The sequence below is a fragment of the Diabrotica virgifera genome, chromosome 1 (assembly GCF_917563875.1).
Source record: "Diabrotica virgifera virgifera chromosome 1, PGI_DIABVI_V3a".
Classification (NCBI taxonomy): domain Eukaryota; kingdom Metazoa; phylum Arthropoda; class Insecta; order Coleoptera; family Chrysomelidae; genus Diabrotica; species Diabrotica virgifera.
This window is the reverse complement of record NC_065443.1, coordinates 156862802-157002955: the sequence shown is the minus strand read 5'-3', so window position 1 is coordinate 157002955 and position 140154 is coordinate 156862802. Positions and strand designations below refer to the sequence as shown.

At 33.4% G+C, this 140154-nt stretch overlaps 2 protein-coding genes and 2 long non-coding RNA genes across 4 annotated transcripts; 1 reads left to right on the top strand and 3 right to left on the bottom strand.

The window, feature by feature from the left end:
- Window positions 1-16680: 16680 nt before the first annotated feature.
- On the bottom strand, window positions 16681-38994 carry LOC126878787 (uncharacterized). The gene is made up of 2 exons (XM_050641682.1): window positions 38695-38994; window positions 16681-17385 (listed from the first exon to the last, which is right to left on the bottom strand). Exons 1-2 carry the CDS (start codon window positions 38954-38956, stop codon window positions 16733-16735), a joined length of 915 nt encoding a protein of 304 aa, XP_050497639.1. The 5' UTR covers window positions 38957-38994; the 3' UTR covers window positions 16681-16732.
- Window positions 38995-70429: 31435 nt separating this feature from the next.
- Window positions 70430-73868, bottom strand: LOC126878784 (uncharacterized). The gene is made up of 2 exons (XR_007695780.1): window positions 72922-73868; window positions 70430-70747 (listed from the first exon to the last, which is right to left on the bottom strand). It is a non-coding gene; the product is annotated as an uncharacterized LOC126878784 (long non-coding RNA).
- Window positions 73869-76143: 2275 nt separating this feature from the next.
- On the bottom strand, window positions 76144-79900 carry LOC126878783 (uncharacterized). The gene is made up of 2 exons (XR_007695779.1): window positions 79605-79900; window positions 76144-76465 (listed from the first exon to the last, which is right to left on the bottom strand). It is a non-coding gene; the product is annotated as an uncharacterized LOC126878783 (long non-coding RNA).
- A 14764-nt stretch (window positions 79901-94664) lies between these two features.
- On the top strand, window positions 94665-120348 carry LOC114343659 (microfibrillar-associated protein 1). The gene is made up of 4 exons (XM_028294493.2): window positions 94665-95145; window positions 95260-95568; window positions 117613-117828; window positions 119474-120348. Exons 1-4 carry the CDS (start codon window positions 95076-95078, stop codon window positions 120205-120207), a joined length of 1329 nt encoding a protein of 442 aa, XP_028150294.2. The 5' UTR covers window positions 94665-95075; the 3' UTR covers window positions 120208-120348.
- The last annotated feature ends 19806 nt before the right edge of the window (window positions 120349-140154 follow it).

Sequence of the window (140154 nt, the reverse complement as noted above, 5' to 3'; positions counted from 1 at the left end):
CAAACTCCGGAAGTACGTCAAAGTGACGTCACAATTGCAGTTTTTTGGAAATTCTAAAAATCTGTGCTCTCACTATCAGTCTGGTTTGATCAAATTTTTTGTATTCAGTTGTCTAACTTGTTTGTACTTTATTTAAAATTAAAATTTTTCATTATTATCCACAATGAACACTCAGGATGTGACGTCACTAACTGTCACTTTCAGTTTGCTCAAACCAGTTTGATCAAATTATTTGATGGTGGGACGCGGCCTTAACAATTGCATTTTTTTAAGGTAACACACACTTTAACTTTATTATGAAATCGAGCGTTAGTCAAAATTCTAAATGCTCAGTAAATAATAACAACAATTAGGTACTTGTATTGAAAACAACATATTTTGTAATTAAAAAAAATATTTGCAACATAGATAACAAAACAACATGCTTTGTTACGTATTTAAAAAAACTCTCCATCATGCATGCTCCATGAGAAAAGAAAATATAAAACTAATTTCATCCTTATCGTGTCTCAGATGGCGTAGCTACTTTTGCTATAACTACTCAACGCTTTGCTACTCTACCTACCTACATACAATTTGTATTATTTTATCAAAGAACAGCATTTACGAACTCTGCAAATTGTATTATTTTGCTTTGCATTTTCATATGGAAAAACCGCGGTATTTATCTTGAACTTTTTTTGAACAAGGTGCAATACTTAGGTAATATTATTATTAATAAAACAAAGTATTTTAAAATACAATATTAAAAACTTTAATAATATTTAAAAACTTTAATAATATTTAAAAACTTTAATATATTATATTATAGTATACATTTTATGAATCAGTAGAAACGATTAGGTATATTTAAATTTGGTAAATTATAACTCCACTCGACCAGAGCACGACCACACAACTCAAAACATATTAAAATACAATGTTAAAAACTTTAACAATATTTAAAAACTTTAATATAATATATTATACTATACCTACATATTATGAATCAGTAGAAACGATTATATTTAAATTTGGTAAATTAAACTCCGCACGACCACGCAACTCGAAACACAAGTACGCAAATACGGTTGCGTGAAGCGTGGCTCGAAGTCGTGCAATTTACGAGACTCGCTCGAACTGTAGATCCTTGTTTAAATGAGTGTTACCCGTCCTCACGGTTCTTAAGGCTGTATGACACTATGCATTTTCTTGTATCATTTCTAATATCGTTTCTGATATGTCAAAAAAATGCATATTGCCATACACAGATATAAGAAACGATATCAGAAACGATACAAGAATTTGAGTCAGACACAGATTCTTGTACAAGAACTGCGCCAATTTCTGCGCAAAGAGCAAAAACGTAAAACCTGCTGGTAAAACATCTAAAATGTCATAATTACTTACTCATAATGGCGGCTGAAATGAAAATGAGATAATGTATTGATGAATTTATTTGTGTTTTTGTAGGTATTATTTATAAATATTTTATTGATACCTACTTAATATAAGTACCGTTTGGTATGGACCATGATACTATAAATAAAGTTATTTATAGTATCAAGTAAGTGTTATTTATAGTATCATGGTATGGACTAGTGTTCTACTAATAACCATATATTTATAGCTCCTAGTAAAGTTCAAACTATAAATTTAGGTTTTCATGGTGCATAATTTTTTAATAGACGAAAATACAATAGGTCCTAATTTGGATCAAACTGAAGATAATTCTAATGCAAATATTTTAGCACAAATATCAAAACAAAATAAAAACAAATAATCAACCTCAAACAGTCAACGTAAAATTCTGGTTAACATTAAAATATTTATAAATTTTATAAAATCTTTAAAATCAGCTGTAGATGTAGTACTAAATACCATAACGTGACACAGGGTGACAAACAAAATTTCGACCAATCACGTGCCGAATTTCATACAATTTTCGATACAAGAACTTGCATAGTGTCATACAGGGCACAAATGTACATACAAGAAATGATACAAGAAAATGTATACAAGAAACGATATCAGAAACGATATTAGAAATGATACAAGAAAATGCATAGTGTCATACAGCCTTTAGACATTTACTACGGTGGACTAAATCGTTTTAGTTTTCAGCCCAAACTTAGGCCACACACAATGCAATAATGTTCACATTTTTGAACTGTCAATATTTTTATTTTATCATCTATTGTTTAAAAACAATACAGTTGATAAGATACCCTCAGTTGCGGAGAAAGGATTAATAATAAAGATTTTTTTATTCAGTCAATGGTGTGAGCACTGTCAGTTAAATAGTAACGTGTGGCCTTACTTTTACACGCATACCTATTGTGGCAAATGTATCATATTTTTCAAAATTTTGGAATGCATTTAAATCGTAGAACAATTTTAACTTTTGATTTTAATTCTCTACAAGTATTCTCTCATGACTTTTGATGTAGAATAATTAGGGAAGCAGGAATTTAACAATTCAGAACTTTACATTGAGTTTCCTATGGCCCTTTTTACGATTCGCCACCCGGTATAAAATAAAATGTGTACTATTTGTCTTATTATTTCATAATAACACAAATAATACACATATATACACAATAACACACATTCAATGATCGAAAATAATTTAAAAATATGGAATGTAAACTCTTGTGACGTAAAGTCAAAAATTTAAGTCTCCCCACCACCGTCGGACAAGACAACCGTAATAAAGTCTAATAACCGTGGTTTATAAAACAGAACGTGGTCTTGAGCTCGACTTTGCCGTAAGATCGTCTTGGCTGAGACCGCTGAGACCGATCTCGAGATCAGTCTTGAGTACTGACTATAAATACGGGGCTTAGTTTATTTATTTTCGTTCAATTTGCAACTCGGGCAAATAACCTATACCGTACCGAGCTGTACTTTCTGATTGTCTTATCGATTTGTTTATTTTCAATAAAAACCCTTATTCTTCGCAACAATAACAAGTTTTTTCAAAAGAAATAAATATTGCTTTGAAATATATTATGGTGATTCAATAATAAGTTTGGGTGTGTGTATTCCAACAGCGACTACTGTCATTGTGACGTCGACAGAACGGGATCAGCTGATTGGCGAGGAACCGCAAAGTGGGCGACGCCTGGTGGCTAATTTGAAAAGCATCAACTCAAGGAAAACATTGACTTTGCCATTAACTTGTGTACATATTTGCGGTCAGTTTATGTTGTAATTAACAATAATTTCGACTTAAAAAAACTATTGCAGTGTTCCTCAGTATTCATTCTTATTATACTCTACGTATTGACCTAAATTAACCAATGCCAAATCACACATTTTGTTAATTTAACGTTTGTATTAAACGTATAGTCCAGGGCGGATCTGTTTTGAGATGGACGTTGAAAGGTGACTCAAATTTTTTTGCAGAAATTGCTTGAAAATAAATCAAATAATAATATTTGAGTTATCCTCCCTCTCAAAAAGGTCCGGAACATTGTTTAAATAATCCAAATGTCAAAAATTGAAGGAAAAATTCGATTTTTTTCTTCGTTTTTTGATTATAACTTTAAAAGTATTCATTTCCGAGAAAAGTTGTACTGACATAAAAGTTGTGTATTTAAATTTCCTACAATATAAAATTGGTTATAAATTTAAAAAATAGTCGCCCTAGTTGCAAAATAGCAATAATTGCGAAAAAAACCATACAAAAACAAGTATTCGCATTTTACGTTTTTCAGCCATTTATGCTACACTTAGGACCTTTATATTTCACCCAGAAAAACTTTATGATACAGTAAAACAATACTGTAAATTTATTTAAGATCGGTTTAATAGATTTTGCAAAATAAATTTTGCAATCCAGCTTTCGCAAAAAAAATTCATTTTTTCAAAATATTACAGGACTGAAAATAAATCAGATAGCAAGTTAAAAATTTTTTTGCTTATAGGAGTGTACTGTACCTTTCATTTGCAATTTTCAAAATTAAAATCGATTAATTACCACGGCGTCAGAAAATTTTTGAAATAAACAATAATTTTTGGTGCTACGCGCAGGACAGCGGTGTTAGATTCACACAAGTTGATTTCCGCCAAAATTTCTTCCAATCTTTATCTAATATATTACTTTCTTACTCTATATTTTGTTGTATTTTAATATTTTAATTCCACAAAAATCAAACTAATTTTATTATTGTTTGTGAAATATTGTTTAAACAATTGCATATGTTTAAAAATAATAAACTTTTATTATTTAAGTTAAAATATATGAACAAAGAAAGTTTTTGCTAATAAAAGTGTTATTTCAAAGGATAGAGTATGTGTTTTTATTTTGCAATAAACAAATTTATTTATTTATATCGAAATGTAATAAAAATTAAAATGTATCAATCATTTTCAAAGGTCATTGGAATGCCCAATCAGAGCAAACTATCCGCTGTCCTGCGCGTAGCACCAATAATTAATGTTTATTTTAAAAAAATTCCTGACGCCGTGGTGTTAATCGATTTTAATTTTGCAAAATTGCGAATGAAGGTACAGTGCACTTCTATATGCAAAAAAATTTTCAACTTGCTATCTGCTTTATTTTCAGTCCTGTAACATTTTGAAAAAATGAATATTTTTTACGAAAGCTGGATTGCAAAATTTATTTTGCAAAATCTATTGAACCGATCTTAATTAATGATTTACAGTATTGTTTTACTATATCATAAAGTTTTTCAGAATGAAATATGAAGGTCCTAAGTGTAGTAGAAATGGTTGAAAAACGTAAAATACGAATACTTGTTTTTGTACGTTTTTTTCACGATTATTGCTATTTTGCAACAAGGGTGACTATTTTTTAAATTTTTAACCAATTCTATATTGTACGAAATTTAATTACGCAACTTTTATGTCAGTACAACATTTCTCGAAAATGAATACTTTTAAAGTTATAATCAAAAAACCAAGAAAAAAATCGAATTTTTCCTTAATTTTTTGACATTTTGATTATTTAAACAATGTTCCGGACCTTTTTGAGAGGGAAGATAACTCAAATATTATTATTTGATTTATTTTCAAGAAATTTCTGCAAAAAAATTTGAGTCACCTCTCAACGTCCAAATGTACTAATATTTTTACAGATGCGCCCTGGTCTAGTAGTATTTTTGTAATGTTTAAGCGACTGCAAAATTAAACACATGAATAAAATGTAGTATATATTCTGTACATAGAATGTACATTGTTATGAAAAATATCCCGACCACTTCGTAATTTCCAGAACACAATTATTATAAAATAAATTCACCTACTTAGTTTCCAGTTTTTATTTAATTAAAAATTGTTATCTGTCGGTGTAAAATAAACTGTAGTACACCTATTAATGAAATTAAAAACAAAATTAGAAATCCTAAGATAGATTAATAATTTTTAGAACGCTGTGTGATTATCGGGGGCCAGATTTTTTTATGAAAAAAAGGTAAAAACAAATCAGTAGTTAGCATAAAATTTTAATGAATGCATACAGATTAAACATAATTTTGAGTCGTCTTTAAGTTATAAGATGTCTTAGTATCAAAACTTAGTGGTTACTTTGGCAAAACACTCCTGTAAATGATATTAATTTAACGTTTTAGAACTGTGAATTCAAATGACAAAATGAATTGTTTTCCTAGCGTTGTCGTCCATCTTTGAAATTTTGAGCGCCCTCTGTTGGAATTTAATTTTGCGAATAGTTGCATGCGCAATATCGTACCATGGGTTAGTCAGGTGTAATCAGTAATCAGTAATTCTGTGACTTAGTTATAAATGTATCACATGTCACGTGCAATTTGAGAATCTATTTTGTTGATATAAATTTCACTCCAATGTTCATTTTTTAAAAGCTGTTTTAGTTTTCCGATATTAAAGTTTTTAATTAGGACTGAAGATTTAGATGTATAGTCCATTCTTTCACGGTTTTTGCTCTAAATTTTAAAGAACCGCTTGGATTGACATGAAATTTGGCATACATATAGCTTACATGTCAAAGAAAAAAAGTGATATTGTGCCGATGTGTGCTTTTGCCCTGGGGGTGACTTTCACCTCCTCTTGGGGGTGAAAAAATATATGTCCGAAATAAGTCCGGAAATGGGTAAACTGACTAATTTTAAGTAACTTTTGTTCTATAGAGCTTTTTCGCCAAGTCAACGCTTTTCGAGTTATTTGCGAGTGAATATGTTCATTTTTCAACAAAATAACCACAATTTTAGACGGTTTTTTGCAAATAACTCAAAAAGTATTTTGTCGAAAAAAACGCTCTTAGTAAAAATATAGCCTATAAAAAAGTAAAAAAAATGGTGTACGCGTTTGGTCTCTGGATCTCGTAGAACCAGAGTTATAGCCAATGAAATATAGATTCATATTCACCAAATTTCAAACAGAATATTTCGACGTGAAATATCCAAAAAATTTAGCACTTTCTGGGGAAACCCCATTATAACTTTTTTAAAGTGTTTAAAAAAGCTTTATTTCTGTTTTTACAAAAAGTTTCTAACATTAAATTTAAGCAAGTTGCGCTCAAAATAAAGTTGGTCCCTTTTGTTTTTGCAAAAAAAAATCGGGAAGATCACCCCCTAATTAGCAACTTAAATGAAATTAATCGTTACCGCTCCACAAATTATTTTACTTATGTTGTATTTATATAATCTGTAAGTTTCATCGATTCAAAGTGCTTATTTTTGAAAAAATTTGGTTTCAAAATAAAATTTTTAAAAATTTAAATTTTGAAAAATATGCTTTTTTTTCAAAATAACTTAAAAATTGTTAGAGATACCAAAAATCTCGAAAAACAAAAAAAGTCACATTTGATTTTCTGAATATCATTTATTTTTTTGTTTTTCTGTTAGACAAAAATTGATTAAGATTTGATGTTTCTAAATTTGCATACATTCGTGATCAGTGACTCGTTCAACCCCTTTTAACTACAGCCCTTTCAATAATAAGGACTTTGAACCGATGAAACTTACAGATCATATAAACAATATATACACGAGTCAAGAAACTTGTGAAGTCATAACGATTAAGTTCATTTAAGATACTAATTAGGGGGTGATTTTCTCGATTTTTTTACCAAAACCAAAAGGGACTAACTTTATTTTGAGCGTAACTTGTTTAATTTTGATGCTAGAAATTTTTTTTATAAAACAAAAATGAAGCTTTTTTTAACACTTTAAATAAGTCGTAATGAGTTTTCCCCGAAATGTGCTTCATTTTTGGTTATTTCACGTTAAAATATTCCATTTGGAATTTGACGAATATGAACCTACTTTTCATTAGCTATAACTCTGCTTCTACTAGGTGTAGGGACGTGATGTATACACCATTTTTTTAAATTTTTTACAGGCTATATTTTTGCTGAGAATGTTTTTTCGACAAAATTCTTACTATTTGAGTTATTTGCGAAAAACCGTCTAGAATATATTCACTGCCAACCCTAATAACACAAAACATTCCAGGAATGTTCCTAGAAGGTACTCACAGGACATTGAAAACATTCCTGGAATGTCCCCAAATGCACACGAATGTCCCTGGAAAGTCCCAGGAAAGTGCTGTGTCAGCATTTTAAATATTCTTAGAATGTTCTGTTGGAACATTCCATGAATGTCTACGAATGTTCTTTGGACATTCACAGTATATGTTTTAGACTGAATGTCTTGTTGGAACATTCCATGAATGTATACGAATGTTCTTTGGACATTCACAGTATATTTTTTAGACTGAATGTCTTGTTGGGACATTCCATGAATGTTGGAACATTCCATGAATGTTCTTTGGACATTCACAGTATATTTTTTAGACTAAATGTCTTGTTGGAACATTCCATGAATGTCTACGAACGTTCCTTGAACATTCACAGTATATTTTTTTAGACATTCTCTGAAATATATCGTCAGTGATGTGACAATACCTCCTATATCTTCTTTTATGAGGTTTGCAGGAGACGAAAAACATTTTTAAGGTCACCTCCTGTTTTCATACGTAAGTTCTGACTTGTTTTGTAGTAAATAGATAGTTAAATTTACTGCAAAACAAGTCAAAAAATATATGAAAACAGGAGGTGACCCAAACAAGTTTTTAATCTATCTTACAAATCTCATGAAAAAACAGATAGGAGGTATTGTCACATCACTGACGATATGTGGCCATACCAAATAATACATCCTTGATAAATATAAACATTTTTATTGTCAAAAATCTTTTCATACATTTTTTTAATGTAATTTACTGATATTCCTATAAAAAAATGTGTCACATTTGCTTTGTAAACCTTTCTTTTGCCTTTCATAGCCACATATTCCATTTCCTTCCTGGTTTTTTGTAGACCACTTCTCTCAGCTGATTCTAAAAGAAAATAAAATAAATGGTAATTTTTCTATCCTTTACAATTAACAATCAGAAGAAATATTTACAGGTAATAATATGCAGAAATAATAATAATAAATTAAATAATATTTAATAAAGAAAATAATAAAACATTTTGTATTTTGACAACGACGTCCGATGTGGAAGTAGAAACCATAATAAAGATATTTTTTCAAGTAAATTGTGGCTTATTTCCCCATTAAAATAGTTACAATAATTACAAAAATGCCACAAAGAAATAGCTTTTTCACAAACAAATAAGTATTTTGTTTTATTATATTTATTGTTTTTATTATTTACTTTAACTTAAGATTATAACTTAATTCTTGTTTTCTATTTCTGATGTTTTTATTTATTTACATGCAATATTAATCTGTTTTCTTGTATAATCTACTTCGCAATAATTATGTGATATATTGGACTTAAAATGAATTCAAAAATTTTTTGTAATTGGGCAACAATGTCAACTTAGATCTCTGATGTAGATAATGAAGAGCAACGGTATCTACAGTTGGAAAAATGAAAGAATAAGGCTTTTCATCGATTGTCATTTGTTTCGAGCTTCTGTCATGTGTCACATAATATTAATATATCTACGTCATATGTCTTTGGTTTGTATTATTGTATATACCAATAACGTATGTCGTAGATATATTAATATTATGTGACACATGACAAAAGCTCGAAACAAATGACTGTGAATGAAAAGCCCTATACCCATGAACGATCACATCAATCACTTATTTTGTATTTGCTATCTTTTTCTATTTTAGAACAAATAGAAAATGATATAAAAACCTTAAAAATAAAAAACTGGAGAAAAAAAGCACGAAACAGATCATAGTGGAGAAGAATCCTGGAACAGGCCAAGACCCAGAAAGGGCTGTCGAGCCAATGATGATGATGATGATGATCTTTTTCTATCAAACGTTTGTGATTTATAGAAAAAGACAGCAAATACAAAATAAGTGATTGATGTGATCGTTCATGGTTATAGGGCTTTTCATTCAGTCATTTGTTTCGAGCTTCTGTCATGTGTCACATAATATTAATATATCTACGTCATACGTTATTGACATAACCAATGATACAAACCAAAGACGTATGACGTAGATATATTAATATATTTGACACATGACAGAAGCTCGAAACAAATGACAATGAACAAAGCCCTATAGGGCTTTTCATCGATTGTCATTTGTTTCGAGCTTCTGTCATATGTTATATAATCTGTGTATAATATTAATACAACATGGATTATACGACATATGACGGAAGCTCGAAACAAATGACTGTAAATGAAAAGCCCTATTCTTTAATTTTTCCAACTGTATATTGTAATTGTATTATTAATTGGGTTAAGCATATTACCTGTGTGATATAAGCTATTGGAACAGCACGGTCTCTCAAACGAACAGTTGAAAGTGAAGTTCTGTCAATATCTTTTTCTAAAAATGTTTTGAACATACTGCTCTATTAACAAATCTGATCAATACTTCATGCCTTCTTCGCAGGATCTTCTGGAAAGCTAAAAATACAAAATACTGAGCATTATTAACAAATTTTAGTTTTAAATAAAAAATATGATTAATGAACTCACAAAATATTATAAAAAGCAGCTTAGAAATTGTTTATTAGTATAGTCGTTTCCCTAGACACAACTGGCTAGTGATTTAAGTAGGTAATTTTTTTGTTTTTGGCCAATTTTGCCAAAATTACTAACTATTTAGTTATTATTTTTTTGCCAATTTTACCAAATTGTCAAAATTATTTACTAAAATCACTAGCCAGTTGTGTCTGAGACTAAGTTTAGCAAACCGACTATACTATTCATACTGTGTATTCATTAGTTGGTACTATTATAGTGTGTGGTCTACCATCCTGTTTATAAAGGCATACATTAGCAAAAACGCAAAAAAAAATTTAATTTTACAAATAATCGTTTGTTATTATCTCTATTTACTATTTTAGTTAGGAATAAGCAAGTTTGTGGCTTATTCGCAATTATTAAAATAATAAATGGATATTTTCTGAAATAGGGGCATGCCTTTGTTTACATATTTGCATACTAACCTTTGAAACGCTATTCCTGCAGATTTTTTATCTACATTGCTTCTGCTACTCCAACTGATTTTATGAACTATGTTAATAATACTATTAAAGTTATTATAAAAGTATCCGAATTAAAAAAATATTCTTAAAAAGCACAAATAAAAACAAACAACGATCACGCACGGCAAGATGGCCGAAGCCGAAGCGCCGAGGCCGAAGTCCGAAGTGAGGTCATTGGTCGTTTTTAGTCACGTGATGCCCTCTCTAAGCACCATGCACAAATACATGCGCCGTGAATTTGAAAATGAACATATAGGAACATTGGTAGTATGTTCACAGAATGTCTTATGGTAACATTCCAGGAATAATTTAATCAGATGTTCACCGAATGTTTCCTAAATGTCCAGGACATTCAAATATTGATAGAACTTTGGTAGTACATTCCTGGAATGTTGTGTGTTGTTAGGGAAATAACTCGAAAAGTACTGACTTAGTGAAAAAACTCTATAGAACAAAAGTTACTTAGAATTAGCCAGTTTTTCCATTTCCTGACTTTCTTTGGACGAATATTTTTTCACCCCCAAAAGGGGTTAAAACCACCCCCAGGGCAAAAGCACATATCGGCACAATATCACTTATTTTCTTTGACTTGTTAGCTATGTGTATGCCAAATTTCATGTCAATCCAAGCGGTTCTTTAAAATTTAGAGGTTTTGCAATATTTTAGCGTTAAAGAACGGACTAGTATACCATTTGTGAGTTTCATTATTTAAAAAATGGCTGGCGTAAAGTAATCAGCCATGTCGGTATGAAGAACGATAGGATTAATATTTTTACTGTTTTAAGTTTTTATAAATATACAGGGTGAGTCATGAGGAACTGTACATACTCCTACCTCGTATAGAGGCCCCTATGGGGAATAACAAATGACCATTAAAAAGTGTCTGCTCCCATTGTTTAATAATATACAGGGCGAGTTTCGCATTTTGACAGAAATTTGTATTGGTCATAATTTTTGAACGGTCAGATCGATGTGTCTCTTATTTTGGCCAATCGTTACACTATTACCACCTAATCAATGGAAAAAAATCAGGTCCGGCTTTAAAAAAATTAGTTCGTTTGGGTCTTAGAAAAAATTTCACCCTGTATACGCTTTTTGAAAACTCTAATATGAATTTTACAAATTAGACAAATAGGCAATTAAAATGGCATATTTATTTTTTTTCCGCACACGATTACTCAATTTTTTATAACAAAATCAAATTTGACTATGAATTAAAAGTTTGGTAAAGTGAACCATAGATTTAACAAAATTAACTTTTATTACCAAAATTAATTTTTTTGAACAAATATTTAATTTATGTTACCACCCAATCAACTGATTTATTCAAACTAGAAAAAAATCAGGCCCGGATTTAAAAAATAAGTTCGTTTTGGTCTTAGAAAAAATTTCACCCTGTATACGCTTTTTGAAAACTTTAATATAAATTTTACAAATTAGACAAATAGGCAATTAAAATGGCATATTTATTTTTCCCCACACGATTACTTAATTTTTTATTAAAAAAATCAAATTTGACTATGCATAAAAAGTTTGACAAAGTTTTTGCATAGATTTAAAAAAATTAACTTTTTTTACAAAAATTAATTTACAAAAACAATGTTTTTCTTACAATTAAAAGTTTTACCATTTTTTTTTCTATAACACGTCTAGATCTAAAACTCCCCATAACACTTCTTTTGGACTCTATAGTTTAGCATAGACGTGATCAAATAGATAAATTTTAAATTTTTTCACTTAATTTTTGCGATTTAACTTTGCAATTCACGAATCTGCACCTTTTATTTTTAAAAATTCATAACTTTTACGAGAAGAAGACTGAAAGTCTACAACAATTTTCATAGTCTTCACAATGGTAAGAGATATGTGCTGTAAAAATTTCAGAAATAAAAATATTACAATGGAACAGAGTTGTAGCGAGTTAAACCGTGATTTAATTTTTTTTTTCATTTTTAGGTTAAAATTCCGATTTTGACAAATTTGATTTTTTAATAAAAAATTAAGTAATCTTGTGGGGAAAAATAAATATTCCATTTTAATTGCCTATTTGTCCAATTTGTAAAATTCATATTAGAGTTTTCAAAAAGCGTATACAGGGTGAAATTTTGTTTAAGACCAAAACGAAATACTTTTTTAAATCCGGGCCTGATTTTTCTCTAGTTTGAATAAATCAGTTGATTGGATGGTAACATAAATTAAATATTTGTTAAAAAAAATTAATTTTTGTAATAAAAGTTAATTTTTTTAAATCTATGGTTCACTTTACCAAACTTTTAATTTCATAGTCAAATTTGATTTTTTTATAAAAAATTAAGTAATCATGTGCGGAAAAAAATAAATATGCCATTTTAATTGTATATTTGTCTAATTTGTAAAATTCATATTAGAGTTTTCAAAAAGCGTATACAGGGTGAAATTTTTTCTAAGACCCAAACGAACTAATTTTTTAAAGTCGGACCTGATTTTTTTCTAGTTTGAATAAATCAGTTGATTAGGTGGTAATAGTGTAACGATTGGCCAAAATAAGAGACACATCGTTTTGACCGTTCAAAAATTATGACGAATACAAATTTCTGTCAAAATGCGAAACTCGCCCTGTATATTATTAAACAATGGGAGCAGACACTTTTTAATGGTCATTTGTTATTCCCCATAGGAGCCTCTATACGAGGTAGGATTATGTACAGTTCCTCATGACTCACCCTGTATGATATATAAATTATTTATATTTAATGTTTATTAAAAAGTTTTAATACACAATGTGTGTTTTTATTGGGCGGGCGGGCCCGCATCCCAACTGGAACCAGAGCCCGCTGATCTATCGGTATGCCACTGGAAGATATAAGCTATTAACTCCGATTTCGTTGAATCTCCATCGACTTTCATGAAAAGTGGTGAGCGGTTGCTCACCACTTGGATACTTGGAACTTGCACTTTTACCCTGGGATACCACCCCTTCTCAGGGGTGAAAATTTTTGTATTAAAAATCACCCCATAAATTGATGAGAGACAAATTCTTAGCAAAATTGATGTCAAGTTATCGAAATAAATGAATACTTTTTGAGTTATTAAAGATCAAAGATTTTAATTTTTCCTGAAAAGAATGCATTTTTAAAGCGGTATTTTATAAATACCTAACTAAAAAATTATACCTAAGTGTCTGCAAAAAAGATATTACTACAAAATTGAAGCTAATAAGAAATCGAATAAATTCATTGCCTGAAAAACCTTTTAATTCAAAGTGAGTTATTATAGGTAATTGAAGGTGAGTATTTTTTTTTTCGGCGAGTACTCAAATCTAAGTATTCAAGCTTGAATAACAGGAAAACGATACATTTTATAAGATATTCTTACACTTGTCAAAGTACTCAGAAATATCTATCAAATGAGCTCTCGAAGAAGTTGATAGCAGTAAAAATGCTTCAAATTTTTTTCAAAATTTATGCTCCAAAAATGTTGTTGCTTTTCAACGAAAATTTTATTTTCGTTTATAAATTCGAAAATTCGCTTTTCGTGCGTCGTCGTTCCTGCAATACTTAGAGCCGATCTAGCGATGGATTCCTATGCAGTTTTGTCTCCTGAATCCAAATCTGAGAACGGCATCGGTATCTAACCATCTTCGAGATATCCGACCTCAAAGTCAACAGTGTGAGCTTGCAATCCTTCTTCAAATATACAGTCGAACCCGCTTATTAGAATACCGGTTAAAGGAATATCCCGGTTTAAGGAATAGAAATTTGAGGTCCCAAAACGTTTTTACTAGGCTTATATGATCGGTTATTAGAATATCCCTATTATAGTTATACGAATATTTTTCTTGGCACGGCGGCTATTCCAACAAGCGGGTTCGACTGTACTTGTTTTCGTTTGACGCAACTAGACGTCAACACAAAATTAAAATGTCAAATAAATAAATTTTATTATTACAGTAGAACGTCAATAATCCGGACGTCAAAAATCCGGACCGTCAATAATCCGGATTTGTAACTAGCAAAAATATCTGATTATTTTAAAATAAATAAAGAACTTCGCTGCGAAAAACGAACCTCTACTGCAATTCAAAAATATTTTACACATTTTTTTAAAAGCCCAAATAGTGTCTGGATATTTTTACTGTACACATGGTGCTATTATAAATTAATTACAATACAGTGTTTAAACATAAAAGAATGGTTTGATTAATTTCACCTCTAGACACTTTACTGTACAAGAGAAAACATAAAATTTTAAAAGGTTTGTTGTACTTTAATGTGTATACTGGCCTTTTTTTGAGGTAATTTCGATAATCCGGATAATTTGATAATCCGGATGGGGTCCGGTCCCAATTAATCCGGATTATTGACGTTCTACTGTAGTTGCGTTCGCAGATACCTGTCGGCGACAATTTGTCCACGACAACGCATCCGACACGCTCTTCTTAGATAGTCCATTTCTACTACTTCCAGTTTTTCTTCTCATTCATTGTCATTTGCCAACATTCAGATTCGTACGTCAAAATTGGTTCTATGTACAACACAACCGAACTGTAGATTGTCATTTTGGTTTGTAAACTAATTTTAGGAGACCAAAGTAATAAGTTTAGTGTTTGTACCACATTTCGGCCCTGTTGTATTTTCTGCTACTTCTTCTTCTTCTTCTACGGCACTACAGCCCAAATTGAGCTTTGGCCTCCTTTATTTTTTGCCTCCACCCTTGCATGTCTGTGGCTGCTCTTCTCCCTACACGGACTCCTAAAGGGCTTATGCGTCGCTGTTTACTGTGTCTTCCCAGCGCTTTCGTCGCTTCCCAACCAGGTATTTTCTGCTAGATGTATCATTTTGATGTTCCTTCCTTCGCTATGACTGTCCCTAGGTATTTAAATTCTTCGGGTCTTTTTATATCTCTAATCTAATCGAGAGTTGTGAGTCTCTTTTTTCGTTATTTATTCTAAGATATTTTGTTTTGTTCATATTGATTGTGAATCCCCAATATTCGTTTTCTTTGGTTATCTTTCGAATCATATAATCCATGTCTTCCTTATCGTTTGCCATAATCACTTGATCGTCTGCGAAGAAAAGATTTGTTATATACTCGTTTCCAAGTTCTATTCCCATTCCTGTGCATTTTTTCCTCCAGTCGTTTAATGCTTCCTGAATATAGATTTTGAATAGAGTTGGGGACAAAGAGCATCCTTGTCTTAAGCCTTTTGTTACAGGAAACGCGTCTGAAATTTGATTTTCCATTTTAATGGCACTTTTTTGCATTTATGTACATGTGGGCTATAACGTTGATGTATGCATTACTTAGGCCTGCCTTCGTCAATATTTCAAATATTTTTTTTTTAAACTAAGCAATTTTTTTTTTCAACTAAACATTACCTAACCATTGTAAAAATTATCTGAATTATATTGTCAACGATCCTCAGGTCCAACACGACAAATGCTGATATGCATACCAAGTCCAAGAATCCATTCATCTTACCGGGGACTGCCGGAGGCGTTTATCGGATCTGATTATAAAGAACGCCATGACTCAGTAGGAAAGATTCTTCACCAAGAACTAGCTAGTAAAATTGGACTTCTCCAGACCGACCAGCTCCCTTATTATCCATATGTCCGTGATATATTGGTTGAAGACGACAACTGCAAGCTATACTGGGATCGTACTGTGCTCACAGACCAACGAGTGGCACATAATAATAGACTGGATCTTATAGGTACTAGTTAATAAACTTACTAATCAAACAATAATAATAGATGTGGCGAGACCTAACAACAATAATCTGAGTGTTAAGCACAACGAAAAGATCGCCAAGTATAGAGATCTCGAAATACAAAATAAGAAGAGAATGGAAAGTACCCAGACGATACCTATTGTTCTTTCTACTACTGGAGTAATTCCGAAGAATCTCATAGAAAACATCAAAAGCTTGGTCCAAATGAACGTCTTTACAAGACTATGCAGCAAGCGGTGCTACTCTCGATATCTAGATTCGTGCAAAAAATTTTTGGGAGATACTCCTGCGGTGCTCCTGCGTATCAAGTCACCTAGTACTCGATAACACATAAAGAATTCCACCAGAGCTCAATCCTTTTGATAGCCTGGGTATGTGGGATGAGAGAATTTTCCCCTTAGAGGAAGTGTGAGCTTTATGGCTAAGTCTGGATGGTAATCGGTAATTACCATAACAATGTGAACTTTACTAATTATTAAAAAAAAGGTAAAAGGAATGCTCATTTATATGAAATATTTTATTATTGTTGTTCATGGAATGTACGTACATTTACTTTAGAAATATACATTATAATATCGGTATATTAATTTGTTGTTTAAATTCTTTGATAATGTTTTCAGCATCTTCAAGTTGTTCCATTAAACTTTTTATTTCTTTTCTTTTGTTTTCGTAAGCTTCAGAAATATGCTGGAGCGCAATTTCAGTGTCGACCGATACTCTCTTCGCCCGATTAGCTTCATTCATTTCTTCTATCATGGCCTTCTTTATTCGTATTCGTTCGTTTTCCAAATTGGAGATTGTTTTCTTTAATAGTTCTTTTTCATCATCTAAAGCACAACACTGTTTCGCACTGGCTTTAGTTTCTTCGAGTGCTTCATCTAACTGTTTTTTGTAATGTTCGATGTCTTGTAGAAGTTGCTCATTTTCGTACTTTAGTTTTGTATTTTCTACTTCTAGATCTGTAAAAAGTTGTTTCATATCTAGTATTTTCTCTCTCAGCATATATTTCTCATCATCTTCCCGTAGTTTTCGTAATGCTTCGTTGGATTCTTCATATTTTCGCTGTTCTTCTTCAAGTTTTTCTGTTAAAGACTTAATTACTTCCTCAGTATTGTTCTTCTGTGTTTTTATTTCAAATTTATCGTTTCGTCTGACTTTTTCTATTATTTTGTCGAGCTGGTAAACTGTATCACGAAGTTCATTTTTTGCTTCATGGTCACCTAATAAAATATATAATAAAGACGATTGATATATTACCAAAATACAGGCAAATATTCGAACATATTTAAAGGTGAATGAACTGGGATAAAATACACACATCGGAAAAGTCTAGGGATATTTTTAAAAAGAGACGTAATTTTTGTTTTTTGTTGTTTTAAATAAATTATAATCGATATGTAGTGTTTAGTAGTATTTAATATAGTCAACTATTTTAAATGGGAAATAAGCCACAATTTTGTCAAAAAAATGATTTTATTAACGTTTCGACGCCCAAGTCGAGTGTCGTTGTCAAAATACAAAATAATACTAAATTAAACAAAAATATTGTTGCTTAGTAAAAAATTCTTCTAATAATTTATTTAATCCGACTCATTTATATCGGCAATTCAGACATGTATTATACATTTTAAAGTAGAAGGCTTTAAAATTATATTGCCAATATTGATAAGTTGCGTTCCTGGGACGACTTACTAAAAGACAGTTCATTTGATTACTAGTATCATGATTTGATTACATGAAATCAACCTACATGACCTACATTAAATAAACACACCCAAACTTATATGGGATCACCATGTATTTTAAAGTAATATTTATTTCTTTTGAAAAAACTTGTTACTGTTGCGAAGAATAAAGGTTTTTATTGAAAATAGACAAATATAATATAAGACAATCGGATAGTACAGCTCGGTACGGTATAGGTTATTTGCTTGAGTTGCAAATTGAACGAAAATAAATAAACTAACTTTTGCGTCCAAAAACCAAAATATGTCCCATGTGGGGTTATAAAACTTACAACGAGGAAAGATTGTTGGTCTTGTGGAGAAAGTAATGTTCTCAGAGGGACATAGCTGTAGAGCAAGGCGTAATACCGGGCGTTCTGTCCAAAACCTATGCTAGAAAACAGGAACTAGGAAAGCTCAAAAATAAAGCAAGGAAAGTCGCCAAAAGTAATAACGGCTCTCCACAATCGTTTAATTGTCCAATCAGCTGGAAGTCACCCAACCATTTCTCACCTGCAGCTCCAAAGGCAGCTTTTGGAAGCTACAAGTGTAATTGTTTCAGTTGAAACGAGAAGAAGAAGAGTTCGTACCAAGAAGTATGCAGCAGGAGACAGTTATGGGTTCCCGAGTTATCCAGGCAGCACAAGATTGATCGCCTAAATTGGTGTCTTCACCACCAAAACTGGAACATTGGGAATTGACAAAATGTGCTATTTTCAAAAAAAGTCAGGATTTGTGTAAAATCTGATGACTCACGAAATCGTGTACTTAGAGGTCGAGGAAGACAAGCAAGAACGAAAACTGTGAGATCTGTTCACAAATATAAAAGGGGAAGTGCCATGTTCTGGAGAGGAATTGTGATCCGTAAAAAAACTCCTTTCATTTTCATCCAATCAACTTCACACAGGTATGTTGATAACCTGTAGTCAGACTCTGGAGAGGTGCAACAGGAGAAAATTTAATTTTATTGCATGATAATGGACATCCACATACCATTAGAGTGACTACAGACATCATTGAAGCAGAAGGTATCCCTAGTTTGGAGTGGTCTGCTTGCTCACCCGAGCTTAATTCTATAGAGTATTTGTGGGATATGCTTAAAAGAAAAATTAGAGCTCGCCGGGATAATCCACAAAACACTTCACGGCTAGTACAAGCTGCTAATTAAAGATGGAGCAACCTACCACAACAAAATGTTGATAATTTGATTAGGAGCGGGTCCACGCAAACAGAAGCTTGCATAAGGACTAAAATTTTTTTATGTAGCTGTTAGTGGTATGCGTCCATCGCAATGTTCAGTATAAACAGTTGCTCAAAAAATTTTCTGAATTCTTTTTCACTGCGTTTGTCGCTTAGCAGGATGTTCGTATTTCTTATCTAGTGAGAACAAAAGCATATGTCGAAATATTTCTTCTATAGCACATCCGTAGTACATCCCTACGGCCAAAGTTATCAATAAAAATTACCACAAAGAAGGCAACCTCCTAGTAGGTACATCATTTGAAATCTATTGTTATTCCATATGTTCCTGTTTTAGACTATTCTGTCGTGAATTGGCAAATTGACAACCTTTCATTTTCAATGGTGACAATTTGAGTCTTATAAGAATATAAATGAAAAATGAAGATGGACCAAGAGATAAGAGAGCGCATTAGAAAAGCTAGATCCACCTTCAACCGTGTGGGGTCTTTTCAAGAGCCACAACCTTTCTCTTGGTATAAAAGTAAGGATGCCGCGATGCGACGTCATCTCTCTTCTTTTTATGGCGTTGAATCGTGGACCTTAAACGAAGATATGTGCAGAAGATTAGAAGCATTTGAGATGTGGCTATATCCACATATTGAGGAGATCCTCAGAAGAATGAAGAAGTACCGAGAGCTACTGACCACCATCAAATCTCGAAAGTTAGAATATTTCAGACACATTATGCGAAATGAATCCAGATATGCCCTCTTACAAGCCATCCTGCAAGGAAAGATATTTGGAAAGCGAGGTCCAGGAAGAAGAAGTACTTCCTGGTTCAATACAACATCTGTGCAGCTTTTCCGCGCTGCTGCAGTTAAAATAAAATTGCTATGATGATCGTCAACATCTATCACGGATAGGCACATCGAGAAAAAGAAGAAGAATAATATAAAACCATACGAACGAGCTTAAACTACCTGATTATGTGAATGAAATTACTATTTTACTCTACCTTTTATGACTCATTAAGTTCTTTAGTCAATGACATACAGCACAAGGGACGTCATATGAGCTTAAATTATGAGTAATAAAATGCCTGCGCCATGTCACAATGTACAGTCTGTTTAGTGTTTGATTAGATATACCGACTTAAGGAAATACTAAAATCGGCAACATTGCTTATGAGAATGAGCTGCATTGCCACTGTAAAACGACGATTGACAGAATGAATCAGCGCGCATCAAGTGCATTAGGTGGACAGCGGGGAAGCACTGTTGCCATTTATAGGCCTTATATCTAATTTAAAATTAACCAGTCTGTATATCTTATGATGTAACTTTTTCCCTGAGGTTTATTATTCTAAGGGAGTCTTCGGCTGTTCGAACGCTCGAACAGGTCAATTTATTTTTTCCAGTTTCCCTCATTTTGATAGAATTCATTTGTTTTTATTCACTTAATTATGTCAAAAATACACTTCTCGACTTTTTTCCTAAATCACAGAATGGCATAATATGATACATCATTTGAAAGCTCTTGTGACACTTAGCATAATCCTAGAAACAAGAAAAAGTTATACTTTCTTTGGGAATAAATTTGATATAATTTTATCAATTCAAACTCACATTCACAGAAATCTAGGAACATACTGAGTTATACAAAGGCTCTTAAGTGATGCATACATACCATATATTGTTATTTAAGAAAAATGATAATACTACACTATTTTTGACAGGTGTTAATAAACAATTTTTTTATTTAACTTAAATGCCTCGACAACTAAGGTCATTGGCATGGTACAGTTGATTTTGCAATCAGACTATAGCGGAATGTGCAGTGTGTGTGTTCAGTGTTGAGTGTTGAGTAAATGTCTTGTTACTGAGTAAAGTCGACTTCATTTACTTTACAAAGAGACGCTATTTGTATCCGAACGTCTGCGGTCACTCAGGTGAGTACCGATCCCACAAGAATAGAAAATAATTTTATTTATTGATTTTTAATCTTCCTATCCAGCTGGGATTTGAACTCCCAACACTTGGAACCAAAGGTAGGCTCTCTTATCACTGAGTCACAGAGGGGGGTAATAAACAAATTATTTCTAGTAATATGAGGGAAACTGTAGAAATAAATTGGCGTGCTTAATTATAAAAGTTGAAGACTACCAAACTAGTAGGTAAGTCTAGTCCACATTTTTTATACTGCCATCATTAAGGTGAAACAGTAGCGAAAACGCGTTCCAAGATTGCGGTTGTAATTTTGAATATTTTTTCGAGATATTTGGCACACGTATTCGTAATATAATAAAGAATGGCGGTACAGAGCCCAATTTGACAAATATATTAATATGTGGAAATTACTCTGTAATTAAATACAATATTAAAAATACGAACCTGTACCGCCATTAAGAAGAACAAAAAAATACACTTTCTTCAAATAAACTTTTTTATCCGATGCCTAGATTTTGTGTCATTTTGGAACTACTAAAATTTTTTATTTCATTAGTAGTTCCAAAATGACACAAAATCTAGGCATCGGATAAAAAAGTTTATTTGAAGAAAGTGTATTTTTTTGTTCTTCTTAATGGCGGTACAGGCTCGTTTTTTTAATATTGTATTTAATTACAGAGTAATTTCTACATATTAATATATTTTTCAAATTGGGCTCTGTACCGCCATTGTTGATTATATTACGAATACGTGTGCCAAATATCTCGAAAAAAAGTTCAAAATTACAGCCGCAATCTTGGAACGCGTTTTTGCTACCTGTTGATCGCTACTGTTTCCTCTTAAGTATTGTCTTTCCTCTTAAGTATTGTCTTTCCTCTTTGAAAGTTGTCTTTCCTCTTTGTCTTTGCCAAAGTTCTAAACTGAGATGATTATTGCAAAGAAATGACTTCATTTTCGTAAAAGTGGTTTTAGTCATTGCTATTCTACGTTTTATTTCTACGTCTGGATCTAGTTGATCCGTTATCACAGTTCCCAGATATGTCATTTTGTAAACTTTCTCAACTTGGACTTCGTTTAATTGAGCTTTGCATCGGGATGTGGGTCACAACTAAACACTAAAAATTTGGTTTTGTTTGAGTTTATTTTAATGCCCATTTCCTCTCCTACCTCGTGAATACGATCAAGCAGAATTTGGAGACCTTCAATATTATCTTACAGAATTACTGTATCGTCTGCATATCTTATCACATTAAGTAGTTCTCCGTTGATTTTTATTCCATATGGCTGTTTCTCAAGTGCCTTTTTAAATAACTGGTCCGAGTAAACATTAAACAATGTTGGTGACAAAATGTAACCTTGTCTGACGCCTCGTTGCATGGAGATTTCATCGGTGTAGTTATCTCCAATTTTGACCGTAGCAGTTTGATTCCAATACAAATTTTTAATGACACGAATATCTTTGTCATCTGTTCCGATATTTTTCAGTATTTGCATTAATTTTACACGCTGTACTTTATCGAATGCCTTTTAGAAGTCCACGAAACATGCAAATACATCTTTTCTTTGATCACGGCATTTTTGTAATAGGATGTTAAGCGCAAAAAGTGCCTCCCTGGTACCCATAGCATTTCTAAAACCAAATTGGGTATCTTCGAGATCTTCTTCGCATTTGCGTCTAATTCTGTTGTGAAGTATTCTTAGGAAAATCTTAAGAGTGTGGCTCATTAGGCTAATTAATCGATATTCTGAGCATTTTCTCGCATTGTGTTTTTTAGGTATTGCGACAAAGATGGATTTGAGCCAATCTGTGGGAATCACTCAGGTGTTATATATTGAATTAAAAAGTCTTACTACTACTTTTATGTTATTATCCTCTATTAGTTTCAGCAACTCAGTTGGAGTATCATCTGGACCACAAGCTTTTCTAATTTTAGCACTATTTATAGCGTGTTCTACTTCGCATTTCATAATTTCTGGGCCGTCAGTACAGTTTTGGTAGAATTCGGCAATATTATTCCTATCATCTTCAAACAACTCTGATATATACAGTTGCCATTATTTTCTTATTTTGTGCTCATTTACAATAATTTTGTTATTATTGCAAACGAGCACAGAGGGAACTCGTTTTTTAAATATGTTACTTATTTCTTTTAGTTTTTTGTGCACAAGTCGTGTCTAGATATCACATCCTCCATTTCGTCGCATCTTTCTCTCATCCATTTTTCTTTGGCTAATTTGATCTCCTTTTTTATTCTTCTCTGCAGGTGTCTATATTCTGTTTCATTAGATTTGATCAGTCGTCGTTGTTCCATCAATTTCAAGATGTCGTCTGTCATCCATTTATTTTTCTTGATTAAGTTTTTTCTATAATCATTGTTTGTGGAGATTTCGTTAACATGATTTTTAAATTCACTCCATATTTCTTCTGGATCTTCTAGTTGTTCTCGGATGTTTTTTATTCTATTGTTAAATTCTTTTTTAATGTTATGTTTTATGTTTATATCGTCAAAGTTAAGTACATTGGTTTTTGGTTTTTGTCGCTGAATTCGTTTTAACCTTAGTTTAATATCTGCTACAAGTGGTTGAAGAGTTGCTGTACATCCTATTAATCGAGAAAGATTAATTTATGGAGAATATTATCGTTTATTTCAAAAATTAAAAGAAGATAATGAACGACTCTTCCAGTATATGAGTATGAATCAAGAGACTTAATTATATTTTGGAGAAAGTGGAATATCGTTTAACTAAAAACTGGTGTAATTTACATAAGCAGGTTATTAAATGAATTTGTATTTTACATAATATAATTATTGATAAGGAAGGTTTTCAACGACATCTAAGCGATGTATCTGTCGAACATTGCAGGGGAAATACCGAGAGACAAATCACGGGAAGACCTTTCAATGAAGCAAAAATTATTCGTGATATTTTTGTAACGTATTTTTCACAAAATCCTTTATCTTACACACAAATATATAAATAAATACTGTAAACACTTACCATCTTCTTTCATTTGAATGCTTATTTCCCTCCAACATTTATCAATGACATTCCGGTTGCAATGCAACTTTTCCCTCTTGTCCCAAATAGGAGGTCGTTCAAAAACCGCAGCAATCAATGCCTCCTTATTCATTGTAAAATCACTGAACTCGCGCGACAAAAAGCGAGAATAAACTAAATTCTCATTCGAGTAAAAGCGGTCAGGCGGGTTAAAGCGGTTGGCCCGCGCGAACCTGCTTTGACTATGTTCGTGTACATTTAAAGACGTGCATTCATTTTGAAAACGTTTAAAAGCGGGTCCGCGCGGTTTAACCGTAAGCGGAAACCGCTTCCACTGTATTCGCCGACGAAGATACTTAAGTGATTTTGTTTGAATTTGCTTGTACTGTTCGGTATACAGTGGGCATTTGAAGTTTCCCAACCACAATTATTTTTTGATCCTTACTTGGTAAGCCGTCCTCTTATATACCTTATAGACCTGGATCCCGCGTACCAAAAAAAGTTTATTAATAGCAAGCTGAAGATTTGTTAATAGCTTAACGGTGTCTGGTCGGACAAACTTTGATGTATGGGAACACTAGAACAGGAGAATTTTTAATTGTGGAACAGGTTAAAAATTTGGAACGTCAGACTACGAAAACGTTCCGTGTATTTTTTCGGACAGAACTTCCAATTGATTTGTTACCATTTCGTTAAACTCTCATGCAAAAATCAGACAGGTGTTTATCACCAATTGGGCATTTTAATGAGTGGAACACGAAGAACATGTCAAATGACAGGAATTATATTGGTGGGATGCCTCAGAAGTCAAACGGCGTAAGTCACATTCTGCCTAAAAATGACTTATGAGATATAACAGTTATAACACATATTATTATTATATATAATAATATTATTATTTCTTTGTTTGTATTTATGAATATGTTACCGATATTATGATAAATAAAGACGGTTTGTTTATTTTTAATAACCACTTATATTTCTGCAAAACTACTTTCAGAAACATCTTAGTATTTCATTTTAAACACTTATTGACTTATACCGATTGGCTTCTGAGGCATCGAAATAGCAGTCTGAGTTTTGCATGAGAGTTTAATGAAACGGTAACAAATAAATTGGAAGTTCTGTCCGGCAAAATACATGGGGCGTTTTCGTAATCTTACGTTCCAAATTTTTAAACTGTTACACAATTTAAAACTTGCCCTGTTCCAGTATTCCCATACATCAAAGTTTGTCTGACCAGACACCGTTAAGCTTTTAACAAATTTTCAGCTTGCTATTAATCAACTTTTTTAAGAACGCGGGATCCAGGCCTATTACGGTGTCGACTGAAATTTAAATTATTAAATATGTGGATAACTGAACTAAACATCTATTCAGTTTGTATGGTGTATTAGTCACATAACCATTGTAAACTAGTTTTAAAAGATATCGTGTGGTAAATCATACATCATTTGAAAGTTCTTTTATTACTCAATATCTTTCTACAATTTTGCATGATTCTGTGGTTTTAAAACTGCAACCCTTCAATACTTAAGAGGAAACAGTAGCGATCAACAGGTAGCAAAAACGCGTTCCAAGATTGCGGCTGTAATTTTGAACTTTTTTTCGAGATATTTGGCACTCGTAATATAATCAACAATGGCGGTACAGAGCCCAATTTGAAAAATATATTAATATGTGGAAATTACTCTGTAATTAAATACAATATTAAAAAAACGAGCCTCTACCGCCATTAAGAAGAATAAAAAAATACACTTTCTTCAAATAAACTTTTTTATCCGATGCCTAGATTTTGTGTCATTTTGGAACTACTAATGAAATAAAAAATTTTAGTAGTTCCAAAATGACACAAAATCTAGGCATCGGATAAAAAAGTTTATTTGAAGAAAGTGTATTTTTTTGTTCTTCTTAATGGCGGTACAGGTTCGTATTTTTAATATTGTATTTAATTACAGAGTAATTTCCACATATTAATATATTTGTCAAATTGGGCTCTGTACCGCCATTCTTTATTATATTACGAATACGTGTGCCAAATATCTCGAAAAAATATTCAAAATTACAACCGCAATCTTGGAACGCGTTTTCGCTACTGTTTCACCTTAATGACGGCAGTATAAAAAATGTGGACTAGACTTACCTACTAGTTTGGTAGTCTTCAACTTTTATAATTAAGCACGCCAATTTATTTCTACAGTTTCCCTCATATTACTAGAAATAATTTGTTTATTACCCCCCTCTGTGACTCAGTGATAAGAGAGCCTACCTTTGGTTCCAAGTGTTGGGAGTTCAAATCCCAGCTGGATAGGAAGATTAAAAATCAATAAATAAAATTATTTTCTATTCTTGTGGGATCGGTACTCACCTGAGTGAGTATGGTAAAAGCGCCTTTCGGCATCATATAGATTTTAATCCTTGGACTATCCACTACTTATTCTCAAATTTTCAAGCAAATCGATCCATTCTGTAAAAAGTGCGAGGTTTTGTCCTATTTTAAGCTTCATTACTTGGACTATTAGTATTATTTGTATTTATTATATTTCCCACAAGTTTATAATAGACCAATTTCGCCATTTCCGACAAGTTCATAATATACCTTTTCTACTAATTTCGCCATTTAGCGTGTTAAACTTTAATAAAATATCAAAACAAACTACAAACTTGTCCCCAAGCGACCTGCACGTCCAGTCCGCTATCGACTGATCACTAACTCATTACAGACCGGTTACTAAGTAGTAGCGCTGTGTGCGGATACTCATTAAAATACATGAGCAGTGACTAATAAGTGACTAATTGGCAACTAAAGTTACCAACTGGTTTCTTTTTAGTAGTTCTGTGTGTGGATGGCCTAAGTAGTGACCGTTCCATTCTTCTTTGGGCCAGTCCACGGTACACAGTTCTCTGTCAGTCTAAGTTTGGTTGCTGTGGCCTGGGTTAATGATAATGTGTCGGCGTCGTAAGTCATGAGTGGAAGCACACATTGGTCGAACGTCTTTTTTTCAAATAATTTGGAATGTTGCTCTTGAAAATGTCTGATAGAGTTCCATATGAGGCCGATGCTAAGGTGATCCTTCTTTGTAATTTATTACATATACATATATCTTTAATTCCTCTTTTGATTTTTATAGGTTTGGTATGTTCATGTAGACGGACGGCCATGGTTGTATTATTGTAGGTATCTATCAGTTTGGAGTACCGATAATCTACACGACTTTCCTCCAACGCTCTCATGATGCTGTTAATTTCTATCGTATCAAATGCTTTGCGAAAGTCTACGAAAGCCAGGACCAATGGTCGGTTGTATTTGATAGATTTTTCTATAATCCATTTTATACAGTGGAGCTGGTCGTTAGTGCCAAAGTTTTTCCTAAATCCTTCCTATTCTCTAGGTTGATAAGAATCTAATTTTGTTTCCAGTTTATTTGTTAATATTACTGTGAATAACTTGTAGAGATGGTTTAATAGGATTATGGGTCGGTAATTCTCGAGGTCTGTTGGATCGCCCTTTTTATATAATAAGTTGGTAAGTGCACAAGTGCACTATGCCATCTTGAAGGTGTCACTTTGGTGTAGACATAAGTTGAACAGTTCCTTTATGTTGTTTAAAAGTCCGTCTCCTCCAATCTTTACGGCTTCTATGACGATATTGTCTTCTCCCGGAGTTTTATTTCGTCTGTGAATATATCAGGCATCAATTCCGATTCGTGGATGACTACTCTTTTTCCTGAATCTTCTAGTGGCTCATCATGGTTTTGTTGGCTGTTGTATAGTTCTGTATAGAAGTCTTCTACTACCCTTAATAATTCATCTCTGTTGGTGATGATATTTCCATCTATCCTTTAATTTCGTTATTTCTCTTGTGCCATTTGTTAATTGTCTTCTTAGAACTTTAAGGCTCTTTTTATCTTCAATTGTTTGTCGAATTTGATCTAGTACTTTGCATTTTTATCCTCTTCTCCATTAATGCTTGTGATTGATGACTGATTCTTTTGTTATGTGATGTCTTTTGGCAGTGTGTTTTCTGGTTCTCTCCTATAGCTTTTATTATAATGTGATTAAGGGTGTTAACATTTAGGTCTGTATTCCTATTTCTTTCGAGGATGCTGTTGATATGTTCTTCAAATGCATTTATATTATTAGGCTCTGTCCAGGTAGTTGTGGACTTCTTTTTGGTCATGTGGTATCTCTCTTACCCAAGGTCTATTTCTATCGAGGCTTTTACCATTCTGTGGTCGCTATGATCAGTCATAAATTATTGTGTAAAAAAACACTAATGGAGACCTGGTAAACCCTGTTGCACGTTATAGTCTAAGATCCGAATATAGGTCGATCTGTACCCATCTGCTTGCCGGATGAATAATTTTTTTACTGCATTTCATACATAGACAAATATTTCTAGCATGGGTTGCCTATCAAAATCGGGTCATAGCCATCCTTAAGGGGGGCCATAGGGGTTGAAATCAATATTTCAAGCACATTTTTTTTAAAGTATGGTAGAATTATTTTATTTTTAAAATAAATAAGCATATTCAGTACAATTCATAGATTATTCAATAAACAATTAAAGAAAAAATATTGAAAAATAAACAACAGTGGCAAATTTTTGAAGACACCTCAAAATATAATGAATTTTGCAGTGGACATCAGAACTCATCATTGGATCATGGTAAACAAAAGATTCAAAAAGAGTTTATTAGCTTATGAGCTTTTCGAGGTAACGCTGTCGAGTTTTTCTAGTTTTATCGACTTTTGACTTTTTGATATCACTCAGAAGTCAAAACAACATTTTTTTTGCAAAAAGGGTGAAAATCAACATATTTATTATTGTTAAACAAAAAATAAGCATTAAACAAAAAATATCTCGACAGCATTACCTCAAAAAATATCTAAAGAAAATATATATTGGGACCGTGCAAGTTCGGAAAAGCGACACCTGGTTTCTTCGCTCTGCACTTTTATTCGCACGTTTAATTATATTGGCCAATCATATGGTCCTGGTTACTAGATAATTGTCAAGGCCATAGTCCAAAAAAAAATAATAAGAAGAAAAATAAGATTTAGGTTATGTTATTAAAACGTCAACAATCGTATGTAGTAAGTAAAATTAGTTATTAAAATGCAGTACTGCAAGCAAAATACAATTAATTAAATTTACCTTTATATAATAATTGCATATCATATCAATATTGTGAAGCAATATATAATTTTTCTTTTTAAATGACAATAGGTATGAAATTTACGTCAATTTGACAATTTCAATTGACAATATAAATTATTTAAGAAAGTTGCAATATTTCTCCGCTATTCGCGCACGATCGTTTCGCGTATCCCTTCCGAGTACTTGCACACCGCGAATACAAAATTCCAGGTGGTCGGTCAAGTAGTTTTTGAGTTACAATGTTTAGAGCCTTTGAAAAAAGCAGTTTTGAGGAAAAAGCGTTTAAAGTATTGTAAACTTTTATTTTCAATTTTTTTTGTCTGTCAAATCGTAAAGTGATGCACACCGGAATATCTTTTTGAATCACGGAGTAATTTAAAAAAGAAAATGAGAACAGCAGTTGACCGTTGTTCAACAAGCGAGTCGAAGGTAGGGATATTCAATACTACCTCCCTACCTTCGACTTGCTTTGTAGCAAGTTCGCACCAACGCGCTTGAGCGTGGTAAGAAACGATCAACATCTGTTCTCATTTTCTTTTGTAAATTACTTCGAGATTCAAAAAAATTTCCGGCGTGCATCAGTTTACGATTTGACAGACAAAAAAGAAATTGAAAATAAAAGATGACAGTGTAGACATTGTAACTCAAAAACTACTTGACCATCCCACCTGAAATTTTGTATACATATATTTTCTTTACGATTTGACAGACAAAAAAGAAATTGAAAATAAAAGATGACTCTAAACGCGTTTTTCTCAAAACTGCTTTTTTCAAAGGGTGTAGACATTGTAACTCAAAAACTACTTGACCAACCCACCTCGAATTTTGTATATATTTTCTTTAGACATTTCTTTTTGCAAAAAAAAATCGCTGTTTTGACTTCTAAGTGATATCAAAAAGTCAAAATTCGATAAAACTAAATAAACTCGACAATAAAACGTTTTTGAATTTTTTGTTTACCATGATACAATGATGAGTTCTGATGTCCACCGCAAAATTCATTATATTTTGAGGTGTCTTCAAAAATTTGCCACCGTGGGCTAATTTTTCAATATTTTTACTTCAATTTTTTCTTGAATAATCTATGAATTGTAATGAATATGCCTATTTAATTTAAAAATAAAATAATTCTACCATACGTTCAACAAAATATGATTGAAATATTGATTTCAACCCCTACGGCCCCTCCTTAAGGGTAGCTATGACAAGATTTTAATAGGCAACTCATGCTAGAAATATTTGTCTATGTATGAAATTTAATAAAAAAAATGTTTCATCCGACAAGCAGATGGGTACAGATCGACCTATTTCATTACCCGAATTATATTTCTTTCATTATGATCCCACAAACAAAATCGGGACTCATCACTGAACACAATTCGAGTGTACATTCTTGACCTCACTTAAATCTCACCCTCCTATGTGTTTGGGTCAATGGTAAGATAATATTCTGTTGATAAGAACGCAAGCCAAAAGACATAATTATTCGTAAGATGTTAGTAGAGAGAATCACTTTTCTGTAGTTCATCTTCTCGACCATTTCATCTGATTGAGGATGCAGGGGTGTCGGTCTGATCGTATCGACACAAATCAATTTACAAACGTTCTGGAAGAGGGTTGGCAAAGGAGCAGTGAATCGGCTAAGGGGTTCTTTAACACGTACATCTGCAACGTGTATTACGTGACAACGTGGCTACCTGGATATATTTTTGTATTTCTATGATTCGTTTCTGGAAATGGACCTGCAATTTCAATTGCAACTCTTTCTATAGAGCTGCCAACATTGTATTTTTATTAGTGCCCACTTTTTTACCATCTGAACCATTACTGGTTACACACAGTTCAGTTTCGGCAACATCTTCTTACATCATATTTACAGTTTACCCAATAGGACCGTTCTCGAACCTTTTGCAGAGTCTTCGTAATACCAAATTGTCCACCTGTTGCACCATCACGCAATACCTCTGATAACTTATTTTTAGGTACAGTACGAATACCCAAAGCTATCCCAATAGGGAACTTACACATTTTTTTTATTACATAATAATGTTCAGTTTTGTATAAAAATGAGATTTTGAAATAAAGGAAAAATATTTATATTCTAACGACATTATTTATCGTATGTCATTGTAATAAAATATACCAGTTTGTTGAGATTGCAGTTTGATACAGTTCTTGAAGGAAAGGAAAGAAGGTTTACTATTGAAAATAAAACCATTTTGTAAAAGTACAAATTTTCTATGAATAGTTCAAACGATCAAAAACATTTGTAACGTCACATAACTGTATTTTCTACTGATGTTTATAATGTCTAATTTAAAATTATAAGTATATACAATTGGTGTAGAATGTAAACATACAACCCCGTGACGTCACGACGCGTTTTGGGGTGGCTGGTATAAGTTGAAATTTTAGTCGTCTTTAGGGGCCAAACGAAAGACAAACAAAACTTTTTTATTTTTGATACAGGTTCTAAATTATGTTCTGTTGTGATTTATACCATTTTTTTCGAATTTAAAATTTTATGCAAGTTCCCTATTGAACAAGCATATCTTAGACCAAATCGAGGTTGCACAGACCACGTTTTATCTCTCTGTACTAAAGAGTTCTGCTGCTGCGTTTATAGATGTCTCAGCAGCTTTCTTTACAGTCAGTCGAGAAGAAATGAATTATAAACTCTTACATTGATTGCAAACTCACCGCTAGATTAATAGAAAATATGCTCATCGACATGGTGTTTCAAGTAACGATGGACACAGAAAACTCAAAATGGTCTGCCGCAAGGCTCGGTACTCGCACCATTGCTTTTTAGCCTTTACATCGCAGCCATGCCGACATCAACATCAACAAAGTTTGGCTTTGCTGATTACTGGGCTTTATTAATACAAACAAAATCACTAGAAGAAGCTGAATAGACTCTGACGGAAGACTTAGAGGTTATGTGAAGTTACTTTCATAAATGGAGACTTCGCCCTAGTGCCACTAAAACCGAAGTAACCTGCTTCCACCTAAACAACAATCTGGCGTCAAGAAGACTTAACGTTCACTTTGATAACACACGACTCAACCACAATAAACATTCAAAATACCTAGGCGTGGCTTTGGACAGAACGTTAAGCTTTAGATAACATTTAAGTACAGTTTTCGAGAAACTAAAAACCAGAAATAACATCATTCAGAAGCTCTACGGCAGTACAACATAGGGGGTTTCGGCATCCACACTCAGGTTTTCAGGTTTAGCTCTTGTTTATTCTGTAGCTGAATATTGCGCACCATTATGGATCAACAATTCTCACGTTCAAAATATTGATGTCCAGCTAAATAATACCATGAGAATGATCGCTGGAGTAATCAAATCTACACCACACTCAACGAAAAAGGTACGTAATATCAATAAAAATGTTAATTCAGACAACAAACGCAATACTTAAAATTTGTCCAATTCTTGGTTTTATTGGAACAACAAAGCGATGTTCATCAATTCATTATTTTCGTTAGTTGAGCCAATGTATTACGTTTATTGAATGGATGAACATTCATTATGTGTACCATAATATCAGTTTATTGGTATTACGCACTCTGTTCACTGAGTCAACGAACACTATTTATTGATATTACGAACTCTGTTCACTGAGCCATCGAACACTATTTATTGAAACATCAACGTCGTTAATTGACCGACGAAGACTATTCGTTGTGTCAATAACAGTGTTATTTCTCCTAACGTATTTCGTTTATTTCTACAATTATTTCCGTTTATTGTTACAATTAATTCCGTTCATTCCCACAATAAATACGGTTTTTCTTACAAGCAATTCTATTCATTCTTACAATCAGTTTCGTTCATTCCTACTATGAACGTATTTTATATCAATAATTACTGAATGCATTAGCCCGATGTATGATATTAATTGAATAATAATAATTTTTTAAATCACCCTTTTTGTCCTTAACCTAATGGACTTTACACTGTGTGATTTCTCATATGATTTCACTTATACAGTGCACTGGAATAAGTGTTACACTCCCCCCCCCTTATTAAGTTATTTATTTTTAGCACGTAAGCAAAACGCTCGGAAAAGTCGATTTTTAAAATAATCAAAGTATATTATAACATCAATGTTTCGAACTTTACACGATTCCTCTTCAGGTGACAGGCGTAACTTTGATTTTTTTAAATGGGAAAGTACGTTATGTGACATCTCATTTAAAAGCGTTTGAAATAGTGATTCCAAAAATGTATAACATTTTAATCCTTTTTGAGAGCGCAGGTGCAAAATTTCAATCAAATTCTTTTTAAACGCATTAATTTTTTGGAATCCTGAGAAAACTAATAAGTATTTTTGAAAAATTTAAACGCAGAATAAAAGATTACATTATTAACGAGGGCAGAAAGTCATTTAGAATAAACAAAAAGTTTCTTTTGAATGGTATATTTGAAAATAAAAATCATACTAAATTTTCTCTTTTCACCCCTGTGACTTATTAAAATAATCATTATAGAAGTTCTCAGGGACTTCAGACCCTCGATAATACTGTAATATTTTATTCTGCGTTTAAATTTTCAAAATATTTCACGATAAAAGACACACGAAAACTTGCTTCTACTACGGACTAAACTTGGAAACAAAATATCCAGCACTTCGGTAGAGGTAACAGCATTGTTTAACAAAGAATTCTTTTTTAAACACAGAGAAGCTAGGGGTATCACGATAAGGAAAAGCCGTTACATTTCAAATGGTCAAGCAAAACATTTATTGTCTCAACAACTACGATTATTGTCATAATGAACGCATTGATTGTGGGTATTAAACGCAGTAGTAGATTGATTAATGCATTTGTTGTCTCAACAATCAGTTTACATCTTTACAATAATCATATATTACTCTATATTAACAACATTTGTACATTGTTTTAATGAAATCTGTACGTTGTCACGATAAACCAAGGTAATTGCTTGCCATGTACGAAATCAAGAAAGTGAGTTGCTGCCACAATTAACATTATTTATTAAATATACGAAACTAAGTTATTGGCTGAATAAATTGAGTGTTATTGATTAATGTACTCTAGTTATTTTCACAATTATTATTCAATCATTGTGACAATAACCGAATACATTGGTCAATGTCCAAAAGTTCGTTGAAACAACAAATTAAATTGTTGTTACAACGAAATACTATTAAATAATCACTGTTAATCAATATTACGAACTAATTTTTTTTTTGAGTGCAGTCGATGGGCTACCAGTGCTGAGCGACATTCCACCACCACACCTTCGTCGACTCAATCTGCTAACCAAAGAATATAAGAAGATCCTTGGCAACACGGCACTGCCAATTCATAACTATATAGAAGATGTAACCAAAACTCGAGTGCGGTCCAGGAAATCTTAAAAAAACCGCAGAATCAGCAGCAGCCACTGGGTTTAACATGATAACTAAATGAATCCATGAATGGTCGGATGCTCAACCAAATACCTACTGTTATACCTTACATCACAGAGACACCTCCTGAATTTGACTTACCACGTAAAACCTGGTGCACACTTAACCGCATCAGAACTTAACATGGTCGATGTGCGTATATGTTGCACAAATGAGGTAAGCTACCATCACCGTCATGCAGCTGCGGTAAGGTCCAATTTATCAAGCACATAACAAAGGAGTGCCACCAGCGACCCTACGAGGGCAGTTCACAAGATTTCTTGTTTGCGACGATCAAATCTATCAACTACATAAGAACATAACAACCTCGACGCCGACGGTTGCCTATAAATTGACCATGATTTAAGTATTTTTATATCGAGTATTTTATATATTATATCTTATTATATTTTATATCATGATTTAAGTATTTTTATATCGAGTAAATAGGTAGCGGGTAGGAACTCTTTAAATTCTTTTGAGATAGTCCTATCAGGGAAAATAAATCAATCCCTGCCGTCCGCAGATTCCGGGGGTTTCCTCACCCGGGAAACTAGTACCTCTTTAGGGTCACTTGTCCAGGGTTACGGATGAAGTCCACAACGGCAGCTACGGCGGAGAAGCGGAGCTTCGCGGTACGGTGCAGATGGCGGAAGTGGCAACCCTCGATTTTAGGGGTAATATAGAATCAAATTAGTCACCGAATGATTGCCGGAATAAGAAATCCCCCACTTACTGGCCAACGGCTTTGGGCGGATGAGTTAGAAAATGGTAGGGCACCCTTTTGCCCTGAGGTTGAGAAATTGGCCCCGAAGGCGGAATAACCAAGTAATGGTCAACGGCATAAGGATGTAGAAGGCAAGGGGAAACTACTACATTAAAGATCCATATGGATATCCCTAGTACAATCATCATGGTTGTAGAAACCAACAACAGTGATACTGATTATGGCCCTCGGAAGCCAAGATCCAGCAGGGGAGGAAAAGACAAAGCCTCTCAGGTCGTTAATCAGCGAATTCCTTGTCACAAAAGCGAAGACGAGAGAATAAGACTGTCCAATACTAAAATTGGAACCTGGAATGTTCAGAGCATGTTTCAGCCTGGTAAGATGCACAATATCATTCAAAAGATGAACAGGTTGAATATTGATGTACTGGGTATTAGTGAAGCCAGGTGGCCTAACTCGGGCTGCTTCTCAACAGCAGAAGCTACAATATATTATTCAGGTAGCGATGACAACCAACATAGACACGGCGTGGCAATAATTGTTAATAAAATATCTAATAGAGCAGTGAAAGGATTTGCCCCATCTCAGAAAGAGTAATGTTACTACAATTAGAGACATTTCACGCCACGTTGAGCCTGATACAAGTATATGCTCCTACGATGAATGCCAATGAAAAAGAACTAAAATTATTTTATCAGCATATCGCAGAAGCACTGAAAAAACAAAAAGCAGAGGAATCACGATAGTCCTAGGTGATTTCAATGCAAAGATTGGAAAGGGGCAAAGCGGAAAGTGTTAGGAAAATATGGTCTGGGAAATCGCAATGAGAGAGGGGATCGTCTACTACAATTTTGCCAAGAGCAGAACTTCATTATTACAAACACAGTTTTCAAACTACCCAACAGACGACTGTATACATGGCGATCGCCCGCATATTCATCGGAGAAAGTAGTTAGGAACCAAATAGACTACATTATGATAAACGAAAGATACCGTAATGCTGTCAAAGCCGTAAAAGCATATCCCGAAGACGTGGCCTCAGATCACAACCCACTTATCGCCAAAATTAAACTCACACTTAAAAATATTAAAAGACATCAAATAACTGCTACAATAATAGACATAAGCAAGCTTAAAGAACCCAACGTAAAAGAATGTCTTCAACACGAACTGTAGAGAGCTGAACATAGACACCAATGACATTGACGAGCACTGGGAGCAACTAAGACACTGCATACTAGAACCTTGTAAATATATACTAAAGACTTCCACAAGGAGAAAAGAGGAATGGATGAACGACGAGATACTGAATATGATGGAACAACGGAGACAATATAAGAACAAAGATGACAATAAATACAGGGAGATTAACCACGAGATAAGGAAGATGATAAAGCAGGCAAAAGAAAAACACTTTGAAGAGAAATGCAAAGAGATCGTGGACCTCCAAAAAAGATACGATCTATTTTACCTACATAAGAAAGTCAAAGAAATGGCTGGACTAAGAAAGCAAAATCTCACTGGTGCACTTCTGGATAGACACGGGGTTGCTATAACAGAGACCGATGAGAAAGTACAACGTTGGGCAGAATACATCGATGAACTGTTCGATAATGAAAGAGGGTACCTGGAACACATAGAACTTACTTCAGGAGAAATAGGTCCAGATATTACAAAGGAAGAAATAATACATGCGTTAAAAACAATGAAGAACAGGAAAAGCCCAGGACCTGACATGCTTCCTATCGACCTTTTAAAAATTATAGATGAGCAGCATATTGATGTTTTAGTGGTACTCTTGAACAAAATTTATAGCTCAGGCACATTACCCAAAGAATGGTTGACGTCGATCTTTATTTGCCTCCCTAAAAAGAAAAACACAAGAGAATGTGGCGACTACCGCACCATTAGTTTGATGTCCCATGTGCTTAAGTTGCTACTGAAAGTCATCCATAACCGAATATATCATAAACTGGAAATAGACATTAATGATACGCAGTTTGGGTTTCGCAAATGCCCGGGAACTCGTGAAGCTCTTTTTTCACTTAAAATACTTATACAAAGGTACCTGGACGTCAATCAAGATATATATGCGTGTTTTATTGACTATAATAAAGCATTCGACAAAGTCCGACATGAAAAATTAATGCATGTCCTGGAATCAAAGAAGTTGGACTACAATGACCTCAGGATTATATCAAATTTATACTATAAACAACGAGCAAAAGTACGTGTTAACGACCAGCTGTCAGAGAAAATTGAAATCAGACGTGAAGTGAGACAGGGATGCGTGTTGTCGCCAATTATTTTTAATGCCTACTCGGAAGAGATCTTGAAGAAAGCTCTTGAGGCTGAAACAGCTGGAATAAAGGTAAACGGAGTTCCCATTAAAAACATTAAATATGCGGATGACACTGTCATCTTAGCTGAAAATATTGGGGATCTTCAGAGGCTGGTGACCAGAATAGCAGAGTTTGGACAAGAATACGGGCTAACAATGAATGTCAAGAAGACAAAGTGTATGAGAATATCGAAAACTCAAAGAAAAAACGAAAATCTCTTCATAAACGGATCAAATATCGAACGAGTCGACCAATATGCATACCTTGGAACAATGATCAACTCCACAGGAGATTACTTACAGGAAGTCAAAATCAGAATAGAAAAGGCTAGAGAATTTTAACAAAATGAGAAAAGTGCTCTGCACAAGAGATTTGAAGTTGGAGCTAAGAGTTAGGTGGGCTAGGTGCTACGTTTTCTCGACTTTGTTTTATGGAATGGAAGCTTGGACCTTGAATGCTGCATCAATGAAAAAACTAGAATCATTCGAGCTGTGGGTGTACAGAAGAATTCTGAAAATATCGTGGACAGAACACGTCATAAACAAAGAGGTTCTGAGAAAGATGAATAAAGAAATGGAAATCCTAAATAGAAATGGAGACGCAGAATATCGTGGCTGCGCAATCTGAGAGAGTGGTAAGGATGTACATCAAATGAACTTTTTAGAGCAGCCGTCTCTAAAATACGAATAGCTATTATGATTGCCGACCTCCGCCGCGGAGATGGCACTTAAAGAAGAAGATACCTATCGAGTAAATTTTAATTTAACTTTATTGTAATACTGGGTGCGTTCGGACGACCACAGCGGCTGGACAGCTGGGTCAGCGGTAGGGTTTAGACGACACCGCTGGAAGTCAGCCGCTGAGAGATTTACTAAGCTTTCCCTATCAGCGCTGGATACAACCACTCAGTCGATTTCTGCTGGCAGCCAGCCACCGTGGTCGTCCGAACGCAACCACTGTAAATGTGTCGAAATGACATACCTACGCTAAATAAATATATAAATAATATATAAAATCCTACCAAATTTGGATGGGGTTTTTAAATGCCGAATATTTTCTCTTAATGTATTATTAAGAGTTAGTAAATTTTCTTTTTCTTTTTGGAAATATTGAAATAGATCGTCGTTCATCTTTAACGATCGGATCTCCTCCAACTGCTGAGATAATCTTACTATATCATCTTGTAATTTTATATTTTCTTTGTAAAGGAACGACTGATTTTGTAAAAACGTACTATTGACTGATTTTATACCATCTTGAGATATATTACACAAATCTGACATTATAACACTGAAAATTTATTGTATACACTATAATTTGGCTATTGACACATATATATGTCACACTTTAAACATCCGTTGAAACTTTCCTTGCAATGTTGGCATCTCCGTGGCAATTTTAATGTTCCCGCCAATGCCCACCAACCAACGGCTCGAACCCTGAATCGTCTGTTCTTCTTATTTCTTCACTTTTGGCGTACATACCAGTGCATTTGCCAGCACATTTCCTAGTATTGTGTTTCCTTATCTGTGGTCATAGCTCTAGCTCATGGCAATATGTAATGTAATACTGTTTATTAAAGCCGGATTCAAACGACTCCTATTTATTTGTAGCCATTAGCCATTACTGCGCTAAAAACAGGTAAAGAAACATATTCTTCGATTTCAATTTTCTTCGTCATAACCATATATACCTTGTTATGGAGGTGTTTGGACAAGAATACGGGTTAACAATGAATGTCAAGAAGACAAAGTTTATGAGAATATCGGAAACTCAAAGAAATAACGAAAATCTCTTCATAAACGGATCAAATATCGAACGAGTCGACCAATATGCATACCTTGGAACAATGATCAACTCCACAGGAGATTACTTACAGGAAATCAAAATCAGAATAGAAAAGGCTAGAGAATTTTAACAAAATGAGAAAAGTGCTCTGCACAAGAGATTTGAAGTTGGAGCTAAGAGTTAGGTGGACTAGGTGCTACGTTTTCTCGACTTTGTTTTATGGAATGGAAGCTTGGACCTTGAATGCTGCATCAATGAAAAAACTAGAATCATTCGAGCTGTGGGTGTACAGAAGAATTCTGAAAATATCGTGGACAGAACACGTCACAAACAAAGAGGTTCTGAGAAAGATGAATAAAGAAATGGAAATCCTAAATACCATCAAAATAAAGAAAATTGGAATATCTCGGACATATTACACGTGGAGAGAGATACAGCTTGCTCCAATTGATTATGCAGGGAAAGATTCAAGGAAAGAGAAGCATAGGGAGACGCAGAATATCGTGGCTGCGCAATCTGAGAGAGTGGTACGGAGACATCAGTGATTCTCAGTTTGGGTTTAGGCAAGGTTTGGGAACAAGAGAAGCAATAGTAGCAACACAGGTCTTGGTCCAAAATTGTTACGATCAGAGGAAGGACGTATTCCTGTGCTTTTTAGACTACGAGAAAGCGTTTGATCGTGTCCAACATCACAAGTTAATGCAGATCCTCAAGAAGCTTGATATAGACCAAAAAGACATAAGATGCATTGAAAACTTGTACTGGTATCAGGCAGCACAATTAAAAATAGACAATTCTATATCCAAATCCATACATATAAGAAGGGGTGTTCGGCAGGGATGTGTGCTTTCCCCTCTTTTATTTAACATTTATTCGGAAGCCATATTTCAAGAGTCTTTGGAAGATGCAGAGATGGGAATCAAAGTGAATGGAGTATTGATCAACAACATACGATATGCTGATGATGCTGTCTTAATTTGCGACAACATAGCAGATCTTCAACAACTTGTCACTATAATCGGAGAATACAGTAAGCGAATGGGATTAGAGATTAATACCAAAAAGACCAAATTCATGAACATTTCCAGAAACTTGGATGCATTTGAAAACTCCACCATAACACTGAATACTAAGTCCATTGAGAAAGTGAGCAAATTCAAATACCTAGGAACGTGGCTTTTTGAAGACTGGGCATCGGACAGGGAAGTAAAATGTCGCATTGAGCAAGCTCGACAAGCTTTTGTAAAATTCAGGAAGGTACTGACCTGCTCAGAGTTCGACCTTACACTGAGACTAAGGTTTGCTAAATGCTACGTGTGGTCGGTGCTGCTATATGGCATAGAGGGCTGGACACTCAAAACGAGGGATATAAACAGATTAGAAGCCTTCGAAATGTGGCTTTATCGCCGTATCCTAAAGATACCATGGACGGCGAAAGTCACAAATATGGATGTCCTTAAAAGAATCAACCAAGAACGTCAGCTTTTCGAAAACATCAAGAAAAGAAAAACGGCGTATTTGGGTCACATCATGCGAAACGAAAAATACCAGTTCCTTCAACTTATAATCCAGGGTAAAATTGAAGGCAAGAGAGGAATAGGACGCAAGAAAATGTCCTGGCTCCAAAACATAAGGCAATGGACAGGGATTAACGACATACAATCTCTGATACACATTGCAAGAAACAGAGAGTTAATGGAAAATGTGATCGCCAACATCCATTAGTGGATTTGCATTTGAAGAAGCAGATGGAGGTGTTATAGTTCAATAGGAATTTCATGGGCCATCTAATGTACCTCGTTATAAACGAAACCTCGTAATATCCGTGTTCGAAATAGAGAGAGTCTACTGTAGTTGCGTTCACGGATACCGGTCGGAGACAATTTGTCCACAACAACGCATGCGCACTTTAAGAGGAAAGGAACATTTTGACGCCTGTAAAAATTTTCAATGTATTTTAAACAAGAATAAAAAACCGCTAAACGTCGTAAAAATGAGTGGCGCATACAATATTCCAGCTACAAAAGATCTGATATGAATATTACGTGGCGCGAAAATGTATTTTCATTTTGATGCAAAACAAAATTCTAGTTTTATTTTAAAAAAATTTTCCATAATGTTTGCTAAATTTGAAGTAAACGCGCCACAAAAGAGTTTCAAAATTCAAACTGTATCAAAGTTACTCTTTTGTGGCGCGTTTTACTTCAAATTTAGCAAATATTATGGAAAAATCTTTTAAAATAAAACTAGAATTTTGTTTTGCACCAAAATGAAAATACATTTTCGCGCCACGTAATATTCATATCAGATCTTTTGTAGCTGGAATATTGTATGCGCCACTCATTTTTACGGCGTTTAGCGGTTTTTTTATTCTTGTATCAGGAGTTTTTCAAAGTTATTTATAAATTAAATGTATGAAGTTAAATGCAATGTTTCTCGATTACACGTTAAGCTTTATAAATAGTCGCCTTTGTCGCATTATCTCCCAAATGATCTAGTGTCCATCGAATGTACACTAGATTTTTTCTATTCGAAATAAATTGAAAAAAAATATATTGAAATGGCCGGTAAATGAACTCGAATAGACTCGGTTACTTGTCGTAACCACTACAACTACATAAACCATTTAGGGAATAATCGTTAATTGGATTATACTTTTGTAGCTTAATAACTTCTAAACGGCTTAACCGATTTTGATCACAAAACATGAGTTTGAAACGTATTGACAAGTAGTATCTGATGAATCTAAGGTCAATTATGATAACTGAATCTATTATAATAATTATTGCGCTTGAAAAACCATTTTTCCCATAAGAAATAGATTTGATCATATTTATGAAGCCTATAACTTAAAAATTCGAATTTTCTCGGATATGACGAATACACCGTTACCCGGGCCTAACAACACAAAACATTCCAGAAATGTACTATCAAAGTTCTATTAATCTTTGAATGTCCTGGACACTCTTCTATTTACTGTTCATTTTTCCTTGATATTTATCAATATTGATGAATTTTGCAAGCAATAACATTATTTCTTTTATTGTTTTAGATATCTATTGAAGCTGAAAATAATTGGGGATTCAGATCCATATACAATTCAGTCAGAATTGGATTTTACAGTAAAGTGCATTCCACCAAATTACTATTATAGATATTTATACATATCTGGTGGAGTCTCACAGTTACTACTCTAAGCAGCAGATGAAAGCCTACAAAAGCCTTCAGGCACATAAATATTTTACAGCTGGATTCGTTTTTAAAGTTGGAGTAAAGTTGGAAGTCACGAGCAACAACTTCATAAGTACCTACAAGAATATTGAGGAAATCCAGTTCCTCGATACTACTGGGCAAACTAGAAGATTGAAGAGGACAAAGCCTTTTGAACTAGTTTGAGTGATAGGTGATAGTGAAAAGCAGAGCATAGTGCTTGTGTGCCTCTGTATGTTAGAATAGTGCAGGATCTTGTTAGATTAGATAAGAGACGCTATGGGGTAAGCTCTTCATTTTAAGGAACAGTAGTAATTTAGGTTAAATTAAAATTGCTCAGTTATATGACCAGATTGTAATTGTAATGTACAATTCAATACAATGAATCATCATCGTAGTGATGATTATGGAAAAAAAAATATGACAAGATTTTGTGCAATTAAAATGTTTATATTTATCAAGGATGTATTATAAACTGGATAAACTGGATACCAGTATATCTAAATCGAATATTGTAAGTAAATTTTCTATTATTTTATACAACATATGTTCTATACGAAATAAAGTTGAGGAACTGGAAGTGTTTCTTAGCGAAAATGATTGGTCAGATCTTGTGCTTTTAACTGAGCACTGGTTGTATCCTCTGGAAACACTTCGTGCTAATAATTACTCCGTAATATCAAAATTTTGCAGATCTGAAAGCATCCACGGAGGCACATTAATTTTAATTATTATAACATTTCACAATTTCAACAATTTCACAATTTTGTTGACGATAATAAATTTAACCACCTCTGTGTTGAATCTGAATTCGAATTTTCTATTACTACCCCTAAGTCTATTGTGCAGCTATTCTTTCAAAGATTGGAATCCTTGCTTGATAAAATTCCAAAAAATGCATTTATTATCTTGACAGGTGACTTTAATATTGATTATCTGGATTCATCACACAGCCATGTTATTACCATTACTTTACTTAATAGTTTTAATATGAGAATGCTGGTTAACGATCCAACCAGAGATAGCAGCATATTGGATTATATTTGTACTAATCTACATCCAGATCTGGCTGGGTGTAGAGTGATTCCCTATTTTTCATCGTATCATGATCCCATTCTATGTGAATTTCCCCTTAAGAATCCATTTCATACAGCCAGATGGGGTAGAATTTTCAGCAAAAGAAATTTTGACAGGTTTATCAAATTATGTAATCATCAGGAGGATTGGAATAATATTTTTTGCACTCCTAATTTGCTCCATTAATTTCATCACACTCTCATGAAGATTTTCAATTTGGCATTTCAAAAAAGAATTCTTAAAAAGAAAAATAAGAAAACTTAAAGGAATTAGAATTTCCTGCAAAAACTTAAGATCGTTAAATTACATTAAAAAATATATAATATGCAATGATGAATTTTTGATATATTTCTATAAATATAGGTCCATATCAGAGAACAAGGACCACCTGTGGTCCTTGTTCTCTGTTCATATATAGGAAGGTTACTAAAGTAGCAAAATTTATATCTTTTAAATCTAGAATGAAAAGTGCCAATAATAAACAAAAGGAATCTTGGCGTATAGTTAATAATCTTAGAGCTAAAGTTCCCCGAACTACTGATGTAGTCTTAGACCCTAGTGAGCTGAATGAATATTACTGCTCGGAAGGTAGGTCCAGAACTCGCTGGAAAAATTGATTCTTCTTCTAATCCAATGCATTTTTTAAATGGAGTAAACATTACAAATTCTTTTTATTTTCTTAATTCGGCTGAAATAAAAAATATTATACAAGAAAGCATTAAAACTCCTACGGCTGCAGGCTGGGATGATATCCCATCTAAAGTTTTATCCCATCTTCCTGATAATGTTCTGAAAATTTTAACGGAAGCAATTAACACATCTTTTTCAACAGGTCACTTTAGCGATTGCTTAAAATGTGCTAAGGTTATTCCTTTTATAAAGGTGGTGACCACGATTTACCTGCTAATTACCGTCCTATCTCTTTGTTACCATCGCTTTCAAAGGTTGTAGAAAAATTGGCCAAAATCCGAATGATGACTTTCTTACAAAAACACGATTTACTTTCTTCCTGCCAATTCGGTTTCCAGTCATTAAAAAGTACACATGATGCCATCTTCGAATTCATGGAAAAACTATACCTACTTAGACTTAAATAACGATTATGTTGCTGCTGCAGTTTTCTGTGATCTATCTAACCTTTGACTGTGTCAATCACAAAATACTTCTTAATAAATTGGAAAGATATATGGTTTTAGTCCAAAAAAGTTTGTGGTCCAAAATTATTGAGAGACTCATAAAAGCCCGACTTATGTCCTTTCTCGTTGATAACAATATTTTATCACAAAATCAGTTCGGCTTTTTAAATAATAAATGTACCACAGATGCCATGTTTTCTGTACTACATGAGGTTTATCAAGCATTAAACAATAATCTGCACACTGCCACTGTTTTTTGTGATTATGCCAAAGGTTTTGATTGTGTGAATCACGACATTTTGATAAAAAAACTAGATTTCTACGGAATTCGAGGTATTTCTCCGAACTGGTTTCAATCTTACTTGGATAATAGGAAACAACTGGTTAGAGCAAATGATACAGACTCTAGTCTCAAAAATGTTGTATGTGGGGTACCACAAGGTTCAGTATTGGGTCCTCTACTTTTCCTTATCTTTATTAATGACATCACTAGCTTAAAAATCGATGGAAAAGTTTTTCTTTTTGCTGATGATACCAGTATCACTTGGAGCAACTCAAATATCGCAACTCTTCATGCTACTATAACTTCTGATCTACTTACAATAAAATCTTGGTCCGATTCAAATTTACTCTCTTTTAACGTAGATAAAACAGTAGCATTGTCCTATAAAGGAGCTCTTCAACCCTTACCTCTTCATAACAGCCAGATTAGTATCGTTGATTCTGTAAAGTTTCTTGGTATTTTTTTAGATAGCAATCTGAAATGGTCCCTTCATATTGATGTGTTAAGCAAGAAACTATCCTCAGCTTGCTTTGCAATAAGATCTGTTTCGAAGGAAATGAATTTAGCCTCTTCCAAAATAACATATTTTTCTTTGTTCGAGTCACATCTTCGATATGGTCTGCCTTTTTGGGGTTCTGGTACGGCTGCCCAAACTGATGTTATTTTTAAATTACAAAAAAGAGCAATAAGATATCTGTTTGGCCTCAGAAGAACAACACATTGCAGAAGCTACTTCAAAGATCACAGGATTCTAACACTACCTTCTTTATATATTTTAGAAACTGTTTGCTTAATTCGTAAACATCTACATGTCTTTCCAGCAAGACCTAGACATGACTATTCCACCAGAAATTCTACCTTTGACATCTATTTACCGATCCCGTCCAGTGAGTTAGTAAAGAAATCTATATTATATTCTGCAAAAAAATTTTACAACCATCTGCCTCTACAACTTAAATCTGCAACATCTTTCCCCAAGTTCCGTAAAATGACTAAAGCCTATTTATCTGAAAGACCATATTATTCAACAGCAGAGTTTCTTAACCAATAACTAAGAAAGTACAGTATTCTTATTTATAAGTATAATCTTAATCTATATTTGAGTGTCATATGCAGCAGCTTAACTTAACTTATTAAATTTCTTAAGGTAGAATATGCAATTTGCAAATTTTTTTTTTAATTTTGCAATAAATTGTTACTGTTTTTTTTTTTGTTTCTGTTCATTATTTTTATTTATATAGACGATTTATATCATTTTAGTAAATTGTATTTGTTATTTGTTATTGTTCTTATTTATGATTCTTGTAAGCTTTGTCTATAAAATTGTTAAATTTTTCATGACAATAAAGCATATTTCTATTCTATATTCTATTAGAGGCACTACTCTAAAGTGGTTCAGTTCGTACTTGGAAGACAGATGCCAGTCTGTATCAATGAATGAGCTCTATTCTAGTAATATCTTTATTAATTGTGGCGTACCTCAAGGCTCTGTCTTGGGCCCTATCTTTTTCTTGATCTATTTTAATGACATAATTAACCTCGATATTAATGGCCAGTTTACTATATTTGCAGATGATACCACAATTTTATGGCAAAACAAGGACTCTTAGGTAGGTACTGAACAAGATTATTAGTAGTGATATGCTAAAAATCTTAGAGTGGTGCAAAGCTAATCATTTGACATTTAATTTTTCAAAAACCAAATTAATTTCTTTTAAGAATGATCTAAACAACATTACTCTGGGTAATGAAGGCATTTGTTCTGACACTGTTAACAAATTTTTAGGTCTCTATATTGACAATAAACTTAAGTTTGAGCAACACACTGTATATTTAAGCAAAAAGATATCATTGGGTTGCTTTGCTGCAAAATCAGTTGCACACCATTTGGATTTCAAGATTGCAAAAAGTGTTTATGTGGCCCTGATTGAATCTAATTTGAGATACGGTATTGCCTTTTGGAGTAGCTGTTCTCTTCATCATTTCAGTAGAATCTTTATGCTACAAAAGAGAGCACTTAGATATTTATGCAAGGTCAAGTTTACTACATCATGCAGGCTTCTGTTCCGGAAACATGGTATCTTGACACTTCCTTGCATATATATCGTTGAATTGGCGTGCTTAATTTTTAAAAAACATAAAGAGGATATTCGGACAGATTCCCTTCATAACACTCGTCTTACTTATGTTATTCCACTTCCCTCTTCTACACTAATTAAAAAATCATTTATTTACACTGGAAAGAAAGTGTTTAATCACCTACCACTCAATATAAGATCCTCAAGCAATATTTTTGTATTCCGAAGAGCAATCAAGAAGTTTTTATTATCTACGTGTTACTATAGCATCGAGGAATTTTTTGAGGACAGTTTCGCTAATTGATGGCTTTTTCTATTATGGAAGTTTTATAGTTAGTATTTTAATGTAACTTGTACTGTGTTTGTACTATACCACGTTGTGTTTTACTCTCTCTCTCTCTCTTTGTACTATACCACTCTCTCTCTCTCACTCTCTCTCTCTCTCTCACTCTCACTCTCTTTCTCTCTCTCTTTCTCTCTCTCTCTCTCTCTCTCTCTCTCTGTCTCTCTCTCTCTCTCTCTCTCTCTCTCTTGTGCTTTTGAGGACATTCCAGGAATATTTTCAATATCCTGTGTGTACATTCTAGGAACATACATGGAATGTTTGGAGTTATTAGGGTAGATTCGCCTAGAGTCCTTCTACAAACGCTCAGTTATTGGCGCAATTCGTAGGTTGAAATTTTGAGTAATTGTCGAAAAACCAAAATTTTCTAAGTTTAGTTTTTCAGTTTTTCGGCTACACTGAGCCGTGTGTATGTCTGATCCTGGCAGCTTAGACACCATTTGAAAGCTTAACTCAATACTATTGATTTGGTGTATTTGCGGTTCGCCTGTCTCTTCTTGAACCGAAGATATATTATATACCCCCAAAAAATATGCCGTTTTGTACTTAGTCCTATAGCTGGCTTATGGGTGGTCAAAAGTCACAAACTACATCGGTTCTAAATCGGCCCTGACCCCCTCTTCAAACACAGAAAAAAAAATTCAGATCAGTTTAACTTTTCCACATACATACTGTTGTGATCTTACTTTTGAAATATAATGATGTTCTCAGATGTAATTTATCTTAATTAATTAATCAATAATTATCTCATTAATCAAACAGATCAAATACCAATATAGTGTCAATCTCAGGGCTAAATTATAATATCAATTACTCACTTTCGTGGCTTCAAAGTATTTCTCAGTGGATTCCTAATCGGGATAGATAAAAGAGAGTAAAATAATACACACATACGGATTTCAATTAGAAATTATAAAAATCGTTTATTTTATCTAAATGGCAATAACTGCTTAATATTTCTTATATCTTATCTTTCTATCTTTATTTAATACAACAGTTACAAAAATGGGAATTTTATTTCTTTTTGTCTCCAAATTTATTTTATTTATAATGAACTATTATGATTTATCAGTAACAAATTGATTTAGGTTTGATGAAATTTTTTTAATAGTGATTGTGTGGCTCAACTTTCAATGTGGTATTTAATACACAAACCATACATTCATGTCATAACAAATTAGACTGACCTTTACTGATGATTTGACAATGTCTTCACACAAAACACGTTTCCTCTTTGCTTGGGTTGCGATCCAACGACTCGTCCCAGTTTTCCAGTGATGCCTCTGATCCTTTGAAACTACGCCTCGTACAGCCCTCGTTCCTGCCTTCTCCTGATGCCGTGTTCTACCTTTTTCAAACACTTCAACAAAAACCGGGATACTCTAGACTCAAGGAGTTATATATTATCTCTACTCGGTCTATCACTCGCTCCACGATATCTTACTTTTTATTTTTTTAAAGACAAAACTAACCAACCCGGCGTTTCACTTTTTTTTACACTCTTCTCGAAAACTGGCCTTCGCCTCTCGATCGGCCAAGACATTCTGACTCTCATTCCTCATTAATTTTCCTCCTTCCAAATACCCCTTCCTGCATTCCAAAATCACCCAATCCCAAGCAACTTTCAATTATCCGTATTTACCAACACAAACTTTCCTTTTGCTAAATATCTTAATGGATTTCAAGAAAAAATAATATTCCCCATTTCAATTTTACTTTCCACATTAACCCTCTTTACAAATTTAATAACCTATTATCTTATTTGCTAGAATATGAATTATCGGTGGTTATTCACACCTTTCCACGAACACTTTCTTTTTCACCATCACTCTAATTGTTTACTTGAGTCGTATTGTTCCTGGGGTTCGTAAACACTTCTCCGAAACACTTTCTTAAAAACTACCTATACGTAATTTGTTTTATACAGGGTGTTCCAAATTTACATGCCCGCGGTCGAGAAAAACGAAAACCTTTATTTTTATTTGAATTTTAAATATAACTATAGACTTTTATTTCTTATATAAAATAGGAATATAACAAATCCCCGCCTTTGTATTCGATAAAATTTATCTGCATCTTCAACTAAATTTTCTCGAGGCAAACCAACTCCCCGTATATTACCTTGCTTTAATCTATGTCTTATACCCTAACTTACTTGTATTACTCTAATTAGTTCCACCTGTAGAGTAATTGCTTCCTTTTTTTCAGTGTCCTCATCCCGTGTTAGAGCGTCGGCTATTATGTTGTCTTTTCCTTTTCCACATCTCAATTTTCTGTCTTTTTCCTCAGATTCTTCACATACGTTTACCGTGCATTCTGCATCCTCGTTTTCATATACCTCCTCTTCAAATACTACTGTTTCAATCATATCCTTTTCGCTTTCATTTGTTAGCTTTATTTCTTCTTCTCCTGAGCTCATCTCTTCTTTTGAGGAACCCCAGGTTTTATTTTCTTTTGTTGTTAATACTTTTATTTCTTCTTCTCCTGAGCTCGTCTCTTCTTTTGAGGAATCCCAGGTTTTAACTTCCTTTATCTTTTTCTGACCTTTTCTCCTTTTTCTTCTTTGTCCTTGCTTCATTGCCAAATTCATTTCCACTGTTTGTTCTTTACCTGATTCGTCCGTATTTTGTTTCTCATGTTCCTTGTCCTGTTCTTCTTCTTTTTCTTCTGTTAGTTTCGTCGTATTATTTTTAAAATCTATCACTACATGTTTTTCTGCCAATTCGTCAACTCCTACTATCATGTCATGTGACATGTTTGGCATTATTACACATTGTAGTGCATACATATTCTTACCCAGTCGTACCATTACTCGTATGCCTTCATTTATAGTTGCCAATGTCCGTTTGTTTGCGCCCACTAAATTTACCCTAGGTATTTTGTAAATTAAATTTGTTAACTTCTATTAGTTTTCTGTTGACCAGTGTTATTTCAGATCTAGCGTCTATCATAATGTTAATTGGTTTCTCGTTGATAAATCCATCCACAAATTTTAAATTAACTCCATTTTTCTTTTCGTTGTTTCCTGCCAATTTAATAAACTCCTTGGGGTGACAAAAGATTCCTGTTTGGTTTTTTTTTTAGTGAGCGCCTTCGTGAAAAGACGCCGGTTGTTCCTCGTTGTTTATATTTTCGTCATAATGTCTCTCTCCGTCATATTCTTCTGTCTGGGTATTATTTACCTCTCTTCTATTGTCTGTTGGTCTGTCGGATCTGTTTCGGTTTTCTCGATATCCCTGTTCATTTTGTCTACCATTATTTCTGTTTTCTTGATTTGAGCGTGTGGTGTTTCTATTCTGGTATTCTCGATTTCTGTCCTCATTCCATTGCCTATTTCTTTGTTCATAATTTCCTCTTCCGTTGTCTCTATTTTCGTTTTCCCTTCTGGGATTAAAATCTAGTCTTGTATAGTCCCTCCTATTTTGATTTCTATCTCTGTAATCCTGTGTTTCTCGGGGCCTGTAAGCTTCTCGCGACCTTCTTGATTTTCTTTCTCTTAGATGTGATTCTCTTATTTGTAGGAATTGGCATAAACTATCTATGTCTTTGTAGTTTTGCAATGTGATATGGTCTTCCAGCGTTTCTTCGAAATGTCTTGCAATCAGTTCGACTAATTGTTCTGATGAATAATTATATTGTAAATGTTTTGCATTATTGTAAATTTGTAATGCATATGTCTTTTCTGAGATACCCATCCTATCATTGTATTTCCCATTTTGCAATTCCTTGTTAATTTCCAATTGTTGGACTTTTCCCCAGAAATAATTCAAAATTTTTTGTTCAAATTGTTGCCAACTGCCAAATTCTTCTTCTTTGCTATCAAACCATAGACCTGCCTCATACTTAAGATAGTTTCTGATTGTTTCTTTAGCTGTTTCGAAATTTCCGATGTGTTGTACTTTCTTTTCAGGCTATTTATGAACGGAACTGTGTGTAATCTTCTTACATCCCCGCCAAACCGTACTTTCACATCCTCTGTACTATGGATAATCGTTTCCCTTCTTTCTCCGAAATTCTGTTGCGTCTTGTTTTCGGTGACTTGTTTTTCTATTTCTGTGATTCTTTTCTCCACTTCTTCTCTGTCTACTTGAATAGCATTTTCCAACTAATTTTCCAAATTTTCTAGTTCCTTTTTCTGGCAATTTGTTAACTCCTCCATTTTATTTTGAATTTTCATTTCTTGTTCTTTCATGTGATCCTTCATTCTCATTTCTTATTCTTGCATGTGATCTTTAATTTTCATTTCTTGTTGTTCTATCTCGTTTTTCATTGTTGTCAAACATCCTTTTATTTCCTTTTCATACTTTTCTATGCGTTCCTCTATTTTCTTATTGTTCTCTTCTATTGCTTGTTTTGTTTCCTGTTGATTGTCATCCATTTTTTGTTGTGTTTTATCCAGTTTCTTTGATGTTTCTTCCTGATTTTTATCAATTTTTTGTTGTGATTCTTCCATTTTTTGATGTATTTTATCCATTTTTCGTTGTGTTTCCCTTTGATTTTCTTCCATTGTATCCATTTTTTGTGACTGGAGTTGCATCAGTTGTAATATCTTTTCTAATTCTGATAATTCTTTTTTTTTTGTTTCCATGATTGTTGTGTCTAAAATATCTTCTTGGTCTAAATTTTCCTCTTGATCTGAATGTTCTTCTTGTTTTTTGTTGTCTTTGCTTTTGCTTCTTGTCACGGGCATTTGTTTTCAAGAAGTACTATCCCCGCCAAATATGAAATTTGAATAGTATGTTCCCAAGACGAATTTTTCTCACCCAAATTTAATAAATTGTCAATAAATATACCAAATGTAAATATCGATAAATTAAATCAATTATGGCAAATTTGTACCTAAAGAGATCTAAAATTTTATGTCACCAAATGTAAATATCTCACTTTTTACCACGGGCATATAAATTTCCAACCACCGGCTTTTCCCTTTCTATTCCTTCAAATTTGCCACTAGAAATACTTTTCAATGCCCCACGTTGGGCGCCATTTTGTTGTGATCTTACTTTTGAAATATAATGATGTTCTCAGATGTAATTTATCTTAATTAATTAATCAATAATTATCTCATTAATCAAACAGATCAAATACCAATATAGTGTCAATCTCAGGGCTAAATTATAATATCAATTACTTACTTTCGTGGCTTCAAAGTATTTCTCAGTGGATTCCTAATCGGGATAGATAAAAGAGAGTAAAATAATACACACATACGGATTTCAATTAGAAAGTATAAAAATCGTTTATTTTATCTAAATGGCAATAACTGCTTAATATTTCTTATATCTTATCTTTCTATCTTTATTTAATACAACAGTTACAAAAATGGGAATCTTATTTCTTTTTGTCTCCAAATTTATTTTATTTATAATGAACTATTATGATTTATCAGTAACAAATTGATTTAGGTTTGATGAAATTTTTTTAATAGTGATTGTGTGGCTCAACTTTCAATGTGGTATTTAATACACAAACCATACATTCATGTCATAACAAATTAGACTGACCTTTACTGATGATTTGAGAATGTCTTCACACAAAACACGTTTCCTCTTTGCTTGGGTTGCGATCCAACGACTCGTCTCAGTTTTCCAGTGATGCCTCTGATCCTTTGAAACTACGCCTCGTACAGCCCTCGTTCCTGCCTTCTCCTGATGCCGTGTTCTACCTTTTTCAAACACTTCAACAAAAACCGGGATACTCTAGACTCAAGGAGTTATATATTATCTCTACTCGGTCTATCACTCGCTCCACGATATCCTACTTTTTATTTTTTTAAAGACAAAACTAACCAACCCGGCGTTTCACTTTTTTTTTACACTCTTCTCGAAAACTGGCCTTCGCCTCTCGATCGCCCAAGACATTCTGACTATCATTCCTCATTCATTCTCCTCCTTCCAAATACCCCTTCAAGCATTCCAAAATCACCCAATCCCAAGCAACTTTCAATTATCCGTATTTACCAACACAAACTTTCCTTTTTCTAAATATCTTAATGGATTTCAAGAAAAAATAATATTCCCCATTTCAATTTTACTTTCCACATTAACCCTCTTTACAAATTTAATAACCTATTATCTAATTTGCTAGAATATGAATTATCGGTGGTTATTCACACCTTTCCACGAACACTTTCTTTTTCACCATCACTCTAATTGTTTACTTGAGTCGTATTGTTTCTGGGGTTCGTAAACACTTCTCCGAAACACTTTCTTAAAAAGTACCTATACATAATTTGTTTTATACAGGGTGTTCCAAATTTACATGCCCGCGGTCGAGAAAAACGAAAACCTTTATTTTTATTTGAATTTTACATATAACTATAGACTTTTATTTCTTATATCAAATAGGAATATAACAATACATAAATACATACATACATACATACATATCGACATTTTCCCTCTTTTAAATAAAAATTGAGTCATATTTCTGAGCTCGGTAACTTTTGAATGGTAGGTATAACCGATTTTCAAAATTAGACATGCGTTAGAAAGGTAATGATCAGTACTATCAGAAGCCGCAAAGGTCGGAGTTAAATTTTCGAAGTTTTTAGGAGTTTTGGGGACGAGAACGAAAAACAGACCCTAAATAGGAAGGACCGTAAAATCCACACCCGTGGACCAACGATGGTTGACATATGAATGGGTGAGTCTTTTCCTTAACATTAAGATGGGAGTTGGCCCAATTTTCAATTCAGTCAGATTTAGAAAATCGAAAATTTCGTGTATATATTATAGTGTCGCGTGTAGGGGAGTGTGGATGTGCGCCACTGGCGAGAACTGCCGTTCTCTGGTAATGTACCTAATCATTTTTTTCGCATCCTAACAAAAATAAGTATTTTTGAAAAATTTAAACGCAGAATGAAAGATTACTTTATTACCGAGGGCCGAAAGTTCCTTTAGAATGAATAAAAAGTTTCTTTTGAATGAGACATTTGAAATTAAAAATCACACTAACTTTTCTCTGAGTGTTCACCCCTGTAACTTATTAAAATAAACATTATAGAAGTTTTCAGGGACTTTCGGCCCTCGGTAATAATAAACTTTCATTCTGAGTTTAAATTTTTCAACAATACTTATTAGTTTTCTCAGGATTCGAAAAAAAATTAATCCCATTTAAATAGCATTGAAGCCGAAAGTTAGTACCATCCCCTCAAAATAATATAAATAATACCATCGATAGATAAGTATACAAAGTATATTTATAGGTCTGGATCCCGCGTATGAAAAAAAAGTTGATTAATAGCCAGCTGAAAATTTGTTAACAGCTCAAGGATGTCTTGTCGGACAAACTTTGATGTATGGGAACACTGGAATAGGGGAAGTTTTAATTGTGGAACAGGTTAAAAGTTTGGAACATCAGACCACGAAAACGTCCCATGTATTTTGTCGGACAGAACTTCCAATTGATTTGTCACCCTTTCATTGAACACTCATGCAAAAATCAGACTGCTATTTGTCACCTGTCATAATTCCTGTCATTTGACATGTTCTACGTGTTCCACTCATTAAAATGCCCAGTTGGTGATAAAGCAGTCTTATTTTTGCAGGACAGTTTAATGAAAGGGTAACAAATTAATTGAAAGTTCTGTCCGACAAAATACATGGGACGTTTTCGTAGTCTGACGTTCCAAATTTTTAACCTGTTCCACAATTAAATCTTCCCCTGTTCCAGTGTTCCTATACATCAAAAATTGTCCGACTAGACACCCTTAAGCTACTAAAAAATTTTCAGCTTGCTATTAATCAACTTTTTTTTCATACGCGGGATCCAGGACTATTATTACTATTAATTAATATTATTAATTAATTATTAACTACTAATCGTAGGGGAGCCCAAGCGGGGATTTTTGCAGTTACTCGAGCGCGTCAGATTAGGGTATGCGGAGAAACCTTGTACCCTATAAAAGTACCCCTACCATATTTTAGATCTTAACACAGGGGTGTTCGTTAAGGGGGGCCCGAAAACTATCCTTAAAAAAACTCGAAATCGTTAGATTAAGATAAGGTAAATTAAGTACATGCAAAAGAGTTTATATTTCAAAAATCTGACGGATTGAGCGGGCGTAAGGAAATGGGTGGGTCACAAAGTTTCACAGGAAAAAAGCGAATACTACGAGAAATAAACGTCAGATCAAAAAACTAAAAAATGCTTGTTCAACATTTTTCAAAAATCTATCGAATGATACCAAACACGACCCCCCACGGAGAGGGGTGGGGGGTAAATTTAAAATTTTAAATCGAACCTCGCGATATTTCGCTCAATGAACATCAGATCGAAAAACTGCAACATACACTTATTAAATATTTTTGAAAAATCTATTGAATGGCACTAAACACGACCCCCCCCCCACGGAGGTGGGTGGGGGTTACTTTAAAATCTTAAATAGGAGCGCCCAGTTTTTATTTCAGATTTGGATTGCTTACGTAAAAATAAGTAACTTTTATTCGAGACATTTTTTCGAATTATGGATATATGGCGTAATAATCGAAAAAAACGATTATTGGAAATGGAAAATACTATTAAAAAATGGAGAGTCCTCACTCAAATGGAAAATTTTACTTAACTTTTTTTGGTTTTAGGACCTACTCTTCACAACTTAATAGGTCCCCAAAGCGCTCGAGTAACAGCAAATTTAGTATACTTTCCTCCCCTACTATTCGCTCCGAGCGTTAACAAAGTGTCAAAGCAAAATCGACCGACCTGCTCATGGTGGCGGTTTTTTGAAATTTTATAAGGACGCTTTGTGTATGTTTAAATGAGACATTTAAAAAAATGTCGTGTCACGCTAGTGATATTATGTATTAATATAAACAGAAAATAAAAACGCACTATAAATTCTTCACTTTCCAATATTGATTATCAGTTTGATTTTGTATGCATAACCTCACTATCGCAGTTTATGTCAATAAATATTTATTAACGAAAAAGAAAATATTTTGTTGCACTATAAATTACAGCATAAATTAATAACTAATGAATTCTAACAATTGTATTCGGTTATTATCACTACAAAATAAAATATTCAAGTTTAACAAAATATTCCCGTAAGACTCAATGTTAAAACGTCCTTACAAAATCTGACAGCGTATCACGTGACTGTACGTAGAGGGGAGACGCACGGAGCCGATAATATACTCGTATATTTATCAATAAACGATCATACATGATAAGATAATAATACTTCTTCTTCTTCTTCTTCCTTTATTGGGTTATATCCCTCGGGATAATTCGCCCAGCTTACACCAGGGAAATACTCTTGTCTTGCTCTGGGCAGTCGAATATTTCCAAATATATATGTTAAAGCCTCAATTTTTTTTTAAATATATATTAGCAGGAACATCTTCGTATAGGGCCAGACAGTCCCTACAGGAAAGGCAATATTATACCATAAGGGTTAAGGCTTCTATCATTTTGGAGGTCCAATATCTTTTTATATCTTTATCTTCTTAATTTTTTTAATTCAAATTTGGGAATTGATTAATTTATAAATTAAGTTTGGCTAAGTTAAGGAATTTAAGGATCAGGTTAATTCTACGTGGATTAAGGTTGGACATAAGTAGGCAAATTTCAATGGGAGTAGGGATATTTGTCTTGGCTAATTCTTTATATAGGTCAAAATTGGGTGACATATTTATAGGGCACTCAAAAATCAGATGATTTAAGGACCCAACTCGGCCACAGTCACAATATGGGTCATCTTTTACTCCTATCCTGAATAGGTGAACTGGAGTAGCACAATGACCTGTCCTCATTCTAATAATGGTGGTTATATGTCTTCTGTCTTGGTATGCAAAATTGTGGTACCAAGGGAGTTTATCTATCTGACCTACAATTTTAGAGTAAAATGAATTATTTCGATTTTTCCCCTGCCATTCTTGCTTCCACTGATTCCAGATGGAATGCTTGATGTCTGGTAGAAAGTTGGAATAGTGAAGAGTGATACCAGCAGCTACATTTAAGGTTCTACCTATATTAGCTAGTTTATCAGCCACCATGTTCCCTTTAATATTCGAGTGTCCTGGAATTCATGCCAGACTAATATTAACGTTATTTTCTTTCGCTTCAATGATGCCTCTCTTGGTCATGAACGATGAATGTTCTGTTTCCATAGAATAGGTTGATCTGCCTATTTTCTGTAAGGCACTTTTAGAGTCCGAGCAGATGATTGCTTGTTTAATCCCATTTTTCAAAATAATTTGGAGGGCATGATTAATTGCGACAATCTCAGCCGTACATATTTGGGTATACTTAGGTAGTTTACTGGTATAAGAATAGTTGATCTCTCGGCTAAAGACACCAAAGCCTGCTGATCCTTCATCATCAACCGAGCCGTCCGTGAAGAATTTGGTGTGACTAGGTTTATTTAGAATTATTTTTTGGAGTTGAACTGAGGCAAGTTCATCTGAACGATTAGATTGGATATTTATGATTGGAATTGTTGATAATTGATGGTCTAGTTCAAAGTTATGGCATGGGTATAAGTTACTTAAATATAAGTTGGGATAAGTACTTTTAAATTTGTTTTTTAAAAGCACTAGAAATGGAATACTTCTGTTTTTCCAATGATTTTGGTTCCTTTGAATTGCCAAGTCTAACAGGTCGAGAGCGGAAATAATTGGGTTGCCAATTAACATTAAATTTTTTAATATAAATTTAGAGCTAAGCCATTCCCATCTAGATTTAAGCGAGATCTGACCACTTTCACTTAAGAGAGCATGAATTGGGGTAGATTTCATACATCCAGTTATAATTCGGATACTTTTGTATTTTAGTTTCTCCAATCTTTTAATTAAGGAAGTTGGACAATCGAAAATTACCTGGCAGCCAAAGTCCAGATGGCTCTGAATCAGACCATTGTGTACAATTTGTAAGGTTTTTGGATCACTTCCCCAATAAGTCCCACAAAGAGCTCTCATCACATTCAGGCCACGATTTACTTTTAGTTCTATTGAGTTTACATATGAATTCCACTTTAAGTTTTTTTGAATATTTACCCCCAGGTATTTGACTGAATCCACCCAACCAATATTCTGGTTACAAAATATTACGTTAGGGGGAGAGATTTTCGTGTTTCCTTTTGTAAATAATATTGCAGAAGATTTGTTCTTAGACAGATTTAAATTGTGGTCTAGCAACTATGATTCCATCTGAATCAATAATTCATTTACATTAATTACCAATTCATTAATATCACTCCCTCTAATCAGAAGAACCAAATCGTCTGCATACTGAATTAGTTTGCATGAAGAGGGGATTAAATTATACAGGGAAAGACAATATAGGTTGAAGAGGATAGGGCTTAATGGGGAACCTTGGGGTAGTCCCAGACTTGATTTTCTTGGGCCATGGGTTTGTCCCAGTTTGTCTTTGACAAATAGCTCTCTATCATTTAGAAGGCAGAAAATCAAATTAGCCAGTTGGGTTGGAATGTTATACTTTAATAATTTGGAATACAAGAGTGATATATTGACATTATCATAAGCAGAAGAGATATCTAGAAATATGCCAACAGTGTATTGATTTTGAGCGAAGCCTATTTGAATTGTTGAGGTGAGGTATGTAAGGCATTCCGTACAACCTCTACCCCTTCTAAATCCTAGTTGTAGTGGATTAAAAATCTTATTATGTTCCACAATCCACTCTATTCTATTCTTTATAAGAGTTTCGAGCATTTTGCCTACACATGAAGAAAGAGCTATTGGTCTAAAGTTTAACGGATTATTACAATCTTTATCTTTTTTGATTATAGGTAAAATTACTGATTGTTTCCACTGAACAGGAACTATACCCGTTCTAAGACTTTCATTGAAAAGTTGAATTAATAACAAAGATCCAACAACGGGAAGATTTTTTAACATTGAGTAGGAAATCTGATCCAAACCAGGAGCCGAGTCAGATTTAATTGAGAGGGAGTTCTGATACTCGTCGAGAGCAAATGGCGGTTCTAGGGCTTGAGGAGATCTAACCAATACTTTATTGACAGCGGAAAGGGGGGTTAAGCAACATAGAATTTCGTGGGATATAGGAGTAGAGGACAATTGTGTATATATTGAAGGTTTCGAAGCCGATACCTTAATAATTTTCTCCCACACAACTTTTAGAGGAGTGTTTCTATTTAATTTACTGCAAAATAGTCTGAAACTATTTTTACGTTTTGATTTTAGGAATTTTCTTGATTTGGCTATATTCTTTTTAGCCTCGATATAGTTTTCCATTGAGGGGATATTTTTAAATTTTTTTAAGGCAGACACTCTCGCAGAGACGACTTCAGCACATGAGTCATCCCACCATGGAATGTGGTATTTGGAATTATTAGGAGGGTGAAGCCAAGGTATTGTTTCATCAGCTACCGATGATATGGAGTTAGTAAAAAATTCGTAATCTTCCCTGGGAGAAGCTAAGAAAATGCTGTTTAAATTGTTATGATAAGTAGACCAATCAGCTTTCTTTAGATTTCTTCTTTTACATGAATGCGGGGGAGATTGAGGACATACACCTATCTGACATATTATGGGGAAGTGGTCACTAGTTCCAGTATCTGAAATAGTGGACCACTTGCCCACACTGGCTGCCACATCGACTGATGCCATTGTTAGATCTACTACCGACTTACTGCCTCCTGGGGCCACCAGTCTAGTTGGGGACCCATCATTGAGAAATACTAGCTCAAGTTCCTCCAAAGAATCAAAAATAATCCTACCATTGTGACTGTCTCTAGAACTACCCCATGCCTTATGATTACAATTTAGATCACCCATGATTAAAAATGGCTTATTAAGTAATTTAACAAGGGAAAACCAGTTGAATTTGGAGATAGAGTTGTCTTGTGGACAGTATATATTAAGAATATTCAAATTAAAGTTAAGGAGAAATGTGAGTTGGAATTGGATATCATGATTGAAGCCTGGATTGGCAATTTGAATTTCCCTATAATCAATATTATTTTTGATAAGAGTAATTAATCCGCCATAGCCATCCTCTCGATCTTTTCTGATTATTTGATACCCTCTACATCTTATAACATGTTGGTTTGAGAGCCAAGATTCGCTAATAAGGATTATATCTGGGTTAAGGTTTTTTATAAGGATTTTTAGATTGTCAGAATTAGTGTTATACGAACGTATATTCCACTGAATAATAGTTATCGGAGTGTTAGGATTCATTATAAAGAGTATGTTTGCTAGACCAAGGAGTCAAAAGATCTCGAATCCTCAGGCTCGAGATCCTCTATTCCCCTCCGACCCTGGTTTACATTTGTATTGAAAGGTGATACACTTTTGTTTATGCTAGTCTTTAGATCTGCCATATTGTAAGGAATGGAGTATGATTTTGAGTTTATTAAGTCCCCATTGAAGGTCATGACGAGCTCCCTGTGAGATTGGTTCAGCATAGACATGGCCTGATTGAAATCCAAATGAAGTTGGGATAAAGATTGTGAGTTAGTGATTTGAGAATCAGAGTGAGCAGGATTGAATTTTGAAGTCGAAGGCTCATTTATTCTTCTACCTGATGGATTAATAAGTAGTCTTTGGTGGGAGATTTTATCATAACCTGTATTTTCTTGTATTGAAGGTCTTCTTCTTTTTGGTGGAGATTGAGTGACTTGACTAAAAGGTTTTAAATATTGAGCTGAGGCTGCAGACCTCCTCTCCTGTGGTAAGATGCCATTAGAATTATTCTGATCGCTATGTAAGGGGGGGAAATCGTTTATGTTTAAAGATGAAATATTATGTATCCTAGGAACCTGCTGACTTGCCTCATAGAAAGATAGATTAGAAAAGGACATTAGATCCTTAATATCTTTTTGTCTGACTCTCTCTCTACAATTACGACTATTTGATTCATGGTCAGAAGATTTGCAGAAAATGCAATATTTTGTACACGTATTAGATGAAGAATCCTCATGAGAAGTTCCGCATCTAGCACATTTCTTTTTTCCTCTACATTGGTTCCTAGAATGGCCATAAAGTAAGCAATTTCCACATTGAAGAACAGGGCTGATGAATGGTGTGACCCTCATTGGTAGTTGATATATGGAAATTTCTTTAGGAATAGTTTTTCCTGAAAAAGTTATGCTAATAGTTCCCGTGGAGACAAATTCAACCTTTGAATCCACTTGTACTCTCCGGTTCATTCGCTTTACACTTAATATCTTACATAAAGCCAAGTTGGTTTCTGATGCCTCCTTTATTTCTTCCTCTGTGAATCTTTTATTAACTCCCCTTACTATACCCCTACAAGAAATCTGATGAAATGGAATGAACACGTCATACCCTAGGGCTTCCCAATCTTTCCTCACAACGAAATCGTTGGCTGCTTTTCTAGTGGCAAATAATACCCCTATCCTGTTTTTACCTTTACTACTGATTTTCGTGATGTCTTTAATTTTTAAAACAGAAATAGATTTAGCTATACTTAACACGTGGTAATCTCCAATATTTTTATCCTGACCCTGGACAAATACTTCATAAGGACCTATGTCGGTCTCCGAAAATAGTATTTGTTTTTTTCCTTTAAGACTTTTCTGAATAATTGGAGGTTGAGATTGACATTCATGTTGGTTGATTTTATTAGGAGAGTCAGGTGGTGGAGGAGGATCGGGAGGAACTTCTTCCTCCATCTTATGCGGCAGATTGACGAATTTAAAATCTATGCCAGTCGATGCAAATTAGAAATTAACCGGGAAATATAGATAGTTTTGGCCCTTACCCTTTGGATGAGTCGTCCGTTCACCTCGAACGATAATCACAGATTTGTCTATTTTAAGTTTTCTTCCAAAAAATCAAATGTCAAACACAACAAAATTCACAACAGATATTCACTGCGAAAAGAAGCCGAGGCTGTTCATCCCAGCGGACCTCGACTTCTTATCAACGATAAATAAAAAATTAACAAGAATTAACAACTGTTTTCACACTAAATTAGGTTTGATGAGGTTTTTTTAGCAAAAATTAAAAACTCAACTGTGACGTTTTCAACCCAAGATAATAATACAATACTTACATAAATTATGCCGGTCGCGGACGTTTCCCCAACTGTCATCAATACGACTAACTTCAGGCGTAACTCTGATACGAGAATTATAAAAAAATATGCATTGGAATCCAGATACCGTAATTTTTTGAGCATTATAAAGTGAGTACAAAGACATACATATTTATTTTTTTTTTTTGTAATTACAGCTTCAATTTACCGTACACTTCTCGTAGACTTTGCCGATAAGGTAGAGTCGTGTTGGGGAAACCTGGCGTGCCCAATTGGAATCAGCCTTTAGCGGATGTTTCCCCAGCACGACTCTACCTTATTGGCAGAGTATACGAGAAGTGTACAGTAAATTGAAGCTGTAATTACAAAGAAAGAAATATGTATGTCTTTGTACTCACTTTATCGTGCTTAACGAATTACGGGATCTGGATTTCAATGCATATATTTTTTTATAGTTCTCGTATCACAGTTACGCGTGAAGTTAGTCGTATTGATGACAGTTGGGGAAACGTCCGCGAGCCATAGAGGTATATATTAACATAGAGGGAGCCTACCTTCCGCGCTTCCTGACGACAAGATCTCATGGACTGGTTTGCTGCATCTCTTTCTAACACATTGTATCGAAAATCTATGATGACATTCAGTGTGATTATAGGCACGGAAACGGAGGACAACTGTAGCAGCTTTACTATGCGTAAGAGTGAAACAGCACTAATCCAAATAAAAAAGATGGTGTCGTCACTTCGCTCTGAATGATACTCTCTCTCATAGAGTTAAATATTAGCATAGAGAGAGTGTCATTCAGAGCGAAGTGACGACACCATCTTTTTTATTTGGATTAGTGCTGTTTCACTCTTACGCATAGTAAAGCTGCTACAGTTGTCCTCCTCTTTCGTGCCTATATTCACACTGAATGTCATTATAGATTCTCGATACAATAGAGAGTTATCAAGTAACTCTATGAGAATACGGTAACGTTATAAATAACATGTAAAGTATACAGGAAAATAGCGTTACCGTATTCTCCTAGGGTTACTTGATAACTCTCTAATGTGTTAGAAGGAGATGCAGCAAACCAGTCCATGAGATCTTGTCGTCAGGAAGCGCGGAAGCTAGGCTCCCTCTATGTTAATATATACCTCTATGCTCTCTCTATGCTAATAGGGCTTTTCATCGATTGTCATTTGTTTCGAGCTTCTGTCATGTGTCACATAATATTAAGATATCTACGTCATACGTCTTTGGTTTGTATTATTGTATATACCAATAACGTATGTCGTAGATATATTAATATTATGTGACACATGACAGAAGCTCGAAACAAATGACTGTGAATGAAAAGCCCTATATATAACTCTTAGAGCATGGAAAATTTTTTCTCTCTCTGGAGATCTAACACGCAATCTGTTTTTCGAACGAAAGTGAATCCTTATTTTAATACGGTTGGTTCTCATTGAGATTTGACATCACTTGTTTTATTAGTGATTTTTGTGCGATTTCTGAGTGAAAACTAGCAATTTTTTTAACTCTTTATAGTGGTGATGTGTTCGGCTTACGGTTGTAAAAGCGACAGCAGCAGGAAATAAGTGCGAATTACATTTTACAGGTAAATAAATATTTCTGTTATGTGTGCGTAGATGAAAATTCAATAAATACTCCTATATTCTTAGATATTGCCTCTTAAATGGTTAATAATTTGAAAATTAACACTTCAATGTACCTTATTACATAATTAAAATTACATGGTTAAGTTACAAAATGAGAAAAATTTACGTGTAAAATTAAAAGTAACCTAAAAAATCACCATTTTACCAGTGGTGTAGGTACGAAACGGTACGAAATAAATGAAATTATAAAATATATTGTGGCAACTTCGAAAATGGAATTAATAGCGTATATTGTTATTACATATTATTGAGTTTTTTTGTTGTTAAACATTTTATTGCTTGATTTTATTTTGTTTATATGTAAAAAAATTATTTAAGAGCACAGGCGCAAATATTTTACGGCTACCTCTACTTTTTCTTTTTTTACACGGCAAATTATATGTAGTAAAGTTTTCACTGGTATGGATACGTACATAAACATTCCTTGACAATGACATTGTCACCATTAACTTGAGATGACTTTTGAATGTTCTTGGATAACTGTTACTTGTATCATCGCTTTAATTATTAATTCAATTAATTAATATGATAATTTTTCACTAACTATGTATTCAGTGATTATAATAATTTATATACTATGCCATAAAAGATAATACTTAATCGAGAAAAGAGGAAAAGTGATTTTTTTAATATATTGTTACTATGGAACGCTTAGATAAATTTTGAATATCTTTAACAACAAAATGCTTATATCACAATATATATCCTGGTGTAGTCTCTGCTTGGGATCTTCCATAAATAATAAACAATAAATAACTTTTTATTAATGTCACGTCTTAAATTCTTTAGCCAATACACTATCAATATTATTTAATAAACAACTCAAGATAACGAGCGATACACAATTATTGGATCAAAGCTAGCCGTGCAAAAAATTACGTATGTCTTGTTTTAATCTGAATTTTTATCAATTAATTTTGATTAATGTTATAAAACATAAAAAATCAGTCAAAGCCTTTAACACACAACTTTAATCTAAAATAAAAAGAATTAACACAATTATAAGTAACAATAATAAATAAAATCAAACAGGATGCTGTATATGTCCACCACGAACATCTCTACATAACCTAACTTTTCTTGTTAAGTTGACGTGCACTGCAAAGTTGACGTAAACTGGAAAGTAGTATATCTGAATTAAGAACAGACATGCACTGTATATATCTATCTCTGTCGTTGACAGCCACCTATGGTGACAATAATTTTGGATCAAACGTTATTAGGTTTGTTCCAACACGACCGAGAACCGTCACGAAACGGTAACGCTCCTGCGCAGTAAAGAAAATCCGTTCCAACAAAAATATGATCGTCATCGGATCGTCCTTCCCACTGTTCCAACAAGAATTGTGATCTTTCGGTGACGGTTTCGTGATGATCATTTCAGTAATCGGGCAAATGCATAATGTGCTGGTTGGACTGGCTTGAGCACTAGGATTTAATTCTTTAAATTTTTTGAGCCTTTGATCGACTAAAAGCACACAAGCTGTCACCAACAAAAATGACAAATATATGATTACCGTCATGGGACGATAACTGGGCGATACAATTACGAACATGCGCACAACAAACGGTACAAGTAGTTTCGTGACGGTTTCTGGGCCGTCCAAAAGTTCATGTTGGAACAAACCTATTATTATTCCTAAAGCCGTGTCAAATATCTAAAATTGCCGCTGTCTTGTCAGCACATTCTGTTCGACTGAGTGCGTTGTACGACAAAGATAGCGAATATTCAATTTGGAAAATATTACCACTGACATGGTGTTCATTTTTTTCCAATAGGGCTTTTCATAGATTGTCATTTGTTTCGAGCTTCTGTCATGTGTCACATAATATTAATATATCTACGTCATACGTCTTTAGTTTGTATCATTGTTATATACCAATAACGTATGACGTAGATATATTAATATTAGGTCTGTTCCTTTGTTTTAAGTGTAACACTAGTTCTTGAAAAGTGTAAGAAAAGTGTAAAAGTGTTACACTTTCTTGTTTCTTTGTTTTTCTAGTGTTTACACTTTTTTTCACGATACACTCAACTTCTGTCGTAGAACGCGTACAACTCGTTTCTTTGAAATGCTGTAGGAAAAAAAGTGTAACACTTTTCTACACCTACCTCCGAGACGGTGGTGGATATTACACTCGTCCTGCGCAGTATCATCCAACCGGAGCCAGCTGTTTAGCCGTTAAATGTGTGTCTTTACAAAAAAGATCTATTTCTTTTTAGTTTAATTTAAACTAGATTTATAAATTGAAAAAACTAAAGTAGCTACAAGTTTTAATTTAATTTTGCTTAACCTCCGAGTGGCACTTTCCTGTAATTTTAAAATTATCACTTTTCAGTGATTTTTTTAATATGCTTTTATGTCCTTAAGTTCAACAAAGCATTTCCTTTAATTACAATTAAGCCAAAACATCGCAAATCCTGGGCCCTGGACTACTAAAGGTATCCAGTATCCGCATATCAGCCATGAATATGCGTTCACTACTCTACATCAAGAAATTTACTTTCCAATGGCTCTGTCACTGAATATATCAGCAAGTATAGGAAAACCTATTTAAAACTTATAAAATCAGCTAAAAAATCGTACTATCAAAATTGTCTGAGAAGCTCTAAAAGTGTTGCAAAAGAAACTTAGTCCATAATAAACGATCTTCGAAATAAAATTCACCCAGCTTAAACATTTTTCCTTTCAGACCCTGGAAATCTAAATGAATACTTTGTTAATGTGAGTAAAAATATAACATCAACAGCTTCGTGCAATTGTACTTGAGACACTGTGTCAGGTGAGGTGTTTGAAAATTTGAGTAACTTGATTCTGGGGTGTGAATTTCTAAAACTTTTAAGTGTGGTTTTTAACCGTTGAGAAAAATTATTTATTTAGTGTTGTGTTTATAATTTAATATATGTTTTAAAATGAGTTTTGTTTTATTTTTTGAGAAAAAATTAAAAATACAGCATACTTACAGTACTTTTTTTGAAATGCTATTTTCCAAAGTTTATAAAATTTCTTACGCTCGATTTTATATTAATAAAGTTAAAGTGGACTTTAAATTTAAAGTTTTCTTTAACTGTAACAATTGCTTTTTTTAAGGTAACACACACTTTAACTTTATTATGAAATCGAGCGTTAGTCAAAATTCTAAATGCTCAGTAAATAATAACAACAATTAGGTACTTGTATTGAAAACAACATATTTTGTAATTTGAAAAAAAAACAACATATTTGCAACATAGATAACAAAACAACATGCTTTGTTACGTATTTTAAAAAACTCTCCATCATGCATGCTCCATGAGAAAAGAAAATATAAAACTAATTTCATCCTTATTGTGTCTCAGATGGCGTAGCTACTTTTGCTATAACTACTCAATGCTTTGCTACTCTACCTACCTACATACAATTTGTATTGTTTTATCAAAAAACAAGCATTTACATACTCTGCAAATTGTATATTTTTTCTTTGCATTTTCATATGAAAAAACCGCGGTATTTATCTTGAACTTTTTTTGAACAAGGTGCAATACTTAGGTAATATTATTATTAATAAAACAAAGTATATTAAAATACAATGTTAAAAACTTTAATAATATTAGCAATATTTAAAAACTTCAATATATTATAGTATACATATTATGAATCAGTAGAAACGATTATATTTAAATTTGGTAAATTATAACTCCAATCGACCAGAGCACGACCACACAACCCAAAACACAAGTACGCAAATATGGTTGTGTGAAGCGTGGCTCGAAGCCGTGCAATTTACGAGACTCGCTCGATCTGTAGATCCTTGTGTCCTCATCTCGCCAATTAATGATTCTTTTGAGAAAGGTAAATTTCCAGAGTACCTAAAGACAGCTATCATTATTCCTCTTCATAAGGGTGGTGAAAATCTAATTCCTGCAAGTATATACCTATTGCATTACTACCGGTACTCCAAAATTATTGAGAGACTCATAAAAGCATGACTTATGTCCTTTCTTGTTAAAAACAACATTTTATTACAAAAGTTCGGCTTTTTAAATAATAAATGTACTGCTGATGCCATGTTTTCTGTACTACATGAGGTTTATCAAGCACTGAGCAATAATCTTCACACTGCCACTGTTTTTTGTGACTATGCCAAAGCTTTTGATTGTGTAAATCATGAAATTTTGATAAAAATAACTAAATTTCTATGGAATTCGAAGAATTTCTTTGAATTGGTTTCAATCTTACTTGGATAGTTGGAAACAACTGGTTAGAGCAAATAATACAGACTCTAGTCTCCAAAATATTGTATGTGGGGTCCTCTACAAACCACATGGTTCAATATCAGGTCCTCTACTTTTCCTTACGTTTATTAATGACATCCCTAGTTTAAAAATTAATGGAAAAAATTTTCTTTTTGCTGATGATACCAGTATTACTTGGAGCAACTCAAATATTGCTACTATACCTTCTGATCTACTCACGATAAAAACCTGGTCCGATTCTAATTTACCTTTTTTTAACATAAAACAGTAGCATTATCCTATACAGGAGCTCGTCAATCTTTACCTCTTAACACATTCACAGACACAACTGCATATGAAGCCACTTACTCCATAAGATGTGTCTACATCTAAAGTGTGTCTGTGAATGTGTTAATAACAGCCAGATCAGTATCGTTGATTCTGTAAAGTTTCTTGGTATTTTTTTTAGATAGCAATCTTAAGGGTTAAAAGGGTCTAAAGGGATAAACATTCACTGAAAGCGATATTATCTTTAATACCTGTGGTGCCTTCAACATTTAATGTCTGACTAAATTATTCTTTATAGGCAAAAAAATTTAAGGAATTTTGAATTAATTAGTTTTTAAATAAGTACATTTACCAGCAACAGTTGTAACGTAATTGTGTCAACTCGACAGTATTTAACTAGTTATTTGAATTTAATACCCTAGCTAGGGCATTATTTTTCAAAATAAATATTGAAAAATAACGCCCTAGGGCATTATAATATAACTGACTTCGAAATCATGTACAGTGGAACCTCGATTATCCGTCTCTCCATTAACCATCACCTCTGTTAACCGTCAGGGTACATACAGAAGTTGTATTGAGTTATACATTAGCAATCATTTAAATGCAAAAAAATAAAAAAAAAGGTAATTTGATTTGTGATGAGGACACAAACGGCTATCCATTGCTGACAGATAAAGAACTCATTGAAATGGCAACAAAGGCGGACCAAACCTATTCGGAAGCTGACACAGTAGCTATATTGATGCTTGGACACAAGGAAGCTTGACTGTAGCTATATTGATGAACCTATTGTAACTGACAAAGATTTGCGTAAATAATCTAGAGAAGCTGCATCGCATATGCAATAATTCATCGAGTGGTATTCTCAACAAGAAGAAGCCAATAAAGTAGATTGCATGATCTTATGCCTTATGCCGATTAAGAAATTCAGCCGTCGCAAAATATGAAGCAGCAGTAAAACAAACACAAATTTCAGAATATTTTAAATTGATTCGATTGTATGAACACAAATCCCTCTTATATTGTCAAACAAACCATACAAATGAAATTTGAGAGTTGTACTATGAATTTTTATTTTTTTTTAATGTTCTGTTAACCGTCTTTTCGATTATCCGTCATACCCTTGGTCCGGTGCCCTGACAGATAATCGAGGTTCTACTGTAATAATATTAATGTCCGACTGGTATATTATTTGACAAATAATGACATGATTTTGAAGTCAGTTTGATAAATAATGACATGATTTCGAAGTCAGTTAAGTATTATATAATGCCCTAGGCTCTAGGGCATTATTTTGAAAAATTACGCCCTAGGGTATTAAATTTAAATAACTAGTTAAATACTGTCAAGTTGACAAATAACAACCCAAGTAAAACTATGGTTACCACAATTACGTTACGACTATTGCTGGTAAATGTACTTATTTGAAAACTAATTAATTCAAAATTCCTTCAATTTTTTGCCTATAAAGAATAATTTAGTCGGACATTAAATGTTGAAGGCACCACGGGTATTAACGATAATATCGCTTTCAGTCAACTTATATCCCTCAGGCCAAAGGCCCTCGGTATATACACCATTGACCTCAAGTGTTATTATCCTTATAATACCCTTGGTACCTTAACTATAATCTCACAATCAGCCCATAGAAGGTGTCAAACAAATAAAATATTTGGGAATCATACTTGATAATTTATTAACAATTAAACGATTACTTTATTGATTACAGTTAATTTATTTAATGGAAATTAAGGTAATAATAATAATAATGTTTATTCAAAAATAATCAAATATAAAATCTTCCTGAGACTAAAAACATATTTAAGTGTATAATTAATAAGAATTAACATAGGAAGCCACAAGGAAATAAATCTGCACTTAGCTATAGCCCAAAGTAACTCCTGTTATTTATCCAAATCTTTACTAGTCAAACACATTTGTTTTGAAATTCCAGCAGTTTCTTCTTTTTATACCTTTTAAATATCTGGTGGTTGTTCCTAAAACAAAGACATAAATAAAAATTCTACATTGTGTACCATAAAAAAATCATAAAAATGTGGAAAGTATCACAAGAATAAAGAAAAGTCCCAGATATAAAATTCACTATTAAAATAAAAATAGTAAATAATTATTTATATCTGACACTTTTCTTATTGGAACTTCTTTCTGGTAACATCCTTAATCTCTGACTTTTACAATTTATAAGACAAGAGATGATGAATAAAGAAAGGGAAAAGGACTCTGCAGTATACAGTTACATTCTGCTTTCATTAATCTAGAAAAAAGATCAGAAAGATAATTCAAAGTCCGAAATTGTAAAAGTCAAAAAGAGATTAAGGATGTACCAGAAAGGGGTTCCAATAAGAAAAGTTTCAGATTTAAATAATTATTTACTATTTTAATAGTGAATTTTGTATCTGGGACTTTTCTGTTTTCTTTACGAGATATCGCTGAAGCATCCTAATAGTAGATAACTATTTTTGAAATTCCACTTAAATAGACAATTTGATTTCGTTTTGATTCAGAGGTGTGCAGGCAGCTCCACTGGGGACGCCGTAAGGCAGAAACAACTGTCTGGAGATTGTGTATCGCCTCTGGATCGAAAGGAAACATAAACTGTCTCTTCACTATCACAAGAGTATTTTAATATTTTTATTGAATAAAAGTAGTCAAAAAAAAGGACTAGTTGGTGGAGCGAAGAGATAAAAATAGCTGTGAAAGAAAAGAAAGTACCATGGAGAGCTTATCTAGAAAATAACAGTTAATAAGCAAGGAAGCTTGTGAAAGAAAAAGTTAAAAAAGCTAAATTGGAACAGTGGGAGAGATTTGGAGAAAAGATGGAGCAAGACAGTAGTAGGACAAACCAAAAATTGTTCTATTAAGGTCTGAAAAAATGAGAGGTAAATCAGGTAGTACTGTCGTGCAAATAAAAAAAAAATAAAATGGAGAAACACTTACCCAACCACAAGATATAGTTAATAGATGGAGTAAATATTCCAAAGAGTTGAGTAATGAAATAACAATGGAAGAATTAACGGAAGCCATTGCAAAAATGAAAAATGGTAAAGTGGCAGGAATAGATAATATCAAAACACGATTGTTGAAATATATGGGGGAATCTGCATTACACTACTTACACAAATTACTGATAACAATTTGGAAACAGAAACGCATCCCAGAAGATTGGGCAACAGCAGTAATGGCTCTTCTGGTAAAGAAGGGAGGTAAAAAAGTAATGTTCAAATTATCGAGGTATTTTCATGCTAAGTGTACTGGCTAAGATTTATGAATGAACACTGGAGATGAGACTGAGAAAGAAAGTGGAACTGAAAGAATCAACTAGACGATGCACAAAAAGGTTTCTGACCGGGCACAGTGTCCAAGATCATATCTTTACTATAAGACAATGGAAAAAGCCTTTGACAAGGTACCCGGACATCACATTTGGAAAGGGCTTGAACTGTTCGATGTTGGAGGAGAACTAATTGATGCAAGTAAAATTTATGTACTGGAACATTGTGCGAGCATTAAACTGTGAATCATTGCTAATACACAAGGAGTAAGGCAAGGCGGAGTTTTAAGCTCACTGCTATTCATTATATTATATATATGAATGAACCAATAAAAAAAATGCAGTAGAGTCCCGAAAATTAGATTTAGGTTACCATTGATTAAAAAGTATAACTCTGAGTAAATGTGTATCTGCAGATGACATTGCATTGATACCAAGTTCAGAGAAATCTTTACAAAGCAACCTAAATTTATAGACGAGAGAACTTGCAGACAAAGGAATGAAAATAAAATTAGCAAAGACTAAAACTTTACTTATTTCCAAGACACTGAGAGAAATCCATATAAACCTAGACGGAAATTTAGTAGAACATATGAATGATTTTGAATATTTATAAACTATAATAGACAAAAAATGCAAAAAAAATGAACAACAGAATTGCTAAAACATCACGATTATATCACTCCCTCACTACAGGTTTCATTAGCAAAAGAGAAATTAGTGAGAAGACAAAAGGGACAGTATATTATATACCTCCCTTCTCTGCTTCATGGAAGTGAAACATGGCTGGCTTTCCTAATAATTAAGCTTGAATTATCACATCTTTATTATTATTGTAGACATTTAAAATCCTTATTAATTGAATTACATTAAACTTACCACTTATAAAATGTTTACTTTTCATATTTTAATTTTAGTTCCCTTATATCTGTTCTTCTTGTGGCTTTTATCCATTGTCCCCAGCTTTGTTTGGATAATTCATTTAAATGTATTGCATGGGGAGCCTTGGGAACAGTACAAAATAAGACTTTTCCCTGTCTGCCCTACTCCCACAATTTACAACAATACAAGTTACATGTATAAGCTTCCCAAGAAAGAAAAACTGATAACTGCTATGGACTAATTCAGTTCTGTAGGCGATAAACTACTTTATATTTGATTTGCTGCACACAATTTCGCTGCACAATCGACAATAAAAACAAACAGGATATTCTTTACAAATGTAAATATTAGGATTAGGTTATGTTATGTTATGTGCCCCCAGTTAGGCCATATTCGGAAGTTCCTTGTCCCTTTGCTTGATTGGCACACCGATAATTTTCGTTTAATACTGTCCGCTGTCATGAGCCGCTGTCACATCCGCTGTCATTTTACACTCAAATGTCCATAGAATTTCGTACACTTACACTCAAAAGTGTAACACTAAAAAACAAAGGAACAGACCTATTATTATGTAACACACGACAGAAGCTCGAAACAAATGACTGTGAATGAAAAGCCCTATAGGGCTTTTCATCGATTGCCATTTGTTTTGAGCTTCTGTCATGTGTCACATAATATTAATATATCTACGTCATACGTCTCTAGTTTGTATCATTGTTATATACCAATAACGTATGACGTAAATATATTAATATTATGTGACACATGACAGAAGCTCGAAACAAATGACTGTGAATGAAAAGCCCTATACTGAAAAAAGTAATACTTTTGAAAAATTTAAACGCAGAATGAAAGACTAAATTATTACCGAGGGCTAAAAGTCCCTCAGAATAAATAAAAAGTTTCTTTTGAATGAGATCTTTGAAAATAAAAATCACACTAAATTGTCTCATAGTTTTTCACCCCTGTAACTTTTTTCTCGGAATTCGAAAAAATAAATCCTATTTAAATATAGTATTGGAGCCGAAATTTTGCGACCTATGTGAAATAAAGATATCTATCATAAATCAATAATTCAAAAAGTTTGCTTTCGTCACATCCCCTAATACCTAATCCTGTTTTATTTTGAGTGGGTATAAAAGTTCAACATACTAAAATACTGTTAACTGTTATTTGTTTCAATCTTTCTATGTAAGCCATGCATAATATTGTGTAATTAATAAAAATAGAAAATTGAACTAAACCTACGAGCAATATTATTTAATTATGTAGTTTTATAGTTTCTTCTGGCCTACGCGATACGCCACTGGCACTCGTGTTTGGTTCTAACTTGGTTTTGGATTCAGTTTCGTCTCGTTGCGGTCACTCCAGGGAGAGGGTAAAAAATTTTCCATACTCTAAGATATAACTCTATGCCGCGAGCCAGAATAATTCCAAATAATTCACAGTTCATTTTTCATTGGCATTTGTCATATGTCATGTCAGCTTATGTTTTGACCATAGAGTTAAATATTAGCATATATATATGGTTATGAGATGTTAGCACCTCATTGATCGAATTTCGTAAAAATAATTATACCATCCTTTTGCTCACGGTTTGTACAGCAATGATCACTAGGTTTCAGATTTTGATCACCTGTAGTTTATTTTTTATTAAGGGTTGAAAATTCAAGGACGAAAAAAAAGATGTTGGCACCTCATTGATCGAAATCTTTAAAACAAATGACTGTATTCGATAGGAAATAAAGCGCTGAGCAATGATCACCTATTTTGAACATTGATCAGGCTTTTTTTGCACTGAAAATAATTATTAAAGTTGCAATAACATTACCACGCACGCGCAGTCCATTAAAAATTTTATATGTAACAGGAGCCCAGTTCTTTAGCGCGGTAAAAATTTTAAACCTACTGTGAAATCAGTGCCTTCCCGAGTTTTGCTAAATTACTATGTTACGGCTAGTATTTCTGAAATATATTTATACCATCTGAAAGTTAACAAAGTGCTCACGAAAGGACACACATTTCCAGGGTTTAGTCATTAGCAGATAATTTTGTATTAATTATTTGAAAAATTTTCAAGGACAGTCACTCTTCAATCTCATCAAAATTCTTGCAAGCTTTTTACTCTTAGAACGAATCTTTTTCTTACAGTGTTGCGCGATTTTGAATAAGTAATAAATTATAAGTTCTGACCTAGAAAACTCAGAATTGATTTTTACATTATAATCACACAAAGCGGTTATAGTTAAATTTGTTGCTATCTAGAGAATGTAAAGATTATTCGTGATAATAAGAATTGTAATATATTTCTTTGTTGTGGATATTAGGACTAATATAATCCAAGGAGACTAAGTCAGATCACACTATTGGCAACTGAGCATCTTAAAACATATGTCTTATTATATGCATTGTTGTCAGGTCTAAAAGTTACTTTTTCTCTTAGAGTTTTTTATACCTACCTAATAATACTATTATAACTATTATATTATATTATATTATATTATATTATATTATAATAATTATACTATCATTTTTTAAAAAGGAATTTCTTTTTTTAAGCAATGATACTATTATATAAAACTGGTGATTTTTTCCTTCGCCATGCGACGGGGGATACAATCAATTGCCCTGTACAGTCGCTGCACTCAATTTTTTTCTGGCATCCTCTAATTTTATTTGACAACCAACGTTTTCTGACTCGTACTTTTTTTTTATTTTATAACTATGAGAAAGACTGGATTGATTTGGCTAATTTTGATTTTGAAATATTTTTAAAAGTCGTGTTCTCACCATAGATATAATAACACAATAGATTAGGCCAGGTCCGAAAAATAGCCTAACGCGGAGAAGTTCGGGTCGGTGGTCTATTTATCTCTCTTTACCGGCGCTTAGCTTTCTCTCTCTAGCATATGATGGCTGCCGCCTCTGTGTCACTGTCGTTCCATTAAACCCACCTCTTGGTAGATACGCTCACACTCGCACGACAGACAAATATAGCTAGACTACTGTACTTAACCCGCGAGTAGTCGCACCGTTAGATAGAATCTCACATTATATCCTTTTTCGCGATAATTAACTTGATGAAAAATTTTGCAATTTTGAAAAAATTTCGTAAGTGCCTCGAGGAAGGGTGTAGTAATACGTAGGACTTTTTTTATTTTTTTTCTTCTTCTTCTTTTTGTGGAAATTATGGCTATGGGGACAGCCAATTAGCTTTAATAATTGTTATAAATAATATTTTTATTATCTGGACCAGAATAATATTTCATTGTTTATATAATATAATAGGTACAATAAAAAGTATTTTTCAACATTTACTCTGCGATAAAGTTTAAAATTCAAAACCCTCCAGTGATTGACAGACTCCTAAGCCTAAAAAGACTGGCCAGAAGACCAAGCTGCTAGGTCAATTCCAGAGAGTCGTCAATCGTCAATGGACGACACCTGCCACAAGCCAAGAACTTATACCATATAATTACGGGTGATTCCATTTCAAATCACTCAATTTTGGATCAAAAAAACTTTTGGATCTCCGATTTGTCTGAAAATTTGTATATATATAGCATCTGAGAGATGTAGAAATAAAACATTTAAGGTCGAATTGTCTTCTTCTTCTTTTCTCAAATTGTTATTTTAAGCGATTTTATAGTGATTTTGTATTTATTTAAACAAATTTGCATTTTCTATCGTAAAGTATCAATGGAAAACATACTATTTTAATACAAGGGACTCAAAAATGTCATTTATATGGCATTATAGGTATAGGTAACAAGTTATTTGGATTCAAAACAGGTTTTTGATCAAATTTTATAGTGTAGAAAACGTGAAAATACCGTCATTTTCCTTCATTTCCAAAATACAGTCAAACCTGCTTATTGGAATAGCCTTTGTGCCAAGTACAAGTATTCCTATAACCGGGATATTCTAATAACCGATCATTGGTTGCTACTATAAATGTTTCGGGACCTCAAATTTCTATTCCTTAAACCGGGATATTCCTTTAAGAGGTATTCTAATAAGCGGGTTCGACTGTACATCATAATCGATTTGGCTGAAAATTTGCCCACAGATAGCCAAAACATAGGACTTTAAGTGGTTAGAAGGATTTGAATTATATTACAATAATAAAAAAGTTACATGCAATATCATGGTCAAAAATATAGGCGGTTACTGTAAGTATAATTAACTCAGAAAATATCGACCTCACGACAAAAATTTTTAAAAAGAAATTGTAATAATTGTAAATACGATTTATTTTTAACAATTTCAGTTTCTACCATTTTTGTGGAAAAGTTAAAAATGGCGGAGATATTGTACAAAAACGGTTCTCCTTTAAAATCAAGATGGTGGCTAACGTAACGGAGGAATTCATTCGCGATTTTAAATTTAGACTACTTTTGACCCCCCTAAAGATAAGAAAAATAAAATTTTGAGCAGCTCGGCATGCAAGGTCAAATGCTATCCCGACTGGACTAATTATACTTTTGAGTATTTTGAGTTTGTATTGTAATGTAATTCAATGCTCCTCCTAGCAGCGCCGCTTGGTACACTTCGCGTCATATAAAACTGGTACACTTTTTTTCCCAATGTAAACCTGTGTTCAGACTGACAATTATTGTTCGTGAATCACTTCGTTGTTGCCATCACAGATAACGCAATTGCACTAAATCTAAATACAAAAAAATAACGTTTAAAATGTATATTTCGAATAATTGTAATACATATATTTAAATTACACACTTGTTCACTGTAAAAGTTATTCATTTTGTATTAATTTCAAATTAAATTTTTCATTTTTCCAGTGTGTTTTATGTATTCTACACAACTTAATGCAGTTTTGTCCTACAATTTACGAGAAACCAATCACACCTCTCGATTTGACATTAAACATAATAATTTAAAGTCATGCCAAGATTTATTATCTATCATTATTTTTGAATTGAAATATTTTTATAAATTATAATAAAAACCGAATCAATGTATGGATACTTAATTTAGATGACGGAAAATTACAATTGTTTTAGTTTTTAGTGTATTAAAAAATGCGGTCTGTCGCACAGCCCCGTTTTTACCTAGTTTGATATAATATTTTCGTTGAACTGGCAACTTTGCCCTAAAAATTGGAATGACACTTGTGACAAGATCAACTTACACAACTTGAAAAACACGATTTTCGGTTATAAGAGTTGTACCAGTTTTTTTTGACGCGAAGTGTACTATCGTATCTCGGTTAACAGAATCCTGACTCTTGGTCGAAATTTATTTTTATTCATTTTGTCATTCCCCGTTAGAGGATAGTCTAACCACACTCTGCTGCAGATATTTTAATATATGCAGTTCTTCTTCGTTTCGAGTTGATTCAGTTCAGTCTACTTGCATAGCCTCTTTGATAAGGGGTAGAGACCCCGAAACACGGTGTCAGAGGATGGCAAGAGACTCGAATCGAATCAAAACGAAAACGATTATTTTCTTTTCTAATTCAAATCATTCTAACCACTTAAAGTCTATCTGTGGACATATTTTCAGCCAAATCGATTATAATGTATTTTGGGAATGGAGGAAAATGTAAAAATAGTTATTTATGATATAAGTGTTAAAAGTACACGTTTAAGGCACGCATGTGAAAGTTTTCAGAATGAGCGAAGCGAGTTCTGCAATTCACATGAGTGCCTTAAAAATGTACTTTTTAACACGCATATCATACAATATTTTTTCTACAAACGTAATTACAGGGCAATATCCACAAAAACTTTTACTTGAACTTGACTGACATTCCATTTTTATATTTTTTTGACATTACATCAAAATTGCCTATACGGTCAATACGAACTGCAGTGCCATACAAATTTTAAAGCACTAGTGCCTTAAAGTGGCATAACGATCGTATGGAGTGCTAAAAATTGCATTTTTAACACGGTTGTAGAAAAACGATATTTAAACGTTTTATACACTATAAAATTTGATCAAAAACTGATTTTCCATCAAAATAACTTGTTATAATGCCATATAATGATATTTTTGAGTCCCTTCTACTAAAATATATTTTTTTTCATTGATACTTTACGATGTAAAATGCAAATTTGTTTAAATAAACACCAAATCATGTAAAATCGCATAAAATGACATTTTGAGAAAAAAAAGAATAAGACATTTGACCTTAAATACTTATTTTGTATTTGCTGTCTTTTTCTATAACAAAAGTTTGTTATTTATAGAAAAAGACAGCAAATACAAAATAAGTGATTGATGTGATCGTTCATGGGGATTTTCATTCAGTCATTGGGTGCGTTCGGACGACCATAGCGGCTGGCTGCCAGCAGAAATCGGCTGAGCGGTTGCATCCAGCCGTGATAGGGAAAGCTTAGTAAATCTCTCAGCGGCTGGCTTCCAGCGGTGACGTCTGACAGCTACTGCTGGCTCAGCTGTCCAGCCGCTGTGGTCGTCCGAACGCACCCATTTGTTTCGAGCTTCTGTCATGTGTCACATAATATTAATATATCTACGTCATACGTTATTGGTATTGCCAATGATACAAACCAAAGACGTATGACGTAGATATATTAATATTATGTGACACATGACAGAAGCTCGAAACAAATGACAATCGATGAAAAGCCTCTTTCTACTTTTTTTACATATTACACAGCAATTTTTTTGTATGTTTGTTAAAGACAAGTTACATTTTCCTACTATTCTTTGTATGTACTGGTGGCCGGTGGGAGGGGTTTTAACACCCAAACCACCCCCTGGGTGCGCCACTGGTGCCATTAGTATGAGATGAGTAACAGCCATAACAGGATGTTTCTGTCGCAGCTTAAGGTCTGTTAAGAAGACTTATTCTGTCTGTCGATCTCACTCTATCTATATATTTAATATCGTTCTGTATTTTCTTGTTTGATAAGATCTACGTACCCAATCGTCATTATTATCATGCAAATTACCTTTTTGGAATCCCTAGTTTGTCCATAAATACCTATATAAGTAGTACACGTTGTTTATTAATGCAACCACATTTTAAAAATTACGTTTGTTTTCTGTTATCCACCTTGTTTCAAAATATAAAAGATTGAATATAAGAAATAAAACAAAGCAGGATTCGTCCTTTAAATCGCTGATACGGTAGCGAGGTTTGATAATTGCATTGCAATTTGCAACCCAGAAAATAAGCTAGCTTCCAAAATAAGCAACTTGTTACAGAATATGTTTGTTTTCAATCAGAATTGTATTGATAATTTTCAAATAACAAGTTCAATAGTTAATTTCAAAGTAAGCTGCTTATTATTACAATGTTAATAAATGCTGAAAGTTATACCTACTAAGTGAATAAAACGTTAATGGAAGCCATCGAGATGAATTATTACATATTATTTATAAATATTTACTTAAAAACGTAACTTATTTCAAACAATTTTATACTGTATTGTTCTGAAGCTATTTTCTTATGGCAACTTAGGATAAAACGCCAAATAAATTTAATTTCACACTTAAATTGTGGCTGATAGCCAAATAAAATAGTAAATTATAATTGGTTTAACGATATATACTGAAACTTAGGCAACAAGGCAACACTGTATAATCAGCTGTCTATCAAGTTAGCCAACTTGTACATTCATAATACTCCAGTAGAAGGGATAGAACTATTAACAGAGAGAGAAAAAAATTACTTCTAATGCAAATTGTTGTTACCATCAGCAGTGTTGCCTGAGTTTCAATATTTATTTAAATCAACGAACTTGGTTGAAATATTACATATAAATGTAAATATTTAGAAGTTTATCTCGATGGCTTCGATTAATGTTTTTTCCGTATTAGATATAAGTTCACCATTTATTAACATTTTAACAATAAGCCCCTTACTTGCAAATTAACTATCGAACATATAATATATGTATTTATTAAACCGATTAAAGGCAAATATGCACCTATATATAGGTATATTTTTTTATTTTTAAAAATAAAATGCAAATATTGAGCATAGTTATTTATTAATATTATCTTGCCCAAGCATACTTTCGATCTAAGTATACCTTCCCAGAATGAAGACATTTACTTAAAATTAACGATACAAATAACATACACTGGACAAAGGACAAACAGATTAAAATATTTGAACGAGATAACATTGTTCAGAGTTTGGTGGTAAAAATATACGGTGAAGAGTACATTAATAACTGGCAAAATAACGGAAAACATATTACGTTGTGAAATAAATAGATATGAAACCAGTAGAGGTGGGAAATTATATATAAAAACCTAGAAATTTACCTTATATTGATAGTTTGGCTACGTATCGGAGTCAAATTATGACAGAATTTATAAAATTTTCCTGCCACAGTTTGACTCCTATACGTCGCCAAACTCATCCGATACGTCTTAAGGTGAGAAACTATGAATATAATGTAAATTTATAGATGTCTATTGATAATTTCCCACCTCTACTAGTTTCATCTCTTTTTACCTCTCAACGTATTATGTTTTCCGTCTTTTGCGTTATTTTGCCTGTTCTTAGTGCACTCATCATACTGTATACCTATTCAGCAAGAATGTTCTTATTATAGAAACTAGCTTCAACTCAATTCAATTATCAAACCTTGCTTACGCATGATAACGCAAAAGATTGAAAACATAACACGTTGTGTAATAAAAAGAGTTGAAACTAGCAGAGGTGTTAAACTATCGATAGGAACCTATAAATTTACATTACATTACATACTTCACCATCTTTAGACAATTTTAGTATGAAAGGAGTATGACAAGTGCCACTGTTACACAATTTTATAAAATTCTCCTGTCACAGACGTCTAAAGGTGAGAAACTAGGTAATATAAATTTAAGTATAGCTTCCTATTGATAATTTTACATCTCTACTAGTGTCATCTCTTTTTATTTCACAACGTGTTATCTTTTCTCTCTTTTACGTTATTTTGCCCGTTATTAGCGCGCTCATCACTGAATATTTTATAAATTCTTGGCTTGTGGCAGGTGTCGTCCATTGACGACTCTCTGGAATTGACCTAGCAGCTTGGTCTTCTGCTTCTGGCCAAAGTCTTTTTAGGCGTCTGTCAATCATTGGAAGGTTTTGAATTTTAAACTTTATCGCAGAGTAAATGTTGAAAAACACTTTTTATTATACCTAATAAATAAACAATATTTTAAACTTATTTTTATTTATAAACATATTTTCCGTATATTAATTTTCGATATTGTCAAAAATAGACATATTCTTGAACAAGGAGCACATTATTTAGACACTTTCTATACAACTAATAACGCATTTGATATCTGATGAGATTCAATGTATAGAGTAGGTATAGAGATCTTCCTCCTTACGTGCGGTTTCATAATCAGTTAAAGTGGACTTTAAATTTTAAGTTGGTAATCTTATCATATGGGGCTTTTCATTCACAGTCATTTGTTTCGAGCTTCTGTCTTATGTTGTATAATCCGTGTATATTAATATTGTACACAGATTATACAACATCTGACAGAAGCTCGAAACAAATGCCAATCGATGAAAAGCCCTATGGGTAAATGTCAATTTTAAAGTGTTAAACATCAACTAAAGTTCACTTTAACGTTGACATTTACCCATATGAATTATTGCATTGATAAAGGTAATATGAATAGTCTCCCGTTTTATACCGCTCACGTGGCTTTGGGAGTATAGCAGGGTAGTCTGCTATTGGCTCCGTGCGTCTCCCCTCTACTTACAGTCACGTGACACACTGTCAGATTTTGTCAGGACGTTTTAACATTGAGTCTTATGGGATTATTTTGTTAAACTTGAATATTTTATTTTGTAGTGATAATAACCGAATACAATTGTTAGAATTCATTAGTTATTAATTTATACTGTAATTTATAGTGCAACAAAAATATTTTCTTTTTCGTTAACAAAGATTTATTGACATAAACTGCGATAGTGAGGTTATGTATACAAAATCAAACTGATAATCAATATTGGAAATAGAAGAATTTATATCAGATTAAGTGCATTTTTATTTTCTGTTTATATTAATACATAATATCACTAGCGTGACAAGGAATTTTTTTTAAATGTCTCATTTAAACATACACAAAGCGTCCTGATAAAATTTCAAAAAACCGCCACCATGAGCAGGTCGGTCGATTTTGTTTTGACACTTTGTTAACGCTCAGAGCGAATATCTAGGGCCTACGGTATACAAGGAAGGTAACACCTTCAACCACCTTCAACAGCGTGCCACGCTTCAACCGCCTATTATTAGCCCTGGTTTTACCCAAGGTACTCATTTTATTCAGGCTGAGTCGACCTGGGGCCTATAAAAATTTTAAAAATGTCTAGTTGTTCTTGCCGGCGGTAGGATTTGAACTCCGGACCACCGGCACGCGAGCCAAGCACACTACCGCTTAGCTACGCCGGCCTCGGCGTAGCCTTAGCCATTTATTTATTAGCCTTAGCCTTTATTTATAGTATCATGGCCTTAGCTATTGATAAAGGTACCAACTTAAAATTTAAAGTTCACTTTATCTGATTATGAAACCGAGCGTTAAGTCGTGTTCTCACTATTAAATAATTTGATTAAACAGTTTGAGCAAACTCCGGAAGTACGTCAAAGTGGCGTCACAATTGCAGTTTGTTAAAATTTTAAAATCTGTGTTTTCACTATCAAGGCCCCGTCTCACCATCAAATAATTGACAGTTATTTGATCAAACTTGACAGTTAGTGACACAAAGTGAAAGTTAGTGACGTCACATCCTGAACATCTGATTCAAGGCATAATTCAAGGTCAGTTTGCTCAAACTCGACAAATGACAATCAGCTGTTAGACATAACATGATGGAATTTTAATTTTTAGTAAATAAATTAATATTCAAACAAATGAGAAGCGTTGAAAAGTCCTATTTTATGAACAATAATATTATTATATTACTGATTCTGATTACTACAACACCTAGAGTGACTCACAGCTTAAATTCTGAAATGATGCAGTCACTAGCTCAATATTGATTAGAAAATAATTACATACTGATACTGAAAGTAAGTTACTATAGGTCTTCTAACATAGCACAAGCTATATGTTTTGGGTTTTTAATGTACCATACTTAAATACCTTGAATTATTTTATGTATGATTTTGATATCAGCTAAAATGATAAAGCAAACTTTTAAATAAGAATGAGAAAATAAACACAAGGCAGTGAACTATGATTGCTAATATTTTATACATCCTTCTTTATTATCAGTTACAGTTGGGGTACTATTTATGTTATTTTTTAATGTCACAAATTTTCAATAACATTCAAATCTGGTGACTGGGCTGGTGTTTTAATGACATTTCAGCACTTATAAAGCAACCAAATATGAACCCGATATAACATAACATATGTTTTGAAAATCCACAAGGAAGAACTTCCTGTAGTTGGCTGTATACCATTAATTACAAGTGAAATTTAATAAAAAATTTTCTTCTTGGTAAATGGTATATTAGTTTAAAAAGCCCTAAAGGGCTACAAACATGTGAACAAACCATTTTCGCTCTGTAACAAGAGCATCATCAGTGTTACAAGAACATGGTGAGCCAACCAAAAAAAAAATACAAAGGTCAAAGCCCTTTAAAAAGGAGACAAAAGTCTTATATAAATAACTACATTTGAAAAATCCAAAGGATGGATAGAAATTCCTAAGGATACGGCCCTAAAGCAACATATGACTCCCACATGTTGTAAGTGGGTCAAAAGGTAATTAGGTCATTATGTTATATTGTTGCCTGCCACCTCTTAACTATGCTGATGATGCTCTTGTTACAGAGCGAAAACGTTTTGTTCACATGTTTGTAGCCCTTTAGGGCTTTTTAAACTAATATACCTTTTACCAAGAAGAAAATTTTTTATTAAATTTCACATATATGTTTTGGATCAATGTCCTGATAAAATGGGTAATTATCATCGATACGTAATTTTTGAGCACTAGCAGTGAAACGATGTGTTAGTATATCCAAATATATGTATTGGTTCATATTACTGTTAATAAAATGCATGTTACGTACTCCTGCAGACAATATACACCCCCACATCATCACTCCACCTCCTACGTGCTTTCATTTTTTTTTAGTTTTAGTTCTTTAGTCTATCGGACCCAAACAAGTTTATTTTCATCAGCAAATATTACTGAATTCCAAAAGTTACAATCTTTGTTAATATGCTCCCTAGTGAACACAAATAATGTAATATGCCCATTTCTTTGGCTGATAGAAGATTTATTTCTTGCAGTTCATGTAGATTATTCTTTTGTAATATCCTAAATAATTAAATTTATTTCAAAGGTTTATTAATATTTATGTATGGTATACTTGAAACCCAAAACAGCTTATGCTATTTTAAAAGACTTATACTAACTTACTTTCAGTATGTAATTTTTTTCTAATACATATTGAGCAACTGACACAAGCTAGTTTTATAGAGCTTTTCATTCACAGTCATTTGTTTCGAGCGTCTGTCATATGTTGAATAATCCCTGTATATTAATATTATACAACATATGACAGAAGCTCGAAACAAATGACAATTGATGAAAAGCCCTATTGAGTAGTGACTGCATCATTTAAGCTGTGAGACACTGTATATCAGTGGTGGCTTCGCTACATATTAAAATTGTTTTGTTGATCTTTCCTTCCTTGATTTCCTTCTTTGCTTTCTTTAGCGTGCATACTAAACAAGTTATTTATGTACAGCAGCTTTTGTAGCCAATGGTTACTCTTGTTTGTTTTCTAGATTTTTTCTCATCAGGACTTCTGATTGCTTTTTGGTTTGTTACTTTCTACCTTCTACAATTCAGAGACAGAGTTTGGGGCTTATTATTCGTCCAAGTGTTGGAATGCTTGTGGGTTTTGATATATATGTACCAACTACCTACTAGGTTTAGGTTGAAAGGCTAAGGATTTGGTTGTGATAAATATTGTGGGATAATTGATTGCATTTGTGTGGATAAACCTGGCATCTGTTGATTTTGATCTTGGTAGTCCATCTTGAGCTGTGCCATTAGCACTAGGAAATAACTTTGTTGATATGACATATATCATTTACTTGATATCCAGTTTAAAAATACAGCACACCATTTTTAAATCCCTTTTTAACATCACTGCACTAGTAGTAGGATTGTTTCTGGTTTGTTAGTCGAAATAAAACACTTGTTTTATTTATTTTGGCCACTCATAATATTAATAAAACTAATTATATTAATTATCAGTGTAATAATAATTGTAAATCTTCAAATATACAATAAGGTTTAACTAAAAACGCACTAAAATAATTTACATTTTAAACTTATTCACAGCCGAATGTTGCTAACTGCACCAATAGCTATTAAAAAATCTGAAATTCAAATCTGATATATTTGGATCATTTCTTCTTATATCTGCAATAAGAAATTGACCATCTGCATAATATAATACAGCAAAAAGTAATGGCTGTCAGTTCCTTTATAATTTCTATAGTATCCCTTCTGAGAGGTTGAAAGTTCACCATGTTTCCATCCATAGCTTCTAGACAATGTGAAAACTGCCATTTGCTATTAAATTTATTGCTAATTTAGAAAAATTATATGCAATTGTCCTGGAAAAGCTTACCCTTTTTAATGTGAGCCCTGTGCCTACATAGCGTAAAGCAACAATTAATCTGTAAAGAACAATATTGTTTAAATATAAATACATAGGTTAATTTAATTGATTAACTACTGTTAATTCAATCTTTGATTCGTACCTGTTCGCACTGTTGATGCTTTCACTCATAGATGTATTTTTCCCAATGTCTTCTTGTACACAATTTAGTTTTTATTAGGGCTTTCATTTCATGGAAAAAGTCCAGCTAGCCTACATTCTTTCTTTTCTATTTTTTCTGCCTGATATGCTCGAACAGTGGTAATAGGTGCCCTACTTAGTACTTGACAACAAAGTAAAGTCACAACTCCCTTCAGCACTCCTCACTCCAGCCTTTTCATTTCATTTTCAATTTTCATTGTGGATTAGATTAAGTTCAAACAAGTTAGACAACTCTTAATACAGAAAATTTGATCAAACTATGGTTTGTTTTTTAACCAAGAGGAGTGATTCAAATTTACCGCGCTGTATTGCTTGTTTGTAATTGGTCCAACCGCAGGCAAGTTTACTCCACTGTTATAAAATTTTGACACTAATGACATTTATCAAATTTTGACACTAGTGACATTTCATAGGTTAATTAAGTTATATCGGCAATTTTTGTGTTTTCTGTGTTATTCCTTTAATTTTTAGATTTTCAGTCTGCGTTTATATAAAAAGCAATTGTTTTTGGAACTCTTTAGCGACGTATTGGTATAATATAATATTTATGGTTTCCGTTGAGGGCCGACTAGATCAACCAAAAAAGAAGATGTATTTGGTTATTATTCTAGTGACTTTCTTGGGTGTGAATCTGTCTTTTTAGTTTACTCCTCCTGGTTAAAAAATAAACTATAGACTGATCGTGAGAACACCGATTTTTAGAATTTCAACAAACTGCAATTGTGACGTCACTTTGACGTACTTCCTCTCGTACGTCAAGTTTGCTCAAACTGTTTGATCAAATTATTTGATGGTGAGACGCGGCCTTTCAGTCTAGTTTGATCAAATTTTTTTTATTGAGTTGTCTAACTTGTTTGTACTTTACTTAAAATTAAAATTTTTCATTATTATCCTTATTATCCACAATGAAAACTCAAAATGTGACGTCACTAACTTTCAGTTTGCTCAAACCAGTTTGATCAAGTGGACCGTAAAGACCGCGTCCCACCATCAAATAATTTGATCAAACTGGTTTGAGCAAACTGAAAGTGACAGTTAGTGACGTCACATCCTGAGTGTTCATTGTGGATAATAATGAAAAATTTAAATTTTAAATAAAGTACAAACAAGTTAGACAACTCAATACAAAAAATTTGATCAAACTAGACTGATAGTGAGAGCACAGATTTTTAGAATTTCAAAAAAACTGCAATTGTGACGTCACTTTGACGTACTTCCTCAAGTACGTCAAGTTTGCTCAAACTGTTTGATCAAATTATTTGATGGTGAGACGCGGCCTTGATAGTCGTGACGTCAAATCAATGTTGGCTACTCTGAAAAGTTTCCAAACAAAGCAAAAATTCACACGTGGTGTTTGTTTTGGTTTTTATAATTGGAATATATTGCTTATTGTAAGATGTTTAATTTTTACAAAATGGTAATGTGTTGGGTGGTGGGTACCCGTGATTGTAATCAATGCTCATAGTATATTTCCCACCATATTTCCATATAGGACTGGTTAAGAACCTGAAGAGCAGTAAGTACTATGTAGTGTGTAAATCCTTGATTTTGTGTAAGGACATTTATAAAATTAAAAGCAATATGATTGATATGACTAACAAGGATTGTGTCTTAAGAAAAAATGTGCAGATTATTGTTAAAATAAAATAAAATTAAAATGGATTACACAAATCACGTGTATAAACAATTCACAGACGTCAAACCTTTGCTTTGTTTGGAAACTTTTTGGACCTTTTGACGTCGCACTATCACGGTTCATTATTTGATAGTGAGAACCAGAGATATGTCAACAATAGATCTGGCTAGGGATATGCTACTCAATGCATCGGCCTCCTATACTGTGGCATCGGGGGGTAACCAAAGATATTATACACATAGATTTGGTCAACTCCGAAAAATAGCGTAACGCGGAGCAGTTCGGGTCGGTGGTCTATCTATCTCTATCTACTGGCGCTTAGCTTTCTCTCTCTAGCATATGATGGCTGCCGCCTCTGTGTAAAGGCCGCGTCTCACCATCAAATAATTTGATCAAACAGTTTGAGCAAACTCCGGAAGTACGTCAAAGTGACGTCACAATTGCAGTTTTTTTGAAATTCTAAAAATCTGTGCTCTCACTATCAGTCTAGTTTAATCAAATTTTGTGTATTGAGTTGTCTAACTTGTTTGTACTTTATTTAAAATTAAAATTTTTCATTATCCACAATGAACACTCAGGATGTGACGTCACTAATTGTCACTTTCAGTTTGCTCAAACCAGTTTGATCAAATTATTTGATGGTGGGACGCGGCCTTAACTGTCGTTCCATTACTCCCACCTCTTGGTAGATACGCTCACACTCGCACGACAGACAAAGATAGCTAGACCACCGTACTTGATATTGACGTTACACCCCGATGCATTATTTAGCATATCCCTAGCCGGATCTATTCTTGACATATCTCTGGGTGTAACGCCAATATTAACCCGGAAGTAGTCGCGCTCACTTCTGTAACGTGAATAGTCGCGTGTTAGATTCTATCTCAAAATTGGAATTTAAATACGGATTTACAACAAATTTTTATTTTATATTATTTCTAACAATTATTAAAGCTAATTGGCTGTCCCCATAGCCATAAATTCCACAAAAAGAAGAAGAAGAAGAATAAATAAATAAATAAAAAAATCCTACGTATTACTACACCCTTCCTCGAGGCACTTACGAAATTTTTTCAAAATTTCAAAATTTTTCATCAAGTTATCGCGAAAAAGGATAAAATGTGAGATTCTATCTAACGGCGTGACTACTCGCGGGTTAAGTACAGTGGTCTAGCTATCTTTGTCTGTCGTGCCAGTGTGAGCGTATCTACCAAGAGGTGGGAGTAATGGAACGATAGTGACACACAAGGTAGATTATTGCATACTATCTATGAACCTTGAGTGACACAGAGGCGGCAGCCATCATTTGCTAGAGAGAGAAAGCTAAGCGCCGGTAAAGAGAGATAGATAGACCACCGACCCGAACTGCTCCGCGTTACGCTATTTTTCGGACCTGGCCTAATCTATTGTGTTATTATACCTATGGTGAGAACATGACTTCTAAAAATATTTCAAAATCAAAATTAGCGAAATCAATCCAGTCTTTCTTATAGTTGAGGTTGTCAAATAAAATTAGAGGATGCCAGAAAAAATTGAGTACAGCGACTGTACAGCCGGTTCCTAAAAAAACTGATACGACTCTTAGTAAGATTTGATCATGTTGAGCAGTGTATTTGATTGATCTGACATTATATTGATTATGACAGACAAATAATAAAATAAACAAACAACAAACAACTGATTCATGAAAAAACTAATAAGTATTTTAGAAAAAGTTAAACGCAGGATGAAAGATTACATTATTACCGAGGGCGGAAAGCCCCTTAGAATAAACAAGCAGTTTCTATTGAGTGAAATATTTGAAATTAAATATCACACTTTTTTTATTTTCAGCCCTGTAACTTATTAAAATAAATATTATAGAAGTTTTCAGGGACTTTCAGCCCTCGGTAATAATGTAGTCTTTCATTCTGAGTTTAAATTTTTCAAAAATATTTATTAGTTTTCTCAGGATTCGAAAAAAAATGAATAAAATTAAAATACATTGAGAATTTTGACATGCGTCACAATTTTGCATTAACTCAATGTAAAGTTTTAAACTGTTGAATTCCAGCTTCCCTAATTATTTGACATCAAAAGACATTAGAAACTATTTGTAGATGATTGAAATCTGTATTGAAAACAACTGTTAAAATTGTTCTACGTAATTAAACATATTCCAAAATTTTGTAAAAATGTAATACATTTCAGTTTTCAGCCCAAACTTAGGCCACACACAATGCGATAATGTTCACATTTTTGAACTGTCAATATTTTTATTTTATCATCTATTGTTTAAAAACAATACAGTTGATAAGATACCCTCAGTTGCGGAGAAAGTATTAATAATAAAGATTAATAATAAAGTCTAATAACCGTGGAACAGAATAAAGTTGGATTTATAGTTTGACGTAGCATAGACGTAGGCGTAACGTAGACGCACTGGAAAAGTTCAACACCGAGTTTTGTGTACTCTTGTTTATAAATGAACGCAAGCGCCTGACGGAACGTAAGAGAAACGTAGCGTAACGGAAGAGTTGACCAACTTTCATCTTTTACAGTGCGTTTCTTATGTCTGGCCAATCAAAATCAAGAATTTTGTTCTGTCACCCAAAGCCCAAAGTGGACACGCCCTCATCCATTTTGTAAGGTTAAGGTGTTTATTAACATATTTGAATTTTGTTAATTATTTGTTACAATTAGGCCCGGTCTTTTCACCTTCGAATAAAAGTATTTATTAAACTATTATTCGGAGGTTTATTTGACAGATTTACATGAAATCTGCCGGATAAACTTCCCAATAAATAGTTATTCGGAGGTGAAAAGACCGGGCCTTAAGTTATTAATTTAATAAAAATATATCATGGTGTAGTTTCAATATTTCAGATAAACATGAGTTGTTTATTAGTCTAATTCTGGGGTATCCACACATATACGATAGGTAAATCCAATAAACATTATTAAATATTTTAAAGAGTAGGAAATGAAACAAAATAGTTGGAAATACCACGGCACTAGGAGCATACCTTCGTGTATTTCCTAATCCATGTAACACCAAAACGGATACCTATATATTATAATAAATAATAGTATAAATAAATAAACACAAAGTTTGTTTACGGTTCGTATAATGTATAATTTACAGCATAGGGCATAGGCTATGTTGTTGAATTAAGTCATTCTTTCTACTCATGCGCAAAAATTCCGCTACGTCGAATTATAAATTGGCATATTATTTTCTTACGTTTACAGTCCGTTTCTTCCGTCTGCGTTGCGTCTACGTCTACGCTACGTCAAACTATAAATCCAACTTAAGCTATCTGACAAATTTTAAGATTTGGCAGTGACATTGACAGTATGTAAATATTAAGTATTTATCCTTCAAAATACACTGCTCAATTTTCTACAAAATACGCGTCAAGAGTCGTATCAGTTTTTTTTGGAACCAGGTGTACATGGCAATTGATTGTATCCCCCGTCGCATGGCGAAGGAAAAAATCACCAGTTTTATATAATATTATCATTCCTTAAAAAAGAAATTCCTTTTTAAAAAATGATAGTATAATTATTATAATATAATATAATTATATAATATAATATAATATAATCTAATATAATATAATATAATAATTATACTAATATTATTAGGTAGGTATAAAAAACTTTAAGAGAAAAAGTAACTTTTAGACCTGACAACAATGCATATAATAAGACATGTTTTAAGATGCTCAGTTGCCAATAGTGTGATCTGACTATCTCCTTGGAATAAAATAGTCCTAATATCCACAACAAAGAAATCTATTACAATTCTTATTATCACGAATAATCTTTACATTCTCTAGATAGCAACAAATTTAACTATAACCGCTTCGTTTGATTATAATGTAAAAATCAATTCTGAGTTTTCTGGGTCAGAACTTATAATTTATTACTTATTCAAAATCGCGCAACACTGTAAGAAAACGGTTCGTTCGATGAGTAAAAAGCTTGCAACAATTTTGATACTCGATTCTAGATCCTGACCCGAATATTAGCGGCATGTAATTTGTGTTGATAACCTTAAATCGCGAAATGGCCTGTTTATTATCGGTGGCAATTATGTAGTTCACTTTTTCAGCAATAAAACTACACTAGCATTTGTTTCAAGCTCTATTTTATTCTTCCAAGAAATAAAGTCATCATGGTTGGAAAACTCTATTGTATCGCATTGCATAGGAATGCTATGAGAAGTTTCATAATGTTTAATAAAGTCCTTTTTAAAAGTTGCATGATAATTACACAGAGAACATTTATGATGAAATGTTTTAGTTTCTGCAGAAACTGATACATTTGTGTGCACTTTTTTGACATGAAAGTTTAAACTTGACATATCTAAATTGTTTATCACAATGTGTGCACTTATAGACGTTGCCTTTAAGCATTTTTAAAGGGGCAATTGCATCCAATTTGTCGGGATGCGAACTTTTTACATGTCTTTTTAAATCATGTTTATGTTTATACACTTTTTCGCATTTCACGCACTTATTAATTCTTTCCACACCTAACATTTTCGATGTCAAGAAAATGAAATACATACTCAAAAGCAAACACAAACACAGAACTGTAAACAGTAGAAATGATTGAATCGGAAAATTGATCTAACAGCTTCACTGTTCAATTGGTAATTATACAAAGAGTCTACATTCTACCACATCCAATAATATTTTAATATTAAATATCATGTAACCGCAGTAAATATCGGTTTTTATTCACTAACTAGTCTTTTCAGCGTTTTAAATAACTCAAATTTCGTCGATGTTTATATAATATATAGGCAACCCAAATTACACGCCGCTACCCCTCGGGTCAAGATTTAGACAGAATAATTTTACTCGGACCGAAGAGTGACTGTCCTTGAAAATTTTTCAAATAAAGAACAGAGCTCCTGTTAGATATAAGTAGTGTTCGCGCAGTACAAATCGAGCATACCCAGAGTAAGTTCGGGATTAGTTTCCAATGCGCAGGCGTCAACGTAAACTTATCCTGGACATGCTCAGGATTTTTCGCTCCGCGAACAATTTTCGGATTCGCAATGTAATGACGGGTTGCATACATTAAGGTTAGAGAAGGAAGCTTTTTGTTGTCTCTTTCTTATTTCGAAATAAATGTCAAAAAAAATGCAAATGCAACAAATTTGTATGTCAACAAAGAGAAAAAGAAAAGAGAATAAAGGCAACAGGCAAAGGATTAACTTTCTATTCAATAATTCAATGCCTTTCTTAGAAGGTAGAAATTTGATTAGAGTCTTTCTTTATTATTTCCACAATATAATGTGGTTATTTCCACTCTGAAATCCAGCTTACATTTTTGTAGAGAGTAAGATTGTTGATATGTAGATATAAAAATTACCTTTAACTTCATGAGGGTTGAACATTATCTGAAGGAAGGAATAATTTAGTAAAACAATCATTTCCAATTTTGATATCTATGTATTGAATTTAATGGGTTGTGGCATTGTGTTGTGGTTTATTACACCACAAAAATAATGAAATATAACAAGACACAAGAAATAGTTTCAGAATAAGTTTGATGTATTGTTTATGTTTCATTATATTCAATAAGAGACTAATTTAACTCATAAATTAAACTGAAAAATAAACCACAAGAATATGTAGGTACTTTTAGATAGAAGAAATTAAGTAAAAACAGAGTACAATTTATTGTAATACATACTACCGTAATAGATAATTATCGAATATCGAATGAAAATAATACTTGAAAAGGTACCTACTTATTTATAAACATACGAAATGGAAAACATTGACAAAAACAACTAAAAAAGCTTTAATATAAAAAATATTAAAATTTGTTTGAAGAATATTTAAATGACACAACACTTTACATAATTTCAAAACTTTAAAAACCAGTATCTACATCTACAAGTTGTTTAACAAAACAATATTTTAGGTTAAAAATTGGAAGGAGTAAGAACAGAATGTCAAGAAATTCTTCCCAAATATTTTGTGCGCCTGTGCGAACTTAAAATCCGAAACAAAATCCTCGAACGTCGAGAGCGTACCCCGGGCATGTTCAGGATCTTTTTTCTGTACTGCGCGAACACCGAATTAAAAATCCGGAGGGTGTTCAGAGGGAAAGATTTGGACTCCGCGAACGCCCAATTTTGTAATGCGCAGGCGTTCTCCCTCTGGGTATACCCAGGACGTACTGCGCGATCAAAGCTATTAAATTTTTAATGGACTGCGCGTGCGTGGTAATGTTATTGCAACTTTAATAATTATTTTCAGTGCAAAAAAAAGCCTGATCAATGTTCAAAATAGGTGATCATTCCTCAGCGCTTTATTTCCTATCGAATACAGTCATTTGTTTTAAAGATTTCGATCAATGAGGTGCCAACATCTTTTTTTTCGTCCTTGAATTTTAAACCCTTAATAAAAAATAAACTACAGGTGATCAAAATCTGAAACCTAGTGATCATTGCTGTACAAACCGTGAGCAAAAGGATGGTATAATTATTTTTACGAAATTCGATCAATGAGGTGCTAACATCTCATAACCTATATATATACCTCTATGGTTTTATATATGTTAATATATACCTCTATGGTTTTGACTTTGACTGTTTACTGTTTTATCTTTGACAATTATTAATTGAAATCCAAAAAATATTGGTTTGTATGTCCTAATTTTTAATAGTTTATTAAAATATTTCCTTTATTTGCAATAGTACATCTTCCAAAATGATGAACCCACAATCAACGTACGCAATTCAAAGTACTGCTGGAGCAGTTCCTATCAGAAATGAAAAAGGTAAATACCTATCATCAACATTTAAAGTAAATTTTTTAAATATGTTATCTTTTTTAAAGGAACAATACATTTTTAAGAGTAATATTTTCCCATTTCTGATAAGTTTTGTTTCAGGTGAACTGTCTATGCAAAAGGTGAAAGTTCACAGATATATCTCTGGAAAGAGGCCAGACTATGCTCAAGAAGCACATTCAGACAGTGATTCAGCTGAGGAAGACTTTCTGGAGAAAAGAACTCAGTTAGTTACAGTTCCTTCTCCGGAACCTATAAGGACCGAAGAAGATGATTTGAATGATCCACGTTTAAGAAGATTAAAGATTGCTGAGACCAATACAGAAGTTAGACCTGAAAGGCGAAGACATGTTTTGGAGCCAGAAGTCTTGGAATCATCTGAGGAGGAAGAAGAAGAAATTCACTTGGCTGGTAAGTATTATATTATATTATTGTTTGTCAGGAGAAGAACAAAGGTGACTGACGTCATCGAGAGGATAGCCAGGTTGAAGTGGAGATGGGCAGGACACCTAGTCAGAATGACAGATGGGCGATGGACGAAGAGGTTATTGGAATGGAGGCCAAGAGAAGCGTTGGTCGACCGCCTACAAGATTTATTTATTTATTTATTAATATTACGGGAAAACCCCATTAACAGTTACAATTAACAAATAGTAAAATGTAAGATGTATGTAATAGATTGAGAAAAAAATATAATCAAAAAACAACAAAAATAATTCAACCTACAACAATGTTCAAACAACCAACAATTAACATTACAACCCTAAATTTATAATTAAAGTTTTACACTAAACTAAAGTATTAATTATTCTATGAAATTGATTCTATTAAATTGAGCCCTGAACCCACTTTCAGACATATCAAATATTTCCAAATGAAGTTGGTTAACATATCTTGAGTATCTTTCTATAGGCAAATTCATACCATAATTTGTTCGATGATAGGGTATTTATTTATTTATGTAAAGAAGAGTAGTTATGTCTCCTATTTCGTGTGACAATCTCAATGTTAACCGACTCCAACAATTCAGCACTATCAATTTTCCCTGTAACAATTTTATGCAAAAAATTTAATCCAGCACAGATTCTCCTTTCTGAAAGTGTTTTCAAATTCAGTTGTTTTTCCAAAATTGAATAATTATGATCAGAGATCCCAATATATAATTTGAATCCACAAAATCGTAGAAACTTATGCTGAACCTTTTCTACAGTATATTTATGGACAGCTTGCTAAGGAGACCACACCACTGATCCATACTCAAGTTTAGATCTGACTAATGAAGAGTAAAGGCTTCTGACAGTGTCAACAGAAAAATGTCTACAATTTCTCACAATGAAACCCAACATTTTGGATGACTGTATTGTGACTGAGTTAATATGATCGACAAATGTTAAATTTTTGTTGAAAATTACTCCCAAGTCTTTTATTTTTGATACAGTTTTTAATGGTTGCCCACACAGTTCGTAAGAAGTGTCATATTTTCTGGAACCCTTAAAAAACTAATTAGACAACATTTTGATATATTTAGGTTTAATTTATTAATGTGACAACACTGCGTTAATCTGTCAAGATCGTCCTGCAGCAGTTGTTGATCAGTTTGGCAATTCATTATTCTGTAGGCTTTGAAATCATCAGCAAAAGCGAGACCTTCACTGTTTTCAAAACAATCAAAAATTTAGTCCAAAAACAGATTGAAAAACATTGGGGAACAGTGCCCCCTTGGGGAACACCAGAAGTTACACATATTGCATCCGATTTAAAAGCACCTATTTTGACCATCTGTCTACGCTCTGACAATAAACTTTTGATCCAACCTACAGCCGAAACATCAAACCCTATATCAAATAATCTCCTGAGAAAAATATGGTCTACTTGATCGAAAGCCTTTGAAAAATCTGTGTAAACTGCATCAAATTGCTTGAATTCTTCCAAAGCTTTAATTATTTTTGATTGATATGGTAACAGATTAGTTAGAGTTGAACGACCTGAACAGAAGCCATGCTGATTCTTATTTATTAGCCCACGACACATCCAGTTTAATTGGTCGCTGATAATAGTGTCAAACAATTTTGGAAGTGATGATTGAATGCATACACTCCTGTAGTTCGTAACATGTTTTTGTTCCCACTTTTAAAGATGGGCGTGATAAAACTATCCTTCCATTTTTCAGGAAAAATTGAGGATCTTAAAGACTTATTAAATAATAAACTTAGTGGAACCACAAGGGTACATACACATTATTTTAACAGGCTACTTGGAACACCGTCGGGACCAAGGGTATTTTTACTAGGTAAAAGAGATATTTTTTCGTATATTTCTTTTGTAGAAATACCCGAAAACTTATAGTTTTGGTAAATATTTGTGGGTGTTCCAAGGTCTAGTTTGTTCTCTGGGTTACTTGGGGTGTACACTGTTTGGAAGTACTTTTGGAACAAATCAACAATCTCTTGCCCATCATTTGCTTTATCCTCGCCGTATATTATTGTTTGGGGAAGAGAATGGTTGGTTTTTAAGTCCTTTATGTACCTCCAAAAGTATCTAGGATTTGATTTGAATTCTATATCCATTAATGAGATATACTGAGACCAACAAACCTCCCGAACTTTTTTGCATTCTGAACGCAGTCTAGTAAAAATATTGAGGTCAGCCTGAGATCTGGACTGAATATAGGTGTAGTGTGCTCTCCTTTTTTGAGAAATAAGCTGTCTTAGTTCCTTTGAAAACCACCTAGGATAAGTGCTGGTTTGGTATTTTTTCACAGGTACAAATGAAGCAATACCAAAAGCTAAAATTTCATAGAAGTAATCAACAGCTAAATCTAAATCAAGACGAGACAAACACTGCTCCCAGTTAATTCCAGCTAAAAAGTTATTTAAACCCACATAATTGGCGTTATTGAAATCATAGTACAGATCCTGGCAGAAGAGGCTGTCGTCTACCTGTTTTTTGTGAATATTTCTTAAACTACACTCATAACTAGCATGATGTAAACTGCTGTTTAGAATAGAGTCATTTCCTAAGAGTACCTCAACACTTTTATCGTTTGTGAACATAAGATCCAAGAAAATATTTCTGCTGTTAGGAATACTTATCCTTTGAAATAACTGAAGAAAACCAAAAGTTTGGGCGATATGGATAGCTGAAGAAATTCCAGGACACACAACCTGCAAACCATATTCATCGTTTGACCATATAGCTTCGGGAAGATTATAATCTCCAAAAATATAAAAATATTGTGCTGGAAATCTTTGTAGAACATCCTCTACTGTTTCACAATGAGAGGTGTATACTAATCCAGGCATGTTTGGTGGAATATAAACTCCTGAAATGATAAATTTTGATGCATTGTACTCACATGAAATAAACAATTGTTCCACGTTCTGATGTGATATGTTTATCATTTGGGACCGAATAGATCTTCTGACGTAGATCAGTACACCACCACCACTCAATTTTTGGCTTGTTAAGATTGACCTATCACTACGATATAAGTTAAAATATACACATTCTAGTTCACTGTCCAAAAAATCATTATTTAGGTTACTTTCAACTAAAATTATAATATCATACAAGCAACTACTTACAGCCAGTTTAAGGCGGTCTATTTTGGTTCGCAGACCGCTGACATTTTGATAATATATTGTTAATGGGGTGGTTAAAAGTTTCCTGGTTCCTGCCAATGTAACAAATATAAGAAAACTTCTGTTGGAGTGAAAGTAAAAAGAAAGATATACTCCAACAGAAGTAAGGAAAAAAAAGGAGATAAAATACTAGATAACTAAATAATTAAATAGTTGTGGCTATTATGAAAATGAAGGGGCTTCTCCATTGAAGCCGAAGTAGGGAAAATACTACTTTCCAGTAGTACTGAAGAAAGGGAATAATAAGGGATAGAAGTAGAAGTATGAAGAGACAGAGGCAAACTGAATAGATTTGGAATAGAAGATGGACTGATGACTTAAGAAAGGTAAATAAAAACTGGATGAGAGCGGCGTAGGATAGATGGGGTTGGAAACGAGGGGAGGAGGCCTATGTTCAGCAGTGGACTTTTGAGGCTGGATGATGATTGTTTGTTAACATAAAGACAACCACTGAATTGTTCTATATTCTACATAGTTCTTAATACATTGGGGATTACTGAGATGGCCAAGAAACTTGTAGAAAACTAATTAATTAAAAATTCATTCAAATTTTTTGCATATAAAAAATAATTTAGTCAGACATTAAACGTTGAAGGCACCAGTGGCGGCTGGTCAGGGTCGACAGAATATTTGTATCTGTGAGGTGAAAAAAATCTGTCAGATAATACAGACTAAATTTTATTCATGGTTTTTAAAAGGATTTCATCAATCCGAGCGTTAAGTGATCCCTGCGCATAACAGACTTCTCAAAAAATGAGTGATCCGAGCCATTCATCTGACTTTTCGACTAGCCGACCCTAACTCATCCGTAGCTTGACGATTTACACGTAAAACTCAACGAAATGACAAGTTGATGAGCAAGCGAACATACATTCTCTCCGTAGGCATTAAGAGGCAGGTACAGCACATTTAAATCTGACGGTCGGTGTTTCAAAGTTGTCAGGAATTATCATTTAGTGGACACGATGGATCGAAGCATTTGTTAAAAATCAAAGTAATTATAGAGAATTAATAAAATTGTTTTAGAAATATTTACTTTCTGATTCGAAGTGTATTCGTAATACAGAATGAACTAATACATATATAATCAAATAGTTACATTTTGAATAACGTTATTGAATCTGAGATTTAGAAAATCATTTGCTTTTCGCTGGAAGTAGATGAAACTTCTGATGATCATGTCATTCATAATTATCAATTATTGTTGTTCCATATTCGTTATGTGGTAATATTTATGAGAGGTTTTTAGGTTTTAGAGACGTGAGTAAAAGCAATAAGGCAGAATATATTTTTGGTGTTTTAAAGAACAGATTAAAATTTTTTGATATCAAAAATAAATTGGTAGGGCAAACTGGGGCAATTTTATGACGGCGTTGCAGTGATGTGTGGTGAATCGAATGGTCTCCAGGCAAAAGTTTATTTGTTTATTTATTTATTTATTTACGGGCAAGCCCAATTCAGAAAATATTGTTCCAAAAAAATATTACAAAGACAAAACAAAAACATAAACAGTGTCAACACAAAGAACAAATATTATAGTCGGTTCGCTAAACTCAGACGCAAATGGCTAATGATTTTCGTACGTAATTTTTTTGTTTTTTGCCAATTTTGACAAAATTTGCAAAATTACTAAATATGTAGTAATTATTAACTATTTAGTAATTATTTTTTTGCCAATTTTATCAAATTGGCAACATTACTAGCTTAAATCACTAGCCAGTTGAGTCTCGAGTTTAGCGAACGGACTATACAATATCTATTGGATAACAAAGCTAATAAGTTAAAGGAAAAAAGAGAACATTGCGATATAAAAAACAAAGTTTAAGCTTAAAAATTTCTGATAGAAATTATATCATTATTGTATGTTCAACAAATGGTTTTTGAATCTATCCAAGGAATTGCAGAATATATTTAAGTCATTTAGAGAATTCGCAAGTCTAAGTGTTCGTGGTAAAAAATTGTTGTAAGTATAGTTATATCTATGGAAGCTTATGTGAAAAGTTTGGATTTGTCTTGTTGACCGAGTTGGTACAAAAAGACTAATTTTTGACAGAAGATCGGGACAGCTACTATTACCATTAATACTGTTGAATAAGATTGTCAGATCTTTTCTTTTTCTACGGGTTTCTAATGAAGTTTTTTCAATAATAATTTAAAATCTGTGTAGCTACGATATACATGTTGTTTAAAAGCTACGTATCTGAGAAAGGTATGCTGAACTCTATCAAGTTTATTTTTATGAACTAGTATGGAGACCACACAGAGGAACAAAAATCAAGATGAGATCTAACGAGTGAGCAATATAAAATTTTCATTGAATTTATATCTGTGAAATCACGAGATGTTCTTTTAATGAAACCAAGCATTTTCATAGACTTTTGGGCAATTGTACTAATGTGGTGTTTAAAGCTGAGTGAAGAGTCTAATATTATGTCTAGGTCTCTGATTTGTGTGCATGATTGTCAATAGTATAGTCATGTGTTAGCAAATGGTGATTCCTACAGAAACGCATAATATAACACTTACCAACATTTAATTCCATGCCATTAAGGGAACACCACTGGGATAATTTATTAATATCTGATCGTAGTCCAAGAGTATCATCATGGGATCTTATTATTGTAAAGCACTTAAGGTCATCAGCGAAAAGGAGAGCTTTTGTATGGGAAAAACCAGTGGTAATATCATTAATGAATAGATTAAATAGTAGTGGTCCCAGGTGTGAACCTTGGGAAACACCTGAAGTTACAGGAAAAATGTTGGAATAACAGTGATTTACTCTAACCATTTGAGTTCTGTTTTCTAAATAACTACATAACCACCTAAATACCAGACCATCAATACCATAAGAACGTAATTTATATAATAGAAGGTCATGGTTTATCTTATCAAAGGCTTAAGAGAAGTCAGAGTACACTGAATCAACCTGCAAGCCCTCCTCCAGAGCTTCAGATAGGTAGTCAGTATAATTAAGTAGACTTAGCTCAGCAGATTTACTGGAAGAAAATCCAAACTGTGAGTTAGTAATAACACTAGATGATACAGCCCTTCTTGCAAATAGTCAAGCAGAGCTGATTGATCTTATACGACTGGTGGAAAACGAAACTCAAATATTTGGTCTGCAATTAAACATATCAAAGACAAAGATCATGATAGTGGATAGACTACATAACAATCATCCACATATAACCACAATTGATCGGTTTGAGGTTGTGAACTCATACTTATATCTGGGATCATTAATCACAAACACAGGGTCACTACAGGAAGAAATAAAACGTAGATGTGATCTAGCAAAAGTCGTCACAGCAAAAATGACCACAATATGGAAGGACTGTCAAATTTCAAGAGCGTTAAAGATGAGGTTGATCAACTGTTAAATTCCTTGGACCGACCATAGAACAAATAATTCGATTTTAAGAGAGCTAAAAGTTAGCCAATGGCTCTCCAGTAAAGTCCATCTCCAACAATTAAAATACTTTGGACATGTTATGATAGCCAACACAGAAAATATGGAAAGACTCATTATACAAGGAAAGGTGGAAGGCCGAAGATCACGAGGAAGATCCCCAACAAGATTACCCAACACTATTATGCGCATTATAATGAATATAGTTTTGCATGATACATGTAAAAAAATAAAGAATATCGTCTTTTCTTGTCAGTTTAGCGCACCTAAATGGACTACTGCTTTAGAACAAATTTGTTTCGTAATAAAAAGCAAACAGTTTGTCAGACGCGATTAAATTTTAAATCTCGGTTAGTTTTATCTAAGCAGATTATCTCTGGTAGTTTTAGTATCTGTAGCAGATTTTTGTGAACAGCTTTTGGAAGTTTTTGATTTTATTATCTAAGGCAACGATTTTGAAAGTGGCGATACCTCTTTCCGTGAAGCCGTCGGTTTGAGAACTTTACTCTTTTAATAACCTTTTAAATATTTTTAAGACAGAGTTTGCCCAAGATATTCATTGTTGTTCAAAATCAGTCAACTGACATTATTTATTCCAAAAATAGAATAAGAAAGCTGGTGCCAAATCTCAGAGATTTTCGTAATGATAGTAGTTTCCAATATATACGCAGTGGCGTTTTGGATTCGCTTGATATTTCCGAACCATCCCAAAAAAGACAACGACATGATACATATCTCGAAAAACGAGTAGGTATATCTTGAAATTTTGGATAACCTACTCCTACTATTATATGCAAATATACACTCGTTTTTCGAATTTTGAAGATTTGCAAATTTTTGACCTCTTCAAAATTTAAAAGTTACCTTCGTCAAAGAATTTCCAAGATATTTATTATTACAAGTTAGGTACTTAAAAATTATGCTGATCCAAATATTTTCAGAAAATGGGATAAGTTACAAAATATGTATGTATAATTGTATGTAGTAAGTACTGCAATTCATTACAACAAACTGTTCATCAATTTTCTTATTACCACCAATTTCTGCCTCAAATAAACGGGATTTATCTTGTCTCAAAAGAATCAACACATATTGTCAAAACACCATGAAACAAGAGTACATCAAATAAAAAAAAAACAAAAAACAACAAAATCTCCTATGATAATTTTAAGCCTTTTATTTTGATGGTATACCTATATGAGAAGACAAAAAAACCTTGCCGACCCTGTCTTTAAGGCCACGAGCCGCCACTGGAAGGCACCACGGGTATTATAGATAATAACACTTTCGGTCAACATATATCCCTCGGGCCAAAGGCCCTCGGTATATTCACCATTGACCTCAAGCGTTATTATGCTTATAATACTCTTGGTACCTTAATAACTATTAAGAACTTTTATGTTAATTTTTAATTATTTTTTGAAGAAAATAAATATTTTTTAAAATGTCATTGTTGTTGCATATCGTAAATTTACATTGTTTTACAATTGTTATATTATCAGCATACTATTGAAACAAACCAGGAGTTCCACAATAAAATTGATTACAAAAAGATTAAAAAACTGTGCACTAGAAAATTCAATTTTGCTACATACAACATTAGGAACCTATTGACGGAGGAAAAATTACTGGGTTTTCAAGAAGTTTAGAAAAAAATAAATGGAAACATTCTCAGAATGTCTCAAACATTTACTTTCTCTCACAACGTCAAATGTACCTAATAAACAGTTTTTCCAGAAAAGAGCACATAGAAGATGGATATTATGGATAAACCCCGACCAACAAAGAAAAAACAAAATAGACTTCATTATATCCAATAGAAATGAAGTATCTAACAATAAAACACTGAAATCTTTTGTTGTATGTAGATTAAAAAATCCATGGGGCCTAGGTCTGAAAAACTATTATTCTGAAGCTACAGCCTACTGAAGTTATTGAATTCAGGTGTTCAGTGTATGTTAAGTGCACTAATAATTCACAGTCAAGTGAACGACAACATTTATTATTGAAAGATGATATGGGTTTGATTCCCACTACAAACTGAAAATGTGTATATGTATTATGTATATACAGTGCGTCCATAAAGTAACGCATAAATTCATTATTTCGTAAACCGGCGACTTAAGGAAAAATCCCAAAATAGGTCGATTTTTATTTTTAATTTCCGATTTTTTGGCGTATATATCATACTAGTGACGTCATTCATCTGGGCGTGATGACGTAATCGATCATTTTTTGAAATGAGAATAGGGGTCATTTGATAGCTTATTGGAAAGGGTTTTTAATTCTCTATTCACTAATGTAAATATTAACATAATTATTTATACAGGGTGTTCAAAAAACATTTTTTTAAATAAAATAACAGATGAAAAGAAGAATGTATGTAATTTATTTAATTCAAAATGCGTTTTACTACTGTCAGAAAACAGAAAAAAAATTTATTTGACAAATAAACATTGATTTTCGCTTAAATGAAATGTTCAAACTGGCAAGAGGCAGGTGGGTGGCAGCTTATAACATTGAATTTAAGCTAAAAATAAACAATATTTATTCGCCAAATAAACATTTTTTCCGGTTTTCTGACAACATTGAAACGTATTTTTGAATTAGATAAATGACATACATTCTTCTTTTTGTCTCAATTATTTTAATTTAAAAAATGTTTTTTTGAACACCTTGTATAAATAATTATGTTAATGTTTATATTAGGGAATAGAGAATTGAATACCCTTTCAAATGAGCTATCACATGACCCCTATTCTCATTTAAAAAATCATCGATTACGTCATCACGCCCAGATGGATGGTGTCTCTAGTATGATATCAACGCATGAAAGGCAAAGCTCCCTAACCGACAAGATTTGGTAAAACGACATAATATATCATTCGACTCGCCATAAAAATCCGCGTCGATTGGTCTGGGTCTCGTAGCGCTGCGTTGAGATTTGTTGTCGCTTAGGAAGTACGTGAATCTTAAGTATTCTCACGTTTTCAACTGACTAAGCAACAAAAAAGTCCTAATTTTCTATATATCGGTTGGTTGGACAGTTTGAGTTATAAAAAAAAAACGAATAGTAATTTGTTCCTGTCTTAAAATTATATTAACCGTTAACTTAGATAAATTTACTGAAAGTAAAATCATATGCACCAAGCAGTACGGTATTTTTTCCTGTTCTAGATTTTGCTATCATAGTCGCTTACCGATTTTTATACAAACAGAAATATCATCCAAACGTGTCCTTATACATTTGTTCCTAAAAATGTATTTGACATCATTTGTGCTTAGACATGTTTGCTTGTTGCGAAATAGGTATAAAAAAGAGCTTAGATAATTTTACATAAAAAAACGATACCGACTTGATGTCGCTTAGATAATTTTACCTGACTAATTAGTTTGGAACCGAATGTCGCTTAAATAGTTTTACTTGCCTTAATGTTGTGCCAAACGTGTCGCTTAGATAATTTTATTTGAATTTCAAAACGAATAATAGGCGCTTAGGAGGCGCAACCATGTTTTGAATGTCGGTTATGCGTAACATACTGCATACTGCTTTCGTATTATACTAGTAAGAGGACTAACTCACAATCATAAACTTATATCGAGAAACAATCCTGATGAAGGTGAAAATTTGGCACAGCCCTCAAATAGCATGGATTTAAATACACCACACATTGATATAGTCCTAAAAGTAACTGAGATGAATAAAGAACAATCAAATAATACAAATATTGTTGAACAGAAAAAAAAACTGTTCGTAAATGCAAAAGAGACATGAAATACATCGATTACATGTCTGATCAAGAAGATTTTTCAACTTTTTGCGGCGATAATGAGGATTCATACGACTGGTTGCCAGTACAAAATGCAAGCGACGAGGAAACAAATGATGCAGAGTCAACGGGTAAAACAAGAAAAAAGAAAAAGAATTTCAGAAGAATAAAACCAACAATGAATAGATCGGGCATAGAAGAAGAAACTGTAGGTGACGCTGGATTCACGGAAAGAAAAAATAATGAAAGAAAAGAAAGATCTAAGAAGAAGAGAGCGGGGGAAGAATATACAATTAAGAAGGGAGTGACAGTACCAGCCAAGAAATTTCTCCCGAATCCATGTCAAGGAAAAAAATGTGGCAATAACTGTGGATCTATCCCAGAAGAAAGAAGAGAAAGCATACTTAACCATTTCTGGAAACTGGATACAACTCGACGACGAAATTGGTTGGTATCATTGGCGCAAAGAGTAGGTGTGAAGCGCAAGCGCAGTGAGTCTGAAAAACGCAACTGTACTATAAAATATTTTATAGATGAAGGAGAAGGTAAGAGAAATGTATGCTTACAGTTCTTAGCAGCCACTATGAATGTTTCAGATAAAACTATTTATAGTATTGTTAAAAATGCAGAGTGGGGATGTGCCAAGGAAAACATGAGAGAAAAGATGGAGCCGTCAAATAAAACCAAACAAACTACTCTGGTTGCCGTTACAAACTTTATAAAAAGTTTGCCTGCTTTACCATCGCACTATGGCCGCCAAGATTCCAGTAAAGTTTATTTACCAGAAGAATTCAAGACCATACCAACTCTTTACGGAATTTATAAAAATAATGTCATTAATCAAGGTATGGATATTGTGAGTGAGAGAATTTTTCGCAAAATATTTCATGAGCAGTTTAACGTCGGCTTTCATGTACCAAAGAAAGATAAGTGCAAGAAATGCCTTGTGTTTGAAAAAACCACTGATCCTGACAAACTGAAAGAAAAAGAACAGCATGAGAAAGAACAAGAAGAAGGTTACGCCCGTTTCAAAAGTCACAAAAAGATCCACAAAGATGATTCTTTTACATTATGCGTCAGCTTTGATCTTCAAAAGGTCTTGAATACGCCATATTCACCTTTAATTCTATTATACTATAGTAGAAAACTGGCTGTTTATAACCTGTTTCTACGAGAATGGCACTCGTAAAGTATTCTGTTATTATTGGGACGAATCTAATGGTAAACGAGGTGCAAATGAAGTAGCAACAATTTTGCATAAATACATTAAATCTGTTGATGCCAGAGGAAATGTTAAACGATTGCTGTTATACTGCGATTGTTGTCCAGGGCAAAACCGGAACCGCACTGTTATGGGTATGATTCACCAAACTTTGCAGGAATGTAATAATCTTGAAACAATTCAGTTGAATTTCCTACTAACTGGGCACACTTATATGCCAGTAGATACGTCTTACGCCATCATTGAAAATAACCTTAAACATACAACTGTTTATGCACCTTCCCAATGGTTCACCATTTTCTCAACTGCTAGAAAGAATCCATCGCCATTTAATGTTGACGGAATATCTTATGATTAATTTAAAAAATGGGATAACATTGGAGACAAATATTTCAAAGGAAATCTTACTGGCAAAATAAGTAAAGTTCGGATTGCACCTTTTAAGAAAGGCAAACACATTAGGTGACAAACCTCACGTAATATAAATAATACCGTTAATAGGTAAATATACAAGGTATACTTACATTTAATTAATATTAATAACTAATTATAAAATTATACTAGGTAAATATACCTTGTATATTTATCTATTAACGATTTTATTTATATCATTTTAAAGTGCGCATGCGTTTTGCTGCTAATTGGCACCCGCGAACGCACTTATTGTTTCTATAAAAACATCTATGAATTCTGTTGTCAAATTATTCGATGTTGAAGTCCAGCCTAAGACTAGGGTCCCACTTATGTCCTGCTATAGATCACTACTGCCCATTTCCAAAAAGAAATATCACGATCTTCAGAAACTTTGTACTCACCAAGTCATTCCAGCTTGTTTTATCATGAATATTTGAACATTCCACGGGATGCGAATATGAAAGATGTGTTACCAGAATCAGACGTAGAAGATCCTGATTACGATTTTTCATTTATTTTTGCTGCAGTTTTGGTTTGATATTATGTTATTAATATTAGTATTACGAGTATATTATAATTTGTGGTTGCTTTCATTTTGATGTTATAAGGTATAAGAAGTCAAAGTGTTAATAAGGCTGGTTAATAACAAGTATACGGTCGGCTTGTGTAACATTTCCTAAATAAATTTATGGGTAAATGCATTAAAATGCAATTATTGTTTCTCCGTCATCTGTTTGGATTAGAAAAAGATGCAATGACATTATTCAATGCGTTTAGGCATAAATTGATTTAGGAAGCGTTACGCAAGCCCCCCTAAGTAGCATATTTTTTTATAAGTTTAATTATTTGAGGTTCCAGTATTACAGTCTTGACCAAATACGATTTAAAGTTGATTTTTTAACTATTATTTGTTTTGTTTGTTTGCTATCATTTGTTATATGTTTGAGATTGAATTATAGAATTCCTTACAAATTGTCTTACATAGGATATTACTCTAAGTACACTTGGTTAATTTTGCATTTAATGTGTTCTTTACCAATTATTTTTCCAATAGTTAGAGTTTTGGATCTTAACCATAGTTAAGTGTTAATGAAACAGTACACACGAACATAATATTATGTATGAGTTTTTAAAGAAACTTTTTTAACTCTGATGAGTCTTGTGATGTTAAACTGTGCACTGTGCCTTATTTGGAGTAATAATAATTAATAATAATATGTTGAGATCTCTTTCTTGTTTAAGCAAATTCTTGATGTTACTTACTTATGTTATTTAACAATTATTTAGAAGATTTTTTTTATTCGTACCCAGTGTTTATTATAAAAACCAAATTTGTTTAAGTTCTTCATTTTTAATTCAAAAAAATACTGCAATACAATAAAAATATTGAATAAAAACAAAAATCGTTTTATTTGTTAAACTCACTCCCTTCAAAAATGTCGGATAGAGTTGCAAATATTACTTTATAATAAGTAATTAGATTATTTTTCTTGAAAGACCTGACTAAAATTTAATTATTTAGTTTTTTTTCCTATTTTTCAAAGATATTTTTTCGTTATTAATACATTTTTACCTATTTGCATATACAATAGCTTAAGTATGTAACTGAATATACTTGAAAGTTTTTTTGTAGGCTCAGGCGCATAGATAGTTGTACCTGTTATTTTTTTGGGGTAATCTTTTACTAACCAACTCTAAATGGTAAACTTGAAGTGTTAAGTAAAAATATTACTTCTTAGATAAAAGCCCACAATATTATAATGCATAAACTGTAACAAGTATTTATCTATGATGAAAAGTAAATATTTTATAAGAATTTTTCAATAAAAAAAATTTTTGATCAGCTCTCCTGCACATTTGTATAGATGTCGGTTAGGAAGGATTGCCTTTCATGCGTTGATATATATTCCAAAAAATCGGATATTAAAAATAAAAATCGACCTGTTTCAGGATTTTCCTTTAAAGTCGCCCGTTTACGAAATAATGAATTTATGCGTTATTTTATGGACGCACTGTATAGCATATCACATCTTTTAAATCTCCTGCGTTTTATGCTGTTATATATTACAACCTGATTATTGAAATTATTGGATCTTCTTTTTTTGTAATCTCCCAATCATAGGTTGGATATCATCATCACTATCTATACTCTGTCTACGGCTGCTCTGAAGAGTTCTATGGAACTGTATTTAAACGAGTCCCTTAAATTTTTCCACCATGATTACTATTGGAAAATTCTCGAGAATGAAAAATCGGAGAATATTCTCGATATTATTATGGAGAATTTTCTGAGAATGAACCCTATGATGCGCTTAGGGATATTGTTAAAGATGAAATAGAGTATTAAAAATCTTAAAATTATATACAAAATTATGAGACGAAACAACAGTGTTCTTTATATATAAAAAAATACAAAAACAACAGAAAACACAAACTTTTTTTCACAAAAAATGAAATTTTCTTCTTAACAGTAAACAATGGATGTGGTGATCTAATCAGAAAAAGATGAGACCTCAGATTCAGAATCTATTTCTATCATTAGCTCATCCTGGTCATCTACATTCTGCATTTCAATGCACTGATGAGAAGTTGTGGGATTTTGTTTTTCGCGAGTCTCCAGCTCAGTTGTGGATTGGTCTACGTATAACAATTTTAAATTGTGAGCAATAAAAGTTACCTTACCAGCCTGTTTAGCAGCAAGCCGGTTTTTTTAGAGTGGATAAAAAATCCATAAGTACTGAAACTTTTTTATTTTACTATTTTAGTTAATTTTGTTCCGAAACGTGTACCTTTCCACCATATGATTGGGTTTAGTTTTTCAATTGATTTTACAACGTATGGTTTTCCAAAAAATCCCTCCTTAGACCGATGAAATGCCAAATCTGCCATTATTTCAACCGAGTCATCACAATATTTTAAAGTTGGTAAATTACCTATAAACTCAGTTCCCTCAACTTGTTCATCTCTAATTAAATGAACTCCATTCTAAATATTTGCACGTTAATATAGCACCATAACAGTAAACACCCTAGCTAGTGGTTCATGGGATTACCCAGCCCCGGCTACTTCGATTTTAGGGGATTTTTTTCCTCGAAAATCGGGAAAAAAAGTATTTCATGAGCAGAGCGGCAAGTAGGTGTTTGGGCTTCAAGAATAATAATGTTTGGGATGCAAAAAATATACTAGGTGAATTGGCAAAACAATATACATATTTTTTAAATTATAATAATTTGACCCATATCTAGTTTTTATTTCGGTTTTTGTAAATATAGATGTTACGGTCAATGATGTAAATTGGACATTGACGTTAATGGCCGGGCATTGTCGTGAATGTTCATTTTCCTTGGTTATTAACGACAATGTCCGGCCATTAACGACAATAACCTTAGCTATTGGCCAATGTTGTAAAAACTTAACGTAAAATTAGATTTTTCATCAATAACCGGTCAATAACGACAGTGGCCAGAAGCAAATGGCTAATGTTGATAAATCGATGCCTCAGAAGATAATCGGTGTGAGTCAATAAGTGTTTAAAATGAGATACTAATATGTTTCTGAACGTAGTTGCAGAAATATAAGTAGTTATTAAAAACAAATAAAACGTCTTTATTTATCATAATATTGGTAACATATTCATAAATACAAACAAGGAAATAATAATATTTTTATAATATACAGTTGTAGCATAATATAATACCGTTGACTGATAAATATACTATATATATATATATATATATATATATATATATATATATATATATATATATAGTATATTATACCCAAAAATAGAGAAATATATATATATATATATTTATCAATCAACGATAATACTTTAGACTGGGTGTTTTCGTCAACTGGCATAATCAGTCGCTCTTTACCACTTATTGTAATTACATCATATTTACAAACCATTCTATAGTGCTTTGTTGTTTTTTTTTTTAGCACCTGGTGTTCTCAAAATATTTTTCGCTTCTGTAATTTCATTTATTCGGCTATTGTATTTGTCACAGTTTAAAAATGATTTATTGTCATCACGTTTTGACTTGACTATTGCGTTTATATAAGTAATTATTAAAACGAGTTCGCACATCGTTGATATCCGTGATAACACTTATTAAACAAATTTACGATTAATTTCAGCACGAAAACAATACACAATATACACACATGAAGTAAACAAAATAGTAAACCTACACATATCCTATCTTTTAGTCAAAATTTCAACATTGACCGATTAACAACGGGCATTGTCGACATTGGCCGGGCAATGATAGAAATGTTATCAAGAATTTAAAATTATCATCAATGTCCAGTTTCTATGGACAATAACGTTAATATCCGGCCATTGTCGACAATGACCAATTCAACCGGTCATTGTCGTTATTGGCCGGCCAATAACGTTATTGGCCGGATTTGCGTCATTGTCCGTAATATAGACAATTCTCTCCGAGAATTTTCTTTTCTGGCCGAGAATATTCTCTTCTTACATCACTAACCATGATACTCTCGTTCTTCCTACACTCCTTCCTCCTATTATCTTTTCCTGTATTATCAGTCTTAGCATTTTATTTGCTGTCCCCTCATATGTGACCCATTATATGTAACTTTCTTATTTTTATTGTGTATTTCATATTTGTGTCCATTTCTCACAATACTTCAGTGTTTATTTACTTTGTGTCCATGTTATTCTAACTATCCTGTGTCCAGCTTTTAAGTCCATATTGTAGTATTGAAAACATGTAGCATCCCGAAGTTAATTTGTTTTCAGAGAATGGTTTTCATTTTTACAAATGCGTTTCTTGCTATTTCTATCCTGAAGCTTATTTCTATTGTTTGATGATGATTTTCGGAAATCCAGATTCTCAGGTATTTGCATTTCCCAAGTGTATGTTTGTTTGTTTATTTGATTTGTTTTCTTAGTTATCATATATTTAGTTTTTATTTATTTTTAGTCCATAATTTTCACAAAAATTGTTGTCTCATGCATATCTTATGTTAACATTTCTTGTGTTAATTGTTATTCCTTCACTTTCAGATAGTAATGCTTCTTCAAAAATGGATTCACTATACAGTGATGAGCACGCTACTAACCGGCACAATAACGCAAAAGCTGGAAAACATAATACATTGTAAATTAAAAAGAGATGAAATGAGTAGAGGTGGAAATTATCAATGTAAACGAATAAATTAACATTACATTACATAGTTTCCCACCTTTAGATGTCTGTGACAGGAGTACAGATAGAGGTAGAAAACTATGTAATGTAATGTTAATTTTATACGTTTATATCGATAATTTCCACCTCTACTAGTTTTATCTCGTTTTACTTCACAATGTATTATGTTTTCCATCTTTTGCGTTATTTTGCCGGATATTAGCGCGCGCATCACTGTATAATATATTGAATAGTAATGGGGAACATCTCCGCATAACTTCTCTCCTGATTTCAATTTCTGAAGCGGGTTCGTTATCTATTATAATTTGTGCTCCTTAATTCCAGTAAAGGTCTGTTATTATTCGTAAGTCCCTTTTGTCTGTTTTTTGTCTTTAGAACTTCAACTAATTTTTCATGTCTTACTTTGCCATATGCTTTTTCAAAATCAATGTAACAAACATGCACATCCATATTCATATCCATGTATCTTTGACATTAAACACAAGTAACGCTTCTCTAGTTCCTAGTCTGTTTCTGAACCCAAACTTACTATTATTTATTCCTTCTTCTGGCTTTTTATTTATATGACCATGTACTATTCAAGAATAATTTGAGAACATGACTTTTAATGATATCTCAAAAAAATAAAAATTTCAAACAAATAAGCATATCAAACTCATTATCAGTTTTACAAAGTTTCTATATAGGGCAGTCAATGAGGTTATTGGCTCCGAATTCCATCCTTCTACATCGATTTACTTGATATTTTCACAATAAGTAGAGAATATCTCAAGAAACAAAGTCTACCCTATGTCGATGTGCCCTTTTATCTTAGGGGTGGTTCCCACCCCTTCTCGGGGGTGTAAAATTTTTTGGTTAAAGTAACCACGGAAGTGTCTAGAAGAGCGCCTGCCTTTGGATCGAAAAAATCCGAAAGGTTGTGGGTTCGAATCTCACCAGGGTCAAATTTTTCATTTATTATAAATTAATAAATGAATATAGTTTCTGTCCTTGTGGGATCGGTACTCACCGGAGGGACCGCAGACGTTCGGATACAATTAGCGTCTCTTTGCAAAGACAATGACGTCGACTTTGCAAAGTAACAAGACACTTACTCAACATACACACTACACATGACACTAATACTCATGTTGTGACTGGCTGAATGACATAAAGTCCATGCCATTAAAAAAAAAGAAAAGACTTAATGATATTGTTCTGTATTCATTGCATGTATTTTTAGGGATAGTGCAAAAGTGGAGAGTAACCATTGTTTCGGTATGTGTCCTGTTTTGTACATTGTGTTAAACAAATCGACTATAATGTCTAAGGTTTCATCATTTATGCATTTTAAGCTTTCTACTGCGATTTGGTCTGGACCTACGTCTTTGCCATTTTTGCTTTGTTTTATTGCCATTTTAATTTCCTCTTTTAATACCTTTAAAACCACACCATCTTCTACTTCTACTTCTCTCTGTTCTATTGTATTGTCTTTGAACAATTATTATTCATTAATGTATTCTGTCAATCCCTTTAAAATTTTTTTGGAATTCAGCAAAGTTTCTCATATCTTTCAGTATTTCCGATTTTCTTTTTCTATTGTTTTGAGTTAATTCTATAATTTTTTTATTTGTGTTAAAACTATCATGTCTTTTCTGGTTTTCTTCTATTTCTGCGCATGGTTCTTTTAACCATTCTTTTTTCCCTGCTTAATTTTGTATTTTATTTGTTTATCCACTTTTTTATACATTTGATTATCTTTGTTTATACAATATATTGCTTTATTTCTTCCATTAAATTAAAAATTTTCTCATTAATTGATTGTTTCTTTTTATATCTGGTTGGTTTCAGAATTTCTTTTTGCCTTTTATCTATTTATGTTTTTATTAATAACCATTCTGTATCCTTTTCAGTATTTTGCAGAATTTGTTCCTTATATAGATTATTGATATCATCCATCAGGCGTTGTCCTATGATGGTCCATTTACGCACGGTTGTTGTTCCAAATTTTAAAGAACCGCTTGGATTGACATAAAATTTGGCATACACATACACATAGCTAACATGTCAAATAAAAAAAGTAATATTACTTGCAGATGTGTGCTTTTGCCCTGAGAGTGAGTTTTACTACTTTAAGTACTAGATCTATTTTAAGGAACTTTTGTTCTATAACGTTTTTTCACTAAGTCAATACTTTTCGAGTTATTTGCGCGTGAATATGTTCATTATTTCAACAAAAAACACGTTTTTAGATGGTTTTTCGCAAATAACTCAAAAAGTATTTTATGAAAAAAAAAAAATTCTTAGCAAAAATATAGCTTACAAAAAAGGGAAAAAATAGTGTATGCGAGGGGTCTCTAGACTCAGTAGAAGCAGAGTTCTATCTAATGAACAATAGGTTCATATTCGTGAAATTCCAAATCGAATATTTCAACGTGGACTATCTAAGAAATAAAGCACCTTTTGGGGAAAACTCATAACAACTTTTTTAAAGTGTTTAAAAAAGCTTTATATATTTTGTTTTTTTTTTAGTTTCTGGCATCAAAAGGAAGCAAGTTACGCTCAAAATAAAGTTGGTCCCTTTTTTTGGTAAAAAAAATCGGGAACATCACCCCATAATTAGCATCTAAAACGAAATTAATCGTTACCGCTTCACACGTTACTTTACTTATGTATTATTTATGTGATCTGTAAATTTCTTTCATCGGTTCAAAGTACTTATTTTTGAAAACATTTGATTTTAAAGTAAAAATTTTTTAATAGCCCCCGAGAAAAATGAAACTCAACCCCAGAGCAAAAGCACACATCTGCACAATATCACATGACTGGGTTCCTAAATTTAATTATATCGTAAATGTTAGGATATAGAAAGTCTAATGCTCACAATCTTATTGAAGGTTTTTATTTAAACACTTTTCGGGCGACCGGTTTCGGCGTTTACAGTTTATACGCCATCATCAGGCCCTTTAGAAACTGAACAAGCTAAAAATGAATAAGCTGTTACAAAATACAGTTGTCCTAGGTTAAGTTATAGGTTTAAGTCTAACAATAAACAAGTTATAGAAAGTTTCACAATGGTGTTCCAATAGACCAGTACTACTCTGATGTAAACTGTTTTAGTCAGTATATGATATATGAAGGATTAATAATGATATTATTGGTACTTACATATCAGTACAAGAAATATACAGTGTACAATGTGATGTTTGATTGTAACATTGGGCCCAAGTGTCTTCCTCGATTTCAAACTCGCATGAAAATCCAAGTCTGTGACTTTGTTGCCTAGTTGTTCAGATTTTACTCTAACAAATCAAAAGTGTGTGTGAGAGAAGTCAAAAGTAGCTTATTTTATTTTATTTTAGTGCAATGCAATAAAAAACACAAAAAAATATGACAAAAACAAAGTTGGTTATTAACTGCACAGACGAAAAGAGACTAACAAAACATATCTCGCGATGTAAATTAACTACATTTGTAGTGCCAATTATGTGTGATTAAAGGACAAATCCTTTTAATCAGATCCAAAGGATTTGCTGATAAAAGGATTTGCCCTTTAATCACACACAATTGGCACTACAAAAAATGTAGTTAATTTACATCGTGAGATATGTTTTGTTAGTCTCTTTTCGTCTGTGCAGTTAATAACCAACTTTGTTTTTTCATATATTTTTTGTGTTTTTTATTGCATTGCACTAAAATAAAATAAAATAAGCTACTTTTGACTTCTCTCACACGCACTTTTGATTTGTGAGAGTAAAATCTGAACACCTAGGCAACAAAGTCACAGATTTATATTTTCACGCGAGTTTGAAATAGAGAAAGACACTTGGGCCCAATGTTACAATCAAACATCACATTGTACACTATATATTTCTTGTACTGATATGTAAGTACCAATATTAATCATTAATTATTAATACTTTATATATCATATACTGACTAAAACAGTTTACATCAGAGTAGTACTGGTCTATTGGAACACCATTGTGAAACTTTCTATAACTTGTTTATTGTTAGACTTAAACGTATAACTTAACCTAGGACAACTGTATTTTGTAACAGCTTATTCATTTTAGCTTGTTCAGTTTCTAAAGGGCCTGATGATGGCGTATAAACTGTAAACGCCGAAACCGGTCGCCCGAAAACTGTTTAAATAAAAACCTTCAATAATATTATGAGCATTAGACTTTCTATATCCTAACATTTATACAATGTGCTCATATCAGCAACTTGTTCATCATTACTTATATCGATTTGTGCATCTGTTCTTTCTTTTATTAATTTCATTTTGAGCCTAATTTTGGTAACTACTGGATTGTGATCTGATCCTATTCAGCACTTGGATATATTTTGCTGATATAACTGTGTAATTTAAATTATTGGATAAAAGTATTCAAAAGCTCCAATTGAAAGCTTTATTTAAAAGCCAGAAGAAGGAATAAAAAAATGTTTGTCACATTGATTTTGAAAAAGCATGTGACAAAGTAAGACATGAAATATTAGTTATAATTTCAAAACAAAATATAAAATAATGTCATGAAGATGTGGAAAATCAAATCTGTGACCTTTTATACACACAATATTCTGAGTGACTGAAGAGGACATCTTACTGGATATAATGTCATTACCCTAATACGTGCAGATTCATTCTAAAGCCAGCAAATTAATTTATAGAAAGTATGAAGATTTCCAATGAGGAAACAGCTTAACTTATTTACAAATATTACTGATGTAGCACCCATATTTTGAGATATCATAATTTATTGTATAATTTTTTAAAATATTGGTAATTTTTGTTCCTCTTTAAATAATTTCTATATTCACATTTTTTTTATGTTTACAGAACATAAACACACACTTGAAGCTGCTCCTGATGATGATGAATCTGAGGTTGAACTCAGTGATTCTGAAATTGAGAAAAGGAGAGAGTCTTTGAAAAAGAAAATGTTAACTAAACAAGAAGATGAGTTTATGCTGAAAGAAGAAGAAAAAGTGGACTCTTCATCAGATGAAGAATCTTCCGAATATGAAGAATATTCTGAGTCAGAAGAGGAAACAGGTAAGTTTATGCATTTTCTAAATATACTTATTAAACACAGTTTACTAGTACATAATAGTGCTGGTATGTGCTTTCACTACAGGTGATGTAACACTCTGTCACAGGAGAATTTTATAAAATTCTCCTGTCACAGTGGCAGTTTCTAAACTCCTCTGATACGTCTAAAGGTGGGCAACTATCAATATAATGTAAATTTATAGGTTTCTATTGATAATTTCCTACCTCTACTAGTTTTATCTCTTTTTATTTCACAACGTATTATGTTTTCCGTCTTTTGGGTTATTTTGCCAGTTCTTAGTATCACTGTATATTGGAGGCGACATATTATGCAAGATTCAGCCACTACGCTATTTGATACAAGAAAAATTTCAACATACCAAAACACAAGTCGACTATTTTTGCAATACATGCCCAGATAAAACATTTCTATGTTTGAAAGTTAATAAAGAAAATATAGCATGGCATTCCTGAGCAGTTCGCAAGATTATGTCTTGGCACCTGCAACGGTGCAACGGCTACTCATGTCCACCCAATTGAGTGCATGTGGCACTTAACCTGTTAAAATAATAAGTTTAAAATAATGTCATTAAACATATTAAATATATTAGGCCTGGATCCGCGTACCAAACAAGGCACATATTACAGTCTAATATACGCCTAATATCTAATATCTCTACGTGCCGTTCTAACAGAGGCGTATATAACAGTCCCTATACAAAGTTTAGTATTAGAAATGGTAGGTACATAGCGCCTTTGTTAGAATGTAGAGCATGGCACATACAACCTTAATATGGCATTAACTCAAAATCAAAAGTTTTGGCACTTAGCACCTTTGAAACTTCCACTCTTCAATTGCCTTTTCTATATTTTTTATTTAGCAGATATGTCCATGAACATCACAATTATTATGGTAAGGGAACCCAGGCGGGGATTTTTGCAGTTACTCGAGCGCGTCAGATTATCATATGGGGAGAAACCTGGTACCCTGCAGATGTACCTCTACCATATATTGGCTCTTAACACAGGAGAGTTCGTTAAGGGGGGCTCGAAAAAAAATCTATCCTTCTGATGATCTGACGATTTGGACCGGGCGTAAGGAAATGGGCGAGTCCCAAAGTTTCACAAGAAAAAAGCGAATATTTCGCGAAATGAATGACAGATCGAAAAACTAAAAAATATGTGCTCAATATTTTTTAAAAATCTATCGAATGACACCAAACACGACTTCCCACAACACGACCCCCCACGGAGGTGAGGTGGGGGATTACTTTAAAATCTTAAATAGGAGCCCCCATTTTTTATTGCAGATTTGGATTTTTGGAAAAGTGGCCCCACACTTTTCGAATTATGCGTAGATGGCGTTATAATCGGAAAAAACGATTGTTGGAAATGGAAAATTAAATTAAAAGATGGCAGGCGCCCACTAAAATGGAAAACTTTACTAACTTTTTTGGTTTTAGGACCTACTCTTCACAACCCAATAGGTCCCCATAACGCTCGAGTGACTGCACATTTAGCATACTTTGCTTCCCTAGTAGTATATTGATTCTTATCAAATGACATGTTAAGATCACTTTATGTCTAAGTATTCTTTAAGTTTCTTGTTTTATATTTTTAAAAATTTAGTATAAAATTTATGTTTCAGGTCCCAGGTTAAAACCAGTCTTTGTCAGAAAAAAAGAAAGGGTAACCATAATAGAAAAGGAAAAGGAGGCTCAAAAGCAAAAGAAAGTGGAAGAAGACGCGCAACGTAACGCAGAAGAACGAAGAAGACAAACCCTCAAAATGGTAGAAGATACTATCCGCAAAGAACAACAAAAGGATAAGACAACAAATGAACCAAGTATTGACGATGTTTGTACAGATGATGAAAATGACGAAGTAGAGTATGAAGCTTGGAAGTTGAGAGAACTGAAAAGAATTAAAAGAGATAGAGAAGAAAGAGAAGCAATAGAAAAGGAAAAACTGGAGATCGATAAATTAAGAAACCTTACAGAGGAGGAAAGAAGGTTACAGTTGAGATTAGTACCTAAGAATGTTACGAATAAAGCTGTCAAAGGAAAATATAAGTTCTTGCAGAAGTACTATCATAGAGGTGCGTTCTATCTAGACAAGGAAGATGATGTGTACAAAAGAGACTTTGCTCAGGCAACGCTGGAGGATCACTTTGATAAGACTATTCTTCCCAAGGTTATGCAAGTCAAGAACTTCGGTAGGTCTGGCAGGACAAAATATACTCATTTGGTTGATCAAGATACAACTAAATTTGATTCTCCATGGTCTGTAGAAAATACACAGAATATCAAGTTCCATTCACAACAGGCGGGTGGAATTAAGCCGATGTTTGAAAAACCATCACTTAAAAAGAGGAAAACCTAAGAAAAGGGTTTATTTTTAAACAGTGGTTTTAAAAAAGAAGAAACTTTTATTCGCAGGTATCTGTAAAGCCGAAACTGGTGTAAATAAAATATTTTATAAGATGATGTATAATTTAAATAAATAAAAATGATTTAATTCGTTGTTACTTGTTTACTTTTCTACAATGCCACTTTTAATATTAATATTGTTCAATTAACAGCGGTATATGGACTGGATGTTAGTTTCATGTGTATTTGAACAATTTAGTCGTAGCTCTTATGAAGATATGTTGCAAATTCTGAGACCAAAAGTGAAAGTCACCTCTCAGTAACCCGGAATTATTTCTTTCTCGTGTTAAGTCTACGGCTGCGGTATTGTAGGAAACATCGGATGTGGAGGTTCCACCACTCTGGAGGTGGGGAGGTTGAGGTGCCTATTTCCGCAATCCGTGAATAATAGTTTGATGTCCTACTAAACATCTGACTTCTGACCTTTGATTTGCAAAGTTATCATTCCACCAGAGTACTTTCTTGTTGGAATTCCTCACTATGTCCGGACAATTATTGTCTTCTAACGCTGACATGACAATCTCATAAAATTGTTCGGTGCATCGTGTATCGTCCTTCTAACCCTATCTAAACAATATTCCAGGTCTGCTTGATATGCTCCTTGTTTTATTCTACGTTTAGTATGTTTAAATCATCTTTCATAACAAACTATAGTAATCACTTATCTCTGTCATTGGTGTTTGTTCTTTAGTGCCCCAGATCAGATGGTGCGAATTCACATCAAAACCGGTGATCATTTTTCTTGCAATCGTATCACTAACTGTTTAAACTCTCTTGGTAATGGTTACTAGGGATCGTGATAGGAAGATATGCCAATTCGAGAATTATTTCCTTCATACTTCCTTCCACTATGATCTTCATCTTTATCGTCGTTATATACCTGAAAGGAAAACTCATCAGCGGCAGTGAAGTTTGACTGCAGACACAGGTCCTTGGGACCTCGGCATGTCGACTAATATATATATATATATATATATATTGATACATGTATCCATGTGACTTCCAAAGTAGATTCTCGTAATACGTTGTTACTTCATATATACCGTTATGACTTCCGATTTCGGAAGTCACAACGTTTTGCCTATATTTTTACGAATTTGGCTACTAGATGGTATCAGAAGGCTTATATTAAAAATTTCGCTGGAAGTCATATCGTATCTAACATACTCATAAGATCAGATTTTAGTTCGACGGTATATCACCAGCGCTAGTGTCGCTCCCGTGCTACTATACAGGTTATGTACACAACGCGTAGCGTCTTCCGTATACCACACCGCTCGGTGTGACTTCCGTTTTTTTGGCAACCCTGTGTAACGGTTTCCAGACATTTATCTGTTGTAGATTCGCGGTCCTAATCGTACTTAGTGTTTTGTGTGCCTTTTGTTTTTAAACATGAATAATAGCAGATCTGCTTTACTTTTAAAGTTAGCCTTAAATGAAGGTACCATAAGTGATTATATATCTCTATAATTATATATTTTCTGTACTTATTTCAATCTATAATATTTACTTACCTATTTACTTATATAAATTCATTTTTCTCGTGTTTTTGTTTACTTCCTTTTTTACAATGAACTTCTAATTTAATCTACACTCACCGGCACGAAAAACGGGCACCCTAAAAAAATGGGTAATTTTTGATGTCTCGTATCTCCCAAACCTTTGGTCCGATTTAAGTAATGTTTTTAATATGTTATAGCCTTATTATTTAACAATATAGCTATGATAACATTGTTGATAGACAGGTAAATTTTCATTGTATACCGGGTGTACCAATCAAACTGGGTTTTTTTCTCAATTTTCACAACACCCTGTGGAATATTCTAGCCTTTATAAAATATTTAAATTAAAGCCTAACTATAGCTCCAGGTTTTATTAACATTCTGTTTTTTTATTCATTCGCTTACGTTGGATAATAAAAAAGTTAAGGACTTTGACAACTAGCCATGTTCTTTATCGATACAGGTGTTTCTAAATATAAGTGCGACAAATTTTCAGGGGTAATTTCTGCATGAAAAAATAATGATCGTTTGGCAAAATAATTTTATATTTGCAAGCATTTGCGGACATAGCTTTATCAAGTAAACGATCATTATTTTTTCATGCAGAATTACCCCTTAAAGTTTGTCGCACTTATTTAGAAACACCATGTATTGATAAAGAACATGTTTAATTGTTAAAGTCCCTAACTTTTTTATTATCCAACATAAGCGAATGAATAACAAACAGAACATTAAGAAAACCTGGGGCTATAGTTGGGTTTTAATTTCAATATTGTATAAAGGCTAGAATATTCCACAGAGTGTTGTGAAAATTGAAAAAAAAACCAGTTTGATTGGTACGCCCAGTATACAATGATAATTTACCTGTCTAGAAACAATATTATTACAGCGATATAGTTAAAGAATAAGGCTATAACATATTAAAGAAATACTTAAATCGGAGAATAGGTTTAGGAGATACGAGCCATCAAAAATGACCCATTTTTTGGGGTGCCCGTTTTTCGTGCCGGTGAATGTATCTATTAAATAATCTAAATTATTTTTAAAAATCTTATTAAAAGCTTAAATACAAGAAATGTAGGTAAATGTTCTCATTTAACGAAATTTCCGAAAATTGTGTATTTTTTGACCCAAGTAGGCTGAAAAATCGATTTTATAGTTATTGTTATTTCGAAAGTAATAAAACGTGTAAAAATTACAAAAAAATTGAATGTACAATTACAATTGAATGGAATTAAATACACGATAAAATGAATCAAGAGCGATAAAAAGTTTAAAGTAATAAATTCTAGTAATAATATAAAATACAGTAAACTCTCTCTTAAGGGGGTAGGCGCAAAATCTCTGTCCAATGCTATTTAAATACATTTATTTTTTTCGAATCCTGAGAAAACTAATAAATATTTTTTAAAACATACACCCAGAATGAAAGAAAACATTATTACGGGGGACCGAAAGTCCCTTAGAATAAAAAAAGTTTCTTTTGAATGAAATATTCGAAATTAAAAATCACACTAACTTTTCTCTTGTTTTTTCATCCCATTATCTTTATTAAAATAAACATATATTAGGTATATAAGTTATTAAAATAAACATTATATAAGTTTTCAGGGACTTTCTGCCCTCGGTAATAATGTAAGCTTCCATTCTGCGTTTAAATTTTTCAAAAATACTTATTAGTTTTCTCAGAATTCGAAAAAAATTAATGCATTTAATTAGCACTGGACTAAGATTTTGCGCCTATCCCCAACGAGCACCTCCTCTATACGGACGGTATTTAAAACAAAATTCATTTGCCGATATACTGAGCCTGTACTCTTCCGGACAATCCCTTAAAATGATGTGTACCTAAATGAAAAAAAAAAAATACATAGATATTTTTTCCAAATATTTTAGAATACAAAACTACAATATGTATATTTTATTATTTCAAATTAACACAGAGATGACAACGAGTGATATTTGATAACTATTTACCTTATCAGCAGTAGGTAATAAAAATCTGGTTCTAGTGTGGGATCCGTCATTAAAATATTTTGTGTGTCGGTCATTAAAAGAAATGTGACACCATAACGCGTTGCTCTAATAATACTTTAACATTGATATTATGTTGTGACTAAAAATGTTAACGGAATGTCTGCTTGGCAAAAGAAAACATCGGCACAATATCAATTTTCTTCTTTGATATGTTACCTATGTGTATGCCAAATTTCATGTCAATCTTAAGTGGTTTTTTAAAATTTATGGGTTTTGCAATATTTTACCGTCAGCGAACGGACTAATAGAAGAGGATCCGATATAAGGCCGATCTGCATCGATCTATTTAATGGATAACAATAATTATTGGATATGTAATTTAGTATGTTAACAATTATAAAAAACAAGGGGTGCATGATCTAATTTTCTTCTGACTATAATCAATTAATAATTAATAAATGACTTTTATCTACTCTATGTCATATTATAATATGTAAATTTTTAGTTTGTGAAAACTGTCATTATAGATAGCAGTGCTTTAAAGTAAGCATGAAGTAACAATGTATTTTAAATGGGATTTACTTTTTCTCACTGTTTTTGACACACTTTCATATAATTAAATATTCTTTCTTGACTTTCGCGTTTCATGGTGATGACATCTTCTTTTTCTTCAAGTGCCATCTCCGCGAAGGAGGTCGGCAATCATCATAGCTATTCGGACCTTGGAGACGGCTGCTCTGAAAAGTTCGTTCGATGTACATCCGTACCATTCTCTCAGGTTGCGCAACCACGATATTCTGCGTCTCCCTATGCTTCTTTTTCCTTGAATCTTTCCCTGCATAATGAGTTGGAGCAAGTTGTATCTCTCTCCACGTGTAATATGTCCGAGATATTCCAATTTTCTGGTTTTAATTGTATTTAAGACTTCCATTTCTTTATTCACCTTTCTCAGAACCTCTTTGTTTGTGACGTGTTCTGTCCATGATATTTTTAGAATTCTTCTATATACCCACATCTCGAATGATTCCAGTTTTTTCATTGATGCCGCATTCAAGGTCCAAGCTTCCATTCCGTAAAACAGAGTCGAGAAAACGTAGCACCTAGCCAACCTTATTCTTAGCTCTAACCTTATATCTTTTGTGCAGAGCACAAGAGAGGTGATGACATAATGAGCAATAAATTACAAAAAAAAAAATTTGACAGTTTTGTGGTTTGAAAGAAATTACAATTTTTATATGTCACAGTTCTAAGAATTGTAGAATAGAAATGAATTCCAGTGACGAAGAGTTACAGTATTTTTATTTGTTTATCGTAGATAAAATATTGTATGAAATTGTGCGTGAAGTACTTTTTGCGAACTTACGCGATGTATAGCACTCACTCCGTTTCATAAATAACTATTTTCATATATTAAAAAAAAAATGTTTCGATCCGGGTAGATATTATTCCAGATTTTCAGATTTGGGCACAGAGTTGGATTGTTGGGGCATATATGGAGAGCAGGTAGCGCAACAACTATAAACTCAATTTTACAATGAAGACCCGGAGTTAGAAGGAGACGCGGAGGAACTAGAATAAATGGTTACAGGAATTAAAGGAAGATTTATATAGGGCAGGAATTAGAGACTAGCAGAAAAACAAAAGAGGATAGAAAGAAATGGAGAAGCATAGTAAATAGTATCGAGTAGCAGATTGGGAAAAATCTGCTCGAAAAAGATGGATCTAGATAGCTTTTTAGCGGGTAATCCCCACCTGGAGGGTTTAGCCATTTAATTTTTTATTACATATTATTATTGGTACATCAAAAATTAAAAGGACGGTGCCTGTAATAAAATCTAAAATATTAAAATTTTCTATAAGTTCAAATTTATTTATTAACATTTTTGATATAATTTTCATAAATAAATGACTTACTATTAACACTTTTTTAATTAATTCCAATAAATCCATTTTACAGCAATAATAATATATTAGTATTTTTGTTAAAATAAATATCAATCATATTATCATAAATAACACAGGTTTACAAAAAAAACTAAATTTCGGACAATTTGACGAAACCATATGACAAGGGGGTTTTTGGAGTGGCTGATCACAAATCCAGGGTCTGCTCACCTCTATCGCGTCAGGTAAAGGTCATTTCAAGGTCAAATCAAGATAAATCGACAGTCGCTCTGAAAAAGTATATTAGGGGGTTCTTGGGGTCGCTGAAGATGAATCCGGAGTCCGCTGACCTCTATCTCGTCTAGTTCAACGTCATTTTAAGGTAAAATCAACATAAATTGACACAATTGCTCTGAAAGTATAGGGAGTTTTGGGGTCGCTGATCATGAAAACTGCGGTCCGTTGAGCTCTACTACGTCATGTAAAGGTCATTTCAAGTTCAAATCAGGAGGAGTTAACAAAATTGATTTGACCTTGAAATGGCCTTTACCTGACGTGGTTGAGCTCAACGGGCCCCAGTTTTGTGACCAGGGACCCCAAAAACACCCTAATATACTTTTACACAGCGATTGTGTTGATTTTTCTTGATTTGACCTCGAAATGACCTTCAGCTACACGTGATAGAGGTCAGCGGATCCTGGATTCGTTATAAGCGACCCCAAAACCCTCCTAATATACTTTTTCAGAGCGACTGTCGATTTATCTTGATTTGTCCTTGAAATAACCTTTACCTGACGTGATAGAGGTTAGCGAACCCCGGATTCGTAACCAGCGACCCCAAAAACCCCCCTAGTCATATGGTTTCGTCAAATAGTCCGAAATGTATTTTTTTGTAAACCTGTATAATCAAAAGAATATCAATATTTTAATTTAAATAGACAACTTTAAAACACAGACAACTGTATTCACAGTAAAAGTTTCAAAAGATCACACATTACGCTCAAAATAGGAGGTAAATCTAGCAGACGAGTCGTTGTGACTTCCAAAATATGACAACACCGCTGGAAGTGACAACGCGCCTTGAACTACCCTATATATGGAAGCCATAACGTATGCTGTACGCTTCGGTATATACGTATATATATACAAAATTTATTTTGGTAAATCCTTTCCCCTCAATAGGTAGACCCATTTTATAAGCCCCCCTTTTACCAAATACACAATTTTTAAAAAATAATTCCTAGTAGAAAAGGTGGAAGTCGGACAGCCTCTTCTGTATACCGGAAGTCACAACTTAACGTGCATCAATATATATATATATATATATATATATATATATATATATATATATATATATATATATATATATATACATATATATATATAATCCATGAGGAGCAAACGGCTGTCAATCTAAATAATAATGAAGTGGACAGTGAAAAGGACAAGAAACCCTTTATACTGTGAAACTTGAAGTTGTCAGCCAGAGAAGAGAAGAATAGAATCAAAGATCCAATCTTTGGATCAATGGATCTTTGATTCTATTCGAAAAATTTTTCCCAGCCCGAAATGGTGGATGTGTGAATTGTTCGTAAGGGGATTTTTCCACATTCTCTATTTCATCTGTTTGATTTCGTACGAGTGTTCGTTAAACCATTAACCTTGGATCTTTTGATCACTGAGTGTGTTTCAAAGTCTACATCTTATGTTTTAAACATATATTTTACTTACTTTAAGTAATTAGGGAATTAAAACTTGAGACTGTCATTGTCGAATTTACCGTAGATTTACGCTCCTTCTATGTCTAGGTCTCGAATGTTGTTTTTTGATTGGAATGTGTCTAAAGATATTCATCTTTACTGATGAGCCCAGAGAGGTTGAAGAGGGCGAAACACATTTCTAAGAACTGGTGTTTGGATCTTTGATTCTATTCGAAAAATTTTTCCCAGCCCGAAATGGTGGATGTGTGAATTGTTCGTAAGGGGATTTTTCCACATTCTCTATTTCATCTGTGTGATTTCGTACGAGTGGTCGTTAAACCATTAACCTTGGATCTTTTGATCACTGAGTGTGTTTCAAAGATCTACATCTTATGTTTTAAACATATATTTTACTTACTTTAAGTAATTAGGGAATTCAAACTTGAGACTGTCATTGTCGGATTTACCGTAGATTTACGCTCCTTCTATGTCTAGGTCTCGAATGTTGTTTTTTGATTGGATTGTGTCTTAAGATATTCAACCTCTCATCTTTACTGATGAGCCCAGAGAGGTTGAAGAGGGCGAAACATATTTCTAAGAACTGGTGTTTGGATCTTTGATTCTATTCGAAAAATTTTTCCCAGCCCGAAATGGTGGATGTGTGAATTGTTCGTAAGGGGATTTTTCCACATTCTCTATTTCATCTGTTTGATTTCGTACGAGTGGTCGTTAAACCATTAACCTTGGATCTTTTGATCACTGAGTGTGTTTCAAAGATCTACATCTTATGTTTTAAACATATATTTTACTTACTTTAAGTAATTAGGGAATTAAAACTTGAGACTGTCATTGTCGGATTTACCGTAGATTTACGCTCCTTCTATGTCTAGGTCTCGAATGTTGTTTTTTGATTGGAATGTGTCTAAAGATATTCAACCTCTCATCTTTACTGATGAGCCCAGAGAGGTTGAAGAGGGCGAAACACATTTCTAAGAACTGTTGTTGGATCTTTGATTCTATTCGAAAAATTTTTCCCAGCCCGAAATGGTGGATGTGTGAATTGTTCGTAAGGCGATTTTTCCACATTCTCTATTTCATCTGTTTTATATATAAATATATATATATATATATATATATATATATAATTTTAAGTTTCTGTGGGTTGGAGTCAATAAAATATATATATATATATATATATATATATATATATATATATATATATATATATATATATATATATATATTAATTAAACGAAAAGATTTCTCTGGTATACAGAAGAAATCTTTTCCGTAGCGGACGCGAAAATGTAAATTTCAAAGTCTTCATAAAAGACGATGAACGACAAAAGACACCTCTTTGTGTCACAGATTTGTCTACAAAGCCACGTTATTCGCTACACATTCGTCAATAACGGAGAAGAACCGTGATATGAAAGGAAACGGCAATTGCATTTTATTTCACTTCGACCACCACCGATATTCTACACGACGTGTTTCGAGCTCATGTCAAGCTCTCGTCAGGAACATCTAGGTGGATGGTCGAGGTGTAAGAAAATGCTTTTGGCCTTTCTGGTAATAATAAAATAACCAGACTTCAGTACACTTGGTATGACATCTATATTAATTAAACGAAAAGATTTCTCTGGTATACAGAAGAAATCTTTTCCGTAGCGGACGCGAAAATGTAAATTTCAAAGTCTTCATAAAAGACGATGAACGACAAAAGACACCTCTTTGTGTCACAGATTTGTCTACAAAGCCACGTTATTCGCTACACATTCGTCAATAACGGAGAAGAACCGTGATATGAAAGGAAACGGCAATTGCATTTTATTTCACTTCGACCACCACCGATATTCTACACGACGTGTTTCGAGCTCATGTCAAGCTCTCGTCAGGAACATCTAGGTGGATGGTCGAGGTGTAAGAAAATGCTTTTGGCCTTTCTGGTAATAATAAAATAACCAGACTTCAGTACACTTGGTATGACATCTATATTAATTAATATACCAGAGAAATCTTTTCGTTTAATTAATATAGATGTCATACCAAGTGTACTGAAGTCTGGTTATTTTATTATTACCAGAAAGGCCAAAAGCATTTTCTTACACCTCGACCATCCACCTAGATGTTCCTGACGAGAGCTTGACATGAGCTCGAAACACGTCGTGTAGAATATCGGTGGTGGTCGAAGTGAAATAAAATGCAATTGCCGTTTCCTTTCATATCACGGTTCTTCTCCGTTATTGACGAATGTGTAGCGAATAACGTGGCTTTGTAGACAAATCTGTGACACAAAGAGGTGTCTTTTGTCGTTCATCGTCTTTTATGAAGACTTTGAAATTTACATTTTCGCGTCCGCTACGGAAAAGATTTCTTCTGTATACCAGAGAAATCTTTTCGTTTAATTAATATAGATGTCATACCAAGTGTACTGAAGTCTGGTTATTTTATTATTACCAGAAAGGCCAAAAGCATTTTCTTACACCTCGACCATCCACCTAGATGTTCCTGACGAGAGCTTGACATGAGCTCGAAACACGTCGTGTAGAATATCGGTGGTGGTCGAAGTGAAATAAAATGCAATTGCCGTTTCCTTTCATATATATATATATATATATATATATATATATATATATATAACAAGGAGAGGTTAACGCGAGTTAAAAGATATCGGCATGGCTCGCAACAATAAAAATACAAAATATGCATAAGATGGAATGCAACCACAGACACGTGTTTCTGACTTATTAGTCGTCATCAGTATGGTATAGCCGAACAGGAGCAACGCAACCAATTTGTGGCTGTAATGTTAGAAGACCCTCAGGATTCGAGAGCAACAACTAACACACCCACGGAGGAAGCTATATCTTTTAACTCGCGTTAACCTCTCCTTGTTTGATTTTGAAACGTTTTAGACGTTTGGCATTACTTTCCTCAGGTAGCTGTAGCTTCCTCCGTGGGTGTGTTAGTTGTTGCTCTCGAATCCTGAGGGTCTTCTAACATTACAGCCACAAATTGGTTGCGTTGCTCCTGTTCGGCTATACCATACTGATAACGACTAATAAGTCAGAAACACGTGTCTGTGGTTGCATTCCATCTTATGCATATTTTGTATTTTCATTGTTGCGAGCCATGCCGATATCTTTTAACTCGCGTTAACCTCTCCTTGTTTGATTTTGAAACGTTTTAGACGTTTGGCATTACTTTCCTCAGGTAGCTGTAGCTTCCTCCGTGGGTGTGTTAGTTGTTGCTCTCGAATCCTGAGGGTCTTCTAACATTACAGCCACAAATTGGTTGCGTTGCTCCTGTTCGGCTATACCATACTGATGACGACTAATAAGTCAGAAACACGTGTCTGTGGTTGCATTCCATCTTATGCATATTTTGTATATATATATATATATATATATATATGTGAATTGTTCGTAAGGGGATTTTTTCCACATTCTCTATTTCATCTATTTGATATATATATATATATATATATATATATATATATATATATATATATATATATATATATATATATATATATATATATATATATGAAATAAACGAAAGGATTTCTCTGGTGTACAGAAGAAATCCTTTCCGTAGCGGCTAGGTGTTCCTAGGTGTTCCTGACGAGCGGTTGACATAACCTGCGAAACACGTCGTGTAGAATACCGGTGGTGGTCGAAGTGTAATAAAATGCAATTGCCGTTCTTTCATATTATCACGGTTTCTCCGTTATTGAGGAATGCGTAGCGAATAACGTGGCTTTGTAGACAAATCTGTGATACAAAGAGGTATCTTTTGTCGTTTCATAGTCTTTTATCAATACTTTGAATTCACATGGTCACGGCCGCTACGGAAAGGATTTCTTCTGTACACCAGAGAAATCCTTTCGTTTATTTCATATAGATGTCGTACCTAGTGTATTGAAGTCTGGTATTTTATTATTACCAGGAAGGCCCCATGCATTTTATTCCTCTTCGACCACTTCACCTAGGTGTTCCTGACGAGCGGTTGACATAACCTGCGAAACACGTCGTGTAGAATACCGGTGGTGGTCGAAGTGTAATAAAATGCAATTGCCGTTCTTTCATATATATATATATATATATATATATATATATATATATATATATATATATATATATATATATATATATATATATGTAAAATATTATACGGGAAATAAATAATCTACCTTCGTCTGTGCTGCCATCTTGGGAACGTTTTCGCTGTCTACAGCTCATCAGCCAAGCTCTCAAAACAGACGAAGATGTAGAATATTTCCTCCGTATACCCGAGGCCGTAAGACAGCCATGCAGTCCTTATGGGACTAGCGCAATCTGAGTTAGTTAGAAGCAACCTACCTTGCTCGTTTCGGTACGAAACCGATCTGTGCCTCTACTTTGAGGCCACGAGATGTCACCTGGTATTTATTGAAAAATACCTACGGCGTCAAACAAGCAGGAAATAATCGCAACTTTCAACTTTTTAAAAAGTATGAAAATAATATGTAAAATATTATACGGGAAATAAATATTCTACCTTCGTCTGTGCTGCCATCTTGGGAACGTTTTCGCTGTCTACAGCTCATCAGCCAAGCTCTCAGAACAGACGAAGATGTAGAATATTTCCTCCGTATACCCGAGGCCGTAAGACAGCCATGCAGTCCTTATGGGACTAGCGCAATCTGAGTTAGTTAGAAGCAACCCACCTTGCTCGTTTCGGTACGAAACCGATCTGTGCCTCTACTTTGAGGCCACGAGATGTCACCTGGTATTTATTGAAAAATACCTACGGCGTCAAACAAGCAGGAAATAATCGCAACTTTCTACTTTTTAAAAAGTATGAAAATAATATGTAAAATATTATACGGGAAATAAATATTCTACCTTCGTCTGTGCTGCCATCTTGGGAACGTTTTCGCTGTCTACAGCTCATCAGCCAAGCTCTCAGAACAGACGAAGATGTAGAATATTTCCTCCGTATACCCGAGGCCGTAAGACAGCCATGCAGTCCTTATGGGACTAGCGCAATCTGAGTTAGTTAGAAGCAACCTACCTTGCTCGTTTCGGTACGAAACCGATCTGTGCCTCTACTTTGAGGCCACGAGATGTCACCTGGTATTTATTGAAAAATACCTACGGCGTCAAACAAGCAGGAAATAATCGCAACTTTCTACTTTTTAAAAAGTATGAAAATAATATGTAAAATATTATACGGGAAATAAATATTCTACCTTCGTCTGTGCTGCCATCTTGGGAACGTTTTCGCTGTCTACAGCTCATCAGCCAAGCTCTCAGAACAGACGAAGATGTAGAATATTTCCTCCGTATACACGAGGCCGTAAGACAGCCATGCAGTCCTTATGGGACTAGCGCAATCTGAGTTAGTTAGAAGCAACCTACCTTGCTCGTTTCGGTACGAAACCGATCTGTGCCTCTACTTTGAGGCCACGAGATGTCACCTGGTATTTATTGAAAAATACCTACGGCGTCAAACAAGCAGGGAATAACCAAGATGGCAGCACAGACGAAGGTAGAATATTTATTTCCCGTATAATATTTTACATATTATTTTCATACTTTTTAAAAAGTAGAAAGTTGCGATTATTTCCTGCTTGTTTGACGCCGTAGGTATTTTTCAATAAATACCAGGTGACATCTCGTGGCCTCAAAGTAGAGGCACAGATCGGTTTCGTACCGAAACGAGCAAGGTAGGTTGCTTCTAACTAACTCAGATTGCGCTAGTCCCATAAGGACTGCATGGCTGTCTTACGGCCTCGGGTATACGGAGGAAATATTCTACATCTTCGTCTGTTCTGAGAGCTTGGCTGATGAGCTGTAGACAGCGAAAACGTTCCCAAGATGGCAGCACAGACGAAGGTAGAATATTTATTTCCCGTATAATATTTTACATATTATTTTCATACTTTTTAAAAAGTAGAAAGTTGCGATTATTTCCTGCTTGTTTGACGCCGTAGGTATTTTTCAATAAATACCAGGTGACATCTCGTGGCCTCAAAGTAGAGGCACAGATCGGTTTCGTACCGAAACGAGCAAGGTAGGTTGCTTCTAACTAACTCAGATTGCGCTAGTCCCATAAGGACTGCATGGCTGTCTTACGGCCTCGGGTATACGGAGGAAATATTCTACATCTTCGTCTGTTCTGAGAGCTTGGCTGATGAGCTGTAGACAGCGAAAACGTTCCCAAGATGGCAGCACAGACGAAGGTAGAATATTTATTTCCCGTATAATATTTTACATATTATTTTCATACTTTTTAAAAAGTAGAAAGTTGCGATTATTTCCTGCTTGTTTGACGCCGTAGGTATTTTTCAATAAATACCAGGTGACATCTCGTGGCCTCAAAGTAGAGGCACAGATCGGTTTCGTACCGAAACGAGCAAGGTAGGTTGCTTCTAACTAACTCAGATTGCGCTAGTCCCATAAGGACTGCATGGCTGTCTTACGGCCTCGGGTATACGGAGGAAATATTCTACATCTTCGTCTGTTCTGAGAGCTTGGCTGATGAGCTGTAGACAGCGAAAACGTTCCCAAGATGGCAGCACAGACGAAGGTAGAATATTTATTTCCCGTATAATATTTTACATATTATTTTCATACTTTTTAAAAAGTAGAAAGTTGCGATTATTTCCTGCTTGTTTGACGCCGTAGGTATTTTTCAATAAATACCAGGTGACATCTCGTGACCTCAAAGTAGAGGCACAGATCGGTTTCGTACCGAAACGAGCAAGGTAGGTTGCTTCTAACTAACTCAGATTGCGCTAGTCCCATAAGGACTGCATGGCTGTCTTACGGCCTCGGGTATACGGAGGAAATATTCTACATCTTCGTCTGTTCTGAGAGCTTGGCTGATGAGCTGTAGACAGCGAAAACGTTCCCAAGATGGCAGCACAGACGAAGGTAGAATATTTATTTCCCGTATAATATTTTACATATTATTTTCATACTTTTTAAAAAGTAGAAAGTTGCGATTATTTCCTGCTTGTTTGACGCCGTAGGTATTTTTCAATAAATACCAGGTGACATCTCGTGACCTCAAAGTAGAGGCACAGATCGGTTTCGTACCGAAACGAGCAAGGTAGGTTGCTTCTAACTAACTCATATATATATATATATATATATATATATATATATATATATATATATATATGTATATATATTGATGTGATCTTGATTATTGATATGAGATAATATTCTTATATGTCACTTAATTTAATCAATGTATTAATACTAATCTAATTAATTAACCAGATCACATATCAATATGTTTTCAATCTCAGGGCGAATTATAAATTAATTACTTACTTTCGTGGCTTCTAAATATTTCTTAATGGTTCCTAATCGGGATAGAAAAGAAAAGAGTAAAAAAAATACACATATGGGTTACAATTATAATCAAAATATTTTTTATTTTATTTAAAAGGCAATCAATGCTTAATATTTGCTATTTCTTATTATTCTTAAACATAACATTTACAAATGGGAATCTTATTTCCTTTTGGTTTTCAATTGAAAGTTTTTATTAACATTTAACTATTAGGAGTTATTAGGAACAACTCTATTTAAGTTTGATGAAGCTTTTCTGATATTATTGATTATGTTATTCAATTTTTTATGTGGAATTTAATACGAAAAACCCATACATTCATGTCCAAACAAATGAGACTGACCTTTTCCTGGTGAACTGAAAATGTCCTCACACAAGACCCGTTTCCTGCTATCCTTGGCTGCGATCAAACCTCGTCCTGGCTTCCAGTAATGTTCTCCTTTGAAAAACTAGCTCGTATAGCTCTCGTTCCTGCGTCTGTCGTGATGCTGTGTTCTACCTTTCTCGAAACTGCTATCAGCTACCGGGACACTCTTGGCTCAAGGAGGTTCTTTTACTCTCGACCTGGCCTACTTCTCGTTCCACGATAGATACTCCACACTCACGGAACTACATCGGCTTTCTCACTCTCCGTACACTACCGTCTACTACTCGACTTCACTTCTCGACAGCTCAAAACATTCTGATCTCACTTTCTCATCCATTCCCCTACTTTCTAAATATCCCTTCCAGATTCACAAATCAATCTTCCACCACCAACTCTCATTCGTAATATTCCTCAAAACCAATTTTTAATCTTTCTAAATATGCTTAATGGATTTCAAAAGAAAATATTTAATTCCCATTCTAAAATACTTTCTAACTATTTACAAATTTTAATGACCTATTCTCTTTCAAATGAGTCTTATTTAGCATAGGCTAATGATCGAAACCTTCCGCGAAAAACGATAATGAACTATCATCTATTTCACTGAGTTTTATTTAGCATAGGCTAATGATCGACCTTCCGAGAAGAACGATAATGGTACGCGTCATTCACTTTGTTTATCTAAGCACATTGTTCCGAGTTTCGTACGCTTATTCTAATCACTTCTTAAAATTAAATATAACAATTTGTTGTATACAGGTTGTTCTAAATTTATATGCCCGAGGTTGAGAAAATTAAAAATATTTTATATTAAAGTGAATTTTGTTTATAATTATCAAAATTTAATTTTCATATCAAATAGAAATATAACAAATCCCCGCCTTGTATTCGATAAAATTTATCTGCATTTTTAAATAAATTTTCTCGAGGCAAAACCAACTCTCTGTATATTTCCTTACTTTAATCTACGTCTTATATCCTAACTTACTATCTACTTCATGTAATTCTGTCTTTTATTCGTGATATTTGTATACATCGTGAATATTATAAATTCCTCGGATCTTTTCCGAGTTCCTGTGCCTCAACTCATAACTATTTATCCCATTTTCATTATTCACGATGTACGGGCCTTCGAAAACAGGCATCAACTTTGCGCAAATGCCCCCAGGAAGATTTGATACTCGTAATGCCCTCACGAGTACTTTTTCACCCTTTTGGAAAGTCACTGGTCTTCTTTTTCTATTTTGTTCCTGTCTTTGGATATATTTTTCGTTGCTTCGCCGTAATCTTCTCTGTACGGTTTCAATCACCTGTTGATATTCTTTTGGCTCTTGGTCTTCCCATGGCCTTATAGGCAGTACACCCTTCATGATGTATTCTGGGGTCTCTTTTGTTACTGTGCTCGGAATTGTATTTAGATACCTTTCTATTTCCGCCATTTTCCTGTCCCAGTGGCGATGTTGACCATCTGTTGCAATGCGAAGAAATTTCGTCACTTCCTGTATGAATCGTTCCGAAGGATTACTCTGTGGATGCCTGATGCTGACAAAATTTGTCTCTATTCCTCGTTCTCGAAGTTGTCCCTTGAAACGATCATTTCGGAAATACGTTGCATTGTCCAGTAGAATCTTTTTTGGTGTTCCTACTATGGCTATAAAATTGTCGATTTTTCTTAATATTTCCTGCCCCTTTGTGGTGCGGCAACTATATAATTTTACGTATTTTGAAAACACATCCACCATTACCAGAATATGTTTGTTCCTTTTAGTGGTCATAATTAGATCGCTTAACATATCTATTGCTACAATGTCTAGTTTGTTTCGGGCTTCAATATTTTTGGCAACATTTTCGTTTTTGAAATTCCGACTCTTATATTTTTGACATACATCGCACTTCTGGGTAATTTCCTTTGCAATGCGGTAATCCTGTCGGCTGATGTAATTTTCCCTAAAAACGAGCCAAACTTTTCTGCTACCGATATGCCCATTGTCCTCATGTAATTTCTTTATTATCTTTTCGGCCAATGTCTGTGTCACTAAATATAGTTCCTTTCCGTCTATTCTCTTAAAATATATGTCATTTTCTATTTCCGCTCTTCTTTTCTCTCTTTCCTCTAGGTCTTCTTGGTTTGTCCTTATCTCATTTAACGAATATATCCCTTCTTCTTGTATTAATCTATTTAGTCCCACCTGTAGAGTAATTGTTTCCTTTTTTCCGGTGTCCTCATCCCGTGTTAGAGCGTCGGCTATTATGTTGTCTTTTCCTTTTATATATCGGAACTCAAAATCATACTCCTGTAATAATAGAATGCCTCTATGTATTCTATTATTTACTAATCTATTCTTCATGATATGTACTAAAGCTGCATGGTCTGTTTCGATTGTGAATTTTGCTCCCAATAAGTAAAACCTCAATTTGTTTACGCAATATAGTACACTGGCAAACTCCAATTCTGTAACACTATATTTTCTCTCATGTGTTTTAGTCACTCGAGATATAAAACATATCGGCACTTCTTGGTCGTTTTGTATTTGAGACAGAACTCCTGCAAATTTTTGTATGGACGCATCAGTTCGGAGTATAAAAGGTAAATTGTAAATGGGGTGGTATATTTTCGTTCCTTTTGCGAATTCTCGTTTTAATGTTTCGAAAGCTTCCTCCTGTTCTTCTTTCCAATTCCATTTTATTCCTTTTTTAAGCAACTTTATCAGAGGGATTTCCTTTTGGCTCAAATCGGGAATCAGTTTTTTTAAATAATTAATCGTGCCAAGAAAACCTCTCAATGTTTTCAAATTCGTTGGTCTTGGGTATTCATCTATGAGCTTGACTCTGTCTTCGGATAATCTTACTGTTTTGGTGTCCAATTGAAAACCCAAATAAATGACTTCTTTTTGAAAAAATTGACATTTTTCAATGTTTAATTTCAATCCCGCTGTGTCCAATTCTTCCAGAATTATTTCTATGTGTTTCAGATGACTCTGAGTATCTTGTGAAAAAATTAATAAATCATCGATATAATGAACTATGAAATCTTCGTGGCGATTCAAAATGGTATGTAGAGCTCGGACGAGTGCAGCACAAGCACTCTGCAATCCAAACGGCACTACCTTAAACCGGTAGACAATACCATCAATAGAAAAAGCGGTGTAGTTTCTACACTTTTCAGCTAACGGTATCAACCAAAAACTGTGTTTTAAGTCAATTTTCGAAAATATGTGTGACCCGGTGATTCTTCCAAAAATGGCCTCGATGTTTAGAGGTGATTCATATTGTGATACTGTGTGCTGGTTGATATTCCTGGCATCTAAACATAATCTCAATTCTCCACTGCTTTTCTTTACTATCACAATCGGGTTAACATACGGTGAATCACATCTTTCGATGATTTGATCTTCCAACATTTTATTTATTTCTTCTTTCGCCTCTTTTCGATACTTGTATGGAATCGGGTAAGTCTTTGATCGAAAATTTCCCAAGTTTTTCACCTCAAATGAATGTTCGTACTTTTTAGCCACTCTGTTTTCCTCATTGATCAAATTTTCGTAGTTTCTTAACATCAACCGCAATTCTTTTTCTTTCCCTTCTCCACATATCAATTTTCTGTCTTTTTTCTCAGATTCTTCACACAAGTTTACCGTGCATTCTGCATCCTCGTTTGCATATACCTCCTCTTCAAATACCACTGTTTCAATCATATTCTTTTCACTTTCATTTTTTAGCTTTATTTCTTCTTCTCCTGAGCCCGTCTCTTCTTTTGAGGAATCCCAGGTTTCCTTTGTTTCTGATACTCTCAAATTTTCTTCTTCTGGGCTCAACTCTTCTTTTGAGGAGCCACAGGTTTCATTTTCTTTTATCTTTTTCTGACCTTTTCTCCTTTTTCTTCTTTGTCCTTGCTTCGCTGCCAAATTCATTTCCACTGTTTGTTCTTTACCTGATTCGTCCGTATTTTGTTTCTCATGTTCCTTGTCCTGTTCTTTTTCTTTTTCTTCTGTTAGTTTCATCGTATTATTTTTAAAATCTATCACTACATGTTTTTCTGCCAATTCGTCCACTCCTACTATCATGTCATGTGACATGTTTGGCATTATTACACATTGTAGTGCATACATATTCTTGCCCAGTCGTACCATTACTCGTATGCCTTCATTTATAGTTGCCAATGTCCGTTTGTTTGCGCCCACTAAATTTACCCTAGGTATTTTATAAATTAAATTTGTTAAGTTAACTTCTTCTATTAGTTTTCTGTTGACCAATGTTATTTCAGATCCAGTGTCTATCATAATTTTAATTGGTTTCTCGTTGATAAATCCATCCACAAATTTTAAATTAATTCCATTTTTCTTTTCGTTGTTTCCTGCCAATTTAATAAACTCCTTGGGGTGACAAAAGATTCCTGTTTGCTTTTTGGTTTTTAGTGAGCGCCGTCGTGAAAAGACGCCGGTTGCTCATCGTTGTTTATATTTTCGTCATAATGTCTCTCTCCGTCATATTCATCTGTCTGGGTATTATTTACTTCTCTTCTATTTTCTCTTGGTCTGTCGGATCTGTTTCGGTTTTCTCGATATACCTGTTCATTTTGTCTACCATTATTTCTGTTTTCTTGATTTGAGCGTGTGGTGTTTCTATTCTGGTATTCTCGATTTGTGTCCTCATTCCATTGCCTATTTTCTTTTTCCCTTCTGGGATTAAAATCTCGTCTTGTATAGTCCCTCCTATTTTGATTTCTATCTCTGTAATCTTGTGTTTCTCGGGGCCTGTAATCTTCTCGCGACCTTCTTGATTTTCTTTCTCTTAGACGTGATTCTCTTATTTGTAGGAATTGGCATAAACTATCTATGTCTTTGTAATTTTGCAATGTTATATGGTCTTCCAGCGTTTCCTCGAAATGTCTTGCAATCAGTTCGACTAATTGTTCCGATGAGTAATTATATTGTAAATGTTTTGCATTATTGTAAATTTGCAAAGCATATGTCCTTTCTGATACACCCATCCTATCATTGTATTTCCCATTTTGCAATTCCTTGTTAATTTCCAATTGTTGGACTTTTCCCCAGAAATAATTCAAAAATTTTTGTTCAAATTGTTGCCAATTGCCGAATTCTTCTTCTTTGCTATCGAAC

Excerpts from the sequence above, each read along its gene's own strand:
- LOC114343659 (XM_028294493.2), top strand. The coding sequence starts at position 95,076 with ATGATGAACCCACAATCAACGTACGCAATTCAAAGTACTGCTGGAGCA. Across the intron at positions 95,569-117,612 it reads AGAAGAAATTCACTTGGCTG|AACATAAACACACACTTGAA; the intron begins GTAAGTATTATA and ends TTATGTTTACAG. Across the intron at positions 117,829-119,473 it reads TGAGTCAGAAGAGGAAACAG|GTCCCAGGTTAAAACCAGTC; the intron begins GTAAGTTTATGC and ends TTTATGTTTCAG.
- LOC126878787 (XM_050641682.1), bottom strand. The coding sequence starts at position 38,956 with ATGTCAGATTTGTGTAATATATCTCAAGATGGTATAAAATCAGTCAAT. Across the intron at positions 17,386-38,694 it reads AAAAACCCCATCCAAATTTG|GTGACCATGAAGCAAAAAAT; the intron begins GTAGGATTTTAT and ends ATATTTTATTAG.